Genomic DNA, 144,179 nt, shown 5'->3' on the forward strand with positions numbered 1-144,179 from the left:
TTCAAAAATACTTTGCTGGTGAAGCCAACATTCAACTCCTATTCTTGAGTATTGGCAGTCTTCAAAATCAACCTAAATTTTAATCTTATAATTACAACTGAAAAGTCATCAATACTGATGATAATTTCTAGATAAATACAACTTAGTACTTAGTAAATCGGTAGAAATAAATAAAAAGGTTTTAATATTCTCAGCTGTATTATCTATAGTTATAACTTTCAAAATACTGATAAGAACAGATACTACACTTGATCTTAGCCAAAAGGCTGAGAAGCGATAAAAAGGAGGGACTGTAAGAGTGTGAATTGTTGAGACCAAGATTGGAAAAGCACAGGGACAAATAGCCAAATGAATGGAAGCACATGAATTATGAACCCAAGGCTGTGGAGGCCCCAGCTAGAGCAGGCCCTCTGGATGTGAGACAATTGAATAGCTTGAACTGTTTGGGAGGCACCCAGGCTGTGGGACCAGGACCTGTCCTTAGTGCATGAGCTGGCTGTTTGGAACCTTGGACTTACACAGGGATACTTTGCTCAGGCTGGAAGGAGGGGACTGGACCTGCTTGTACTCAATCCACCAGGTTTAAATGAATCCCCAGGGGAGTCTTGGCACTGGAGGAGATGGTAATGGAGTGGAGGTGCTGGGGAGAAGGTGGGGTCGGGGGCGGGAAGGGGGAGGACAGGGGAACCCATGGCTGATATGTAAAATTAAAACACAAATATAACAAATAAAAAAGGACAAGAAAAAAAGAAAAACAAAATAAAACAAACAAAAAACTTACAAAATAAGTTTAACATGTACATATTTAAATAACAAACTGAATGTTGCAATTATTAATAACGTATCATGAAGCAGGCAGTCTTCGGGGGGTTTTGCATGAACTAATGGATTTACCCAGAATTAGAGAATCACTCCTATAGATGTGGCTTTGAAGATACACAGAGGAAAGAATGACACACAGAATTGACTAAGGCTACATGTCTAATAAAAGACCAAAATATCTGTACACGCTAAAGGACAGTTTGAAGAACTGACTCTTAATTCATCTCTATGTGTGTAAGAGGTAAAGGGCAATTTTTTTTTGGAAGATGAGGATCAAACCCAGGGCCTTGTGCTTGCTAGGAAAGTGCTGTACCACTGAGCTAAATCCCCAACCCCAGGTAAAGGACATCTTTAACAGATGGTCCATTCTCAAGACCTGTGTAACAGGAAAGAGGCAGAGGGGGCATTAGAGAAGCTATTCTTTCCTAAAATTATAAAACAAACATCAATTCCTTTTCATTCCATCTATAGTGTATTACAAGAAAAAATAAAAGACTCTGGTTTTGTTTGGTTTATACATTTGAAATTCCCTGTGTAGTTATTTATACCCCTAGACGATTTAAAAAATATTTTAGGCCATTTAACTTTCTATGAAAGGCTAAAGGGTTAGAAAATGTGGAGCTAAAATTATTTCATTCTACTGTGCTTTGCTTTTATCATTTGATACACTCATTTTGAGATTTGTCTGATCCTGTGGTATCTTTCAAGTCTCTGGTTGGCAGTCTGCTTTGAGTGCAGTTTGGTTAGAATAAACACACTGCACAACTAAGAAAAGTAGATACTGATCACAAAAGAGAAATGTTTTAGAATAATTATTTAAATCCAGATGGTGCACTTCAGTTCACCTTTGCACAAAGGTATGTTTGTATATGGCAAAATAATGAATAGGCTTTTTGTTGGATGCAGAGTCCTAACACTTTCAATGGTCAGAAACATGAATTCCAAAGGTGATATTGTATCAATAATGGTGATATTCATGCAATATTTTAAACCATACACCACAAATGCTTTTGCCTTTTGATTTTATGAGTGAACAATTGTCATTGACAACTGAATTGATAGCCATTGTGGCTCACTGAAAGTTGTTTTGGTTTTCTTCTGTCAAATTAGTAGAACTCAAAAAAACAGATCATTAGTAACGGGACAAGGATTAAGACTCACATTGAGGTTATGCTGAAGAGAAGCAATGAGCTCAGTCTTGATAGGTATCATTTGCACTTTGTAACACTGGAGAACTTCATTTTTCTGCATATAAGGTGATGATAGCACCAGAAATTTGTATGGTATGCAAGCAGGTAAGCCCTACATTCAGAAGGCTAAGGCAGGAGGATTGCTGTAATCTCAGATCAGCCTAGACCACATAGTTGGTGCCAGGCCAACTAAGACTACATAGCAAGACTTATTCACAAAAGAAAGAAACAACAAAAAAAACAAAGCTTTTAAGTTAAATCTGATACTGTGTATGTTCTGCCTAAAATTAGAAAGAAAAAACAATAAGGTATACTGACTATATCTTTGCAGAGATAGTCCATATTCTGTGATATTCATTAGACAGTATGTAAAATACATCATAAAATAAAAGCTATAGTTTCAAATATAATGGCAGAAGTGGTATATACACACACACACATATATATATATACATACATATATGTATATATATATATATATATATATATATATATATATATATATACATATATAACTTCCTCCTTTCTAAGAGTTGCCTAGCATTTTAGTCTAAAAATGCAATTCTCTGCCAAGATCATCATTGTCCCAGACAGCTGCAGCATCCATCAGTGATGTCATTCCCAATAAAAGAAGGGACAAGCTGGGCTTAGGTATCATCTTTAACAACTGATCAGTCAGCAGCTTACAGAAAGACATGTGTGATTTTGACCAATAATAGATAAGCAAGGTCCTGGATCCACTACAGCATGCCACTGAGGCAAATTAAATCTGATACTAACTTTCAGAGAATGATGTATGGAATAGGATACTTGACAAAGAATTATCAAAGTTTATATCATTATACCCACTAGCACAATTTGACATTTTCAGAGGAAATACAAGTACTCTTCAGAAAGATTATTTATGCATTTATTTTTATTATTTCATATGTATCACTTATTTGCCTATATGTGTGTATGTGTACCATGCATGTGCATATACCTGTGGAGGCCAGAAAAGAGTGTAGGATGTCCTGAGATTGGACTTACAGGAAGATGTGAGCTGCTATGTGTTGCTGGAAACTAGATCTGGGTCATCTGCAAGAGTAGGAAGTGGTCTTAGCCACTGAGCAATCTCTTTAGGCACTACTAGTTCGATTTTAATATTTCCTGGGCAGCTAAATGTCCTATCTCTTGATAAATTCATGTCATAGCCAGTTTTCTCCAGTAGAGAACTTTGATTGACTTTTGGACTTAAAATTTCCAACTTTTAAAGCCAACTGCTCCAATAAACAAATTGAGATCTTCAAACTAAAAATTATTAATGTTGCACTTTTGTCTTTTATTTTACAACAGATTATTACTTCACAGTTTGTATTTCTAATGAAGATACAGTATGTTCACTTTAATGAGTATAACATTATATTGGGCAAATAGTAATTATTTTTCCATTCTTGAAACACATTTGAATACCATGTGGATCTCTTATTAAAATGGCTGGTGTGAATAATTATGCTTGGCTATATATTTGGGTGTACATTATTTTCTCTTTGTAACTGACATAATATTTATACGTATTTTTGCAATTATAGTATAGTCATTTGATAACATATACAATTTGTAATGATCAAGTCTGGATAATTAGCACTTACCTTTATATTTGGAGCCTTTGAATTCTTCTAAATTTTCACAAAATATCTAATTGTAAACTATAGTTGCTCTATTGTGCCATAGAGCATTAGAACTTAATCTCATTATCTCATTCTATTACGCAGATTTTATAATGTTCTCTGTATATATTTTATGTAATTAATTGCAGCCACCATTCCCTCTCCCCTTAGCATATTGTAATTCTGACCCTGCATATTTATTATGTTAATAAGCTTATTCTTTTATCACTGGAATACATACTTCAGTATTTGAATAAAAACAGAAATACAATTACTTGATCCTATTGGAATCATCAGTGTGATTCAGAGACAAGAACCTTTGTGATGATTGTGATTACTCTGAATATTCTTAAGACTATCAAATAACCAACACTATGATTTTTATTATTATATATTTAGACGATGCTATCATGCTTTCAGAAAAGTAGATCTTCTGGGAAATCTGATTTCAGCTGTCATCACTACTAGCAAAATCTGTTAATAATTCAGGACTGTTTTAATCAACAGTAACGTAACTGTTGAATATGCTTCTTGTTTTATAAATTTTGCTTGTAGACTCAGTAAGGCTTTCATTCTAATGTATTTTAAGAGTTATCCTATCCATTTGCCTATAGTAGCTTGAGGCTGTACAACACTGAGAAAATCAATTCCATAGTAGACTAACAGTTGAGTAATTTTAAAGAAATCATTCTGTAATAACTGTACAAACCTACTGCCATGCTGAAAGCTAGCACTGATTAAGTCTCTTTTGATTGATTATAACCAAGTCAGATTTGTGCTCTATTTTTACTTAGAGAAAAGAAAAAATATGAATATTTCTTGTTTCAGTTCATTAAAAGCACACAGAATTCCCACTTTTCCCATATTTTTCTAATTAGGTAATCTTTGTCTCTCTAATTGGACAGTTCTTTAATTTATAGCACTAAAGTCATTTTTGGATCTGAAGTCATTATCTGAAGTCTTCTTAATCTCTACAAGCCTAATCGAGTTTCTAGCAGTTTTTAGAAAGTTAAAAAGCTATTAAAAAAAATAAAACTTAATGGGGAAACAAAGATGATTTTGTTAAAGACCTAAAGCAATTTTTTAAAAATAAATTAAATTGGAAGTTTTGTCCACTTTCAAGAACACAAGGACACAGCCATCAGCCCAGTGTGCCACTGGCAATAGAATGACATAGGCGACTAGACAATAAGAATGCTTATGATCATGTCATAGATTCTGTCAGTATGGTCAATTGTTGCTTTGGAAGATATATATCAAAAGGGAAATTGGGGCTTCATAATACTCTCTGGAGCTTGATTGGACAGATACATACCAGAACTCTAGGATCAGATGCAATAGGGAACACACATAGAGAAAAAAAATGTTAACTAAACAAATTTGACTCTATTGGGTAGATAAGGATACTGAATGATATCCTTCCCAGGATACACTGAAAGGATATGAGCTACTAATTTTCAAACAAATAAAACATGACCACTGCCAAATAGAGAACCCCAGTGCTTTAGTTAGGGTTTTCTCTTGCTGTGAAGAGACACCATGAACATAGCAACACTTACAAAGAAAACATTTCATTGGGGCTGGCTTACAATTTCAGAGGTTTAGTCCATTGCCATCACGGTGGGACCTGGTGACATGCAGGCAGACATGGTGCTGGAGAAGAAGCTGAGAGTTCTATATCTTTATCTGCAGGATATCAGAAGGAGATACTGTATACTGGGCATAGCTTGAGTATATATGAGATCTCCTAGCCTGCTCCCACAGTGGCACACTTCCTCCTAGGCCACACCTACTCCAACAAAGACATAACCTTCCAATAATACTACTCCCTATGGGCCAGGCATTCAAACACATGAGTCTATGGGACTATACCTATTTAAACCTCCACATCCAGGAAAGCTGGAGATGGAAGAAATTAATGGATATTGGCCCTGTGATTAAAACCACAGGTGATGTACTAAAAGTCAATGTGGGGTTAATCAGACTCTTCTAAATTCATTGTATTTGTTTTTGGATTTCACTTACATGAAATGACTGGGTAGGGATAGAGACTATAAGATCACTGATCAAGTAGTAGACATTGCTTTCTGTGATCAATGAGTCCAAAAAATAACAGGCAAGCAGGAGATGACCATGCAAGGTGAAATTGTGTCAGAGAGAATCTCAAGAAACAGAAGCATTTTGATGTCTAATTTCTTGAGTTCTTTATATATTCTGGATATCAGCCCTCTGTCAGATGTGGGGTTGGTGAAGACCTTTTCCTATTCTGTAGGCTGTCACTTTGTCTTGTTGACCATGTCCTTTGCTCTACAAAAGCTTCTCAGTTTCAACAGGTCCCATTGATTGATTTTTTCTCTCAGTAGCTGTGCTACTGGTGTTATATTTAGAAAGTGTTCTCTGGTGCCAATGCATTCAAGAGTACTTCCTACTTTCTCTTCTATCAGATTCAGAGTAACTGGATTTATGTTGAGGTCTTTGATCCACTTGGACTTAAGTTTTGTGCATGGTGACAGATATAGATCTATTTGCAGCCTTCTACACATTGACATCCAGTTATGCCAGCACCATTTGTTGAAGATGCTTTCTTTTTTCCACTGTACATTTTTGGCTTCTTTGTCAAAAATTATGTGTTCACAGGTGTGTGGGTTAATGTCCGGGTCTTTAATTCGATTCCATTGGTCCACATGTCAGTTTTTATGCCAGTACCAAGCTGTTTTTATTATGGTAGCTCTATAGGAGAGCTTGAGGTCAGGGATCATGATGCCTCCAGTAGTTGTTTTATTGTACAGGATTCTTTTGGCTATCCTGGGTTTTTTGTTTTTCCATATGAAGCTGAGTATTATTCTTTCCAGATCTGTGAAGAATTGTGTTGGTAATTTGATGGGGATTGCATTGAATCTGTAGATTGCTTTTGGTAAGATTGCCATTTTTACTATGTTAATCCTGCCTATCCGTGAGCATGGGAAATCTTTCCATTTTCTGACATCTTCTTCGATTTCTTTTTTCAGGGACTTAAAGTTCTTGTCACACAGGTCCTTCACATGCTTAGTTAGAGGAACCTTGGGCTTACACAGGGACATATGCTCAGCCTGGAAGGAGGGGACAGGACTTGCCTGTACTGAATCCACCAGGTTTAAATGAATCCCCAGGGGTGTCTTGGTCCTCAAGGACATGGGAATGGAGGGGAGGGGCTAGGGGGATGTGGGGGGGGGGGCGAGAGGGGGAAAAACAGGGGAACCCATGGCTGATGTATAAAATTAAAACACATCATCATCATCATCATCATCATCATCATCATCATAATAATAAACAGAAGCAAACAGAAAATACTGCTGTGCAGAAGATATACTGATAAGACAAGAAAAATGTTGCAATAAGGACTCGCTGACTTCAAACGTTATGACTTTGTCTTTGTGTGCAATTGTTATCAAAACACATTGACTAATCTTGTTTAAATGCAGTGTATCCATCTTGTTAGTTATTTTTCTATTGCTGTGATAAGACACCATGAGAAAAGCAACATTTAGAAAAAAGAAAAAGAGTATAGCAGCAGAGAGGCAGATGCATGATAAAGCAGAAGCTGAGAACTTAAATCTTGAGACCTAACAACAAATGAGAGAGAGAGAGAGAGAGAGAGAGAGAGAGAGAGAGAGAGAGAGAGGAGGGCAAAGGGGAGTGAGACAGAGAACTAACTAGGAATTGAATGGACTTTTGAGAACTCAAAGCCAGCCCCCAGCACACCTCCTTCATCAAGGCCACACCTCCTCATCCTTCTCAAATAGTTCAAAAAACTGGGGCCTAAGTATTCAAAGATATGAAACTATGGCTGACATTCTCATTCAAATCACCACACCATTACTCTTTATTATTACCTTGTTGTGTAGGTGTATAAAGCCACACCTTTAATATAAAACCCTGTGTAGTAAGATACATGCTTGTTCTCTATTGTAGAAAGTTTATTTAGCTCTTGTGAACAACCCAGTGAAGAATCCATCAGAATTCCTTGGGGTTATAGACCAGAGGTAAAATACTTACTTGAAAAAGCAAGACCTTCTGTTCAATCCCCAGGAAAACAAACACATGAAGAACTATGATAGTTACTTAAAGGGTATAAAGGACCAGGCCACATGATGTGACATAAAAGCAGGAAAAAGACTGTAGAGGACAAGAAAGACCAGAGCAAAGTTGACAGGGCACAAAAGAGGAATTGGCAGAGGGGGACGTAGTGTGACAAGGCTTTTCTCCTTTCTCTAGACAAAACACAGATGTCTGTTCACCCAATATCTGGAACCCATGACAGGCCAAAGTCATAATAGCACCAAAGTCCAACTGGGTCAACCAGCAAGTTTTATTGGAGTTACATTCAGGAGCAGAAATGATTCAAAGACAGCTGTATGACCAAAGCTTACCCCAGCATGGTGACAGTTCAAGAAAGCTGGGAAACCTAGAGCATATTGCCCAGCAAGCAGGCATCCCTGAAGGTTGGAGAGTGTCCTTTCCAATGACTCTGGTCTAAACCTCTTCCAGGCACCTCTGCTTCCTCCAGGCAGGTGATCTGGTCTGAGAGTCTGCCTCCTTTGCAGTTTGGCTCTTTTATTCTTGAGAAGAAGGAGCCTAGTGAATCTGATCAGTTTCAGGGACTTCCTGAAGCTGCTTTGAGGTTTTAATCTTTCTTGTTCAGAAGCTTCCTTGCGTGATGGAATGCTTAAACTCTCAAGGAAACTGTTCCACAACAGTGGACAAAAGAAAAAAAGTGTGTATGAAAAGCCACAAGAAAACCCTCCATTTAAAATGATATCATAAGAACACCCCATGTTAATTATCAGTCCTATCTGTTCTTGCATTTTCCCAATTATGATGTTAAAAATAAAAAAAAAAAACAGTCACATAGTCTATTATGTTAAAAAGAAATATCTTTTGAGATTGAAACTTTTCAACTTCTAAAATTAGATAACAATATGAAATTTCATGATCAAAATTAATCCTGGGTACTCTAGGATAAAATTTGCTCCCATCCAAGATGACGAAACTTTTGAGTCCAGTATTTCTCAAAACAGCTCAAAAATGGAGTTGTACAAAAATTCTGAGCACTTGTAAGAAAGCTGCAAGGAAAGAACATGAGAGTCTTGTGACCTCAGTTTCTTCAAAAACCCAGAATTGTTCTTGAAAATTGTTTTCTTCTCCTTCTCAGGTGCAGCAGAGACAGTGAGTTTTCTTCAGTGTACTCATGACAGCTGGCTATTGTCATTTGTTATGCCTCTAGCAAAAAACATGTTTTTGCCATGTGCAGCTTGTTTTTGTGATGATATACAACTTGAAGTGAGAACTTTACTCAAGTGATCTTCTTAGAGTATAGATGGCCTGATGCTCTGAATAAAGTTGGCTATTGCATGAGACTTTAGTCTACCTCATATTTCATTTTCAGGCCCTGTTTTCCAAGGTTCATGCTACCAACTAGAACAGCAGCAGTACTACTCCAGCTGACAAGCATTTTGAACTACCATGGGCTGTAGTTACAGTAATTATCTTAAGTCTTTGGCAGTTCTGGATATATTAGAGACACATTGGTTCCATGGCTGTCTCTATCTGAAGTAATGTTATTTTTTTTTTAACATCACTATAGGTAATTAGCTATCTTTTGACTATAAAATTATATCAAGATTGAATCTTCTCACTCTATATTGAATAGTATTACTTTTATCACCAAACCTAAAAATGGAGAGTTGGGTAACAGATAAGGTAAGTCCATGAAAAATCAGATTTTTGAAACATAAGGATGAATCTACAAGCCCAGAACTAGGCTATGCCAAGGTCCTGAAATATTTTAACTAGGATTAAAAGAGATAACAGCAATGACTAAACACAGCCCAATATTCTGCTAATAGACAAAATAAAGAAACAAGGAAAAGGGTATTGTTAATTTCAAACTGACCTGATATTTTAATCTCAGTCTGACTATTAATTCTTGTATTTTCAGTCCAACTGCTCATTAGGGAAACATCAACATAGTATGTTATGTACATTCTAGGGTACACATAGAGACCAGAAGAAGGGTCTAGATCCCGTGGAACTAGAGTTAGAAGCAGTTGTGAGCATGAGGACTTAGGTCTAGAAACTGAACTTGAGTTCTCTGGAAGAGCAACAAGCATTCAACCAAAGGACCATTTCTGTAGCCTCCGTATTTTATGTTTTTATTACTTCTTAAGCCCTCTTTGTGATATTTTCTCTCTTCCTCTATTCCAAATCAATGAACATTTAATATACACTTTCCATCTTCCAGGATGTTTATTTTGGGCTTTCTTGATAAGGAACACTTTAACACCTAATAATGTTTAATAACAAAGACAATATTACTCTGAAGTATTAAGATTATTTTCTCATATAGTTAAGTGTAACACATATTTGTCGTTACAGAATAGTCAGGAGCTGCATTTATTTTACATTTTTTAATCATTTGCTTGAAAATTTCTGCTTTCCTGCTTTGAAGAACACTCAGAAATCATAGCATTTAAGACTTTCCTCCTTCCTAAAACAGTGAACAGTGCAAATAGGTGGCTTCCTCTCACACCCCATCCCATGGCTCTTTAAATGTTTAAGTGGAAAGTCTGGTTAAAATGCTAGCCTATTCCTTGTTTTGAAGTGCAAATCACACCAATCCCTTGGATCACACTCATACTTCTTTGTATTTCAAGCAGGAATTTTAACCAAGACACTGCTGAGTGAGATATCAAAGCACTTTGTTGGAAAGGTTAAGCATGTTACACTCCTTCCTTGATGCCATACCCAAGGATGTACTCCTGGTTGTACTCCATGTAAGACAGTGAAAACTGTCTCTGAATATTGTAAGACCTTTGGTAAGATACAGAGCAAAAATCCCATCCCCTTATATGAAGAAAAATAAGCATGTATTATACTGGGGACCTAATGTAAATTCTTCGTTTCCAACGGTTCTTTTTCAGTGGGCTTTGGGAAGTTCATTAACCAAACAGAGGACAGTAATCAGTGTAATGAGCTATCTAGTGATACTGCATTACTATTGACGTCTTCATGAGTTCCCTCTCACTGTCTGTCTGAACATATATACATAGATATTTGCGTGTACTTAATCAGTTCCCATTTTGCCAAAAAATAACTTTCTTTTGAAAGTATCATACTGAATACCCTGGGGTCCTGAGGATTTCTCTACATCTGGTATGGGATATCTGAGGGGAAAAAAAAATCTATGTACACTATGCTCTTGTCTTTTAACTTTATTCCTCTAAGACAAAATTCTATCAATACAGCTATAGCTCCGTCAGGCATTCAGGACGAGAATAAATATAGATACATCCAGCTCTTTATCTGTGTACTTCATTTCTCTGGGATGAAATCCTGTCTACATAGCATCAGTCCAGTTCCCTAGCCCATAGTCCTGCTAATGACTAAACTCTTATGCTTCCAGCCTTTTCTATGCCCTCCATTTCCTCATTCTCTGTTTCCACCTCTCTCTACTCCTGACACTCAGAAAACTCTACCTGAGATCTGCTTACCCTCTACAGAAACTCTGTCATCCTTTTCTCTCTGGCCATGCCATTCTGTCTCTCTACAGAAAGATGGCTGCCCTTTCTTTCCCTCACCACACAGTTCTCTGCCTCCTCAGGAATGTTCCTCCACCCTACCTTACATCTTGATATGTGAAAACCTCTGTTGTTCTCAGTCAGTTTCTCTGGAGAGACACTAGGCCTCAATATTTCAGTGGAGTAAACCACTTTTGACTCCATTGAGTCAACCTTTTAGAATTTACCCTTTGAAAATCCTTTTTATTGAGTTTGGGTTGGGTGTGAGACACTCTTTCCACTAAGAAATAAGACAAAAGTGAAAGTTTGTCACTTTGGTGATAATACTGTACAAAGTTGAAAACTCATCTTTCTGGGAGTTTCAGTTTTTGTATCAATCAACCTGTTGAGCATATCTCAACATTTCAAGTTCTTGTTGATTGTGGAAGAAGTCTCCCACCAAGTGACCAATTATGTGCAAAATATCCCCTTGAGTTTATACATGTACTAAAGATATATTGATTATTTCACAGAAATAAAAGAAAACCTGAATATTTTTAGTACTGCTGAAAACACCTGGTATCTTTTGTTTTACAAGAAAGCAACTTCAATATCTCATCAATATCAGGTTAATGACAATATAAAACATGATATTCAACAGAAGAATGAATTTAAATGATAACATCTACTTTTCCATCATTTCTGTAAGGGATTTAAGAATATCAGAAACAATGCTATCTACGAAAAGTCACTAGAAGCCACACAGAAGATAGCATAGGCTTTGAAGAATCATAAGAACAAAGGCTTGATCAAAGTTTTATGAGCTCTGAGAGTTCATTTTAAGGTTTCTCTTAAAGGAAAATACTATCAAATTGCAACAATGAAGTATTAACATGAACTTTTACTTAGGAAAAGAAGCCATAACAAGAAAAAACTAGAAAAAAAGTATATCCATCTTGTAGTTTTATTTAAATATATTTTTCATTGAATAGTCTTCAGTGATCTGTTTCATGTAACAGTGATGCCATTACATCATAAACTACCAAGAATAAAGATAATCCAGTCATTAATATGGCAAAGTTAGTCAAAGCCAACCTTCCGTTGCTGGTCATTTGTGGTGGGTATATGTTCCCTGAAATATTGTGTGTTCCCCGAAATAAATATATCTGGGGTCAGAGAACAGACAGCCACTAGAACAAAGCCAAAAATGGTGGCTAGAAAATGGGAAGAGTAAGCCATACCAGAAGTTGGGCAGTGGTGGTGCATACCTTTAATCCAAGCACTTGGGAGGCAGAGCTAGCCAGATCTCTGAGTTCAAGGCCACTTTAGAAACAGCTAAGCATGGTGACCCATGCCTTTAATCCCAGAAACCCAACCTTTAATCCCAGAATGAGATAGCAGAAAGCAGAAAGGTATATAAGGCCTGAGGACCAGGAACTAAAGGAGTAAAGCATGTAGTTAGTTAAGCATTTGGTTGGTTAAGTGTTCAGGCTTTGGAGCAACACAGTTCAGCTGAGATTCATATGGAGGAAGACTCAGAAGCTTCCAGGCTGAGGAAAAAGGATCACCTGAGGAACTACCAAGGTGAGATAGCTGTGGCTTGTTCTGTGTCTCTTATCTTCCAGCAATCACCCCAATAACTGGCCTCAGGTTTGATTTTATTAATAAGACTCTTTAAGATTCATGCTACAGTCATTACAAAATTTAGTTTGGTAAATCTATGATTTATTAATATATGAAACTGTGCTAGGCATACACACGAAAGTACTAAAGCCCCATGGTTATACTCTGCTCTGATAACTTCATTAGAGCCAAACCTCTAAAATAGCTCTCTATCTCCATTGTCCCTCTACCATGGGACCAATCTCCACTTGCCCCACAGTTGAGGATTTACTTAGAAATTCAGACAAGAAAATTTGAAGTTTAAAAAAAAAATGCATTTTGATTCCCTAAGTTTTGAAGAAATTTGGCCTCCTTGTGGATAAAGTGTTTGGACCAGCCATGGAAGTTAGAAGGTGCTCATGAAATAGTGGTATGCTTCAGACTTAAACTTCTTTCTATGTCATACATCAGCTGTGAATGCTATAGCCAGCCAGAATACAAAGAAATACATGCTTATCCTGGGAGTAAGTAACATGCCTGAGAAACCACCATCAAAACGTCATCCTCTAGGATTTCTTTTGTTTTGCCTGAGTTTTGCTTTGTTCTTTCAGAACATGGAGCTATGATTTGTTGCAGGTGGACAGGGTGGAAATTGTCATTCTTGGGGGATAATAACCTTCCTGGTCTCTCTCAGAGGAGAGCAGCCTTATTGGGAAGATGACCTCTCAAGACCCAGAGTGCCTGCTGCTGAAAGTTTCACCAATTATGACAATTTGAGTTCTTATTATGGAATTCCTTTCTTAAAGTTATAACTAAATATGAACACAATAGTTGATGCTATCCCTCTTTGCAAAAGGTCTGCAGACCTGTGACCATACTTCCATCTATTTGTTGGGGGGCCACATGGTCATACAAGAGAAAGCAAGTTATATTATCTTATAGTAAAAATAATACCAATTACATTTGCAATAACCTGGTGGGAAAAAGGCTCTTTCAAAACTAACTGGATTGATGATAATAAAGGAAAGTGTCATGGGTGACGTGTGTGTGGTGGGGGTGTGTGCGTGTGTGTGTGTGTGTGTGTGTGTATGTGATGCATGTGCATGTGTGCTACCCTATTCATGGATATTTGTCAGTCAGGGTTTAATACCACATGTCTTCCTCTGTCATGCTCCTTGTTGTCTTTTTGAGTAAGGCTCTCTCACTGAACCTTCAGTCCACTCTTTCAGCTAGATTGGCTGACCTGGGAGCCCTCAGTGTCTACACCAGTTTTGTATTTAAGGTAGCATTGTGGTTTGAAGCCTGCTTTCCTTCTGCCAAAAGTGTTCTTCCCAATTTAATTTGAACTTGCCTTTCCACATTGCTAGTTCTCTCTTTAATGAAGTAGGTAAATTTTTGATACATGCTTATCTTTTGTTCTCTGGAAATTATGAGGTAAAATTGTATACATGCTAAACAGAACTCCATGGTAGTAGAGATCATGCGTTGGGCATGGGGATTTTGTCTCCTTTCTCCTTTAGAGAGTACCAGCACAGCTTTCACCCTCGTGACCACGCCCTCCATCAGTTTTAATAACCTGATACCTCGAATTAATGGAAAGAAGTGAAAGGTTATATAAGCAAGAAAATTATGACAATGATGAGTAGGGAAAATAATTGCTTTGGTTCTATGGAATTTATGAAATTAAATGTGATGAGAGAGCACAGATTTAATATTTATTTATTCAAAAGCACCACTTAGTTACGTAGCCTTAAGAGATTTGTGACAAAAATCTCTGAATATTTTTCTACTTTTTCTCTGTTTTAAAATAAGCATGATTTTCATTCAAATTTGAGGAAAAATGCATAAATTTAAAAAAAAAATCTGTCTTTTTATCCTATTTCCATTTTCAACTATTTTAAAACATTTTTGAAGTAGTTTATGTTCAGAAAAAAATTTAAAGGAAGGTGCAGAGATTTCTCTTGTAACCATTTTCTGAACACAGGCCTATTTATACACATTTATCAAAATCTTTATCTTATTCTTTTAAGGAGGTCATTGATATTTTGACAAAAACTGTATTTAATCTACAAACCACATTGGATAAACAACACTGACTTTTTCAGGTATTATCATGAGTTGTTTTAATTTTTTTTTCTTTCAGCAATGTTTTAGAGTTGTCCTGTTTGGGAGAAAAAACATGTCTCCTAGAGTCTCATGAGTGTGAACACTTGGTCAAAGGTATTGTCTGATGTGATTTAGTTGGTTAAGTCTGCTTTTGAGATTAAAAGTCTCAAGCAACTTCTTGCATTAGAAGTTGTGAGATCTCAGCATCCTTCTACTTACTGCCACACCTTCCTGCCATGATAGACTCTTATTTATCTAGTACCCTAAGCCAAAATAAACTTCCTTCACTAAGTTCCTCTGGCCATGGTGTTTTATCACAAACAGCAACAGAAAAGTAACTAATACAGAAGTTTTCATTTTGAAGATTTTGCACCCCTTTAACTAAATTTGTACCTAGGTAGTGTAAGATTAGTAGCTACCATAAATAGGGCTTTCTTTTTTAAAATTTCTGTTTCATGTCATTTGTTCTTAGTGCATGGGAATGCTGTAGGCTTTGTATATTGTATATTTAGCCCATACCTTTGTTAAATTTGTTTACTTGTTCTAATCATTTGTGGTAGAGTCACTGACATTTTCCTGCACATAGAATCATGTCATCTGTGTACAGTAACAGCTGAATTTCCTTCTTTCTTGTGTGAATGACTTTCATTCTTTCTTTTTCCCTGTTCCTCTGCTAAGACTTGAATAATGGTGATGAAGTGAGCATCTTCATTTCCTTCCCATCTTTTGCTTCCCCCCATTCAGTGTGAGTTAATGCTGGCATTAATGTGTGCAGACTTTATTATATCCACCCTGCCACCAATCTGTTATGCTTTTTTTATTGCAATGATTTATTTAAATTTACCAAATGTCTTTTCTTCATCATTCAGATGGTCTTCACATTTCTGTTATTTGTCCTAATTGATGTAGTGCTTCATGCTTATTGGTTTCCATATGTTGACTCATCCTGCAGGCTCGAGATTAATCTTACACCATCATGGTGAACACTCACTTCAGTTGGCTGCTGGACCCTGTATACTTTGTGAAAGATTCTAGCTTACATTTATAGTCATAAGGGACATTGGAGTATAATTTTCCACTTGTTTAATTGTCTGTTTTGAGGCTTTATAGTATGGATTTGGAAAATTTATCATTGTCAAGAACTTCTAACAACCAAGCAAGGTGACACATACCTATAACTCTTGCACTAGGGATGTAGGGGTAGTAGCATCAGCAGTTGCAAGAGATATTTGACTACATTGTTTCTTTAAGAACAGATTGAGCTATAAGAGAACCTGTCTGCAAACAAACCTCAAACAAACAAACAAACAATGTGCCAGGAGGTTGTGGTTTAGTCCTTTAAATGCCAGTACTCAGGAAGCAGAGTTGGGCAAACCTGTGAGTTTGAGGCTAGCCGGGTTTACAGAATGAGTTGCAGGACATCCAGGCCTACACAGAGAAAATCTGTCTTGCAAAAACAAACACTCAAACAAACAAACAAAAAACAAAACAATAAATGAAAAAAATGCCAAATTGTTTGATCCCCAAGTACAGAATCCTTTCAGAAAAATGCTAAACTATTCTGAGAAGAACCCATAGTAGTTGTTGCTGTGGATATGTTTTGTGTACCATAAATGTGTTGCTCTGATAAGTTGATTAAAAAAAATGCTGATTGGCCAGTAGCCAGGCAGAAAGTATAGGCAGGTCAAGCAGAGAGGAGAATTCTGGGAACAGGGAGGACTGAGTCAGGAGTCGCCAGCCAGACACAGAGAAAGAGAGGTGTAAAAGTACCAGTAAGCCATGTGGCAACTTATACACTGATTTAAAATGGGTTAATTTAAGATGTAAGAACTGGATAGCAAGAACCATTAGGCCAAACAGTTTAAATAATATAAGCGTCTGTGTGTTTATTTGGGTCTGAGTGGCTGCAGGCCCAGGGAGGGACTGGAAATAACTCCAGCTACAAGTTGTTCTTTAGAAATGTGATAGAAATCAGCAGTGAAGTCATCTGGTCCAGGGCTTTCCTTTGCTGAAAGACTTTTTATCTGATTCCATCTCTTTTGTTCACTAATAGTTTGTTCAGGTTTCCTCTATGATTCAGTGTTGGTAATGGGTAAGTGTGAGGGAGTAGCACACTTCTTATTGACAAGTGTGTTTGTATACTGGTGTTAGAGGAAATGTCACTTTGTCTTTGTCCTGTATTAGCTGCAATGTGTCCTTTTAATTTCTGATGCCACACTGTGTTTTTCAGTTTTGCTCATTTTTACAGGTAACTCATTTTCTGTTAGTTGTATTATTTTTGAGTGGATATTTATCTCGACTCTCACCTGTAGTCTTTTTTTAACTACTAGTTTGTGGTTTTTCTGGTTTCCTTAGATGTAAACATGTGTTTTATTAGCGATCCCTATGCATCTTAAATGCTGTAACTTTCACTTTCTTCCAAGACTGGGTTGACTCTACCCATTGGGATGAATATGCTGTCTTTGTTTTTATTACTTTCAAGATTTAAAAAAATAAATCTTTTACTTGTCTTCTCTAATTCATTGGTGTTCAAACATGATCTGTTTGAATTCAATGTATGTAATAATTTCTGCATGTTTTTTTGTGACTGACATACAGTTTAGTCACACTGTTCAGAGTGGGTATTCAGTATAACGTTATTTTAAGAATCTTCTGTGGTTGACCACTTTCTGTATCTTCAAGAGTGTTCCATATGCGATGGGTTCAAATGTATGTTTTTCTGGTGTTAAATGGCATGTCCCTCCAGCTTAACTAAGTTTTGACTGAAGGGTTTGCTCTTCGTTGAAAGTGGGTACTCATGTCCCCCCTTCTTACTGTAACCTACTGGAGTCTATCTACCCTTTAATTCTGCCTTTTTGATTGTTTTTATAAACTTGGATACTGAACATATACAATTAACTGTCATTTCCTCTTCTTAAATTGACTCCTTTGTACACACACACACACACACACACACACACACACACAATCTCCCCTCTACCAAAACTCCTGATTATATTTGTGTTCTATTTATATAGACTATAAATTTCTACACTTTCAGTTTATATATGTCCTCAGATAAATGAGTCTCTTGTGTGTAGCACATATTGGCTCCTCAGGAAAGTTCCATTTTGTCTTTCTTTCTCATTTCATGTCTCTATGAATGCATGCACTGTTTTGTTGTTTGTTGAGACAGGTTTTGAACTCATGGCAATCCTCCTGTATCGGTCTCACTATTGCTGAGATTACTAGTGGGAGCCACGACTCCAGGCTTCATCACTCTATATCAGCTAATCAAAGAGTTTTAAGTATTTATATGAAAGGTAATTATCAACAGGTAGTGACTGTTTCATTATTATAATATTGCTTCTACGTAGATCTGCTCATTTTGTTTGTGTGATTCACGTCTTGGTCTTGTGAAATTCCCTTTGTGGTGAGGTGACTTGTCTTCTATCATGTATTTTACTTATGTATATATGTATGTATTACAAAGTTTTGCTTTGCAGTTACCATGAAGCTAAAAAAAATAGTCTCCTATTGATTATAACAAGCTCTTTTGAAATAATAACAACTTAACATTAATTGTATATATAGAAAAAGAAACAAAAAATGAGAGAAAACACTGATAACATTTTCATATTTTTCCACAGTTCTCCCTACACTTTGAATTTCTCATCCTCATTTTACATGTTTCTGTAGTTCCTATTTATTAAAATATTAGTGATGGTAGATGAAATGGCTGAGTGGATGACAGTGTTTACTGTCAGGCCTCAGGACCTGGAATCCCTAGGACCCCCATAATGGAATGAGAGTCCTAGCTCTTACAAGTTGTCCTGTGTCCTGCACAGCTGTGTAGCCCTCACACATGAATAAACAAATGTAATAAAAATATAAAAAATATTGAAGTTAAAAATATTGAGACTAATATTTTTAGTCTTCAAGGCAATGGTACCTTATACAGTCTCTATTTGAAGCCAAGGATGTCTAAATTTTTGTGTCCAGATGTACCACTGAATTTTACACCCTCCCCTATTTTCTGTTACTCATTATCTTATCTTTCTTTTACTTTGAAGGATTTGCTTTAATATTTTTAAATGTGGGATACATCTGGAGGTAATGGCATCTCTCAGCTTGTGTTTGAGAATGACTTTATCTTCTTTCTTGTCAAGGACTGTTCTTGTTGGCACGGTGTTCTTTGTGGCTGATTTCATTTTTTTCCCCAGTACTGAGAGTAACTCATCTTTCCTTTTTCCCTGTGACATTTCTGTGCTCAGATGATCTGGAATAACTTCATGTTATTCATCTCTTTTCTTTGGATAATTTGAAATTCCATGAAAATTTGTTGTTTCATTTGTATTTTTTTCCTTTATTATTATGTGTTTTAAATTTTATACATCATCCATGGGTTCCCCAGCCCCTCACCTCCATTCCCATTTTTAAGTACCTGGTTATAATGTAGCTTCTAGTAGACTTGATTGAGAGGAATCTGAGTAGTGACTTTATTTTTTTTAAGATTTGATAATCTTTTTCTATTATCTTGATTATTCTCGCTATCAAGTTGGCATTTTCAAGTCCATCTGACATTAAACAATTCCAAATATTTTCACTTTTAATTTTTTTTTAAAGTTTTCTTACTTAACTACTCTGAGCTATCTATGACAGTTTCTGGTGCTTTGTTTTGTCACACAGGAGGCATCATGATTCCTTGAAATTTCTTGATAATCATTGACCTAAGACAAATATCCACTATGTCTCAGGGATACAACACCAGTACCACAGACACTGAGAGCAACAATTAATGAATGGACTTTGTGAAACTGAGAAGCTTCTGTAAGGCAAAGAACATAGTAAATAAGACAAAACTACAGCCTACAGAATGGGAAAGATCTTCACCAGACCCACATCTGACAGAGGGCCGATCTCCAAAATAAATTAAAAAATTCAAGAAACTAGACATCAAAATGGCAAACAATCCAATTTAAAAATGGGCTACAGAGCTTAACAGAGAATTCTCAACAGAAGAATCTCAAATGGCTGAAAGACATTTAAGGAATTGCTCAACATCCTTACTCATCTGGGAAATGCAAATCAAAGCGACTGAGATACCATCTTACACCTGTCAGAATGGCTAAGATAAAAAACATTGAAGGCAGCTTATATTGGAGAGGATGTGGAGCAGGGGGAACATTCCTCCACTGCTGGTGGGTGTGGTGGTATTGTGTTCCCCAAGATATTGTGCACCCTAATAAACTTATCTGGGGTCAGAGAACAGAAGAGCCACTATTTATAGAGGCCAGAAAATGGTGGCACACAAGCATTTAATTCTATCACTTGGGAGGCAGAGATCCATCTGGATCTCTGTGAGTTCAAGGCCACACTGGAAACAACCAGGCTTGGAAACAAGAGATTTTAATCCTAGGAAGTAATGGCAGAAAGCAGAAAGGTATATAAGGCCTGAAAACCAGGAATCAGGCTGGTTAAGCTTTCAGACTTTCAAGAAGCAGTTCAGCTGAGATCTATTTGGATGAGGACTCAGAAGCTTCCAGTCTGAGGAAACAGGATCAGCTAGCTAAGTAATTGGCAAGGTGAGGTAGCTGTGGCTTGTTCTGCTTCTCTGATCTTCCAGCATTCACCCTAATACCTGGCTCCAGGTGTGTTTTTATTAACAACACTCTTTAAGATTCATGCTACAGGTGGGAGTGCAAACTTGTGCAGCCACTTTGGAAATCAGTGTGGCAGTGTCTCAGAAAATTAGGAATCAATCAACCTCAAGACCCAATGATACTACTCCTGGGCAAATATCCAAGAAATGTTCAATCATACCACAAGGACACTTGCTCAACTATGTTCAAAGCAGCATTATTCATAATAGCCAGAACCTGGAAACAACCTAGATGCCCCTCAACCAAAGAATGGATGAAGAAAATGTGGTTCATATACACAATGGATTACTACTCAGCAGTTAAAAACAATGACATCATGAAATTTGCAGGCAAATAGATGGAACTAGAAAATATCTTGAGTGAGGTAACCTCAGAAGGACAAACATGGTACATACTCACTCATAAGTGGATACTAGATTTAGGATAATCAGACTAAAACTCACAGCTCCAGAGACTCTAACTAACAAGGAGGACCTTAAGAGGGTAGCATGGACCTCCCTGGGAAGGGTAAATAGATGAGAGCTAAATGAATAAACTGGGGATGAGGTGTGGGCAATGGAGGGCAGGGGATGGGGGATGAGAACATAAGGGAATGGGATGGTCAAGCTGGAACAGGATGGAATTGAAGAGCAATGGAAGAGATACCTTGATAGAGGGAGAGACATCATGGAGATAAGGAGAAATGTGGTGCTAAGGAAGTTCCCAAGAATCCATGAGGATGACCCCAGTTTAGAATACTAGCAATAGTAGAGAGAGGGTCTAAGTTGACTTACCCCAATAATCAGATCAGTGAATACCCTAACTGTCATCATAGAGCCTTCATCTAGTAACAGGTGGAAGCAGACACAGAGATCCATAGCCAAGCACCTGTCTGAGCTCTACGAGTCCAGTGGTAGAGAGGGAAGAGGGATTCTATGAATAAGGGGCATCAAGATCATGATGGGGAAACCTACAGAGACAACCAAACCAAACTAATGGCAACTAATGAAATTTAGACCAACAGCTGTGGAGGCTCCATGGGACTAGTCTAGGCCCTCTGCATAAGTGAGACAGTTGTGTAGTTTGATCTGCTTAAGGCCCCCCCTGACAGTAAGATCAGGGTCCATCCCTGATGCATGAGTTGGCATTTTGGAGCCCATTACCTATGATGGGACACCTTGCACAGCCTTGATGTAGCAGGAGGGGCTTGTTCCTGCCTCAGGTGAATGTACCAAGCTCTGCTGACTCCCCCATGGGAGGTCTTTTTGGAGAAGGGGATGAGGGATGGGTTGGGGGAGAAAGCAGGGGGGGGGCAGGAGAAGGAAAGAGAGGAGAGTCTATGCTTGGTATGTAAAATGAATAAAAAATTTCTTGATTAAAAACTATTTTCAATAAGAAAAAATATAAAAATAAAGACATACACATACTGAAATATTAGCTATGTGTTCTCATTTTCATAATCTATGTTTGTTTAACTGTTCCTGGATGCTTTTCTTTGAGCCTGTTGTTAAATGCAGCTATTTCATCACTAGAGGGCGCTTCTACACCAAGTCTGTCATCCTACAATTAGTGTGCTGTTCAAAACTGAGGGAGCTGTGTTTGAGGGATGTCCTGTATCCCCAAATCCCTACTTCAGACTGGAGTGGGTCCAGCCTTATCTGCTAATTCCATTCTTGGGTCAGGAGCCATAAAATTCTTCTGAGGTGGGACCCTCAGGTGCTGAGTCTGGCTCTAGGGCCCTTAGCCATCACTTTCTCTTTTCCCAAGCAGCTAGTGGGTCTTTTCTTTGAGGTTGTTGGAGTTGTGGTAAAAATGAACCTGGAAGCCCTTTAACTTCCAGATCTACAACACAAGTTCATCGTGGATCATCAGAGCCCACCATTAACAACAAACAGGAGGATAGGATCCAGGGCCATACTTCTAGAGTCCAGAGTTGTGTCTGAAGATAACTGCATTTGCAAGAAGTAGTGCCTGTTAGAATACAAGTCCATCCCAGAGGGACCTCATGACTTTAACAGATTGGGGCCAGAGCCTATGTCCATCAGCTTTGGAGTGGGAAGTTGTTTTACAAATATTTGCTAGGTGTTCATGTTCACTGCCATAAGCGCTTCCCTTGAATGTAAAGTCCTATGCATACTTGTCCGTCCCATCATCAAATGAATGGAGTCTTTTTCCATGCTCTTGTTTGGGCTAACTCTGATAGTTCCCATGGTATCAGATAGATGCTCATTCAGAGGCTTTCTTTACAAACACTGGCCTTCAGCCAGGGATCATGGGACTCTTGTAGGTACTGATGTTCTCCACTCTGGATCCAACTTCCCAGTCTAAGACCCATGTTGTATTCTTTCTCCTTTATTCAAACTGAAGGTCATACCTCTGCCGCTTAGAACTGGAGGTTGCAATGAACCTAGGTAGATCTTTTCCTGTTTACTCCAATGATTCTTTGTCTCTTATGCCAAAGCAACAGCTGTGGTGTCTCACTTGGCTTCTTCAGTGCTGAGGAATGTTCTTCCGTATATGAAAACTGCTCAAAGTGATGTCTTCCTCTATTACCATCTTTCAGTATGACTACAGAGAGATTTCCTAGAATTGGACAAGAAGTATTGGCAATTTATTTAGCAAAACAGCCATGCACAATATTTATTCTTCCAATCCATGGCAAAGCTATGTTTCCTCTTTATGTTTTTTTCTTTTAATATACGTCATGAGCATTTTTAAGTTTGAAGAAGACAATTTTTGTACAATTGGTAAATATTTACTTCACATATTTTAGTTTGGAGAAGCTTCTATAAATGTTTTTGTATTTCTTTATTAATATTATTATTATTATTATCATCATCATCATATTTGTGTTTCAATTTTACAAATCAGCCATGGGTTCCCCTGTCCTCCCAACTCCTGCACTCACCCCCACATTCCTCCTATCCCCTCCCCTCCATTCCCATCTCCTCCAGGGCCAAGACTCCCCTGGGAATTCATTTGAACCTAGTGGATTCAGTACAGGCAGGTCCAGTCCCCTCTTACCAGGCTGAGCAACGTGTCCCTGTGTAAGCCCAAGGTTCCAAACAGTCAGCTCATGCACTAAGGAAAGGTCCTGGTCCCACAGCCTGGATGCCTCCCAAACAGTTCAAGATATTCAATTGTCTCAGATATCCAGAGGGCCTGATACAGCTGGGGACTCCACAGCCTTCAGTTCATAATTCATGTGTTCCCATTGCTTTGGCTTTTTGTCTCTGTGCCTCTCCAATCTTGGTCTCAAAAATTCAGTCTCTTACAGGCCCTCCTCTTTCTCGAAAATTGGACATGTGGAGCTCCACCTGGGGCCTGGCTGAGGATCTCTGCATCCACTTCCATCAGTTATTGGATGAGAATTCCAGCATGACTGTTAAGGGTGTTTGGCCATCTGATTACCAGACTAGGTCAGATCAGGCTTTCTCTCAACCATTGCCAGCAGTCTACAGAGGAAGTGTAGATGTAACCGGCTTGTTAAATAAGAAACACAGAACCGATTGCAGAGTTAAAAACCACGAGGTCAGAGCAAGAGTGGAAAACTTTACCCTTCATTGCTTCTGCTGTTCTTCCTCTCTGCCAGAGACCTACTTCTGTGCACCCTGTCTATTTAAAGACTTTCTGTTCTGTTTTCTCATTGGTTGTAAACCCAGCCACATGACCTCCTCATCACTGCCTGTTTGTACAGACCTCCAGGTCTTCTATGGTTGGTATTGAGATTAAAGGCGTGTGTCTGCCATGCTGGCTGTGTCCTTGAACACACAGAGATCCTCCTAGCTCTGCCTCCCAAGTGCTGGGATTAAAGGCATGCCCCACTACTGCTCAGCTTCTGCTCTGGCTTGCTCTGATCTCAAGGCAACTTGAGATCACATAATAAAATCACATTTCAATACAAATAAAATATCACTATAAGGAAGTATCATTATGAATTTCTGGAGAGCTCTCCAGCACTCTGCCTATTCCTGTTCTCATGTGGTCTTCATTTATCATGATCTGTTATTCCTTGTTCTCCCTTTCTGTTCTTGATCCAGCTGAGATCACCTGCTCCCCTAAGCTTTCTTTCCCTCAAACATTGCCCTTCCTTACTCCCACTGTCACCCAGGTTGTTCATGTAGATCTCATCCATTTCTCTGACATTGGGTGATCCCTGTGTCTTTCCTAGGGTCCTATTTTCCAGGTAGCCTCCCTGGAGTTGTGTAGCAGTCTAGTCATCTTTGTTTTACATCTAGTATCCTCCTAGGAGTGAATACATACCGTGTTTGTCCTTCTGAGTCTGGGTCACCTCACTCAGGATGATTTTTTTTTTCTAGATCTATCCATTTGCCTGCAAACCTCATGATGTCATTGTTTTTCTCTGCTGAGTATATGTACCATATTTTCTTGATCCATTTTTTAGTTGAAGGGAATCTAGGTTGTTTCCAGGTTCTGACTATTACAAACAATGCTGATATGAACATAGCTGAGCAAATGGCCTTGTGGTATGATTGAGCATTCCTTGAGTATATATCCAAGAGTGCTACAGCTGGGTCTTGGGGTAGATGGATTCCAAATTTTCTAAGGAAGTGCCATATTGATTTCCAAAGTGGCTGTGTAAGCTTGCATTCCCACCAGCAGTGGAGGAGAGTTCCCCTTGCTCCACATCCTCTCCAGCATAAGCTGTCTTCTGTGTTTTTTATCTTAGCCACTCTGACAGGTGTAAGGTGGTATCTCAGAGTCGTTTTGATTTGCATTTCCCAGGTAATTAGGGATATTGAGCAATTCCTTAAATTTCTTTCAGACATTTGAACTTCCTCTGTTGAGAATTCTCTGTTTAGTTCTATAGCCCATTTCTTAATTGGACTGTTGGGCATTTTGATGTCTAATTTCTTGAGTTCTTTATATATTCTGGATATCAGCCCTCTCTCAGATGTGTGGTTGTTGAAGACCTTTTCCCATTGTGTAGGCTGTCGCTTTGTCTTGTTGACCATGTCCTTTGCTCTACAAAAGCTTCTCAGTTTCAACAGGTCCCATTGATTGATTGTTTCTCTCAGTGTCTGTGCTACTGGTGTTATATTTAGAAAGTGATCTCTGGTGCCAATGCGTTCAAGAGTACTTCCTACTTTCTCTTCTATGAGGTTCAGAGTAACTGGATTTATGGGGAGGTCGTTGATCCACTTGGACTTAAGTTTTGTGCATGGTGACAGATATGGATCTATTTGCTCAACTATGTTCGTATCAGCTTTGTTTGTAATAGCCAGAACCTGGAAACAACCTAGATGCCCGTCAACTGAAGAATGAATAAAGAAAATATGGTACATATACACATGTTGGTTTTTATGCTAGTACCAAGCTGTTTTTATTTCGGTAGCTCTATAGTAGAGCTTGAGGTCAGGGATTGTGATGCCTCCAGAGGTTGTTTTTTTGTACAAGATTCTTTTGGCCATCCTGTGTTTTTTGCTTTTCCATATAAAGTTGAGTATTATTCTTTCCAGATCTGTGAAGAATTGTGTTGGTAATTTTATGGGGATCGGGTTGAATCTGTAGATTGCTTTAGGTAAGATTGCCATTTTTACTATGTTAATCCTGCCCATCCATGAGCATGGGAGATCTTTCCATTTTCTGAAATCTTCTTCAATTTCTTTTTTCAGGGACTTAAAGTTCTTGTCATATAGGTCCTTCACATGCTTAGTTAGAGTAACCCCAAGGTATTGTATATCATTTGTGGCTATTGTAAAGGGTGATGTATTTCTGATTTCCTTTTCAGCCTGTTGTCTATTGTATATAGGAGGGCTGCTGATTTTTTTTTTTTGACTTGATCTTGTATCCTGCTATGTTGCTGAAGGTTTTTATTACAATCAGTTCCTTGGTTGAATTTTTGGGGACACTCATGTATACTATCATGTCATCTGCAAATAGGGAAAGCTTGACTTCTTCCTTTCCAATTTGTATCCCCTTCATCTCCTTATGTTGTCTTATAGCTCTGGTTAGAACTTCAAGTACTATATTGAATAAGTATGGGGAGAGGGGACAGCCTTGCCTTGTTCCTGATTTTAGTGGTATTGCTTTGAGTTTCTCTCCATTTAATTTGATGTTGGCTGTTGGCTTGCTGTAGATTGCCTTTATTATGTTTAGGTATGTTCCCTGTATTCCTGATCGCTCCAAGACCTTTATCATGAAGGGGTGTTGGATTTCATCAAATGCCTTTTCTGCATCTAGTGAGATGATCATGTGGTTTTTTTCTTTGAGTTTGTTTATATGGTGTATTACATTGATGGAAATTCATATGTTGAACCACCCTTGCATCCCTGGGATGAAGCCTACTTGATCATGGTGGATAATTGTTTTGATGTGTTCTTGGAGTCTGTTTGCCAGTATTTTATTGAGTATTTTTGCATCAACGTTCATGAGGGAGATCGGTCTGTAGTTCTCTTTCTTTGTTGCATCTTTGTTTGGTTTAGGAATCAGGGTAATTGTCCCCTCATAGAAGGAGTTTGGTAACATTCCTTCTCCTTTTATTGTGTGGAACAATTTAAAGAGTATTGGTATTAAGTCTTCTTTGAAGATGTGGTAGAATTCTGCAGTGAACCCATCTGGTCCAGGGCTTTTTTTTTTTTGGTTGGGAGACTTTTAATGACTGATTGTATTTCCTTGGGGGTTATTGGACTATTTAAATGGTTTATCTGGTCTTTATTTAACTTAGGTATGTGGTACCTATCCAGAAAATTATCCATTTCTTTTAGATTTCCCAGTTTTGTGGAGTAGAGGTTTTTGAAGTATGACCTGATGATTCTCTGGGTTTCCTCATTGTCTGTTGTTATGTCCCCCTTTTCATTTCTGATTTTGTTAGTTTGGATGCTCTCTCGGTCTTTTGGTTAGTTTGGATAAAGGCTTGTCTATCTTGTTGATCTTCTCAAAGAACCAACTCTTTGTTTCATTAATCCTTTGTATTATTCTCTTTATTTCTATTTTATTGATTTCAGCTCTCAATTTGATAATTACCTGGCGTCTGTTCCTCCTGGGAGACTTTGCTTCTTCCTGTTCAAGGGCTTTCAGGTGTGTTGTCAAGTCACTAGCATGAGATTTCTCCAGCTTCTTTATGTGGGTATTTAGTGCTATGAATTTCTCTCTTAGCACTGCTTTCATAGTATCCCATAAGTTTGGGTATGTGGTGTATTCATTTCCATTGATGTCTAGGAAGTCTTTAATTTTTTTCTTTATTTCTTCCTTAACCCATTGGTGATTCAGTTGAGCATTATTCAGTTTCTATGAGATTGTAGGATTTCTGTAGTTTTTTCTGTTGTTGAAATCTAATTTTAAACCATGGTGGTCAAATAGAACACATGAGGTTATTCCAATTGTTTTGTATCTGTTGAGATTTGCTTTGTGGCCAAGTATGTGGTCAATTTTAGGGAAGGTTCCATGGGGTCCTGAGAAGAAGGTATATTCTTTTTTGTTTGAGTGGAATGTTCTGTAGATATTGATTAAGTCCATTTGAGCCATAACATCAGTTAAGACCATTAAGTCTCTGTGAAGTTTCAATTTGGCCGATCTGTCCAGAGGTGAAAGTGGGGTGTTGAAATCTCCTACTATTTATGTGTGGGGTTTTATATGTGATTGAAGCTTTAGTAATGTTTCTTTTACATATGTGGGTGCCCTTGTGTTTGGGGCATAAATGTTCAGAACTGAAACTTGATCTTGGTGGATCCTTCCTGTGATTAGTAAGTAATGCCCTTCATCATCTCTTTTGATTGATTTTAGTTTGCAGTCTATTTTGCTTGATATTAGGATGGCTACACCAGCTTGCTTCTTAAGACCATTTGATTGGAAAGTCTTTTCCCAGCCTTTTATTTTTAGGAGGTGTCTGTCTTTGTATTTGAGGTGTGTTTCTTGTATGCAGCAGAAAGATGGGTCCTGTTTTCATATCCATTCTGTTAGTCTGTGTCTTGTTATAGGTGAATTAAGTCCATTGATATTAAGGGATATTAATGACCAGTGATTGTTCTTTCCTGTTATTATTTTTATTTTTTTGGTGGTAGTGTGTGTGTACTTCTCTTCTTTGGGGTTTACTGCTGTGGTGTTATCTATTGCCTGTGTTTTCATGGGTGTATCTGTCTTCCTTAGGTTGGAATTTTCCTTCTAGTGCTTTCTGTAGGTCTGGGTTTGTGGGTAAGTATTGTTTAAATCTGGTTTTGTCTTGGAAGGTCTTGTTCACTCCATCTATGATGATTGAAAGTTTTGTTGAGTATATTAGTCTAGGCTGGCATCCATGGTCTCTTAGTGTCTGCATTATATCTGTCCAGGTCCTTCTGGCTTTCAAAGTCTCCATTGAGAAATCAGATGTTATTCTGATGGGTTTGCCTTTGTAAGTCACTGGCCTTTTTCCTTTCGTGCCCTTAATATTCTTTTTTTATTCTGTATGTTTAGTTGTTTAATTATTATGTGGTGAGGGGACTTTTTTGGGGGTCTAGTCTGTTTGGTGTTCTATAGGCTTCTTGTATCTTCATAGGCATTTACTTCTTTAAGTTGGGAAAGTTTTCTTCTATGATCTTGTTAAATATATTTTCTGTGCCTTTGTGTTGGTATTCTTCACCCCTTCCTCCATCCCTATTATTTGTAGGTTTGGTCTTTTCATGGTGTCCCAAATTTCTTGGACATTTTGGGTCATGACTTTGTTGGTTTTAGTGTTTTCTTTGACTGATGAATCTATTTCTTCTAACTTATCTTCAACACCAGAGATCCTCCCTTCCATCTCTTGTATTCTGTTGGTTATACTTGCATCTGAAGTTCCCGTTTGTTTACCCAGAGTTTCTGTTTCCAGCATTCCTTCTGCTAGTGTCTTCTTCATTTTTTCTATTTTCCTCTTTAGGTCTTGGACTGTTTCCCTTGCTTTTTCATGATTTTCTTTCAGGGACTTGTTGTTTTCTTCTGCTTTAATTGTCCTTTCCTCTAGTTTTTTATAGCATTCTTCCCATTTTTTTTTTTTGTTTGTCTGCTCCTCCACTTTCTTTTTGATTTCTTCTATATATGGCTCTAGCCTCTTCATGATGTTACTTATAAGGTTGTTTTCTTCTTCTTCTTCCATTCCATGATGTTCAGGTCTAGCTGTTGGAGAAGGGCTAGGTTCTGATGATGCTGTATTGCTCTTTATTTTGTTGTATGCACTTCTGTCTTGATGTCTGCCCATCTCCCTGTGGGTTCGTTCTTGGTCTTATCAGTGTACTTGGTCCAGACAGAGCTGACAGATTTAGGGAGCCTCTCTCTGGTCCAGATGGAAGCTCTGGGCCAGATGGGAGCTCTGGTCCAGATGAGAGTGCTGGCTGGATAGAATCTGGGGGGCTGGACTCTGAGTCTCAGGAAGTCCTTGGAGTCTCCTTATCTTGTCCGGATGGGAGCTCCTCTTGTCCAGATGGGAGTTCCGGGACAGGATGGAAGCTTTAGTCCAGATGGGAGTTCTGAGGCGGATGGGAGCTGGGGGCTGGTCTCTGAGTCTCAGGATGTGGCTGGGGTCTCGGGCAAATGGGTATGGGGGCAGGGTGTGGAGACTGCAGGGTCTGCCTGCAATCTTGGAAAAGGGGAGCCTTCCCACAGGGCCTGATGAATGGCTGGAAACTGGGGCCAGGTTGGGCAGGTCCTCCCGGGATGGCTGGTGCCCAGGGGTTGGACCCAGAGGTGGTTGCCTCTCTGACTACAACCCCAGGCACTCACTTCTGGTCCAGATGGGAGTTCTGGGGCAGGATGGAAGCTGGGGCCTGGTCTCTGATTCTCAGAAAGTGGCTGGGGTCTTGGGCAAATGGGTGTGGGGCCAGTTATCTGATGTTTTAACAAGTCATGGGTTTCCCAGCTCAGTCATGCTCTTTGCTCACCTCCCTGCAGCAGGACTAACAGCACACCACACAAAACTGCTGGAACAGCCTGTTTTTGTATTTCTAATAATGCTTTGTACTTGTTTATTGCTGATAGTTCAATGCTCTTAATTCTCCTTATAACTGATTGTAGAAGTTGGTTTTATTAGTTAGTTTTTTATGGGAAACTTATTCCTGTGAATCACATTGTATATAAGTAAGGCCAACTGAATCTCTTCTTTATAATCAGAAGTCCTTTTGTCTCATTTTCTTTATATATGGATCAGTGATAGACTGATAATAAACGATAAATGGATATACAGTTACATATAGAATGACTGCTAAATATGAGTTGAGACAACACAGTTGATCTTTTCCTTGTACATATTTATAAATTCTGCTGAAATTTATATTAATCAAACTATAAATACAGACAATAAATCAACAATTATAAATATGGAAGAAAGAAAGCCAGTAGAAAAGAATCAGTATATTTCTCTGCAACAGGGCCTTTCAGGTGCTACAGAGTAGTAGCCGAGGTGGGATTTATTCATTTCTGCTTTGTAAACCATCACATATAATGGCAGATGTTAAATAGTGTTACTTAAAATTGGCAAGAAAAGCTTTAAGAATTTTAATATAACAAAGTACATTCAAAAAATACAACAGTGTATGTGACCTGTTTTAGGGTCCTTACAGTCCTGTCCTTATTTTATCATCCCTTCTGCATGTATAATTGCTCAACTGGGTTATAATTGTGGTAGTCCAGTATCTAGTTTCAGGAATTAGGAGTCCTCACCATATTCTTCACGGCAATCATAGAATCAATTTTGAAATAATGAAACTCTTTGCCTTTTCTATTTGTTTATCATACATGGGAGATCTAGATGCAAGAATGGTTTACTAACATCTATTCCCACAAACTGAACTGACTGGATAGCTTAATTCAGTTCATGAACCTCTTTCTCTCTCAAACACACACACACTCTACAGTCCAATTTCCTAAGGAACATGCCCATGACTTTTGTGATATAAGTATTTTAATCATTGACAATCTGTTTCAATACAACTAATTGTATTCACAACTAAGAGTGTATATACTCAATATGATATGAGCACAATTTTTTGAAGTAACTGTATTCTCAGCTTCAAAATTTTCTGTTAGTTACAAAACATTCTTTAAAATGATTTTACAAAATGACTTTAGGGGGCTGGAAAGATGGCTCACCAGTTAAGAACACTTGATCCTCTTCCAGCAGACAAAGGTCAGTTCTCAGCACCCACACACTGTGGCTGGTAATTCTCTGTAACATTTCTTCTTAGGTATCTGATACCCACTTCCGGCTACACCAGGTACTAGGCATTCATACAGTGAATTTCTGTATTTGCTAGCAAAATGTCATATGCACAAAGTAAAAATATATAAATCTTAAAAAAATAACAACAACACATACATTCCTCATCCCTTAAAAACACTGAATTTTTTTGTCCTGCTCATCACATGGTGATGATGTAACACAATCCAACTTTTTTAATGATGGGAATTTTTAGGAATTCAGAAGTGACTTAAAGAATGTTTTATTCTAGCACTATGTCCCTATATATTAATACATCCATAATGGCAGACATAATGATTCCTTTTAGTTATTGAGTTCAATGTAGGCAATAAAGATGTTTGAAAATATAAAAGAAAATTAATGTAAAAAGTTGTGAAAACTAGTTTGAGTGTTCTTATTGCTTCAGCAATGTCTAGAAATTTACTCATATATGTGTTCGAGCTTGCCAAGATATAAAAAGTGGAAGAATTCTAAATGATTCCTTTCAAAAATATCATTTGAAGGTTTTATTCAGAACAAAGGTATATGTGTCTTGACAAAAAAGGAGACTAATTATTGTACAATGTCACATTAAAGACAACCAGTCTACATTAAGAGAAGGGTGGACAATGATGAAATTTTATCTTACATTTCATTAAAGAAATAAAATTATGTTGGTAGCTACAATTAATGACTCCTCATCATTCAAACCTAGAACATTAATAATTTTATGCATAAAAAGGAACAAATTAAGCTGGGTGTGGTGGTGCACCCTTTTAATTCCAGCACTTGAAGTATAGAGGCAGATGCATCTCTGTGAGTTCAAGGACAGCTAGAGCCAGAAAGAGAAACTGTATCAACAAAACAAAACAAAACCAAAAAGGAATGAATTAGAGCAACTTGGTAAGGTGTTTAATATTTGAAAATCAATTCCCTTGTTTTAAAAACTAGTAATGTTTTCCAAATATGTGGTTTTGTGTTTTAGAGTCCTTAAAATATGCACTGTAAGTATACCCCCTTGCTTTAATCATTTTAAGCTTGACCCCAGGGACATCTCACACATTGTAGACTATGAGTGACATTATCCATATTGTAGACTATAGCAAACACCTCAGCAGCATTTCTTCTGATGCTGCTTGAGAAGTCTTCCTTCTCATTAAAATTATTTTGTTCTACTTCATTCACTTGTCAGAAATGACAAAAAATAAAAGGTTTCATACTTTAAATTATGATAGCCTTGGGTAAAATAGACTGAGCTTCCTTATTTCCCAGTATAAAAGGTTACTTGTTAATACGGCAATAAATTTCAAAAAGTTGCTTTTCTCATATTTTAGTTATTAGGGAAAATAAGCCTAGAGTAATAATGTGCATGCTAAGTAGAATCTATGTATCAAGGGATATGTCATTTTTAAACTTAAGTATTAATAAAACATGTAAGCTATAAGTAGAACACTTTTTATTTAAGTTCTCAGCAGTGCATTGACAGGCAATTAAAGTTTCTTTATAAGTTCAGACAGAAATTATATGAAAAACCAATCACTAATTGGTAGTATACTAATTTTAGGAAAGGATTTCTGCTGGCAGTAAGGTAGGCATTATTTGTTATCAGATGCAACATCACACCAAATTCTCTCGGGAAGTCAGTAAAGAAGATCCTACCTAATCACTCTGGATGCTAATTAGCTTGAAACATTCCCTCTGGCCATTGGTCTATGCTGTTCAGCATTATGTTGAGAAGTGAAAGTCAAGGTTTCTTTCAAATCAAACTGAAACCAAGAGCACAATGTGTCTTTTAAATGCTTGGATTGGTAGAGAAGGGATGTTCTTTTAATGAACAGGAAGGGATCTCTTTGCAGAAGCAAATGAGAGGTTGGCAACATAAAGTAGTTGCAACACTTTGATGAAGGTACTGAATTTCATAAACTCTCATAACACCTTTAAGATGGTTTTCAATGAAATATACATTTGGTTTCTACTGCAATAATCAGGAAATAAGAGTAAACAGCAGTGACTCACTATGTTGGGATGTCTATACTTTGTGAGTGTGCATGCATGTTTGTATACCGTAAACAATAAATACCAATCTGCTACTTAGGGTCAGGTACCAAGCTAGGATCCATGAACTATTCTCTTTCTAAAGGTCAGATTCATGAACCTCATAAGAGATGTCAATAATCTCCATAGTCTGAGTTATTGTTGAAACAGCTCTAGAGTTCTGACGGGTTGGAGTCAATGTTAGCATGTCAGACAATGAAACAATTTTCTTTTCTCTCCTTCCACCATGCAGCTAAATCTGAGCTACTTCAATTGTATCTCAGTTGTGTGGCAAGAAAACTATGATTATTTTCAGTCTTAGGTGATATTCAACGGTATAAACGAACAAACACGGATAAATTTATCAGATAGGAGACTATGAGGGAATAGAAAACCCTGTTGCCTAGTGCTTTATAATTGTCTATGTTCATCAAGCTTTCTTTTCTTTAACACAACTTTTTTAATATATATATATATATATATAGAGAGAGAGAGAGATGTACATATATTCATGTTATTATGAATCTGAATTATTATTAGCAAACAACCTAAGTTATTTGGTGAGAACTGAATATTTGGCTCTGCATTAGATTTTCCATAGTTTTGTGGCCCAAATGGACTGTTAGGTATAGAGCCTGATATTTGAAAGTTCTTGCCATCATCTCCAAAATCCAGTATCACATACATTAGGTTATCTTAACCAAGACTATTACCTACCAAAGCTAGGGGAGAGAGATCTTAAAGAATGAAGTACATGTGTAATACTATGACAGGACAGCCTTTATCACTGTTGAAAAAAAAATCTGTTCTGATGTTTTAAATGAAAGCAATTATTGGTACAGAGGTAAGCAGAGTTTGTGTTTGATATAAACTTGAAAATAAAAGAAAACCCTGAACATTCCTGAACACTATCTGACATTGCTGATTGAAAATTTAGAAGGGAGAAGAAGAAATGGAGATTCTTCCCACATGCAAAATCCCAAGGATTTCCATAGTCTTGAGTGATAAAGGTTTTGTAAGGCGGCTACAGATATCATATTGATCCCTTACCTATTCTGGAATGTTTCCTACAGAATTCTGTGCATATTAAAACTCCACTTCTGGGGCAAAGCTGGAGATGCTACTGTAATGATAACTTTGCTGTGTTCAGAGATTAATGATAGATCTCTCAATTACATTTGCCAAGAGCTTTACTTCCTGTGACATATGCAATCCTATTATTTACCTTTCAGAATGCTCCACATTATCCAAGATTTTTAGGAAAAATAGAAAAGTAGCCAAAATCTTCCAAAGGATACTCTACAGAATGCTTCAAAAATGTTAGAGACAGGATTTGAATAGAAATAAAGTGGCTGTCTATGTTATGGAAGTTTCAGGGCAAAAGCCCAGTTCAATAAAATCCAGCAGACCTAGCTGGGTCACCTGTCTCAATGCCTCAATTAAAAAGATAGTTAATGATGAAAGGCAGATAAAGGAGATTTAATCTACTCGGACATGTTGGTAAGATAAAGAGGTTCAGTGACTCCAACTGTGTCTTCATGTCACCATCTGAAATTTAAGTGAAAGAATCATTGTGCCAGAGCAAGAGCTATGCATAATTAAGCAGTCTTGTTCAAGGTGTCATTCAATTGATCTTTTTTTTTTTTTCAGTTTTGGCTGGACAAAGGGTTTGAAGAAGCCTTTATTACTTAATATGGCGGTATCAAGATCTCAATGGAATATTGAGCCATGTGACCCCGCCAGGTCTGCTGGGTTTTCTTGGATCTTGGGATCCAAGGTGACTGATGGCTTATGAAAATGAGTGCAAGGTTTTATGGCCTTTCAGAGATCTGGATCAGGAGACTATAGAAGGTAAGAGTACTATGGCTTGATTACTCTAATTTTCATACATTCAGCCTTCTCTCTCTGTTTGTATGTGTGTGGGAGGGGGTCCAGTGAATTAGTTTATATATCTCCAGCATTTGGCTAGCCACTCCTTGAGTGATTAGTATGTCTACATATAGGGTTCAGCAGTAGTCTAGCCCAAAAGTAAAGGAAACAGATACGAAATGAAGATAAGGAGGCTAGGCTTTTCTCCAGCTTCAGTTAACTCTTGGAGCCAGAATTAGGAATTAATTATTTATTAGCAATAGAAGGTTTTAAACGTGTGTTACACATGTATATTTTGTGTAATTTTAATCTTTGAGCATATGCCACTGGAATAAAGAACAGGAAGAGCTGATTTTATATTTCCTTTTCATCTTTTATCTGTTTTAATTAGGTTTAGTGAACCTTAGTTCTATCCTGACAAAAGTAACATAAGGGAGAAAGAGTTTATTTTGGCTTATTGCTCTAGAGGGACACAGTCCATCATGACAGGGAAGGTGTGATTAGATGGAGGGAAAGCATGGTGGCAAGGATGGGAGACTGGCTAGTTACCTTTCATCTATCCACAGAAAATGGAGAAGAAGGAATAAGGGCCTGCTATGATACCTCAGTGTGTATGCCAGTTGCCTAACTCCTCTAGTGACATTCTACTTCTGGTAAGTTCCATGATTTTCTTAAACTGTGCCTTCAGTCAACACCCAAGACTACGACATTTCACAGTCAAACCTTGGCAAAATTATTGACTACTATTTTCTAACTTTGAGACTGAAGAATTCCAGTGCCTGTCATACTGAGAAGTTGGATTGTCTAAATGGTGGGTGTCTTGATCTATAAGGGATGGTATAAAAGATAAAAAGTCTTCCATCAGTATAATGCTGTAACTGACTTGTATTGTTTTATTTAAATAGCTGATGTTGCACATTCATCAACAAATGAAAGACACCTTTTAGTAAGCCTATACCATAATATCCTAAGTATCTTATGGACTAACATGGACCTATCTTACTCACTTTACTGAGAATGCAACCAATACATTTTAGCCTATACATCAGAGAGTGATTCAGCTTTAGTTATTAATATTGAATGTAGTAAAATATTGTGCAATTCCAAGTTGTAAGACCACTCAGGTACATACAGACAGGATCTTGGGTCTTAAACATGAAAGGGATGAAAGGGCAACCCTATAAGATCAAGGTACAGTTTTTGTATTTGTGTCTTCCAGTGTTTTAATAAAATGATATAAATAGAAAGTAATCATTAGCACTACATATTGCAAATTAAATGAGGCTCAGCATGTCAAAAATGACCATAACTGAAATGTAATGAAGTAAATGTAATTTAAAGGGGCAGGGCTAGATGTGTCAATGAAGTGAGGATAAGAGGATATAACAAAAAGAAAGTGTTTGAGCTTTAGGTAAATGTGCTAGTGAGGTTTTTAGGCTTTTGCAAGATTGAAGCTGCATCCATATCTAATGTATCACATTAAAAATATTTTAACCATTTTTAAATTATTTTTTTCATGTTTGAGATTATAACACAATTATATAATTCCCTTTTCCTTTCTTCTCCCTAAATCCTACCATACATCACTCCTTGGTCTCTTTCAAATTCATGGCCTCTATTTTTTATTAATTGTTGATATATAAATAAATGTGTGTGTATACACACATACATTTTTAAATACAGCCTGCTAAGTTTGTATAATACTGTTTCCATAAATGCTTTCAGGGATGATGAAAAATTACACCCAATCAAAATACAGAGTTGTGGAATCCAACTCCAAAGGGTACAACTACAAAAGTCTCCCACACCTAAGGCCTAGGGATCATTGCAGAAAAGGCAGCAGAAGGATTTGAAGATCAGAGGGTCATGAAGCTTACTCTGAGATTGTGTCTCTTAGAAATATCAGAAGCTACATCCATAAAGTGTTACTAACAAGGAAGCCTAAATGGGAGCTGAACAAGGACAATGGTGCCAAAGTGGACAGTAGAAAGCCAATGAGGCCTCAACCTACACAAAGAACTTCAGGCAACCAAGGAACACTGAGAGCTTGACCCTTGCAATGTTCTGTGTGCACTGGCAAAGGACTTTCTCCTCACCACACTTTCAATTCGCTGCTTGCTCTGCTGTCATAGAGTTAGTTATCTTATACACTTCCTTTGCAACATGATTATGTCTCTGTAATAACATGTCCTACTACTGCAAGGTGACTTGGTCATGTGATGGCTGGTGCACTTGAATCAATTAGAACTGCACTTTCCCTAGGATAATTGTTATGGGAATGTTTTTATATTGGAATGACAAGTGGATCTAAATGTCATAGCCCATGATTAAAAAAAATAACAGTCATAAAGTAACAAGCACCTTCTGTTGAATCAAATATGTAAAGAGAATTTTGTCTTAGGAAAAGTCTCTACAGGTGTTCCTAATGGCACACACATGTTAAAAAATTTATAACTAACATGCACAAGTGAGCAAACACATGTGACACTTGTCCATTGGGGACTGAGTTACAAGTTGCCTCACTCAGAATGATTGTTTCCAGATATGTTCATTTACAGGTATGTTTCATAAATTCCTGTTTTCTTTTTTATTGTTGTTGTTTTTTGTTTACATATTTCTTTATTAAGAAATTTTCTACTCACTCCACATACCACCCACATATTCCCCCTCCTCCCTCCTCCCACCCCAGCCCTCTCTCCCAAGCCACCCCACATCCCCACATGACCCAAATCAAGGTCTCCCATGGGGAGTCAGCACTGGCACACTGAGCCTTGACAGGTCCGAGCCCTTTCCACTGCACCAAGGTTGAGCAAGGCGTCACACCACAGGCACTGGATTCAAAGAAGCCTGTCCATGCACCAGGGACAGATTCCATTCCCCTTCCTGGGAGCCCCCTAAACATTTGAGCCAAACAACCATTTTCCATATCCAGAGAGACTAGTCCAGTCCCATGGGGGTTCCACAGCAACCAGTCCACAGTTCATGGGCTTCCACCAGTGTGGCCGGTCAGTTCTGCATGTCCTCCCATCATGGTCTCAATGTCCCCTGCCTGCAGAATCTCTCCTCTCTCTCATCAGTTGGATTCCTAGAGCTTAGCCTGGTGCCTGGCTGTGGATCTCTGCATCTGCCTCCATCAGTTACTGGACAAAGGCTCTGTGATGACAGCTAGGTTATTTGCTAGACCAGTCACCAGAGTAGACCAGTCCAGGCACCCTCTGCACCACTGCAAAATACTGAACAATTCAATTAAAACAAAAAAAAAAAAAACCCGCCTACAGAGCTTAACAGATAATTCTCAACAGAAGAATCTCAAAGAGCTGAAAGACATTTAAGGAATTGCTCAACATCCTTAGTCATCAGGGAAATGCAAATCAAAACAACTCTGCAATACCATCTTACACCTGTCAGAATGGCTAAGATTAAAAAAAAACAACAACAAAAACAAAAACAAAACAAAACAAAACAAAAAAACACTGAGGACAGCTTATATTGGAGAGAATGTGGAACAAGAGGAACACTCCTACACTGTTGGTGGGAATACAAACTTGTACAGCTACTCTGGAAATCAGTATGCTGGTTTCTCAGAAAATTGGCAATAAATCTTCCTCAAGTCCCAGCTGTACCACTCTTGGGCATATACCCAAGGAATGCTCAATCTTACCACAAGGACACATGCTCAACTATGTTCATATCAGCATTATTTGTAATTCCTGTTTTCTTAATAGCTGGATCTTTAGATACCTATGTCTCAGTTGGAATACACACAAAGGCCAGGAAACTAATAAGGGAGAGGGGATTTATGGAGATGGACAATGGAACACAGTGACATAAAGTGGAGAGGGAATAAAATAAAACAAGGATTAAATGGGATTGGATTGTGTAAGAGGGTAGGGTAGAGAAAGGAAATCAGGGAGAGATATTACTAACTTCTGCAAAGGTTACATGAAAACTGCTACCTCAGGACCTTCCTAAAATACAAATATACATATATTTAAATGAAATTACCATAGAATGAGGCAAGAATGCCCTTATTATATACAACAGGCTAACAAATAGGAAGCCCAGTGTTAGAGATGGGTTACTTCTATTGGTGATGTTGGCTAGTGAGTTCACTCCCATAGGTGCCTCAGATTGTAGGCTGTTGCTCTTATCCCGGTGACCATCTAGAACTTCATGATAAGACTCTGCTGCTGAAGGTGTATACTTAAGTCATACAACATAGAAAAATCAAGCTGCTATTGACATGGAGGAAAGTAATTATCAATTTTATCCACCTGTGAATTCTTCAAACTATAATAATGTCCTGCCTGGCAAGATGTGTCTCACTGGTGCTGTGGTGGAATGAGTGCCTTCACAGTAATCAAGAGCTGTATGGTTGTATATAATACTCCACTAGAAAGACTGGGTACCAAGTGAACTATGAACTAGCTCACCTTGTTCAAGGCTGGCTGTTAATTTGTTAATGGGATAGAGCATTAAACCAACTCCTAATGAAGTTCGAATGTTGCAGGTTAAACCCCACAATTATTTCAGACATTTTTTGGGTAACTTTATTATACATGTATCAACAATCCCTGTGTCTTAACTAACCTCCTTTGTCTATATAAAAAAAAAAAACCATTTAGAATGTTTTAATTTAGGATATCATTAACTCCCACCAACTGAAAAATAAGGCTCTCATTAGCTGGTATCTGAGATTATAGCATACATTTCCCTACTTTGTTATCATTTGTCCATCTGATGCTCCAACCCATTGTGTTTGGAAAATGTACTGGCTTAATACTTGTGTTTGCTCTGTGCTTATGAAAGTTTATGTGACTACTTTCATTGTGGAACATGTCATTTGAGGCAACTAAATTTCTGTTCCCTGGCCATGGTCCCTTGCATTAATTTCAGAATAAAGTATTTATTTCTTTTGGAGCGAGAAGTGTGCTATTCATCAACAATGATTTGAAATCCTCAACCAATCATTTAATATCTAGATCTTTAACATCTATCTTGCTGAGGTTATCTCCCTCAGTGGTCATATTTCTACAGAATGGATTTTTACTTTCCCAGATGTTAATTCATCAGTAATTCTGCTTTATATACTGGGTATTTGGCTTTCATGAAGTGGAAATTCTAGATCCTTTTGTACTTCTCCAATATACCTCCTATTTTGGTTAATTTTTTTTTAAGCAGAAATCAACCTGACCAGATGCCAGTGACCAACTCAAATCTCAGCTCATTTCTTCTTTCTCTCCAGTCTCTCCCTCAACTGAGCTGATTTCAGTCAGCTTCTTGTATGTCTGTATGATTCAGGGCTCAGTAAAAATACTGAAAAGAGTTTACACATGCAATTCAGGTCTGTCCTCTGTAGCTTCTTTGAGTCTCTCACTTCCAAACACAAGTGGGTTGTCCTGAACTTACTTTATTAGTTAACTGGAAAAACTTGGGCTTGGTAAAGATTATCTAATTTTGGAGAACAGTGATTTCCTCTGATAGACTAAAATTAGAAGAAATATGCAAATTTTACCTTTTATGCTGTTTCCTTTTCTCCATATTTCTACTTTTCTGTAGACTCTGCTTGGCTTCAAGCACTCTCCCAGCCCTTCAAGTTCTGCTTTAGACTTTGAGGTTAATTTTTCAGTCTTTATATTTGTTATCTGCAGAGAGTAGGCAACCTAAGAGTATAACCAAAGTAATCCTTAAGTAAATGTTCTAGCATCACACCCTTCTAGTTATTTGCCTTCAAAAATCATTAATTTGGACTATGGGATTAGTTCAGTGCTACTGTGTGAGCTGATCCTGTGAAAATCTCTGAATTTTATTCCAAATAGCCAGATAAATAGATAGATGACAAAAAGATAGATATTTGAATAATAGATAATAGATAGGGGTTGATCAATTATTTTGTATATTGATCATGTATATGATAGACAAATATGTGGATAGGTAATAGGTACATAAATAGATGATAAATAGATATACAGATGATTGATAGGTTGATAGTAGATAGGTATATAAGATAGTCACAGATAAGAATTGACAGTAAATAAATGATATATAGATAGATGATAGATTAGAAAGAATGATGGATAGATAGATAGATGATAGATGAGTAGATAGATGATAGATTAGATGGGTAGATAGATAGATTAGAAAGAAAGAAAGAAAGAAAGAAAGAAAGAAAGAAAGAAAGGTAGACAGACAGATAAATAGGTAGAAAGAAAGATTTAAAGATATAAATAGATTTTCAGACAGGCAAATGAGCAGTATATTAGCCTCCTATCAGCTTTGATAGAAATAACATCTTTGATGTGTGGATTATAATGAAATACTTGTCTAGGATACCTTTTGGTGTCTTAAAGGTCATGTGGCAGGCAGATTCCTGATGCCTGACAAAAACAAGGTGAAAAGACTTGGCATCTCATCTTTCCTTTGTCACTTGAGCCACTGGGTCAGATTGTTTCTGCTCAACACTAAAGGAAACACGTAAAGGAAACACGGCAGTCGTTTATGTGACATTTGTCTCATACAAGGTTGATTTACCTCAAATGCCACTGTTCTCCATACCTCCTTTGAAACGGAAAAACCAAGAGTAACTGAGATATTCATAGGATTCAGAGGCACCATGGCCAACAGATCATCAAGTATCAGTGCCAAGATTCCATTCTAGATAGCCCAGCCTCCAGTCATCAATTCTTTCCTGACCCAAGCCCTATCTTTCCTCCATACCTAAGGATGACATCAGCTGGAAACATAGGTTGAACAAAGGGGAGCATGTCTCTAGACAATAATCCTCCAGCTCACTTTACTAAGATTTTGAATAAACCTTTGTTCTTGCTTCAAAAACCTATCTTTGTTTTACGTGGTCCTTTTCAAACAGATGGTTAATAGGCTTGCTTTTGGTAAAGTTTATTAAAGTATAGAAAGCAAAGAACACACACGTACACAGATGTGTGAATACTTGTGTATATTTGTACACAATAAGGAGTCTAGGTCTATAGGTTCACCGTTTGGGGTATGGGTCTTGTTCCTCAAACACGGAACAGGTAGTGCTGACAAAGACGTCTGCTGTTGGAGTGGAATACATATCCTTAGCAACCATCAGCCTTTAGATTGACTCAGCATGTCACTTTCATGCTCAAAGTGACACAGGCTGTAAGGTATGCCATCAGACATCATTCTGCTTAAACTCTCACTTAAGAAGCCCCTAATGTGTTTTCCCCTTTTCAGAGTCAACTAACCGAGAGAATCCACCAGGCCCAGGCCCTGCTTGTCAGATTGAGCACATGAGGGGCTTGCCAACTCCCACCTCTCAGAGAAGCACCACTCAGCCCACTCTATATATCTGAGTTCTAGAGCACAGCCCCGGGTTGCTTTTGACTTCTACCTTTTCCTCCTACATTACCTCATCCTTTCCCAGAACTCTAATTACCATCTCTATGCTAATGACTACCAAATTTATACCATCAACCCACTTCGCTCCTCTGAGTTCCAAACTGGAACCTCCAACAGCCTAATTTACATCTGCTTTGAATGTCTCACTGGAATCTCAAATTCAACATGTCAAAAATCAAACTCTTAATTTTCTGCCTTCCTCTCCCCACATCTCGTTTCCTAACTTTTTCAATCCATTTGTTCAACATAGCCTTTAAACCTGTCTTCTTCATATTTAAAAACCTCTTTGACATCTTTAGGGAAGAAAAGAGTTACAATGCATTGGAAAACTAGGTTTAAAAATAACAGTTCATTGGACAAAAACATGAAAAGTTTATTATAGTATTTGTCACAGCTAACAAACCATTTACTAAATATTATACAAGAGGTTAATGTGTACAGTGTCTGTTCTCAGAAAGATTTGTTACAGAAGCTTCTAGAATTAAAGGGGTGAAACATATCCTACCCTGTGCCTTCTAAATAGTGATGTGTGTGTGTGTGTGTGTGTGTGTGTATACACATATATACATACATATGTATGTGTGTGTGTGTTAAGTATGGCATGCTTCAGGATAATAAATTATTAGAAACAATTTAAGAACCCAGGAATAGTGATCTAGCAACAAAAAAGAAAAAATAATAACTTCTTTTTGTCTGTTAAGAAAAACACTAGAAAAATTTCAAGTTTAGATGAGAGAGAATTTAAGGATATTTGTGTTACAACAAAGAGAAGGTTGGGCATAAAGTCACAAGTATATTTTTAAGAAGCTTAGTAAGTATGGTTTCCTCTAAATGTATTAGATGTGGGATTCACATAATTCAGGACAGATTCAAACTTTCTATGGTTTTGAACTCTCAGTCCCCCCTTTGCTTCCCAAGTGCTGCTGGGTTTATAGGTATGCACTGCCAGGCTTGGCTGATATTCATCTGTTTATATGGCAGACACATAAAAATACTAACCACTAGGAAAATGTAAAATGAAATCACACTAGTAACTCGCAAGAATTGCAAAAGCAAAAACAGAAACAGCAGTTGACAGAGGTGTGTGGTAGACAGGACGTAGAACAGTGAGCGTGCGTTCATCATCTCTGTATAAGGGTTTCTATTGTTATAATAGAACACCAGGACAGAAAGGAACTTAGCGAAGAAAGTTTACTTTGCTTATACTTCCACATCTCAGTCCATCGTTGCAGGCATTCAGGGAAGGAACTCAATTGGGAGGGAACTGAAGCAGAGACAATGGAGAAGTGTTGCTTGCACAGTGTGGTTTTTTCAGTCTGCTTTCTTATAAAATTCAGAACCATCTGCCCAGGGACGGTACTACCCACAGTGACCTGAGTCTTTCCACATGAATCTTAAACAAGAAAATGTCTCCATAGACTTGTCACATGGCAATCTGATGGGGCCATTTTCTCAACTGTGGTCTCCTCTTCCCAAATGACTCTAGCTTGTGTCAAGATGACAACCAGGACAAGTGATCCCTTGCCAGTTTGTCAGAAAAATCCATCAATATTCAACTAGAACCTTCCTCTTATCATTTGCCCTAAGATGGCATGCCCATATTAATGTCACAATATAAAACATTCGTATTTTTAAAAGTCCCACAGTCTTTCATTTTTTTTTCTGATTTTTTATTAAGAAAATCTTTTTTATTCATTTTACACACCAATCAAAGATCCCCCTCTTCCCTCAACCAACCACCCCCCCCCCAGTCTTCCACCACAAGCCACCCCCACCCCCACCCCCAAGAAGGCAATTTTTAGGTATTTTAAAAGTTCAGTTTCTATAAACTATCTGAAGTCTCGCTGAAAGTTCGATGTTCCTATGAAGTATTTGAGGTGTCAGGTAAAATAAAAACATAATCTAAATATTTTGTTATTCCAAGAGAGAAGAATCAGGGCATGGTCACAATAAAAGCAAAGCAAAATAAAAGTGTGACCAAGTAAAACTCTCAGTGTCAGGCATCTGGGATTCACTCACCATCTTCTAGATTCCACAGGGCCTCGACCACTTTTACAGCTCTACTTTTTGCAGAATATACAGCTTGTCTGCTAGACTCAGGTTGGATCTAATTCATACATGCCACTGTCCTTGGTTGTTATGCAATGGTACGGGTATCTCCAAAATGCTGGAATATCACACACAACTGGCCTGTGCCTTCTGGGACTCTGGCTCTGCCATCTAGTACCACATCTCAACTTTTCTCCACGACACCTTTAATCCTGGAGCTTCTACTGCAATTGAAGATCCAAGTTCACCTCTCCTAACCTCACATGGTGTCTAGCATCAACTGCTCTCCATGACACCTTCAGGCTTTCTGATCCAGTACCACCAGCAAGCCTCTTACACACTACCAAGTTGGCTGCCAGTAGAGATGTTGCTATCCCTGGACATAGGTTTTGTGTGTTGACTCTGTGAAAACACTTCCAGATGTGAAATCACTTCAATGATGCTGGTCTCTTCTTAATCAAAGCTGATGCTTCATCTGTAGCTACCCAGCATTCATTGTCCTGGTAAAGCTAAAGTTTCACTTTTTTAAAATCTTAATTTAAAATATTGAACAGTTCCAAGTAGTCTTCAAGAGACTCTCAAATTTTCCCTTCAATGTCACAAGCCCACCTTCCATCATCTGCACTGTTCTCAAAATTTTTGTCTTCCAAGTTCACACAAAAAAGCTCACTGATTTCTTAGGACACAATGCCTTTTCTAGCCCAAAGTTCAAATAACTCCACAATCTCCCCAAAAGTATATTGTTAGGTCTGTCACAGAAACACCATAATCCCAGTGCCAACTTCTGCCTTAGGGTTTCTATTGCTATGATTAAAAAAAAATTACTGGGTTGGGGATTTAGTTCAGTGGTAGAACGCTTGCCTAGCAAGTGCAAGGCCCTGGGTTTGATCCTCAGCTCAAAAAAAAAAAAAAAAAAAAAAAGAAAGATAGAAAGAAAAAAGAAAAATAAAAAATATTACCAAAAGAAGTTAGGTCGGTGGGAAGGGTTTATTTCACCTTACAACTTGTAATTCATCATCCAAGGAAGTCAGGACAGGAACTCAAGGCAGGAACTGATACAGAGGTCATGGATGCATGCTGCTTACTGGCTTACCCCCTATGACTTGCTCATCTTCCCAGAGTGATCTGGACCCTCTCGTATGAATCATCCATCAAGAAAATGTCCCACAGGCTTCACAAGGTGTCACACCTTAGGCACTTGGCTCCAAAAAGCCCGGTCATGCACCAGGGAAGTATCCTGATCTCCCTACCTGGGGGCCCCCCAAACATTTCAAGCTAAGCAACTGTCTTGACTGAATGTACCAAGCTCTACTGATTCCCCATGGGAGCCCATGACTTGTAGGGGGTGGGACTAGGTGGTGGGTTGGGGGCAAAGGCTGGGGGATGAGAAGAGGGAGGGATCTGTGATTGGTATGTAAAATGAATAGAAAATGTCTTGATAATAAAAATTAAAAAGAGAAAATATCCCACAGGTTTGCCTATAGGTAAATCCAGTGAAAACCTTTTCTCTATTGAGATTTCCCCTTCCAAATGACTAGCTTGTATCAAGTTGACATAAAATTAGTTAGCACACTGGCTAAAACACAGGTGCTGAGGTTCTGAAGTCACATATACATAAACAAGAAAAATTGATTCAATAACCTGTGTGTGTATGTGTGTGTAACAGTAATAACAAAGAAAAAGAGGAAATCAATTTGAGGCGGAGAGATGGGTCCACATTGTAGGAGGTGGAAGTTTAAAGGATTGAATAAAGAAAAGTAAATGAGTGAGATGATATGAATACTTTCATTTAAAAATATAGTTAAAAAAAAGAATTATGTTGCCTCTTTAGAAGGCAATCATATAACTTTTTGTATGACTCAGGCACAATAGTTTCATGAAAGCATCTGCCCACAAAGACTTAGAGACATGTGTTAAAAGTGACATTGTGAAAAACAGACAAAATTAGAATCAATTCAAATGTCCATCAACTGGTCAGGTTCTGCAGGGGGAAAACTGCTTTGCATCTGAAGGCTTTGGGGATTTATCAAGGAAAACAATATTGTCATTAGAGATTCAGATTCTAAGGCCTGGTTCTGGATCCAAATGCTGGCCTGTATTGTGAAAAAAAAAATGAACGTGTGTGTATGTGTGTGTGTGTGTGTGTGTGTGTGTGTGTGTGAGAGAGAGAGAGAGAGAGAGAGAGGGAGACAGAGAGAGAGAGAGAGACAGAGAGACAGAGAGACAGAGACAGAGACAGAGAGACAGAGACAGAGAGAATTATTAGTAGATTGATCATGCCTGAGGAGTGAGGAATTCTCAATTGGTCTTTACTTCACCTACAAAAATTTTACAAATTATGTATGAAACAAAGGCCAGGAAATCCAAATAGGCTGACTCAGTTACCAGAACTGGCAGATTAGAGCCTCTCTTTGGAAATGAGTCTTTCTCATGTTGCTGAGGGTTAGGGCTCATAGGGTAGTCCACTTTCTCCCTCAGAGTGGCATTTTATGTAGGATTTCTGATTCCCAGAGCTCCCATGATGGTGTGACATTACACATGATCCTCTAACAGATGTGCAAGTGCGTGGATAGGCCCTATGAGAAGAGCAGTTCTTTATAGTCTGAGACTATCCTGAGAGCTGGGTGAGGAGACCTCTATTTACAAGGGAGACTTCCAGAGAAGAGAGGGTTGAGAAAGAGAGAGGACAGATGATGCCATGAAATGGTAGAGCAGCAAACCTGGGAGTCAACATGAGTGACCTCCTTGGGGTCTCATCTCTAGAATGTTATACTTCCTTAATAGCCAGTAGCTGTATGTGTTACACAGACAATGGAAATCCCAATGGCAAAATAAATCTACTTTGCTATTTTTAAAACAATATAGTTTAATGAGTTGAAGTGGGTGGTAGCAGACTTTTCAGCTAATGAGTACTAGAGGGTTTTGGAGAAATAAATTTAGGAACAGCAATAGGGTCCATATTATTTCATTTATAGATCAATAATGGAAAAGAAATAATACAGTCAGTAACAAGTATAAATCTACATACATACATACACACACATTTATGTGAAATAGTAACAAAGACAAAACTATACTGGCAGGGAACTTTCTAGTGGTACCCAAGGCTACCCAGTAAGGAGATACAATTATATATAACCATGTATGCACATATAGACTACCATACAGTTTTTCCAATGTTAAGGACTATTCTCATGTCATTTGAGACAAGTCTTCTCCAGTTGAAGTTCATCTCTGTCCCTTTCTCTGTGCAGCTTAGAGGAGACTCTTAATCTGCTCTGCAGCTTGGGATGCTTTAGATCTCATAAGCTTCTTATTTTGGCCCAGCTAAAACTATACTGGATATTTATGATAGCCTTTTGTATACAGTTATCAAACTCATATTCTTTATATAAATGGAAGAATTTTACTGTTTGTAAGTAAACACGTAAAACTAAAAAAAAAAATAAAATCTATTTTAAACAAGAATTTTATTCATCAGAGAAATAAGAATTAAAGATAATTTAAAAAACCTTTTTATTTTGACTTTTGTCACTGGTAAAAATAATCGTAAGTCATTAGGACAGTAGCAGAGATATTTTTGTAGACTAGCTAATGGCAAACTCTGCCAGTGCTGACCAATATGGGATGTGGTATTTGTACCTTTGGAAATGGTAGACAGGGAAGGGCAGATTTTTTAAGAAAGCTCACTCTTCTTAGACATGATGACAGGGTATTCTGGGAAAACACTGAAAGCCAGATGTTTCTGGAGAAGACATTAAGTCTTTTTGATTGATGGTTTGCCATAAAGTAAATAGTGCACCAAACTGGGAATTTTTAAATAAACTAATTAGGTCAAGTTAACTTATTTGCAGCCACAGAGCCTCAGCTATTTAAGAATCAAGTTAGTCCATGGGGTCTCTGAGGAATATTTCTACTCTCTCTTGCAGTGTTTAGTGCATTTATTGTTTCTCCAATTCTAATTCAGGGTTACACAGGGCATTTCTGAGTGAGAAACTGTCTAAGCCCCATGGTAATGGCAATTGGTGGCAAGTTCCACCACAATTGAACACTACTCTACCCCCTTCCACCCTACAATTATACAAAGCACTTGGCTTTAGGAAATAATATGTTCCCTGAACTGAGGCTAAAACATCACTCTCAGGCATAGCATTAAACAGAAGAACTGATGCATTTGTATAGAACTTTAGAGTTCAGTACAAATGTACCGGCTATGTTGCTGTTAGATCACAGAGGCTACCCCTATAGAAAGGATCAGCCACCCCTTAGTTGGGGTTTTTATTGCTGTAAAGAGACACAATGACCACAGCAACAGTTAACAACAACTAAAAAGCATTCAGTTGGGGCTGGCTCACAAGATCAGAGGTTTAGTCCATTGGCATCATCAGAGCAGGAAGCATGATGGCAGATAAGGTGTTGGAGAGGTAGCTAAGAGTTCTACATCAGGATCCCCAAGCAGCAGAAAGAGAGAGTAGCACTGGGTTTGGCTTGAGGATTTTAAAGCCCAAAGCCCACCCCCAGTGACACACTTCCTCCAATAAGGCCACACCTCCTAATAGTGCCACTCCCTATGAGCCTATAGGAGTCATTTTCAATCAAACAACCACACCTTACATCCTGTCTAATATCTTTCCTAAGCTGCTAAACTCTTAGCATGTAACAGCCACAAGGGAGGCTAAGACAATAGAATTAGTTTCCTAAATTGAGGTCTTATATTAATCATTCTTAATATAATTAATTGCTTTTCATTAATCTAGTGAACTCAGAAAACCCTCCCCTGTAGAGCTCATAACATTAAAGAATTTCTTTGTTTAGGGGAGTTGCTGTTGCCTCTCTTTCCCTAGTTTCTGCTGCTGGGTGTGGCCGGCATAGTTCTGTTCAGACAGTCCTACAATTAGGGCTCTTGTGCTGTGAGCTTTCAGTTCCTGATGGTGGGAAAGACCCACCCTACAGTGCTGTCTCTTGCTGATGGCGCTCATCAGCATTTTACCTGTGCCTCCTCTGCTGTTTCCATACCAACTTTACTTGTCTCTTGAAAAAATACATTCCCTGTGGAGGAACCAGAAAACCTGGGCACTTAGGCTGTTAGAGTGCTTGTGACATGGAAATGCTTTTCTAGAAACTCATGGACCCAGTATCCACTGGGTGTGGGCAAAAGAAAAGCATGTGGAATGGAAGGCCATCTGGGTAGATCCTTACAGAGCTACGTTTAAATGTGATGCAACTGCTTGGTAAGGAAAGTAAAAGGACAGGACCACTTGGAGCAAATACACTGACCTGGTTGCTAAGAAGGTTGTAATGCAGAAGATCTGAACATGAAAAGACTCAGCAAAGAAATGATCAAAGAAATGACCAAAAAAGGACAAGACCATCATAGAGAAATCCCTACTGCAGAACATTACTGGAGCGATGCTGCCTTGAGCAGCTGATAAGTTGGATTCTGCTTGGTATATCTCATACACACCATCTCAGGAAGGAGTGGCATTCAACTCTGGACCTAACAGAGGTTTATTTAGAAATGCTGAAAGATCCAAAGAGGCCCCCAAGACTCATTACTTGTAAGAATCTCCCCTGGACTGCTTCCTCCTCCTGTACTTGTGATGTGTTATCTAAACTGTCAGACAGTTCACATAAACATACATTTGCCAGATTGGATGAAGCCCTCTACATTGCTGATCAGAAGTCTCATGAGGCTGTAGAAATATGTGCCCAAGGAGAGGTTAAGATCACCCAAAGATAAGAAGGAGAAACAGGCAGATAAACACAGGTAAATGGCCTGGGAAGCCAGAGAGAGCAGGGCAGCAATCAAAACTCTTGTAAAAGAGGACAGAGGCACGTGGAAAGGATGAAATATAATGTAATAGGAAGAAGCAGACAGCAGGACTGAATTCTGGAGCAGCTGCTGGTAAGAGGGCAAGTCTTTAGAGAAAGGAAAAATTGGATATCAGCAAAGTTGTTGCTCTTATTTATGTTTGATACTCAGACTTCCAATGTAGTTCAGTATGACCAAGGATCTTCAACTAATCCAAGTATAAGAACAGTGGATTTGCACATTTTTATGGACTTTACAATGAATATGATCAAGCCTAGAGACATGGAAAGATAAATGGTTTAGTGTCTTTCTAGGCCCAGCAAAAATCTGAACAAAGACATGATGGTGGTGACTTAAAAACAAGGATAAAGACCAACAATTTGTTCCTGATAAGACGTATTCTGGTTGAGAGAGCCTGAGACGGACCAGTTCAGTTTGGGGAAAAACCTTTAGGCTTGGACAAGTTTATGGAATAAGCTAAACAGAATAGTGGCCTTAAAAACCTTCTTGCTGTTCTCCTTGCCTTCATATTCATATCCTTTGGGGCTCCTGCTATCTGAACATCATCAACTGATCACTCAACCAATTCTAAAAACATACCTCAGAACAGTTTCCATTATTCATAAATTGAATAGTATCCACAGCGACCCACCCCATGTTATTTTGTATTTCTTTCTTTGAGAGTTACTTCATAGTAGAATCTTAATTTTCTATTGCCTATTTGTGGTAGATGGATACAAGCTAGAGTCCATTGCATTTGCTCTTCTAGTGGCCGGAATATCTGGGTTAAGGTCTTGTTTTATGTCATCATAGCTTTGTTTTCTTTCTTCTAAATGCCCTCATCTCTAAACTGAGACAAATGATATCAGCTCTGTCTGCTTCCTAGTGAGGTTATGAATATCAAATGCTTCAGAAAGAGCTTTAAATACTTCAGAATCTGTCTATAGGCATAAGATGTGCTTAGATGCATAATAGAATAGAGGAAACATACAATGGGAGATGAAAAGGTCATTTAAAAATATAATCAGTAACAAATAATACGACATTTTTTTTTTTATTAAACAAGAAATGCATGCCCCCTGAGCTGTGTTACAGCTCTACCCTGACCTATGTTGAACACAAAGATATGTAAAGGATACAGTACTATGTTTTAGGCATTTAAAGTCTAGTCTGGGCGAATGACATTCAAGCAGCTAATTAAAATACAAGGTCATCATTGCCATTCCAGACATGCTGAGCATGTCGTAATAGGATGCTGAAGATGCAGAAGAGTCCATTAACTCTGCCTGAGAGAAATGCTTTAGAACAAAGATAATGACAGGTCTGTTTTAGATTATTCATTTCATCAGAAGTGAGATTTAGGTTCAGAAGATAGGAATTTGAAGCTCTAGATTTCAATTGTAGTCCGATTCATAAATCCTGATGACCATTCTTTGCATTTATATGTGTATAAAGAATATATAGCTAAGTTATTACCATTGCTGCAGAAGTTGAAAACTAGTAACAGTTTCCAATAATAGACCTTTGAGTGGGTCAGGGTAATAAATCCCATTGCACCTTTTTATGCTTTCAGAAAATGATTGGCAAGCCGGCATGACTGTGTGGGTCATAGAATATAGTACTTGGCATTACTGGGATGTAAATCATATGTATTATCCACTGAGGAAACTTTTTATGTTGAATTTTGAATTATACAAATCTCCAATCCAATCTAAGTGAATCTGATGAAGAATGAAAAGTGGTATTTAAAGCTTCCAAGATGATGGAGTAAATAATCAATAGATGTCCTTGAGTCATCTACATGTAGTATGCTTGTTAAACTACCACCACACTTAGATCAAATGAGAAAACAAAGCTTTTTGATATATATTTCTCAACTCAAATGCCAATATTTTCACTATATTATGAGAATTACCAATGAAGAATAGTGATCTGAGCATTAATATTTGATAAATAGTTTGACTTTCAGCTGGCAGGCAATGAGGATATTGGCAGAAAAATATGACACTTAAATTAATTTTTGAAAATGATGATTTTGACAGATTCAGATCAGTAGAATAAGGATGAAGTTATATATAGTTAACAAAATAAAAGAGGAAAGGTTAATAGTAATTAATATAGATATGAAATGGTCCAGAGTTGGTGCTGGTGATAGAAGTGATTAAGAAAATGAGTTTGAAATATTGCACTGAGGAATATGTTTACACAAGCATGAACAGAATGGAACAAGTCTCTAGTAAAGAAGCAACGTGGAGATCACCTAAGGATTCTGCTTATAGAGTTTATAGTTCAAACAAATCATCTTCTAAGGTAGAGAAGGCCATTGAAAAGTAGACAAGATCACTGGAAGATAGAAAATTCCATATGACAAGCTTACTTACCAGAAACTGTGTCATATCCATATAGTCATGACAATCACATTTTTTATTATTCCATTCTATTCCAAAGCAGTAAATGTTCTCTCTACACACAACAGCTCTATTACCAAGGATTAGTTGGCATGTAGGGGCTATCAGAGCTTCTTGGACTCCAAGGAAGCCTTAGGTTGGAAATGTTATTACTGATTCAGATCTTTCATTAACATAAAGATGTATGTGTGTGTGTGTGTGTGTGTGTGTGTGTGTGTGTGTGTGTGTGTGAGAGAGAGAGAGAGAGAGAGAGAGAGAGAGAGAGAGAGAGAGAGAGAGTTTAGTTTGAAAGTTTCTGCATATTCTTGCTTCCCCAATTTTAGTTTCTTGGACATTTTAAATGGAAAGTACAAAAATATATACTATGTGCTCAATATAAAAATGAGTAGAGATGATAAGAGTCCTGATATCTGTAATTAATTGTTGAATTTTTGTGCTATATAAATGGTGTTTCAGCAACAGGATCGATTAGAAACCTTTTTCTTCTATAATATTTAGTAACCTGGTCTACCACTTTTTTCCCCAGAAGACCACTGATTCTACAAGACAGCTTTTTAAAATTATACATACAAAAATTTTAGTGATGCAAACATGTAGGCTACACCATAGAACGGAGTAATGAAGACAAGTTTTCAAATATTTGAGATTTCATTTGATAAGACATTGCACTGAGGTAGCCCAGACCCAGAAAACCAACAGCACATGCTCTTTCTTACTTGTGGAATCTAATCCTGGTTTTCTAGATTTGAAGTATCTAGAAGACAGCCAAGTAGGGAGGGATAATGAAAGGGGAAGGAAGAAAAGAGCTCTGGAGAGATGGTAGGACACAGGGGCTTTCAAGAGTATAATGAGGAAAATGAGGAAGTGCTTTAACTGGGGAGTGGAGGAAGAGTAATGAAGAGGGAGAAGATAAAATAACATTAAGGATATTGCATGTATGTGCGTTCACGCATGTGCGCGCGCACACACACCACACACACACACAGAGACACACGTGCATGTGTATGTTTTAAATGGAGTTGTGCCATATGGGATAGTGATGCTTTTCCACCAAAAACCCATATTATCCCACAAAGCCCAAGTCCCATCATGGAAATCCTCCCCTCAATTGTTTGTCAGAGGAATACACAAGTCTCATTTTACATATACACACTAGTTATTAACAATGGTATTGGTCGCCTTTCAGAAGTTAAAGGTAAGACCATATTCCTGAAGATGCTACATACTTCCTGCAGATCACTTAAGGATCTTGAGCTGAAACTGACCTGAAGCGTTTTATCTGCGGATTGGCTCTCATTGTATCAGGGGGTGTGATGCAAGATGCCAAGTGAGAAGAGCAGTTGGTAGTCCTACTTAGCTGTAAAACTCACGGACCAGTGATGGGACCAGAAAAATATTCAAAATGGAGCAACAGTGGTGCTTTTATCTTAAGGGGGACCCACAGCTGTCTGATACTCACTTGATAAGAAGGTATTTGTGTTGGGACTACAAACCTAGCCAGCTACCCTTGGCTGGAAAGGTCATAAGCCCTAGAGTAGACCTCCTGCTGCTCTTTTCCTAAACCAGTATAGTTTCTAAATATGCTCTAAAATTTATTATATACACAGATATTATAGGTCTCACCCCCATTAAAGGTGTCTCTTTACATAGCAGATGGACTTAAGTACAGAGATCCACAGCTGCTCAAAATGCAGAGAATAAGTGACTGGGAAGTGCCTACCCCAGTTGATACATCTGCAATGGAACCTTCATACTCATGGCCCAGGGGAAATTGCAGTAGATGTAATGGAAAGAATGTAAGAGCCATAGGTCCAGAATGCTGCTGCTATTAGATAATTTCCTATAATCATGACAAGGAAAGTGTTTCCATAAAATCACAACAAATGCCTGTCATAACAAGACATGACAACACCAGTTGACATGCAAATGTGGACAGGGCAACTTACACATATTCCTAAGCCTAGATGAAGAGCTACAAGTAGTTAATGGCTGCAGAGAAAGGCAGTATCACTCTCCTCAGGAATAGCTCCCACATAGATTGTCCAATCTCAAGAGGTCAGTCCAGGATAGACAATGTACATAAAAGCAGCACACTAGATGGAATCAATTCACACACACACACACACACACACACACACACACACACACACACTCATACATATGTACACACACATCCATACATATGTATATACACACATTCATATGTATGTATACATACACATTCATGCATATGTATACACACACATATCAGTAGACAGGATGGAAAGAGAATAAGAGTCATATGTATTAATAGTAATTTTTAAAGTTAAGAATTGGGAATGGGAGGTCTTAAGGATGAATGAGAGGGAGTGATATAGATGCCATGCTCAAGTAAAAAGTTCGCAAATATGAAATCAAAAGTATGTTTCAATTAGGATAAGATGTCTTTTAACGTAGAAATTAAAAGCAAACAGGGATAGTAAGATGACATAGGCAACATAAAAAGATGAGAGAATTAAAATGGGAGAAAGCAAAGGAATGTGGGAAGACTCAATGGGAAGGAAGCAGAGGAGGAGAGGAATGAGAGCAAAGAGGACAGAGGAGAAGAAGAGTCATGCTATTACCACAGCAACCCAAAGAAATTAATAGCACAGGAGAGCAAACTTTTCAACCCAACATTCCTGGGAAGATGCCCTTGTTCTCTGGAACTGATTGTATTTGTTAATATCAGCTACTCCCAGAGCTGCACAAAGATCAGGAGAAAGCTGAAATAACATGTTACAAGTTAAGTGTCTGTAATCAAATGTTACTCTAACATGGTATGGAAAGCTAGAATATTATGAGATAAATAACAAAGCATATATAGAGAGTAAAATTCTAGAGAAAAAAATTTCATTTTTCACAGTCTGAGTTAGGAGAAGAATGAAAACATGTTTAGAGGTCAGTAGAGTGTGGAGTTGATCTTCTAATGGCCTTGGCTTTTCTGAAAATGTGTTGGAAACATTACGCTCTTAGAGTGACAGGGTGCTGGAGGAGCTGTGCAATTGCTTGCAATCAACTATGAGCACTGAGAGGTTAAGTGTGCATAGAACGATTTCTGTGTGTCATTGAGAAGTATGGAGATTGTGCAGATCAAAACGATGAATCCATCTGTCACCGGATCTTGACTTCTTCTGATAGGAATTAGATAAAAATTGTCTGTAGGAATATACTCCCTGAAGAGTGCATTTCACATCATAGTAGTACACTTAAGATGTGTATGACGTCAGCTGGTACAGTACCAGGAACATATGGCGGTTTTAGTCTGAACTGTTTTTACTTTTAGTTACATCTATAGAGAGCTTCTCTTGCTGCAGCTTTAAGCAGTATGAATGGACAGTGGTAGCACATACAAAATGAAACTGTTAGAACTAATGAAGTCAATTCATTTTTGCATGTGCAAATTTGGCACAGATCTAAATTCTTTGCATTGATTTAAAAGCATAAAACATTATCTAAATAACTGCAGGTGCTCATAAAATTATACCACATATATGTTAAGTGTTAAGCTTGGGTAGAATTTTTAAAAATGTTCAAATCATTGGGCACTCGGGCAGAATAAAATTTTTAACAAAACAAGAAAACAGGTACATTTTATGGATCAGTCCTAACTAGTAGCAAGCAGCTATGAAAATTGTGGCTCTCATCAAAAGCAACGGTGGGTGAATGCAAACTACTACATCTTCATGAAATTTGTAATTGCTTACCTGTCATGTGGACTTCCTCTGACAGATCCTGTATATGACCCACCCCTGTACTTGATCACACAAATGAGAAATGATTGTGCATGCACATAGGTTTCCTCACTGAATGAACAATTGTCAGGGAACAAGGACAGGGAAAAAAAATCACCCCTTACCAACTGCAGTTGACGTAAGGTATAAGTTCATTCCTCACATGTCTCTTTTCTTACTCTGTGGATGAGTATGTCAGAACATAGTGGACCAAGAAGAATACAATGCTTTATTATCCTTCCCACCACGTAAAGCACTCCAGTGTTTCTAACAGCTTTTAACACTAGAAATTCTGATCATTGATACGTTTCCCTCTCATGAATACTTAATTTCTCAGCTGCTCTGAAGATATCTGAGCAAAAAGACAAGTTAGCCTACAACTGCTCTCCAGTTAGACACTGGAAACCTCTGGTATCTTTGCTCTAAAGCCTGGGCTTTATTTCTATTTTATTTTGAGAAAGAAAAGTTAGAGAGCATTTCATTCCAACCTTGGTAGCAGTGACATGTTGGTGAATGCAGCAGTCCTGTCCTTCCCACTACCTGGCCTTGAAGTACAGTTGTGTGGAAATGACATACATACCTTTTGATATTTTTAGCTCAGGGGTCAGGGACACTTGAGCCTTCTAGCAAAATGATGTTGTGATAAGATACCTTTATTCTTGCAAGAAAATATTATTTTCTTCTCTAAGTGCAAAGTTTTCTTCAGTTACTCTAACACAGGTTTCATGAAAGGTACTATTTATGATATAGGTGATAGAAAAACATTTTATGATGACAAAATTTAGTACCCTATCTTAAATATCGTATTTGTGACATAGTGTAATCAGGATTCCTTGATTTTATGATTCAAGGAATTATGATGCACCAAGGACCTCTGGACTTCTTATGCAGGGAGGAAAGATTCATTGGATAAACAGATGGTAGCTAAAGTGCTAGAGGAAAGTCTGATTGATGGGGATGCAAGTGTCATAAAGGATGAGAGATAAACCATGACACAGGAAATAAATGCCTGGAGCTAGACCCTGGTTGATTAGATACCTCTACCTCTGTTAGGCAGATTTTTATTATTGTAACAAAATATCTTAGGTAAACATCTTTGGAAGATTGATATTGGGCCACAGTTGTAGAGATTTTAATTTGTGATTTCTTGGTTCTATTGCTTTTGAGCCAACTTCCAGACAACACATCATGGCTTGAGCACAAGTCCTTTACCTTATAGTGATTGGTAGGCAAAGTAATAAAGTAGAAAAGACCGATATCCCATAACAAATTGTAACATATTCCCCAATGACCTGGAAAATCTTAGTAGTAGGAGCAAAGATAGTAATTTATATTAATTTTCTTTTTCTTTTGAAATATACATCCTCAAGGATAGTGATTTTTGTGAGTTTATGTTAAATTAGTTATATTTATTTTGTAAGCAACTACTCTTATGTTGGTACATTCCCCTTATATATAAAGATTAATACATGCAATCTGAAATAAGAAAAGTCTGCAAACATATTTTGGTGTTGGGGTATCTGTGTTCCAGACACAAATCTCTGGTGACCTTGAGTGATTTATTCAATAAAACTTATTCTTTTCTTTTTGGCTTTTGACAATGTCTAAATATTGCATAAAGAGTTTAACACTTATGCCAGTTCCCCATAAAATATGCTGCATTTCACAGTGGCATCAAGTGCTCTGATAACTACAATGTATCAGAGCGGTGATCACCACCTTAAAGCATGCACAAATCTTCTCTTAAGCACTGACCGGAAAGCTGATTTCTAAGTTTCCTTACGGTTCAGTGTACTTCCTGTATCTGAAGAGTAAACATTCCAGCTGGTGTACACTGATGCATTCATGTATGCCTTAGTCATTATTTTCCCATGAAGCATTTCTGCTATGAGAAGATTTTCCCCCTTCTTTTAATCCAGGAATAGGTTAAGTCTAGGAAAGAGATAAAACAATAAAAGTAGTGACATTGCTGAAACTACCTTCCAAATTGGTAGGTATTCTAGAATGTCTTCTTTAGGAGAGACTAACTGACAATGTGAGTCTATGCTTGTATTCAGTCACGTGTCTGGACAACATACATGCATAGAGAAAATGACTTGCAAAAGCATAAGAGAACCAAAGTAGTAACATGTAGTAGAATGTGCAGACACTTATCTTTTCTCCACGTTTGCCTATATTTTCTACATACCCTGAAAGTATCACTTGTATAAGTAGTAAAGACTTATGCCACACTGGACCTACTGCATAGGAAACCCAAGCATATTTCTAACCAAACATTTCCTAAAGTTAGCAGTCTTAATCAGCTACTCAATGTCTCTTTCCACCCTCCACCACCCTCATCCCCACTTCTGAGTTTGAAAAGACAAGTTTACTCATGTTCAGGACTTATGGGAAGTCTCTCAAGTAAGTGTGTATGTGTGTGGGGTATGTGTGTGCATGTATGCATGCTTGTGCATGTGTTTGTGTGTATACATAACTGCTGTACAAAGAGAAATTAAAAATAAAAATCTGTGGCTAGGAAAAAAAGTTTTGTTTTTGATGTTGTGTTTAAGATATGTTTATGCCTTAGGGAATATAAGATTGGTCTCTTTATTTGGCAATAAATTTGTGATTCAATGTTATGATATTTTTCCAATGCAGTTTCTTTTCCTGTGCAACTGCTTTTAAAATCAGAAATTCATGCTCATATACTTGTAATTGAGTGTTGGTTTCAAAGATTTAATGGGTAGTTTACTTCCAATGGATACAATCATTTTAACTCTTCCGATCTGAGCTTCAACACTGCCCCAGAATCGTCCAGAATAACCTCACTTGTCACTTAACAATTCATTGGAAATGGATTCTCTAAACATTCCTTTTGTACTGCATGCTTCGGCTAGGGAACAAGAAAGAACAACAGAAGTATACAAAGTCAGAGCCAGTAGCTATTATTATAACCAAGAATCCTAACTGATGCCAGGCCTTTAATCTCAGGATTCTACAAACTGAGGGTAGAAGACTTCCCAGGGGTGGGGTTCCGACAAGTATTTCAGCATGGAGTTTGAACTCTTTCCTGCTGAGTAGGTCAAAAATCTAAACAGAAAGTAGTTGGCTATACCCCTAACGTGTGTGTCAGGATTGCATCAGTGGGCATGGTTTTCCATGGCAGATTGGTAAATATAAATAAATACACACCATATCTGTTAGATTACTTAATTGCATTAAAACTCATTTCCACGTGGCTTTTTTAATATGCCCTGCATACGGGTCTTCGCATGGATCAATTCCTTCAAATCTCTTCCTGTCCTTGATCCCCCTCCCACTCCCGGCTTAAATTTTTCTGTCTTGTGTCCTCCCTCTGCACTTTAGTTTAACCTGTGTTCAAAACATAAAATAACAATAAAAGGATAGCAGCCTGGTACTGAGAAGAGCCGGAATGAAAATGCTGCTGCTCTAACTGGTCCTCACTGGAAATTGGCAACACCTGCGACAATGCTGCTACTTTTTATAGAACAGCAGCAGAATACAGGGAAAGGATCCCAGCAGTGGTATTGCTGTGTGCTTTACTACACACAGCCCTCAAACTCCAAAGATGAGACTAAAATTTAAACGAGTAGGTGATAACATGCTTTCTTTGGACTCAGGAATCTCTATTGTACTCACAAGGCAAAGCTGAGACAATTATTTTCTTCCCATACTCTACAGCCAGCAAGCATACAGTATATGTTTAAGGTATATCTCAAAATATGATCGATGTCCATGTTGTGCTTACGAATTTTTTTTTTCAAGAAAAGAGTTGTTGGTCCTATCAAATTTGACTACTACATAGACCTAAACATTAATGATTTTAACTATATTGTTTGTGTTAAAAAGTTCAAAAGGCTAAATCAGCTTTTATTGACATAATCAAGTGCACTCCACATGCTTATCATTTAGAGAAATCACCTCACATTCTCTTGAGAATGTATTCAGTGGAAATGGGACTTTATAAAAAACACTGGACTTTGAGGCAAACAATTGGCTTTGTGTATCTGGTCTGGGTGAATGATTGTAATATCTAGCCATTTCCAGGCATTCTCTTTTAAACAATGTCTGTAGTTCAGATCAACACTGCCCTCCATGAGGTTTCTATTTTTGCTTTTCTTGATCAGTCCCAGAGGAAGAGATTAAATTTGGTCCTTCAGAGAGACTTTTCTGGGTGACATGGAACTCAAGGCAATTTAATTCTGTAATGATTTCAAGACACTTTAAATTCTTGGCTCCCAGCTCAATTCTATAAACAATGAATGTATACTAAGTATCTAGAGGGCTGAAATGTTGGTGGCACATTTGTATTACCTTTACAGAACTTTAGCAGAACATATGCACAAGACATGTAAAATGAACAATCCATACGTTACCAGAGTTCAGCTTAAAACACAAGACAAAAACAAAAACAGAATATAAAACAGGTTGGAGTATGGGTGTCCCTCTAATATGTTGATTTTTTGGGGGGCAGGGTTTTGAGACAGGGTTTCTTTGTGTAGTTTTGGTGCCTTTCCAGGATCTCACTCTGTAGACCAGGTGGGCCTCAAACTCATGGAGATCCCCTGGTTCTGCCTCCTGAGTGCTGTGATTAAAGGCGTGTTCCACTGCTGCCTGGCATAGGATGACTTTTTTTTTTAACAGATATCTAAAAGAAAAATTCATATAATTATTTTAAAAGAGGACATGTTTTGAAAAAGCAAACAACTCGGTAGAAACTTAGAAGTGTTTGTCATTTAAACTTAAGAATATATACACTTAAAATATCTGCATTGCCACCAAACTTCTTTGTTTAGGGAGAATCCCAAAATAATTGTCAAAGAAAGATCAGAGATAGGCAGCAAGATGCCAAAATAAATTTTACTTAGGAACTTTTTCAATAGGGCAAAAAGGAGATCTCAGATTATAGGTGGCCTCATTTCTAAATACAATGAAGCAAAGTGAAAGGAAATACCACAGGTAAGGTCAGGTGAAGACTTTCTGTTTCAAGGGACCTAAAAGGATTCTGTCAGAAGATAGCTTGATGAAACACAGAAAACAAAAGATTCTTCCTAAACTGACATAAGCAGGTTCATGCCAAAATGGGGGATTCAGTCCCAAGAAGGGCGGATAATAAATAATGTGGCCTAATGGAGACAGAGTAGTCCAGCAGAATAATCTCAAAGGAAACGTCTTTGTTAGAAATCACAGGAAGTCATTTTGATGTGCATTTCCCAGTTAATTAGGGATGTTGAGCAATTCCTTAAATTTCTTTCAGCCATTTGAACTTCCTCTGTTGAGAATTCTTTGTTTAGTTCTATATCCCTTTTCTTAATTGGACTGTTGGGCATTTTGATGTCTAATTTCTTGAGTTCTTTATATATTCTGGATATCAGCCCTCTCTCAGATGTGTGGTTGTTGAAGACCTTTTCCCATTCTGTAGGCTGTCGCTTTGTCTTGTTGACCACATCCTTTGCTCTACAAAAGCTTCTCAGTTTCAACAGGTCCCATTGATTGATTGTTTCTCTCAGTGTCTGTGCTACTGGTGTTATATTTAGAAAGTGATCTCCAGTGCCAATGCGTTCAAGAGTACTTCCTACTTTCTCTTCTATGAGGTTCAGAGTAACTGGATTTATGGGGAGGTCTTTGATCAACTTGGACTTAAGTTTTGTGCATGGTGACAGATATGGATTTATTTGCATCCTTCTACACATTGACATCCAGTTGTCAGAATGGCTAAGATCAAAAACACAGAAGACAGCTTATGCTGGAGAGGATGTGGAACAAGGGGAACTCTCCTCCACTGCTGGTGGAAATGCAAGCATGTACAGCCACTTTGGAAATCAATATGGTGCTTCCTTAGAAAATTGGGAATCCATCTCCCCCAAGACCCAGCTGTAGCACTCTTGGGCATATACCCAAGGAATGCTCAATCACAAGGGCATTTGCTCAGCTATGTTCGTATCAGCATTGTTTGTAATAGCCAGAACCTGGAAACAACCTAGATGCCCTTCAACTGAAGAATGGATAAAGAGAATATGGTACATATACACAATGGAGTACTACTCAGCAGAGAAAATCAATGACATCATGAGGTTTGCGGCAAATGGATAGATCTAGAAAAAATCATCCTGAGTGAGGTATCCCAGACTCAGAAGGACAAACATGGTATGTACTCACTCATAGGAGGATACTAGATGTAAAACAAAGATGCTACACAACTCCAGGGAGGCTACCTGGAAAACGGGACCCTAGGAAAGACACAGGGATCACCCAATGACAGAGAAATGGATGAGATCTACATGAACAACCTGGATGACAGTGGGAGTAATGAAGGGCAAGGTTTGAGGGAAAGAGAGCTTAGGGGAGCAGGAGATCCCAGCTTGATCAAAAACAGAAAGGGGGAACAAGGAATAACAGACCATGATAAATGAGGACCACATGAGAACAGGAATAGGCAGAGTGCTGGAGAGTTCTCCAGAAATCCACAATGATACATCCACTGTAGACTACTAGAGAAAAAACCTGATCTGATCTAGTCTGGTGATCAGATGGCCAAACACCCTAACAGTCGTGCTGGAACTCTCATCCAATAACTGATGGAAATGGATGCAGAGATCCTCAGCCAGGCCCCAGGTGGAGCTCCAGGAGTCCAATTGTTGAGAAAGAGGAGGGAGTGTAAGAGTATGAATTGTTGAAACCGATATTGGAAAAGCACAGGGACAAATATACAAACTAATGAAAACACATGAATTATAAACCAAAAGCTGTGGAGCCCCCAGCTGGATCAGGCCCTCTGAATAAGTGAGACAGTTGAATAGCTTGAACTGTTTGGGAGGCACCCAGGCAGTGGGACCCAGATCTATCCTTAGTGCATGAGCTGGCTGTTTGGAACCTTGGGCTTACACAGGGACACTTTGCTCAGCCTGGAAGGAGGGGACTGGACCTGCCTGTACTGAATCACCAGGTTGAATTGAATCCCCAGGGGAGTCTTTGCCCTGGAGGAGATGGGAGTGGAGCAGGAGGGGCTGGGGGAAAGGTTGGGGGGAGGAGAGTGGGGGAAGACAGGGGAACCCATGGCTGATGTGTATAATTAAAACACAAATATAATAAATAAAAAAGGAGGAAACAAAAGGAAAAATAAAAGAAATCACAGGAAGATTTGGTTTCACCTAAAAGCATAGTGATTTGACATGGGAAAATCTCTCAGATAAAGTGCTTCATTGGAGGGAGAAATGGGAAGATAGGAAATGATGAAATTCTATTTAAAGTATTATAAATTTAAAAAATAAAATGCTCCAAAACACCAACCCATGCATCAAGGACAGATCCCAGCTCCACTGCCTGGGGGCCTCCCAAATAATTCAAGCTAATCAACTGTCTCACTTATCCAGAGGGCCTGATCCATTGGGGGCTCCTCAGCCATTGGTTCACAGTTCATGCATTTCCACTAGTTTGGTTATTTATTTGTCCCTGTGCTTTTTCCAATCATGGTCTCAATATCTCTCTCTCATACAATCCCTCCTCACTCTTACCGATTGGGCTCCCAGAGGTCCACCTGGGTCTTGGCTGTGGATCTCTACATCTGTTTCCATGGGACACTGGATGAGAGTTCTATCATGACAGCCAGAGTGTTCTGCCATCTGATCACCAGAGCAGATCAGCTCAGGCACTGTCTCCATCATTGCCAGTAGTTTACAGTGGCGGTATCTTTGTGGATTTCTGGGGACCTCTCTAGCACTCTGCTTCTTCTTATTCCCCTGGGGTCTTCCTTCATCACGCTATCTCCCTCCCCATTCTCCTATTCTGCTCCTGATCCAGCTGGGACCTCCCGCTACCCTTAGCCTCAGCTGAGTCGACCAGGCTGGGCTGACTCCCAAGGGGAGACCTTGCCTTGGAGGAGATGGGAATGGCAGGTGAATTGGGGGTAAGGGCTGGGGGGTGGTGGAAGGATGGAGAATGGGAGAATCTGTGGCTGATACGTGAAATCAAATTAATTATAAAAATAAAAGTCTATTAAAAAATTAAAATGCTCGATGCAATTTTTATCCATTTAAAAAATATTTACAAAGCTTGCTTTTGGTTTTGTTTTCTGTGATACAAGGTTACAAAAGATAATTTCTAATTTCTTTTTCCTTAAACCAGATTAATTTTTTTAGTAAGATATGTAATAAATTCTTTATTGGTGAATCATTTAGCAATGAATAGCGCCAGGCCTTGTTTAAAGGACCACACTAATAACAGAGGCAGAAAAGGATATGACAAGAAAAGAAATCTGACATAAATATGTTCTAAAGAAATAATTTAAGACATTCCTTTCTCCCTTGCTTTTCCAGCAAAACAATGTCATTTAGGAATCTTCCACATGGAACTAGCCTCAAGCAGCCAATGGAATGCAGAAAGAATAGATACAGGCAATTCAAGTCTGAATTGTTTCAAAGTGTGAACTGTACTGTTCTTAAGTATGTAAATTGGAAATTTTACACATGAGATTAAGAAAGATGGGCTATTTTGGGATGGAGAACAGAAGTATGCAAACTGCTGTTGTAGAGGACCTGAGTTGGGTTGCTGTACTCACACCAGGAAGTCCATGACAGCTCATAACTCAACTCCTGGAGATCTGATGCAGTTGTCAGAGTCCACTAGTACATGCACTCAGATGTGCACTGACCCACATATCTACACATAAGATTTTAAAATTGTATTTTGTGAAGAATTTAGAGATAAATGTAAGTGTAAATGAAAAATATGAAAATAAATGTCATAAAATTTCAATGTATTCATACTACAGATCATGTATTTCATATGCTCACATATACTATGTCTATTCTATACATACATGTATGCCTCATATACACAGATATCATATACCATGTATACACTATGTTTGTAAGCAACTTTTTAGATTTATATGATTTTTTACAACTATATAACATCATATGCCATATAGAACAAAATAGTATATAATACATACACATTTCTTTTCTTTCAACTTTTATTTTTACCTATTAAGAATGAACGCAATTTTAATCACTGAGAAATACCCATATCTCTTTCCTCAGAATGTTTTTCATAAAATACTGCTTCTTCATGTTGACATAATTTTCCTTTAGTAATAAAGTAAAACTTTAAATAAATGTAATCAAATATATTAAGTACAAACTTATGGTCTGAATCATTTTATACCTAATAAAACTATAAAACTAAATAGTTCATCAAATTAAAAGTGATGAAAGTATAAAACTATATAACATTAAATAACATTGTTCTTCCTTTTGTAATAGAATCATTGTATCTTTTTCTGTATTACTTAGGATTGAAGTGAGGGACATGAACTTGTGAAACAAGTGCTCTAACCAAGAGCTAAAATCTCAAGCCTGTCCTTATATTTTATTTTGAGACAGAATCACAATAATTTCCTAAGATGTCCTTGTATTCACAATATATCCCAGGGAGACTTTGAACTTGCAGTCCCTCTGCCTTAGCCTGTTGAATAGCTGGCACCATAATCTATGCCACCAATCTCATCAGTCACTTTTGTGTCCAGCACTAAAATACCTTACAAAGAACTCACTTGAGGAAAACTTTGCGTTAGTTCAAAGTTTGAAAAGGTTACAGCCAATGATGGTGAGAAGGTATGGACAGTGGGGCAGCCCAGTTCATGGCTGCAGCAGTATTTGGTGGAGTTTGTTCACATTGTTGTGTAAAAGGAATCACCACATTGTTACTGGAATCAAGAACTGGCTATCATCTCTGAAGACCTGTCCCTAAAGAACTACTTCTGCCAGCCAATACTTCACCTCTAAGAGTCCACAAAATAGTGCCATAACCTGAGAATAAATGTTCAAGAATGAACCCAGGGAGGACATTTTGAATTCAAACCTTAAAATTGGATAATTTTTAAATACAATAATTGCTATTTCCATGGTTCCATCAATCAATGTGTGTCCTGAAATATAACTATTGAAACTTGATGTTTGATTTAAAAAAATCTTTCTTTGGTCAGATAAAATATGCAACATAAAACACTTTTGTGATAATCACATTTTCACTTTTATAAATATATTAAAAAGCCAATAGGGCTCTGTATACATGTTTCCCTCTTAGGCTCAGAAATCAACAGTTGACTGAAATTGCCTGTCAAGGAATCCAGTGACCCTCAAAATCCACTCCAGTGTTTAGCTGTCTTGTCCTTAGCAGCTGGAAGGATCTGACATGGGTAAGCACTGCCTCTTGCTTGAGACATTTTTATCTTGGCTTTCAATTTATCATCTTGTTCTCGTTTGTTTCTTTGACTGGATTTATTGTTGTCCTCCCCCCCCCTCTTTTACCTGTTAGTCTTCTCCGTTTTCCCTTTCTGCCTTCTAATTTCTCTGACTTCTAAATTTATAGATCTAGTGCTACCCGCCCCCAAATCTACCCTTAGATTTCTAAATTCCCAGCACCTTCTTCCCTACTTGTGCCTAACAAAAACTAGCTTCCTGTTCTAAGATTTCAAATATCTACCTCTAAACCAGACATGTATATTGAGTTATCTTCTTGATAATGCCCTTTGTCATGACCAATGGGTACCGTGATCCTGATATATATTACATGTATGTAAAGCTATGTAATAAAAATAAATAGTGGACACTTAACAGCTTTGTTGATCTCTTTCTTGTCTCTGCCAACCCCTTCTCCAGGCTTTTCTTATTGCATAAATGGCAATCACTTATCAACTTTTTAGGATTCAGAAGAGGAGGCACCATTAGCTACTAATGCAATGCATATTCTGCTACCTGGATCTACTCTTCTCTATCCACCCTTAAGACAGAGTCAGACTCACACCATGTCATTCTCAGTATAATCAAATCAATAGGTACACTAACTGTCATCATAGGGCCTTCATCCAGTAACTGATGGAAGCAAATGCAGAGATCTACAACCAAGCACCACGCCAAGCTCCAGGAGTCTAGTCAAAGAGAGAGAAGAGGAATTCTATGAGTAAGGGGCATCAAGATCATGATGGGGAAACACTACCAAGCTAGTGGGAACTCATGAAATTTAGATCAACAGCTGTGGAGCCTCCATGGGACTGGACTAGATTAGGCCCTCTGCATAATCGAGACAGCTTTGTAGCTTGATCTGCTTAAGCCCCCCCCCCCCCCGCCCCGGCAATAGGACCAGGATCCATCCCTAGTGAACGAGAAGGCTTTTTGAAGCCCACTACCTATAGTGGGACACCTCATACTCCCTTGAGGCAGGCAGGAGGGGGAAGCTTAGACCTGAGTCACTAAATGGACCAGTCTCTGCTGACTCCCCATGGGAGGCCATACCTTCTTGAAGGAGGAAATAGGGGGTGGGTCACGGGAGGGGAGGCTGAAGGTGTGGGAGGAAGAAAGAGGGGGATCTGTGATTGGTATGTAAAATGGAAAAAAAGTTTCTTAATTAAAAAAGGACAAAAAATTATTGTCTTGATACACAGTGATGTGTCTAGCAAATATCCTCCATCATTTTAATCCTCTGTTCTAAGTCATACAACTGCTCCCATCTCTTTCTACTACGGCTCATTCTTTCTGTGTCCTGCTATTGACACTGTGCCCCCGCACAAACACATCCCTGATTGCCCAATTCAACCATCAGCTTGCAGTCTTGGAAATGTTACTTGTCACTTGTTGGATAATGCCAAGGCCTGTTCTCCTGTTTACATTGTTTAGTCATTAAAAGTTGCTTTCCTAAGTTCCACATCCACCTCCTCTTATCTAAAATGCATCCCCTAGTATTCTTGTCTTCCCCTCTGACCTGCTTGAATTTTTACTTATTTATTATTTATTTCTAGAATTGGTCTCTTCTCACTGAAATGAATGTTCCAGAAACACTAATTTTATAATATGATTAATTTCTGTTTCATGCTTGTACTTCTCAGAATGACTGGCCATTCTGATCAACACTTAAGATAACATAGATGCAAGATAATCTGTGTACAATATTAGATGAGGAGCTAATTTGATATTTCTAAGTTAATGGCAGCTGGATATGTCTGAAAACTTTTAGGGAGTAGAAGAACCACTAAGATTAATTGTGTGGACTTGGAACTAAATGTGCTGAGTTCAAGTTCTGGTTGTGACATAAGCTATGTAACATCTGTTTGTTTGACCTTTCTAAGCCTTGACTTTGTCTGCAAAAGTTAAGAAACCTTCTTATGATTACTGTGAATCTGTACTCATCAACTACAGGGTTTGAAATATCATTCTTAGTATAAATGGTGCATTATTATAAATCCCTCAAAATGGGAACTGTATACCCCTAAAGGTGAAGAGAGGCAATGATTCCCTATTTAGAAGCTAACCCTGTTGATTCATGAGTAATTTGCAGTGAGTGTGAATAGGGGCATCGCATGAATCAAATGAACCCTTACCCTCCATCACTAAATGAAAGGTAACAGACACTGATCTTAATTCTGTTCCTGAAATTTAACTCAAGGCTTTAGAAGTAAAGGATCATTTTAGTTTCCAAACTCCATATTCATTGGTATATTTACCTTCTAAATTAAAGTTTTTGCAAACAAGATAACCTCCAGTGCAGCCCCATGACCCAGATTCTCAACTGATATTCATGTTTGCAAATTACTGAAAAACTATATGGCAATGAAAATGGTATACAATATTTGTTCATTTTCTTTGTATAGTTGACTTTAGACCAGTGAATAGCATGGTTCTTGGACTTATTAAACATTCAAGCTTACTTCTTAATCACATATAGCTGGAAAGTGTACAGGATTTCACTAGTTTATGTATTAGACATGATATATTAGTTGATAGGGATACATTTTCTTGTTAAACCATTTTTTTGTAAATAACATTAGTAAAAAAATATTAAACAAATAAAAATACATAAGAAAATGTTATGTTGACTTGGACATTTCCTGAGTTAGCCATTGATCCTGAGAGATTGTTTCATTAAAACCACAAGAGACAACTCTTTTATGTTGGTTTTAAATAATTGTTAATATAGTCATATATGTGGCAAACAATTTTTCTAGAAAAAATTAACAACTAATTTATTTTTTTAATTCTTATTTCTTTTGTTGTTTTTTTGTCTGTTTGTTTGTTTTTTTTGCAAGACAGGATTTCTCTGTGTATCCCTGGCTGCCTGGAACTTGCTTTGTAGACTAGGCTGGCCTGGAACTCAGAGATCTGCTTGCCTCTACTTACCAAGTTCTGGGATTAAAGTCATGCACCACCACATCTTGCTAATGAAATCAACTCTTAAATTTCAACCTTCTGTTGCTTCAGAAGCAGTGAGTGGAAAATTTAGTAATTATGCCCTTTAACTCAGTTCAAAGCAAGGTGGTATTTATGGAGTTATGCCTATCTGTCCTTTATCACCATTGGGTAATATTTTCATGCAAGAGTTTCTAAATCACTGTTCTTATTTACTGACTCCAAACAAGTGTTGTATCATTTCAGTTGCCCTTCAGTTCTATTTTTGCATATGGATTTCTTCTATCTGGTCAGCTCTTTCATAAGCCACTCACTGAATACTTATGTGGATGGCATTGTGCTAGACAGAGCATAACTGGGAAGATAAACGATCAGATCTAAGTGTGTTCATTGCCCCTTCATCCTCATAAAATGTATGAAGTGTCATAAAATTTATACATAGCATAAAATCATAAAAGGGGCTTTAAAAATATTTGTGAGGTAGTCTGATCAGGAAGTCTCAAAACTGGTATAAAAGTGCAGAGATAAAATGTGCATGGCACCTTTAGAATTTTGAAGGGTTATGCTTTTTTTTTTTTATATTAAGGACAAATCATGAAAAATTTCCGAGTAGACAAAAGACAGGTCATATAATGAAGGTCATGTTTGATGACCTCATGCATATGTTTGTGGGAGAAGGGCTATAAGCATGAGATCACAGTGAAGGAGAGAATAGTATTCAACATAACCCTATGATAATATGAAACATACTTAAAGAAGGTATCTCCACGCCAGATTTATTTATGGAGTCACTATCATGAACTACTCCTGTGCAACAGGCATGACAGATGCAAAGATAGAAATGAATATGGAAATGGCCTCTGCTTCCAGCAAAAATAACCATAGTCCTCTGCTCATACAGTTGCATGGAAATATCAGAACTAAGTCTGACCCCTACCAAACCCCTACAAGAGGTGGATTTATCCTGCAACTCACAAAAAGAACATCAAGGATCCTGGGCATCATCCTTATTCTCATTTCATTAAAACAAAATAAAACAAACAATAAAAAAGCATGTTCGCTTAGATACAATTCATATAGAGATCTCCTTACTATTAACATAGCTGGCTTATGAATTCAATTTAAAAATGGAAGATTTAAAATTTGACATCCCACTTCCCAAAAGTCATTGACCATCAATTTAATGGATAAATGATAAAACAGCATGGACATAAGTGTAATAAAAAGCAAAGCAAAAACAAAACACAATATTGAGCAAATAAAATACTTCCCAATTTTTACTTTATATCATAATAAACTTTACTAGTATATCTAAGATAAAAAGCTTGTAACTTGATCAAATCCCAAATACACACACACACACACACACACACACACACACACACACACACATACATATATATATGTGTGTGTGTGTGTGTGTGTGTGTGTGTGTGTGTACATATACATAGGATTCACATATAGACATCTATATTCTCTATCTTTGAAAAATAGTTCTCATTATTTTCTTTGGTAGGTGATAAACACATAACATCAAAAGTACCGTTCCTTTAATGAAGATTTTTTTTCTTACTAGAAACCTTCATGTCTCAGATTTGATGATGTTTGTTCCTTTTAATTTTAGTGGTGGAGTTTTGTCTTTTGGGCAGAGTGCTCTGACAGAGAAACCAATTTCTATTTGCCTAATTAGAATTCAGGAGGTGATGCGAGATCTGAGAATCTTTAAATGGTTTGTCAAAATCTGTCCTTTCGTGGCTATAATTCAAATTCCTCAATTAAACTTAATTCAATGAAAAGTTTCCTTTAGGTTTTCTGATTAAAATAATCAAGATAGATGAATCATGACAAACGACAGCACACATCTGTGATATTACCTGAAGAACTTTGTGTGTATATCCCATGTTGTGTGTCTGAAACTGGCCTGAGAAGGAAAATGTCAAGTACACGTACGCTGGAACCTCTTACAAAGGATCAACTGAGAAATTATGAAAGGTAACAATGTCTTAGTCTTCTGTTTTTTAAATTAATTTAGAATGAGAGAAACACCAAAATAGGTTATGTTGAAGGTCCTGACAGATGCTGCTTTGTCTTAGGCTTTGCTTTTGTTGTTACCGTGTACCCTCATCTGTATTGTTCTTGGATCACACCCAATGAGAAGTGCCCTGACCTTAAATATGAGGATGATGTGGTTTATGGGACAGAGCACACAGCTCTGTGGTTTGGTTTTATAACACAGTTCACTCTTCTCACTCCAGCTCTTCTGATCACTTAGTAAACAAATGGTCAAGAGTACAGCACATCTGGAACCATGAAAGTTGGCTTCGCTGTAACCCTAACTGACCCAGAGAATGAACTGATGTTCCTTATCTTGATTATCCCTCAGCAGAACAAATTGAAACAGCTAAGTCACTAATTTACACCTCTGAAGAAAATAACCAGGTTCAGGATGGTTTATCTATTGGCACAATAGATATTCAGGCTGCCATCCCCCTAACAAAATGCTATAGAAATCAAGAATACAAGACAAAAAACAAATCAGGTCATTCACGACTGATAATGAAGAACAGTTGAGATGTCCTAGGCAGGTCTATGAGTGGTTAAGAGAGAAAGTGGGAAACATGCAGTTTGAAAGTAGAAACCACATGGTGAAATATGACACCATAAATGGAGCCGAATGCTGATAAGTATGCCAGGGTCTTACTCACATCATTTAATCCTTAAAACATCCTTCCCAAAGAAACACCTTTTAAATTCATGTTGCAGCTGAGAAATCTGGGACCCTGAGGAGTTAAATGACTTTCACTGGACCATAATTAGCTGCAAGGTCAACATTATTAATAGCTGGGAAGATGATAAAATGAAGAGCAAGAAATTGAATTGGCAACTTCAGAAGTGATGAGGGCAGTCTCATTGGTTCAGCCACTGCTGAGGGTAAAATGGCAGATAACACCATGGCTCAAGGGCATGCAAGAGAGGTCTCATGAATGGGAAGACACCAGACTCAACTTTTAATGACAGTTATCTCTCAGAGACTAACTGGGGTCCCACAAAACTATACTAATTCCTTCAATATAAAGAACCTCCAGTGGCCCAGCCATGTCCTTCCAGGCCTCCTTCCTTATTTGAATCAGTGGTAAGGATAATAAATCCATTTTCTATCACTTTTCTTTTTAATGTTTATGTTCTTAAAGTTTATGGTATATTATTTATAAATAACATGTATTTGAGTTTGAGATTTGCTGTGGGATAATGCTTTTGTACACTGGTTTAATTAAACACTGACCGGCCAGTAGCCAGGCAGGAAGTATAGGCAGGATAAGAAGACAAGGAGAATTCTGGTAAGATCAAGGCTGAGAGGAAATGCCAGCCCAGCATCCAGGGAGCAGCATGTAATGGCACACAGGTAAAGCCACAGAATATGTGCTGACATATAGATGAAAAGAAATGGGCTGAGTTTAAATGTGAGAGCTAGTAGACCTGAGCTAATGGCTGAGCAGTTTTAATTAATACAAGCTTTTGTGTGTTTACTTGGGTCTGAGCAACTGCAGACCACGTGGGACATAGGAAAACTTCAGCTACAGAGATTTTTACATAGTTTGGGAATCTCTGCTTCTTGAAAAAAAATGACATTTTATCCACTTACATCAGATAACATATTTATTGATATTTTCAGTCTGCCATGGCTATACATTTTTCTGTTTATTATTAGTTTCCTATTTTGTTGTTCCTGGTTTTATGTTTTCCTTTTGACAGATGAAGTCACTTCAGTTTTCCCTTCCACATGCCCTGTGGCTTTTTAGCTGTAACTCTAAATTTTGTACATGTAATAGATCCAATTGTAAGTTTTCTGGCTTGCTTGACTTGGCTTGCTCAATCTACTTTTTCATAGAACCAAGGACCACCATCCAGGGGATGACACCATCCAAAACGGTCTTGGCCCTCACCCATCCATCACTACTTAAGAAAATGCCTTAAAGATGGATATTATGGAGGTGTTTTCTTGATTGAAACTCCCTCATTTCACGTGACTCCAGCTCATGTCAAGTTGATGTAATTTTATCCAGCGCAAACAATGCTATAAATTTTTTCCATGCACTTCTGTCTGATCCATAATCACTCAATTTTAAGATCTCTCTAAGTTTTCTTTTTTTCCCCTGGGTTACAAAGAGAAGTTTGACTGAATTTAATATATGCAATTTTTAATTTAGATTTTAACTTACAGCTTCATTGCTTCTAGAAATGACCTCTCCATACTATCTGCCCTTCTGTTTTCCTCTTAGCCATTGCCTTTAGCCACTGAAATTTAACAGTTTAATGACTGGCACATATTTATAAAGATTAGTATAGGTTTTCATCTTCTACATTTGAGCTTCCTAGATTCATGGCTGCTCTGAAAGTTTGGAGGCTTTGCAAAGCATTGATGTGGGGTATGTGAGTGCTTTTAAAGTCTGGTATTCAACCTTCCCGAAAACCCGATTGTGTAGCCATTTTTAGACATTAAGAGCATGTGCTCTTAGATCTAAGAGCATGGCTAGAGTTCCTTTCCGTTATGAGTCAGGAAATTACTGAAATGACATTGGGGAAAACAGCGCAATGAGTGTAACATCAAGAAATTAGAATAATGGAAGTAGAAAGTATTTTTTGATAACAGAAAAGTAAAGGGAAAATAAGCAATTTGCTTTCAAATATAGTAAGTAGAAAATATAATTTCAGAGAACATCTTGACATAAATCAACCCTAGAAGGTTTTTTAATAGAGGAAGATTTTTTTTTTTGTGATTCAAGAGAGGAATCTGATGGGATTTTGGTGGGTTGGTACAGTTTCAAAAATACTCTAAAAGTAACAACAACAACCAAAAACAATTGCCTTCATGTTCAGTCCTGCCTTTGGAGTTCTTTCCTCCACTCAATTTTGTAAGTTTTTTTTTTTTTTTTTTTTTTTTTTTCTGTACTCCTATTGTTAAATTAGCTTTTCGGACTTCGATCCTCACCATTACATTGAATTCAGTTCAACAGGGACTCTTCGTGTTCCTTTGAAGTAACAGATGCTATGAGGTCCTGAGAACCTGTTCTTTGAGAGTCTGATTCCTTCCAGATCATGATAAATTGAGCGAGAATGGATCACAACCATATCTACATAGTGTATGATTTCTTGCATTAATCATCTCAAGACCAGTTCCCATTTTCTCCCCCTTATTCAAATGTGGAGTTTCCTCTCCCGTTGTCAAGAACACAAAGCTAAAAGGACTTTTGTTTATTCCCTGCAACCACTTGTTCTATCCTCTTCCCCATTCCCACCTCCAGATATGTCTGCAGAATCACACCTTTGTCCTCTCTACCACCCGATTCATCTTAGAACTGGCAGGCACCACCACACTGCTGACATGTTCTCCTCCAGCCTGCAATGGTTTCCAGGATCTACAATTTTAATTAGTGAGTTATTCTTTCTTAATTTGAATATTATTTAATTTCTGATTTCTGTCCTGATTTTTACTTGGCTAAGCACCCACTTCCACTCTACTACTCTTTCTCATCTTCCACAACAGATTCATGGTTGAGTGCTCACCTTGTCACACACTTCTTACTTCTTTGATATTATTCCATAAACATATCTGGCATTCTTCTATTAGACCATATTTCTTCATTTTCAGTATCCCCCTAAGGTCACACAAACAGCCAAATATTTACCCAAAGGCTTTAATGAAGAACCATATTTTATTCATCTTGTTTATATATCAAACATTTTTTATGTATCTATAACTTTACTGTTTTATTTGTATCTATAACTTTATTGTTTTATTTGTATCTATTTAGTGAGAAGTTAGATTATATCTTTAACCTTTACCAACCCTATGGGAGTGAGGAAGCAAAGCCAATCTGTCCTTCAAGGATCTCATTTAAATGTGTTACTGTTTAAGTTACGCTTGCATTGCATTTCTCTCTCTGATAACATGCTGCATCAGAGTGCTTCAGTCTTGACACACACAGGCTTATTAATTGCTTCCCTCTGCACACCATCCACTTTCACATATAATATTGATTGCTCCTTCAATATAAACATGAATTCAAATAAGCCAAGTTTATTTCAGGATCAGAAGACCAGCTCCATCTACCCCAATATATTATTACTTCTAGTACTGGATCTGAAATCAATAGACAGTTCTGTACTGCATTCTTCTCAGTTTCCAGATAACAGAAGCTGCCTTATCAATAAATACATGAATCAATTTTCTTTGGTATATAGCTCAGAAATGTCCATGCTTCCCCACAGGAATCATTAAATTGAAATGAGATACATATGGAATCAAACCATAGCACTATGTCATCATGAGAGATGATTAATATAATTGTCATATTTATAAAGAGGGAACACTGAGGCTGAATTGAATAATTCAAGATTTATGCCAACCCTAGTTTGTCATACCCCATAAGCATGATACACAGTATTTCTTAAAAAGGTTTTCCATGTCTCATTTGTACTAGTTGTATAATTTAGTTTTGTTACCCGAAAGTCATTTATTAGAACAAATTATTTCATATAGACATGCTTTGTCACCTCTCTGTAATTTTTATATTGTGTACAGTCATCATCCACAGTCAAATTCCATCTTAAAATATTTCTTTTTTTATTATAGAATGCTCCAAACTCTTTCTTTTTCTTGGTCTCTGTTATCATGGAAAATAAATCTTAGGCCATTCAAAGTTTAGATTCTTTTCAGGAACATAAATTTTCTTAATTGGATGTATATAAAATTTTCCTTACATCCACAGGAGTCAACATTTGTGTTAATTAATTTTCCCTTAATGAAATGCCTTAGGTAGTTAAGTTAGAAAGATAAGAATTTACTTTGGTTCACAATTTTGGTGGTTTCAGATCTGGTCCAATTAGCCCACTGTTTGGGTTTCTAGTGGGTGTGCCCATGGCAACTATAGAGCAAACTACAGGAAATATAGAAAAAGAGTTTCAGATTGCTCAATCCTTTCAAGCACACAAGCCTGATTAGATTACCTAAAGCCTATGGCCAGTTCCCATCTCCTAGAGGTTTTATGGTTTTCCAATGGTACTTGAGTATGCCTTTAACATTTTAGCACTTAGGAAGCATTCAAGGCACAACACCACCACAGGCCAATCATTGCTCTGCATTTTTCTGTGTTTTATTATGTGTTCTTTTAGAGGTTCCCTTGCCTACTTCTAGAATTTGGGCAATGATTCCATTCAACTCCTGAATTTATTTCAGCCTTGCTGACACTGTCCCTCCTTTTAATTTACATGACTTTTCCTAGTGTGAAGAAATCTATCAAGCTTGAGAGTCACGAGTATTTTTTTTTTGCAAGTATTTTTTTTAATCTCTATTACTTTGGGTTTTAATTAGACAGCTTATTTTTCATCCCAGTGCAATCTTTTCAAAGTTCACTCTGCCCTTGCTTCAACTGACCACCTTCTTACTTCAGGTTCTGTACTCTTCAGCATCTTCTAAAATGATTCCATGTCTCACAATAATGGAGAATAGGAATAAATTTTTCCTTAATTATTCAACATGGTCTCTTCATTCCAGGGTAGGATCTGTTTCAAGAAAATGAAAGGTACTTGTTGTAAACTGTTTTCAAAGATTTTTCTTTGGGAATTTTATGTATATTTACCATCTTTCTTGATTGTAAGTCTCGGCTTCCAACTCTCCCAGGAACTCCATCACAACCCCCTCCCAAATTCATGACCTCCTTTTAAAATTAATTAACTAATTAATCTACTGAGTTCAATAAGAGCTTCCTATATGAGATTGGATGTGACTATATCCCCAAATGTAAGTGACTCTCACTCTCCCAGAAGCCACCAACTGTCAGTGACACCTCAAGGCAAAGTGTACCCCTTAAACCTATAATTTCTTATATATTCTGCTGTTGAATGATAAATCTAACATCATATCTCTAGTGCAATACTTTTCAACCTGAGTCATGTCCCCTTTGGGGGTCTAAGGGATCCCTTTCACAGGGGTCACCTAAGACCATCCTGTATTTTGGATATTTATATTACAATTCATAGCAACAGCAACATTACAGTTATGAGGTAACAGTGAACATAATTTTATGATTGGTGGTCACCCCAACATGAGGAATAAGGAAGGGTCACAGAATTAGGATGGTTGAGAACCACCGCTCTAGTGGATTACCCAACTGACAGCTTTCTTGATTTCCTTTTCCCCTAAAATCTATTTAGTATAGTCTTCTATACTAAGATTCTTCCTACCTAAAATTGGCTGATATTTGAGTTAACTTTAAACATTTTATGTCCTAGAAGAGACTTTACAATTAGCATTCGTTTCCTTGTCTTTGGGCTGCCTTATCCCATGTTCTATGTTTTGTCATATGCTTCCTACTGAACTTTCTGAACATACCCACTGAAAATAGCAATTTACTAACTAACATCTTTTTTAATATATAGATATAGATATATAGATAGTTTTTCTTTGTAGCATTTCTTTATCTTTCATATCATTATATAATACTATATAGAGAATTGTACTTCTATTTTCTTATTTATTTTTTATTTTCTTATTTTTTGCCTGCTTGCCGCATTGCGGATAGGGTATTTAGGCAATAGCTGTCTTGGCTTATTTCAGTCTGTGTTCCATGGTATTTTGGAGAAGTTAAGTTATTTCTCAAATGAATGCACAATGATGACAGATTTATGTGTCAAGAACCATGTCCCAAATCCAGGCCCTGAGGTGGCTGCTATGGGCCATCCTTTTAGAGTTGCCTCCAATGTCATGGTGTCTTCAAGGTATGGTGTCAGTTGCATTTGTTTCCATATTGTTGGTGAGGTATAGGAACATACCTTTGCACCAAAAACAATATTACTAAGTAGAATTAAGAATTCAGTGCTCTTAAGGCTGATACAATATTAAAGAATTATAACATCAAAATTAGTGTGGTAGTACAGACTACTAATCCCAAGACTGGCAAAGAAGAGGCAAAGGAAAGCAAATCATGGATTAAAGGCCAGCCTCAGCTACATAATCATTACTTGTCTCAAGCAAGCAAATGAGTAAAAACAATTTGCCATTAATACAAACTCAGCCTGCTAATGGGTAAACTGGGAGCAGATACGCTTTGACACTATTGTCCTTTTGCAAACCTGGAAATATTCAGTTGAGGTTTGAGAATGCCTCTGAATGAAAGATTAGATGAAAACCAGAATACCTAGAGCAAGTTGTCCCAGGGAAAGAATTTTCTTCAGGAACATTTAGATTTGTGGATCCTCAGTATGAAAGTGGCACCAAAATAAAGCGTACAGATTTTAATCCCTCAAGTCCCATGGATTTCGGGAAATGTTACATAGGGCTAGAACAAAAAGAAAAATGTTCCTAGGGTCTGCTGATGTTGAACTACTTGTAGATTTCCAACTCAAAATCTTATCATCATGATAGCGTAGGAAGTTCACAAAGTAAGATTAATTTAAGGTGTTCTTTCTTTATTAATGCTATCCATGGCCATTTGTCATTAGCACCAATAAAACACTAGGGGAACATGACTTTAGCCTAGATCTAAAATCTAGGCTAAATGCCTCAGGACCTATTTCCAAATATGACAGGCAGGGTGATGACAATGGAAAGTTCCTCCATCACACATAGGGGCATATGTGCACACATTGTAAGCATCTGGGGCACTGTAAAAAGTAAGGTAACACATGTAGGAACATTTGTTGCTGAAAGAGTGCACACACTGGGGATCAGAACAGATAATTGTGGGAGTTTCTATATGAAGAACCCCTCTGATGCTTAATTGGTGCAGAAGATGTTTTGGGGAGGGTCTTTTCTGCTGGAATGGGAAAACTCATCTGGGAACAGAAGATGAAAATGTAATACTTTTTGCCATGGTGATAAATTTGGAAGTTTGCTTAGCTTGGAGCTGGGTCCAGATAGTGAAAGAGGCAAAACATTTAGAAATGTAGCCTGCATATGCATAATAATGTATATATGAAGCCCACCACTTTATATGCTAATGAGAAATCAATAAAAAGAATAAAATAATGCATAAACAACTGAACAATAGTCAGAAGATTCTGGAACTGGGAGGGCATGCATTATGATTTGATTCTCATATTAGAAATCATATTTATTGACAATTGGGTATTGTTGATATGCAGTAATTGTAAGCCATATTAAAACCTCACATGCTTATTAAGGACATACAAAGTCTATATAGAACCAGACACTCGAGGAGCAAGAGAAAAGAAAACAAAAGGAAAATCAAAGATTAAAAACTGGAAAATATCAAACAGAAAAGATGTTTCTATACAATACAAAGGAGTCACTCCAAAAGGCCAAATGTGATCTTTGCATGCAAGTATCATTGATACTTCTAGATGAACCTGGTAAAGAGAGCAAAGCAGGGTTAGGAAACATAGCTCAGTGGGTAGAGGATTTGTTATAGAAGGCTGATTTTGTCCATCATCACTCATTTTAAATACTAACAATAGCAACATAAACAAAAGAAGGAAACAAAACAAGTGACAAAATCAAAAAGCCACACCTGTCATACATCTATAACCCTAGCACTGGGAAGGTAGGGAAAAGAAGAGCCTGAGACCTGCTGGCCACCAAAACTAGGTGAATCAGTGACCTCCAGTTCAAATGAGAGAACTTGCCTCAAATAAATAAGGTGGAGAACATTAGAGGAAGGTGTTATCTCTGTTCTCCACACATATGTTGTGGTGGTTTGAATAGGAATGGACCCTATAGACTCACGTGTTTGAATGCTTGGTTCATAGGGAGTAGCACTATTAGGAGGTGTGGCCTTGTTGGAAGAAGTGTGTCACTGTGGGGGTGGGCTTTGAGGTCTCATACATACTCAAGCCATACCCTGTGGGACAGTGTCTCCTTGTTGCCTGTGGATCAAGATGCAGGACTCTCAGCTCCCTCTCTAACACCATGTCTACCTGTATGTCACCATGTCCCACCATGATGATAATGGATTAAACCTCTGAACTGTAAGCCACCTCACTAAATATTTTCCTTTATAAGAGTTCCCATGGTCATGGTGCTCTTCACACAATAAAACCCAAACTAAGATAGGTGGTTTTATATATTTCTACACACACACACACACACACACACACACACACACACACACACATATACACACACACACACACACACAGAGAGAGAGAGAGAGAGAGAGAGTGAGAGACAGAGACAGAGAGAGACAGAGACAGAGACAGAGAGAGACAGAGAGAAGACACAGACACAAAGATTCGGAAAAAGGGGAATCAGACAGGCATCACATTTATAGAGATTAAACAAATAGTAAACAACATCTCATTAACACTGAGACAATATGTAGTACTTCTAGTTAAAGAAACTAATTCCTGAAAAGTGTAACATCCCCAAAAGACTTGAGGCATAAAAGATTTTATCAATGATACCTAATAACATTTTCAAATTTCTCAGTTCAATTTCAGACTCATGTCTTCATTTAAAGGCTAAATGGTTGTAGTCCTTTATATAAATTTTCAAAGAGCAACAATAGAAGACAAACTATAGTAAAATAACAAAAGTCTTGAGAAGTATAACGCTTCAAGAAAATTTGCAGGTTACTGCCGGGGACCAGCCTCAGCAGTTCCGGGGGTCTGAAGGATGGAATACCTGGAAGTCACAATAAGAACTCAGAGACAATGTTCGTGCAAGCTGACAGGTCACTTCGGGCTTCTGCAGTTGCTAAATTACTAGCTTCTCTTAGTTTCTCTAACTTCTCTTTGTTTCTCTTAGCTTTTGCTGTAGCTTCTCTAGCTTCTGCTTTTTCCCTGGTGACCTCAGTCTTTTATTATCATAAGCAAGGGGAAACAGAAAGATAAGGGGAAATCACCCAAAACAAAATGTTCTCATGATTCCAAAAATTATTCTTAGAAAATCACCAATACATTTTTCATCATCTTTAACTAAATACAGGAACTATCCCAGAGTTAACACCAAAGCAAGAATAGTATGTTTTTATTATTACTGATTATACAGTCTTTTGAGTACTTGACCCAAAGGCTAGCAATATGCAATTTCGCAAAAAAAGGTAAAAATAAGAACAGTGGGCAGTGTACCAGACAGTCATTTCCTTCTCACACAGTCTGCTCCAACCTCAAGACCCCTGTAGCCACCTAAGTTCTTCATCAGCCCTCTACAAACACTAAGCCCCATGACTGGTGGGCTACAATGACCTCAGACAAGAAATCTGTCCCTACAAGTCAGCAACTTCTGTCCTTCTATATCCGACAATTGCAAGGAAGACCTAAGCTAATTTATAGAGCATCTATGAAAGGAAGCTCACCTTTCTTGGCAGCTCTTTTAATCTAGGAACCCAATAAAGCTTGTAGCAATCACTCCATCAATTGTCACCTTATCGCCAAACTCCTTCAGGAGGAATAAAAAGTATCTGAATTAAAGTTGCCATGTCCCTTTCTTGGTGGAGGCCACTACTTTCCTCCTATTCTAGGTTCCCACACTTCTAGTTTGTCATCCCATCTACATGTTGCTCCATCCACAGTCTTCAGCCAATACCCATTAGGGTCTCATGTTTTACACGATGTCCTTGGAATATCCTCAGAAACTGAGCTATTCATCATGGCCAATTTAAGTCCAGTGTGTTGATACACGTCATACCATGTGCTTTGGTTGACCACACATTTGGTACATTTTACCGAAGCCTAAAAAGCTTCCCCAGGCTGCAGGTTTTTTCCCATGAGCTTCATAACTGCCTTAGCCCCAGCCTGAGTGATCATCTCTGCATAATTTCCTGTGAAATTTATTTCACTCCTTTCCTGTATCACAGAAATCAACATTGATTTAGGAACACAGAACATGAAGATCAGATAGAAGAAAAGACTAGTATTACAAGAAGTATTTATATGGTGGAAGGCATGAAATGTGCATGCCATAAAGCATGACCTTGGGACACAGACATTTCTGACTTGGCCCTCTAGAGGCATGCTAAGCAGAAGATCCAGAGAGGAACACATGGAGGATTGACGGTCCACAATCTCGGGTCCCCTTTTCTCCAATCTCTGCTGGCAGCACGTCAGCCATCTTATATGCCATCCCCAGCAGGTTACCGTCTCATAAGAACAGTTAACTCACTACCTAAAAGAGTTTTATGCTAAATCTTGTAATGTATAAAAAAATCATACCATGGCCATGTTGTGTTAAACCTTAGTAAAATTAGAACGCCAGTTAGTTCATGCTGTTAATAAATTAAAACAAGAAATAGATAATTAGGTTAACAGATACATGGGAAACTTAATTAAAATTTTAGACCTTCATAATTATTTTTAAAATAAGCTTAATATAAGGATGAAAAGAGTGTTTTCCTTTCTCCACATCATCTCCAACATAAGCTGTCTTCAGTGTTTTTGATCTTAGCCATTCTGACAGGTGTAAGATGGTATCTCAGAGTTATTTTGATTTGCATTTCCCTGATGATTAAGGATGTTGAGCAATTCCTTAAATGCCTTTCAGCCATTTGAGATTCTTCTATTGAGAATTCTGTTAAACTCTGTAGCCCATTTTTAAACTGGATTGTTCAGTATTTTGATGTCCAGCTTTTTGAATTCTTTATATATTTTGGAGATCAGCCCTCTGTCAGATGTGGGGTTGGTGAAGGTCTTTTCCCATTAGGTAGGCTGTTGTTTGGTCATATTGACCGTGTCCTTTGCTCTACAAAAGCTTCTCAGTTTCAGGAGGTCCCATTGATTGATTGTTGCTCTCAGTTTCTATACTACTGGTGTTATATTTAGGAAGTGACCTCCTGTGCCAATTTGCTCCAGATTACTTCCTACTTTCTCTTCTGTCAAGTTCAGTGTAACTGGATTTATGTTGAGGTCCTTGATCCACTTGGACTTGAGTTTTGAGCATGGCAACAAATATGGATCTATTTGCAAACTTCTACACATTGACATCCAGTTATGCCAGCACCATTTGTTGAAGATACTTTCTTTTTTCCATGGTACTGTTTTGGCTTCTTTGTTGAAAATCGTATATTCATAGGTGTGTGGATTAATATCAGGGTCTTCAGTTCGATTCCATTGGTCCACATGTCAGTTTTTATGCCAGTACCAAGCTGTTTTTATTACTATAGCTCTATAGTAGAGCTTGAGGTCAGGGATCATGATGCCTGCAGAGGTTGCTTTATTATATAGGATTTTTTAGCTATCCTAGGTTTTTTGTTTTTCCATATAAAGTTAAGTATTGTTCTTTCCAAGTCTGTGAAGAATTGTGTTGGGATTTTGATGGGTATTGCATTGAATCTGTATATTGCTTTTGGTAAGATTGCCATTTTTACTATGTTGATTCTACCTATCCATGAGCATGGGAGGTCTTTCCATTTTCTGATATCTTCTTCAATTTCTTTCCTCAGAGACTTAAAGTTCTTGTCATACAGGTCTTTCACTTGCTTAGTTAGAGTTTCCCCAAGGTATTTTATATCATTTGTGGCTATTTTAAAGGTTGATGTTTCTCTGATTTCTTTCTTAGCCCCTTTTTCATTTGTATACAGGAGGGCTACTGATTTTTTGTTTCTTTCTTTGTTTGTTTGTATGTTTTGAGTAAATCTTGTGTCCTGCCACTTTACTGAAGGAGTTTATCAGCTGTAAGAGTTCCCTGGTAGAATTTTTGGGGTCACTTATGTATACTATCATATTGTCTGCAAATAATGAAAGTTTAACTTCTTCCTTTCCAATTTGTATCTCCTTGATTTCCTTTTCTTGTTTTATTGCTCTACTAGGACTTCAAGTACTATATTGAGTAAGTATAGGGAGAGGGGACAGCCTTGTCTTGTTCCTGATTTCAGTGGAATCACTTTGAGTTTCTCTCCATTTAATTTGATGTTGGCTGTTGGCTTGCTGCAGATTGCCTTTATTATGTTTAGGTATGTTCCTTGTATTTCTGATCTCTCTAGAGAGATCCTTTATCATGAAGGGGTGTTGGATTTTGTCAAAAGTTTTTCAGCATTCAATGAAATGATCATGCATTTTTTTACTTTCAGTTTGTTTATATGGTGTATTACATTGACAGATTTTCATATGTTGAACCATCCTTGCATCCCTGTGATGAAGCCTACTTGGTCACGGTGAATAATTTTTTGATGTGTTCCTGGATTTGGTTAGCCATTATTTTATTGAGTATTTTTGCACCAATGTTCATGAGGGAGATTGGCCTGTAATTCTTTTTCTTTGTTGCATCTTTGTGTAGTTTGGGTATCAGGGTAACTATAGCCTCATAAAAAGAAGTTGGTAATGTTCCTTCTGTTTCTATGGTGTGGAAAATTTTGAAGAGTATTGGTATTTGCTCTTCTTTGAAAATCTGGTAGAGTTCTGTGTTGGAAACCAAAAATTGGATAGCTGTGCCTTGACTTTTCTTGCTTGGATGATCTGGCATAACTGCACCCATTGAATTGCAAAAACAATCATTCCCGGAAAAAACACAAAGTGTACTTTTAGATTAAACTTCCTGGAGTGTGTTTGATTGATCAGTTGTTCAAAGCATTGGACCAAAGAGACCTCGTCCTGAAACTTTTTCTAACAATTTTTTCATCTCCCTCCCTTCCACCAGTATATAAGCTTGCTTCACTTTGCAATAAATGAGACCTTGACGCGACTCAGACTGTCTCTGTCTTTCTTTATGTGCCTGGTCTCCTTCCTCTCTCGCCCCCATTGGTCTTTCAGGTGGTGCCTCCTCAGGTCCAACCTAACTTGATTTAATTTAGGTATGGGGTACCTATCCAGAAAATTGTCCATTTCTTTCAGATTTTCCAATTTTGTGGAGTACAGGTTTTTGAAGTATGACCTGATTATTCTCTGGATTTCCTCATTGTCTGTTGTTATGTCCCCCTTTTCATTTCTGATTTTGTTAATTTGGATGGTCTCTGCTTTTTGGTTAATTTGGATAAGGGCTTATCTATCTTGTTGATTTTCTCAAAGAACCAACTCTTTGTTTCATTGAACATAGGGAAATGGGAGTGTCAAGCTGGAACAGGGACAGAGTGGGAGGGCAGGGAGGAAGATACCATGATAGATGAGGACATCCGGGGAATGGGAAGAGGCAGGGTGCTGGGGAGGTTCTCAGGAATCCACAAGGTTGACCCCACCTTGGTCTGCTGGTAGTGGTCCAGAGGGTGCCTGGACCAGTCTACTCCAGTGAAAGGTCTAGTGAATAACCTAGGTGTCATCATAGAGCCTTGGTCCAGTGACTGATGGAGGCAGATGCAGAGATCCACAGCCAGGCACCAGGCTGAGCTCTAGGAATCCAATTGATGAGAGAGAGGAAGGATTCTGCAGGTGAGGAACGTGGAGATCATGAGGGGAAGAGAAGCAGAGATGACCGGCCACACTTGTGGAAGCCCATGAACTATGGACTGGTAGCTGTGGAGCCCCCATGGGACTGGACTAGGCCCTCTGGGTTGTTTGGCTCAAACTGTTTGGGGGGCACCCAGGCAGGGGGATTTGGATCTATCCCTGGTATATGGGCAGGCTTCTGGAATCCAGTGCCTTTGGTGTGACACCTAGCACAGCCTTGGTGCAGTGGGAAAGGGTTTGGACCTGCCTAGGCTCAGTGTGCTGGGCTCTGCTGACTCCCCATGGGAGACCTCTAATTGGGTGATGTGGGGATGTGGGGCGGCTTGGGGAAGAGGGCTGGGGAGTAGGAGGAAGGGGGTGGGGGGGGTCTGTGGATAGCATGTGGAGTAGAAAATTTCTCAATAAAAATGAAAAAAAATATATAGTCAAATAAAAAAAAAGAATGAAAAGTGATTTTTTTCCCACTTTAAAACTCAAGCAGTACAAACAATGTTGAAAGATTCAAAGTTAATATCCAAAATAAGCCACATATAATTCTTAGAATTCATTACAAGACTAAGAAATTCACTAGCATAAAATCAATATTCTGTGATCAATTGCCTTTCAGGAATCATTAAGATATGAGGAAAACTAATTTCTCTCTCTCTCTCTCTCTCTCTCTCTCTCTCTCTCTCTCTCTCTCTGTGTGTGTGTGTGTGTGTGTGTGTGTGTGTGAGAGAGAGAGAGAGAGAGAGAGAGAGAGAGAGAGAGAGAGAGAGAGAGAGAGAGCGCTGCTGTGTATATCTGTTCACATGCATACAGGCACACATACATGGGACTGTGCATGCTGAACATAGCTGCACATATATATGGGAAATACAGGTTGTCGTTGCTTGTCTTCTGCAGTGCCTCTCCACTTCTTTTTAAAGCTGTTGTCTCTCACTGAAGTTAGGGATCTCTGAATTGGCTCTTCTACCTCACCAGGACTTGTGCCAACAACCCTGATTCACTAACTGAGCACGGAAATGACAGACACCTGGCATTTATGTCTGAGGTAGTGATGCTGATTCAGCTATGAGCTATCTCTCTAGCTCTAAAGAAACAGTTTCAAAAATTCTCTTTAGTAATTGGTAATGGAATAAATACCTATAACAGATATGTTACAACCACAGTGATATTTAGAAGTCCTATAAATATTATAAAATCTTCTGAACAAATGAAACCATTTCATTCTCAGAAGATGAAAAACTCATCCACTAAAGACCTTGAGACTTGTTTTACATTTGTGAGCGCTGGAGTTGCACTATTCAGTTTACCATGTGGTAATTAAATTGATGGATTTTGAAAAGTCTACCTTATCTGTACTGCTGAAAAATAATTCCTGCTTGTCTGAAGACTACTGACTTATAAAAATGATACTGAATATTTATTTTAGCTAGGTTTTGTCTTTGTGCCATCAAAAACCAAGGAACATGACTAGATAGTATGTGGATAGTCTGACTTTTATTAAAACTGCTATTCACATCATCTGTGAGACAGAGTGGAAAGAGGGAGATACAAGGGAGACAGATGGTGGTAAACTGTGTTGTTTCTAGCCATTAACATTCCAGAGCTAAGATGATGAATTAGCTATTTCAATGCTTTTGAAACATATTTTTCAATGCTAAATTTAAAAAATGTTACCCTTTTGCCATATTGTGTTGGGAATGGCTATATAATACAAAGAAAAGCTTAAACAAAGGAATTTAAGGGTAGGGGATTCCAGCAGCACTAAAAATACAATGTCTGCCATTCATTCCATGCTGTGACTCACATATAGAGGAGGAGAGAAGACAGAGGATGTTAGGAAGTATCTACTCTTCTGAGGTTTGTCTTTCCGATTGCTGCTGTCAGTCTAGTCTCCATCTCAGAGCCAAAGTGTTGATATATTGCAAGAAGTGACAGTGAAAGCATTATAACCATGCTTCCTGGCAAGCAGGAAAAACAAAATTTCAATATAAAAGGTGCCTTTTATACTTCATATCTAAGTATATGAAGATGAGGTTTAGGGCTGTGTATTAAGCAGAGTTCAATTAAACAAGCTTCACAGAAGGACGTTCTCTTCTTAAATAAAGACACTTTATTTGTTAATAAAAAAAAAAAAAAGAAAACAAAGGAGAACAGTCACGTTTCTTCTCTTGAATCAGAACTGAAATACAGTGCAAGAATCTGGACTCATGGAAGTGTGCTTGCTACTTAAATTCAACAGCATCTTTTCTTCCTTTGTTTAGTGAACACAATTCTTCACAACAGTGAGCATTCTGGAAGAGATCAGACAGCCATGCTCCAGAAATCTGAAGTTGATTTGTAAATGCTCCCAGTTGTCTTTAGTCAGTGCACATGCCCCACCTTGATGTCTGAAAATAACCACAATGTCAAAGGGTGCATTGGTGTTAAAGGTTTAAACATAGCTTTGTTTCTGGACAGCTGAGAAAAATGTAGATGCAGAGGCGAAGTTTTACAATGTTAGAAAATTCATTTAGGGGGCTAGAGAGATGGCTCAGCCGTTAAAGGCTAGGCTCACAACCAAAAATATAAGAAAAGTCATTTAGGTATAAATACATGTATATATTTATTTATCATTGTAGCATGAATCTTAAAGAGTCTTATTAATAAAATCAAACCTGAGGCCAGTTATTGGGTTGGGGTAAATGCTGGAAGGTCAGAGAAACAGAAGAAGCCACAGCTACCTCACCTTGCCAGTTCCTCAGGTGATCCTGTTTCCTCAGACTGGATGTCTCTGAGTCCTCATCCACATGAATCTCAGCTGCACTGTGCTGCTCAAAAGCCTAAAAGCTTAACCAGCCAAATGCTTCTAGTTTCTGGTCTTCATGTCTTACATATCTTTCTCTTTCTGCCATCACTCCCTGGGATTAAAGGCGTGTGTCACTACACCTAGCTATTTCTAATGTGGCCTTGAACTCAGAGATGCAGAGGTATTTCTGTCTCTGGAAGGCTAGGATTAAAGGTGTGTGCTACCACTGCCTATCCTTATGCTAAATATTGTGGCCGTCCTATTCTCTGACCCTAGATAAGTTTATTTTGGGGAACACAATACCACACATCATATGTACCATTATCATATCTATATCTATATATCTTATTAGGCCCCCATAGCCTCAAGGGTCCAGGGTGTGCCCACTGCTCAGAAGCCAAATATATTCATCCCAGTTCCTAACTCTCCAGCTTTAACTGGAGGTGACTATGTGAGCTCATCCTTTGTTCCTTTCCTCCTTCATCTTCCATTAGAATATATATTGAAAAGAAATTAATATATACTTTTCATAAGAATATTAAATGCTAAAGATGAAGAAAGTCATAAAAATCACCATTATAGATCTGACATATTACACATCAGGTCAATAAGACTACCAGCTTCTTTCATAAAATATAATGGACAAGAGCTAAATTAACTGTATTGAAGTTAAACTGAAGACTATGTAGTTACAATTTGTCTGATACATTGTGCTATTCCTTTCTCCTTCAAACTTTTAAATATTTTAATGCATATTTACTACAGCTACCTACTAGTAAATAAAATGTGTTACTGCCTATGAGTGCACAGAATGTTCCACTGTGTGTAACAGCTGTGGTAATTTGCTGGACCCTACCCATATGTGGATATTTACATTTTAATTTATTGAAATTAAATGCAATTTAAGAATTCAGCCCTCCCATGCTTTGCATTTCTAGTTCTCATTCATCACAAGTCACCAACAGTTACTGTTTTAGACAGCCCAGATGTAGAGTGTTTCTATTATGGTGGAAAGTTCTATTGGACAAGACTACAAACAGAAAGTACTGGAAAGGATTTAGAGGATAGGTAATCAAAATTTCAGGAAGTGTTAAAAATGCAAGAATTATTTAGCCCCCGACAAAGAAAGAGGTCTGGTTTCATGATGGTCTTGGCATGAGAGGAAGGATAGGAAGAGAAGCAGCCATCTGTTTTTCCTACACTGCTTTGAAACAGGAGGAACTCATTTAAAAATATAGTGGAGAGATTTAGGGTAAGCAGTAAAAATGAAGGTCATAAAACAAGCAGGAGACTTCCATGAATCTCCTCTTCCAAGACTTTGTATTCAAGAGCCGTAGACCTAATGACCATGATATTTATCTTTAATATTTAAGTCAACTACGTTAGCATCCTTCAAAAAAAAAACCCTCAGAGATAATAAGGTTAATCTATCAATAGATATTTACACACAATTACTAATGTGCTAAGCACTATAGCAGGGAACAGGTGTTCAAAAGAAGCTCATCACACAATTTACCTAGTTTTTACTAACCTTCAGTATTATGTTACAATGTGAAAGAAAATAATGAAGATAAAAACAAAGTCATTTCACATAACATATCAAGGTAGTGATAAAGTGACTATGAGTAGTGTTTAACTATGGAAATTCAAGGAAGATCCCTGTGAATAGGTTACAGATATGGTAGGATTTCCGTAGCAGGAAGAAGCAGGCATGAGAAAATCAGGTAGTTTGGGGCATTTAAGTTCAAGAGAATAAAAAGCTAGTGCTAAGCCTTCAACCTATACAAATTAAGAGTAATATGCAAGGCAGTGTTTCTCGGAAACAATGAAAGAGAGGAAAGCACACTAGAGATGAGTAAGAGAGGTATAGTGTCCAGCAAAAATTCGGAACTCATGGGACTGATAGAGTTTCGTCATTTGAGTTGCAACACAAAAGTCAAAGGAGGATGATCAAGCCCATCCTGACTTCCATCTGGGATGCAGAGATGTCAGGGGAAGCATGTGACAGGTAGCATTTAGTCAAGGATTCCATGATGCACTGTGCTTTTATCAGTAGATATGTCTGTAAGTAGTCATGTTTAGGTTGTTTAGAGTTTAAAGAGATTCATGTGATGAGTAATGCAAATCTTAGTGTTTTAGCAGGAGCAAAGGAAAAATGATATGAAACAGTAGAAATTACTGATATAGTGAAGACTTGGTGGGAGGATGATGCAAATTTGGGAAGATTTTTCCATTGAGTCTGAATACCTTTATCAAGCATCTTGATCTAATTATCATTTATTTACAATGCTACAAGAAGTTCTAAAAATAGAAATTTAACCTGAAAGATTGCCCAACGCCAGCCTTCTGCTAGCCAATAAAATGAGTCTTGTTCAAAGATTAAAATCTTGAAAACTGCAACCTAAACTGTACCAATGAACTAAATGAGAAGTCAACAATAATAAAAGATCTAGATATACCCACATATTTTTATGTTATGTGGTCTGTTTGTAAGTAAACCACAATTTAAAAATATTTAACCAAAAGGTAGGAAAATACTTTTATTGAATGATAAGGAAAAGAAAACACATTGAATGTCAGTGGATGCAGTTAAGTATTTCTTTAAATGGACAAATGAATGATCATAAACAAACTAATAAATGTATTTTATGCATAGTTATCTATACATATTTGTTTACAAAATACATTTAAAAAAACCTCTACAGAAACAATACTACAACCCAAAAGGAAAGTTTGAAAGGTAGAATGCACACAAAATCCATGTATATAATATTCAAACGTTTTTGTCTGTCAAAGATACTGATAAAAGAGAACATGGGCAGTGCCCTACAAAGTGTAAGAGTAGGAAAAGACTTTCCAAATAGGAGTCTTTTTGCTCATGAATGAAGGTCAACAACTGGGACCTCATCAAACTCAGAAATCTCTGTATTGCACGGCATGGGGAGGGGAAAAGAGTAAAGAGGAAGAGAACAAATGGGAGAAAAGCTTTGCTAGTTATACTTCTGATAGAGATTTCATACCCAGAATAAACAAAGGATTAAAAAAAAATAGAGTCATGAAAACAAACAACCCAAAGAAGAAATATGATTTATGGGTCCGAATAGGGTTCTGAAAAGAAGGGATAAAAATGGATAGGGAGTGTTCTTAAAAGTGTTTGACATCCTTAGTTAGAAATTGGAGATAAACTAGTTCTAATTACTATGAAATTTCACCTTATTCTAATCAGAATGGCTATGATAATGACAGCAAATGCTGGTGAGGATGTAGAGAAAGAGAAACCCTGATTCACTGCTGATTGGATTGCATACTGAAGCAATACTACTGAAATCAGTGTGGAGAATTCTCAAAAAGCTAAATGCAGGCCAACCATGAACTATCTGTACCACTCCTTGGCATTTACCCAAAAGTCTCAACTTAACATCTTACTATCCAGATACTTGCTCAGCCACAATCCTTTCTGCTTTATTCACAATAGGTAGGAAATAGAAGCAACGTAAATCTTTCAAATGATGAAAATGTTGTGCACATACACATTTTAATTCTATTTAGCAGTAAAGATAATTGAATTCATGAAATTTGAAGGTAGAAGTGGAAAATATTATGCTAAGAGATGTAAGTCAGACCCAGAAAGATAAATGGCTTAGGTTCTCTCTTATTTGTGCACGATATTTTAGAGTCTTTAGGTATGAGTATATAACCTGGAGTAAGTGCAGACCTGGGAAATAAAAAAGGTCAATGGGGCAATTGAGGAGAAGAAATACTAGAAAGGTAGAGGATAGAAAAAAAGTGTTGTAATAGGGAATAATTTAGGGAGAGCCTTAACTGGAGAATAGAAGATATCAAAAATCAAAAGCTGGGCAGGGGGAAGTGAGGGGTAAATAGCATATAGGATGTTTGAAACATCATAGGGAAATTATTTATATTTTCCTAAAATCACATATATATGTTTATCCATCTATGTATATGCATATGTGCTTGTGTGTATAGATAGATAGATAGATGATGGATAGATATATAAATGATGCAATGATACACAAATAGATGATAGATAGACAGACAGACAGACAGATGATAGATAGATAGATAGATAGATAGATAGATAGATAGATAGATAGATAGATAGAGTAAATGAAATTATGTCAGTTGGTGTGATAGTGTTTCCCCAAGAACAACAGACAATCTAACAAAACCCCCTGTTCTTGGGCTGGAGAGATGGCTCAGCAATTAATAGCACTGGCTGCTCTTTTCCGAGATCCCAGGTTCAATGCCTAGCACCCAGATGGCAGCTCACAAGTGTCTGTAACTCCAGTCCCAGGAGATCTGACACCCTCACACAGACAAATGTGCACATAAAATTTAAAGAAAGAAAAAGAAAAGAACCCTGTTCCAAGCATCAGAAATATCCCTTTGAAATTCTGGTCAGGGTAGTCCATGAGATCCCAAAACACTAAAGAATATTGCTGCTGCCCTTGGTTGACTTGGAATTTAAGATAAGGCCCCTGCTGAAATGACACACACTCCAGAGACATGACTTGGAAGAATCACACCGGAACTAACTTTGCACCCTTAAGGACTGTCTCTCATCCTTCAGGAAGGTGCCATGCAAGCTCTCTAGGGAGAAAGCAATCAAGAGTCCTACTCAAGTGTAAATTGTCTGAGCCCAACAATGGCCGTTATGGCAAGATAACAAGAAAGGAACAATTGAGGCACCTTTACCTTATGGAAAACCAACATCTGTTTAATTGTACTTAAAGCCTGCTCAATAGAAGGGAATACATACTTGCTGCTGTGACCCTAGACAACTACCCATGGCTAATGAGGCCATGGACTATAGAGAAGAACATACTACTACTATTTTCTTAAACCAGAAATTATTTTCCAACTGCCATTTTCAATACTTACCCTTATGCCCAGAGATAAGTGATGCTTATACCCCTCATCAATTTTTTTTATTTTTATTTTATTTTTTCTTTTTGCAACAAAGGGACATAATTACAGAAACTCAAAACTGGCCAAACTGAAGAGAACAACTATACATGGTCACCTAAACCCAACTGAGACATTGACAACACAGCATCTCCACTTAAGGCTCAGGAAATGGTAGTCCAAATAAAACCTGCAAAGTAACATTATCAGTTGATATGCCAGCTGATATGAAACATCATAAGGCTTCATCGATAGGAAGAGCTATAATTATAGGCTGCAGAAAGAAAGGACATAAGTTTCTTCAGGTATGAGTCCCCTGAAAGATTATGCAATCCCAATTGGTTAGCCCTAAACATACATGCATAAAGGACACTAAATGGACTCATCAGGTTTTATACATATGTGTGTGTGTGTGTAATGTATATTATAAATATATATGTACATATATAATTCATATTCATTTATTCATTCCACAAAAGATTTGATCATTAGTGACTTTAAGAGATGACTTGGCAGTTAAGAACATTTACTGCTCTTGTAGAAGACTTGAGTTTATTTCCCAGCACCTATGTTGTAGTTTACTCCAGTTCTAATGGTCCTTCTGGCCTCTGTGGGAGCTGAACATACACGCAGGTAATACACTTATACTCACAAAATAAAAATCATTAAATCTTTTTTAAATTTTTGATTATCAAGTATATAAATATTTACAAAGTATCTCATAACAGATGATGTGCTAAATACTTATATAACAAGAGGCTGGGGTATTCTGTTTTATTTTACAATAAAGTCAAAATGTGTTTAAAAAGCAATTCAGATCAGTAAAACATCAGACAATAAGATGCAATGACCCTCTAGCTTAACAGTGTTGCTTACTGGAATAGTCATAGTTAATTTCATCTACTGGGCTTCAGGGAGCTTATACTAATCCTCAGGTAGTCAGGTACAAGGGCAGTCAAGACATCATTGCCATGTGAATGTATTTTCTCAGTAGAATGTATTTTCTCAGTATGTATTATAATAATTTGTTAAAGAGGAATTCAGTCTCTTAGTTTTGAAAGAGGTGGACGGTGAAGTACACTGGCATTAACTGAGTTGTGTGTGTTACCAGTTGGCCTAAATTATATAATGTAATTATACAATATAGTCCTCCCAAAGGAAATAGAGACTTGTTGGAGCTACCAAGTTTTATGCTTGCATGAGGCCTTTTCACACATGTGAGATGCCTTGTGCTTCCCAGTCCATCATTCTCAGAAACCATCCCGGAGAAAAAGCTGATGGCAGGATCATCCCAGCAACCCCCACTGTAACTCCTCGTGTGCTCTGCTTCAGTTAGGATTTACACATATTATCCAGTGTGATCCATACAAGGGCTCTTCTTCATAACCTTCCTGTTTCTAAATAATTTTCAGAAAGAATGTCAAATTAGAATCCCCTGATACTTTTACAACAGTAATTACAATTGCATTTATTTTAGAAGCACCAAGGCACTGCATGCATTGAACAGCTTACTCAAGGTAATGCTAGTGTGCTATATTCTCAAAAATATTTTAGGATGTTCTAGATCCAGTAATTCTACCAAAAAAAATGAAGCTAGTGAAACAATATTCCATGTGTATTATTTCCTTTTTCTTCTAACTTGTTAATAAAAGAATTAGTAAGAAAGCTTGGTTGAAACAAACACATGTATGTTGGAACCCACAAATATTGTAATTTGTGATTTGATTTTATAACAAACATAAAAAAGACATTTTAGGAGAGAAAAATCTAATTCAACTCTATCACATTAATGATGTAAAGAAACATAATAATTATGTTTTTGAAACTATTCTGAAATCTAATCTGAAGTTCACAAGATCTGGGTCCCTTGCTCCCTTTGCCCAGGTATCTAGAAATACTGTTTTACTTACTCATAACCCAATGCGCAAAATTAAGAATTGGGTACAATATTCCTGGTTTATAATATCTACTACATTTAATTTCATGTATTCAACTTTTAATTCTTAGAATTATTGTTCTCATCCATTAATTGATCCTTTCTTTGGGAAATTATTAATTTTTATTCTGCCAAGTTTTCAAGAGGTACCAAATTGGGAGTGGAATTTCAGATTGCACTCTGCCAGATAGCAGATAACTGTGGAAGTTTTCTCAAGGAGAAAATAAGGGACACCTGGTCTGTCCTCTGTGCCCAGAGCCTCTACAGAGTATTCTTCTCATATATTGGCTTAGGCTACTCAAAAGAAGAAAACAGACACAGAGAAACAAAACTTCAGTTCACATGAATATGATGTAGTCTGAAAGACAATAAAATGAATTAAAATGTAAATGTATCTGATGTCATTGCAAAGCATCATTTTCAAAACCAAGCAATATGATTTTGTGTAGAAAGCAAAATTCACACCCTCTTCTGACAGAGCACTGCTAATGCTGAGTAGTAAGGCCATCTTTGGAGAACTTCCTATGGGAAAGTCTCATTCCCTTGGCAGAGTCTAGATTCAGGGAGGGGACAGGCCTGAAAGGAAGGTCCCATATTCCTTTCTAAAGTAAGGAATCAACTGGTATCACTGTCCAATTCAGCTACATGAAGAACCTAGGGCAAACAACACTCATTCCCCCTTCCCCAGTGCTCCCTTCAGGTCTTTGCATAAAGGTTTCTGAGTACTTAGAAATAATGCTTTATCTCTGGTTAATCTTTATCTTCAATCTGATTTCGCCTAATTATTTAGAGGGAGTTCTGTTATTTTCCTCTCATATTTCTTTCTCTTAAGTATATTTTCACAAAGCAGAAATAAAATAAGGGCCATAAATGTGTCATTGATTTCCTAAGAATTTATAGGGAAAGAGAAAATATTATTGCAAATTAAATGTACAGGACTAACTACAAAATTGCTTGCATGGTCATAATTTACCTTCCAGATAACATCTATTATTGTAACTACATATTTTATTTTAATTTTGATCATTACTTTTTTGTATTTTCAGTATTTTACACTCTTAGTTCAGGAAAATGTTCAGTATATTATTACAGCACAGTCATGCTTATTGAGTACATGGAGATTTTATCATTATAAATGGCAAAAACAGAACTTTCTGTATACAAAACAGTTATGTCTGGTAAATAACTGTGATGATTTTAATGAGAACGATCTTCATAGCTAATACATTCAAATTCTTGGTCCTCATTTGGTGAAACTATTTGTCAAGGATTAAGAGTTGTGGCCTTGCTGGATGGTGGTGGCACATGCCTTTAATCCCAGCAATTGGGAGGCTGAGCCAGGTGGATCTCTGTGAGTTCATGGCCAGTCCGGGCTACAGACTGAGTTCCAGGAAGATAAAAAAAAAAAGGTGTTGTGGCCTTGTTGGAAGAGACGATTCATGTGAGGGTAAGCTTTGCAGTTTCAAAACTCATGGACCATTCCTAGGATTCCCCTCTCTGCCTCATACTTGGGATCAAGATGTGAACCCTCGGCTGTCCCACCCTGCATGCTAGCTGCTCACATCCTTGCTCCTTCACCTCCATGTCTCTTAGTTCTCTGAAACTGTAAGCTCAATTAAACTCTTTACAAGTTGCCTTGGTCATAATGTTTTGTCACAATAATACCTAAATAATGCTTCTGTTCTGGAAAGAGAAATCACATAAAAATTCTTGTTTTAGAATCCTAAGGCTTCAATTAAACAGTAATAATTAATAGTAGAAAACCATTTTCTTTTGGGCACCTGATAAGATTAGAGCTCCATAATTCACTTATCACTGAGAAATTGGAATAACTTTACAATGTTCTCTGTTCTTTCTACTTTAAATATTCCCTGGAGGCTGAAGAAGCTGTTCATATTTCGAAGCTAGATATGAACAACCTTCATAAGCTATGTACTATAGTATGCATTATTCTAGGCATGTTACCATGTGTTGCTCATTTCAGAAACCAATAAATGGGCAGTCCTATATTCTCAAGTTTTTGTTTTTGTTTTTGTTTTTGTTTTTTTTTTGATGAGTAAACTTAAGCAGAAGAGGATGAAGAGAAGATTGTTCATATTGCTTCAGGTGAAACTGAAACATTGCAGCAATGACTCTGAAATTTTACTATAAATATTTTATTAACAATGGAGATTGGAGGGTAGAAATAATGTAATGAATAACACTATACATTTATCTTACTGAAACAGACAGCCAATATTCTTACTCCTTTACTCAAGAGGATTTGGAATTTCTTCCATTCTGTTCTTTTTCAGGAATGACATTTCTGAGAGTCTTCATAAGGCAACCTATAGTGAAGGAAATAGATATTGGATACCTAAGGTATCTCTGATATATTAAGAATCAACGAAATTTGATGGGCATAGTGTGAAAAGAGTGAATCAATAATCCACACACCAGGCCTACCTTTCATTCCCACTCTCTCACTTTCTATCACTGATTTATATATCATTTAGATTCAGTTTTCTCTTTTACAAAATATGAAGTAGATATAATGACATAACCTCATTGGGCTGTTTGGAGTATTGAAATTAGATGGATACAAAAAAGTATTTGCGAAGCACAAAGGTGTTGGGTCCTGTCCAATAATCGAATAGTCTTGAATGCAGGAATGAGGATTGACAAATAATAGATATGAGAAATAGAGACACAGATGTAAAACAAAAAGACAGACACAGAATAGCATCAGGAGGGCTCTGAGTAAATACCTCAGTCACCTGAGTTTATTTCTCAGGGCCTTTTTATACCCAAAATAAGAGGGACAAAAGACCTTCCCCTCTCAATGACATCATGGTTCAAAGTACAAACAAGTGTAAACACCTCCTTGATTTTCAAGAAATCTGGTAACCATGTCTTTGGGAAAACATCCTGTTATTCATCCTTGAAGGGCAAAACAAGCTCTAACTACTTGGCCTTGAGTCAAGATGGAATAAGGTCACACTATGGAGTCTCTGTGCCCCCCCCCCAAAGGATATATTTTACAGTCATTATTGCTTTTAAAAATAATTTCCTTATTAAAGGAAGATCTTGAACTAGATAGGAAAGACTTTACAGATTCATTTTCTTATAGAGAACACTGTTGTCCAAAGTAACATGAACATCTTCCTGATCTCAAATGCCTAGTTACAAAATTAGATTTAAAAAAAAGTTTGGTATTTTTATTTTCTCTTAGGGAAGTTTTGTTGTGTTTGTGACACTGTTGCCATTGACTGAGAGGTCTCATCTGGGACTGAACACAGAAATTTCAAGTCACCAGAGTGGGCAGAAGTTGGCATTTGGTTGTCAATAAATCTATACAAAAACAAATACAGTTTTAAGTGGGAGACATTCCATCTTTTGTTATGTGTTCATCAAACATTCTTATGATTGGCTTTGCATCTTTTTCAACCTTAAAACTTTTCTTCTGTTTTGTTTCCTTGATTTATGTTTTTCTTGAGATACAGGCTCATGTGGCCCAGGTTGGCCTCACAATGGCTCTGTAGTTAATGGCTGGTTGTTTATTTTCAATAACTGGAAATCAAATGCTGAAGAAAGACGATATTCCACAAGTTATTCTCTGACACCCACATACATGCTATGGCAAGCACCACTCCCCAACACAGATACATCAGCCCCTGCACACATACTAAAATAACATGGAAAGAAACCAACAGGAATTCTTATGCAAAGACCATCCCAAGGATTCTTGCTACGTATGTAAATTCTGACAAATAACTGGAATTATTTCTATGATTTAAGATTAGGGTTCATTTTTGTGATCACTCATGCAAACAATGATGTTAAGCAGCTACTGGGGATACAGAAACATAATATGAGGATAAAGATAAATAACAAATTATTTTCCCTAGGAGGGAAATTCATCTGCACACTGAAATATGATTCTCTTTTTTAATTTTTTAAAATTTTATTTAAAATACAATTGTATAATTTCTCCTCCTTCCATTTCTACCCTCTACCCTCTCCTAGGGTTTTTGTTTCAATCTAGCAGATACTAACTCAGCCTGAAGAGAATTTATCCCTAAGTAGGATCAAAGATAATACCACTGCCTTCAGCCATGCTCCCATACAACAATCAGATAAGTGACTCCAGAGATGTGCTTTAGACCTGGATTCCAGGCTTTGTGAGCTTGTGTCAGAGTTCTGTCAGGGACCTCAAAGTCTGAGGACAGAAAATTGTAGGTTGCTTGCATAATCTTTCCTGTTTTACTTTTTACCTGCTCATCGAAAAGAATTTTCTTAATATGTCCTCTATAGGACACGGGCATTTGAGAATACTGAACATTAACGTCATTTGTCCTTTTTGATTTTTTTTAAAGTAAGTACCATGGTCTGAATGCATTCCATGTAGCTCCAGAGTAACAAACAGTCTTATGAATCTTTACTTCAGAAAGTGTTTTTGTGTAAGATAAAAGAACGTCGTCAGCACTGAATAGTTTTATGGTGCCTTGTAAGTCCAATGAGCATTCATAAAAGAAATTCAAACATTCCCCCCACCTGTGTGTGTGTTTGTGCGTACCTGTGTGTATGTGTGTATTTGTGTGTATGTGTATTGTGTGTGTGTGTGTGTGTGTGTGTGTGTGTGTGTGTGTTTCTACATGCATACATGCTTGTATATTGGGTATGGATAATGCATGCTTATGGGCAATGTGTGTTTATCTGCATCTGTGTATGGCTGCATGTTCATATGTGAGTGAGAGCATGCACAATCTTTAATATGTGTCATCTTTTTTTCACCTGTGTGATGCAGGGTTTCACATAATAAATTGTTGCACGTTTGAGGCCATCTGACTAACCAAGTTCCAGAGATTCTCCTATCTATATCTCCCATGTTCCCATAGAATCTTGGGAATTACAGATACATATACTACTGCATCTGGCTTTTTACATTGGCTCTAGGACCTGAACTCAGATTGCAAGGCTTGTTCAGCAGGTGTTTTACCCACTGGGACAATTTCCATAACCTCAAACACTATCTGTAGTTTAGGTAAACTAATCATTAATTAGCTAGGAAGCTGCACAAAAGGATTTTTAAAGGCATCAGAACCTTTGAAGGTACAACTAGAATAAAGAATATGGCCATACATTTAAAGAAAAAATTATTTCTAGGTTCTTTTATTGTAATCTTGGTTAAGTTACTTAGCTACCCTGGACTGATATCATGACATATAGAGAAGGGCAGACTTGGAATACAGATATTAAAATATTTGCAATGATTAGTTCTATAATGCTCTTTGGTTTGATATTTCATTAATTTACATTGAAATCATGTGGTCTTTGCATATGAAAGTGCCAACAAAAAATACAGATCTTAAGTCAAGGAGAATAAGACATTTTGATCCAAAAAAACAGTTTCTTGCATCAGGGATAAGTCCTGGTCCCACTGCCAGGGTCTCCCAAAACAGGTCTAGACACATAACTGTGTGCCAGAGTTTGTTGACTCTCTAAGGGAGGCCTCTCTGAGGAATAGATGGGGGTGGTATGGGGAGAGGTGAGGTGGAGGAGAAAGGGAGGGCATGGAAACTGGGATTGGTATGTAAAATGATAAAAAAAAAATTGAATAAGAAAAGACACATTGATCCTAAGTGACCATGGCCAGGTTAGATTCATATAACCACAAATACTATGTTCCAACATGCTAATGGAGTCATCATTTTTATTATAGTAGAACAAAGGAAGTTGTGCATCAAAATAATTTACATTGTAGAAACACAAGTCATTACATCCAAGCAGGGCAATCCAAGTTTCAAGTTGCATGTTTTCTGAAGACATCTGTAGCCATTTGGTTGGCAAAAATGGGGGACTGTTTCACCAGGTAGTCAAGAGGATGTTACATTGCACACAGAAGGGTATAATACATGGCTATTTGGGAGCTAAGCTAGAACATGATAATTTGGCTTTGCCCTTGAAACATTCCAACTCTCCACAATCATGAAAGTCCTAATCAATCAGCCTTGTAAAATATTTAACATAGATGCAAAGTCCCCTGCCCCAGGAACTTCAGTTAACAAAAGGTAAAAGAGACCAGGCTTCACTGTTAATCTGTTGTTTTATCTTCATAGCCAACTAGATATTAAAATGAGTAATTGGCAGGAGTTACATTCAAAGTCAGGAACTGTCTCTAATGCCATTCCATACCTACTATATTGTAATTATGTTCAGAAGTCAGAGATTTTCCAGTAGAAATCAAAATTCACATGTGTGGGACAGACATGCTTGAATTAAACTTAGCGTCTACTTGCACATTCCATTTCTTGTACATAAATTCATGCTTATTAATGAATTGTAGTTGCAGTGATCTCATGAAGTTGAAGCAGGGCAGTTTATTACTAGAAATTATATACTGGTCTTTTTACAGCACAATGGCATGACCAAGTTATTTAACATGATTCTATGTCAAGTTGTTCTGATCAGATACTCAAGCAGCCTTGTAACTGGCTGGACAGCCTTCATGGTACCACAAGCTTTGCCAAGTTTTGATAAATTGCACAATTGATGAGAGTTCAAGAAAGGAGATTTAGAAAAATTAAAGATTCATTTTGCTTTGTTTATCCTGAGGAATTCATTGTAAATCTAAATATGAGGTCATTAGATCCATAGAGAATGGTTCCTGCAGAGTGTCTGTGATTAGCTTAGATCATTTGCATGGTGCCCGCTCTTGTCTTTGTATTCTGAACTCTGCTAGGAAATTTGGGCTGTGTCTCATGCCCTGAAACACTTACCATTCCTAACCTGTCTCCTTAGAACCAGCCTTTCATTTCCTGTGCTGTACAATTCACTGAATTTGACCTTTCTATTCTAAAGAATGCACTTCAAGACAGAGCAAGAAGAATTATGGTGCCTTGTCACCTTTTTATACATAGAAAAGGGACATTTTTAGAACACTGTGAGTGAGCAAAAAAATTAAATCACATTATAACTGTGCTCCTCACACAGCTCCCCACATGCTCCCTAGTAGATATATTTACTGATCAGCTCACTGTCAATGCATGGAGCCCTGTATATAACACTGCAAAAAAAGACAGCGTTACCTGGCATTTTCATTCTTACATGTATATCCATCTATCTAGCTTCACTACCACTCAGAACCAACACATCACAGGAAGTGATGATGTTGGTGGGAAGTTGTCAGTCACAGTTCATTCTTCAAGCAGACCATGTGGGTATCATGCACATACATTCAATGGTTATTATTGAAATGAGCAATTATTATTTTTGTAAGAAATAATTGTGCTTATATGAACTATCTTCTCCATTTCTTTTCTTTCTCTTTTCTTTTTTTTGTCATTTTGAGACAGGGTTTCTCTGTGTAGCTTTGGCTTCTTTCCTGGAACTCCATCTGTAGCCCAGGTTGGCCTTGAATTCATAGAGATCTGCCTGCCTCTGCCTCCCAAGAGCTGGGATTAAAGGCATGTGCCACCACTGCCCAGCCAAACAACTTAAACAATTTTTTTTTTCAGAGCTGAGAATTGAACCCAGGACCTTGTGCTTATTAGGCAAGCACTCTACCACTGAGCTAAATTCCCAACCCATGTGCTCCCTTTCTTAAACATACACAATTTCTGGATTTTATTTTCTCTCATGTCTACAGACTAAAATATATCAGAATCAGAATATAACAGCTCTCAAAGAAAAAAACATAGCTCGCACTTTAGAGGGGATAGTAGATAGTTTATTCTGGAGGTAACTATGAGTGACCATGGCCTGGGAACACAAATTCCATGTCTAAAAGTAAGAACAGCCTTGTGATGATTCATGGAGACAGAACAATCAAGGTCATGAATGAGATGCTTTTCAATGTGTGGGTGGAAACATCAGGTGTGTGGGTTTCAGCCAATCAGGGAACTCTGTGCTATGGGCCTCAAGTGCTAGCTCATGGCATTCTCAGCCGTTGGGTTGGTGGAGGCTGTTCATATACTCCAGAGTATAGTTGATAGTGAAAAGATGTAAGATCACATGGAGAGAGGGTAATAAATGGCTATTAATGGAGTAAATAGTGGGCTAATACAATGCAGTTCTAGACTTGCAACATTTCAATCTCTCCATGTCACTCTAGTTCTATTGAGTTAACAAGCCCTGTGGTAGACTTAGGGTAAGGAGCATTTCTTTCCAGGAACTTTCATTCACACACAAATAGTATTATTTAAGGGAAACATAAATAACAGCATTTACAATTTTCATTTGACAGTGTATAAACAACGTGCAACTTTGTCATTTGCACTTAGTATAAATTATACCCTGTGGTGGCTTGATAGAAAATGGCCCCCAAAGAGGGTGGCCCTATTAGGAGGTGTGGTTTTGTTGGAGTAGGTGTGGTCTTGTTGGAGGAAGTGTGTTACTGTGGAGACAGGCTTTGACATCTCATATATGCTAAAGCCACAACCAGTGAGACAGACGGTAAGTGGCTTTTTCTGTCCCTTCTGTCTATGAAAGCTCAGTCAATAGCTTTGACTTGCTTTTAACTAGCTCTTATAACTTAAATTAACCCATTTCTATTAATTTACACACTGCCTCGTGGCTTTATTATCTTTACTCTATACAGCCCAGGCTGCTTCCTCTGAGTCTTGGTGTCTCCTTGAAATTCTGCCCTTCTTCCCAGCATTCTCCTTGCCCCCAAAATCTACCTACCTATTGACTGTTCAGCTTTTAATTAAACCAAATTGAGTGACATGTATTCACAGCAAACAAAAAGAGTATACCACAACAGACCACTTCCAGTTGACTGCCAGTCAAGATGTAGGACACTGGGCTACCTCTCCACCACCATGTCTGTCTGCATGCCACCATGTTGTACCACAATGACAATGGGCTAAACCTCGGAAAATGTAAGCCAACCCAATTAAATGATTTCCTTTATAAGAGCTGCCATTGTCACAGTGTCTCTTCACAGCAATAGAACCCTGACTAAGACACAACCCTTACTTGTTTTGTATTTGGTTCTCTATTTTTTTTTAATTTTTAATTTTTTTTTTTTTGAGCTGAGGATCGAACCCAGGGCCTTGCGCTTGCTAGGCAAGTGCTCTACTGCTGAGCTAAATCCCCAAACCATATTTGGTTCTCTAACATATACTTCACTAAAACCATTGCACAAAGTCTTTAACATTTAACAAACCGTCTGCACCTTTATTAATGATGCACACTATCATAGACATCGAAATATTAGGTGAAATAAAAGCATATCTGTCTTCAAGGATTGTTCAAGGGAATGGATGGTTCTTGGGAACTGGTAGCTTCTATGACTGGATTTGCAAAATCAAGTTTACCACAATAACCTACACTTACATTAAAGATGTCATAAATCTGATCCTACAGATCTCCAAGATTGTAGGGAAATAGAAGGCCACAGAAACCAAAGCAAAAAAAAATTCTTGAGTTTTATTTATTCCTTTTCATAAATACCCATTGCCCCTATCTATATCTGACCTCATATCCTTGCGGCCATCATATGTAGGTATGGAGAAATGTTAACTAGGCTGAGGATGCCATCAGACAGCATCTGAAGCCTGTAGAAGAGATCCACTTGCTCTGATCTAACCCAAATTTCATGTTTCTACCAATGAAAGTAGCATGAGTTTTGAATTGCTTTTGCACAAATAATAAAAATTTATAAAACTATATTCACATTGGGTTTGTTTGCTATTTTTGTGATAAATTATCCTGACAAAAGCAAACTGCCTGTATTTATGGAGAGGGGCCTGTTATTTAAGGTCACAGTTCCAAATTGTCATCTATCATTATGATAAAGTCAAAGAGCCATGAAACAGCTAATCACATTTCATCCATGGTCAAGAGAAAAGAACAAGGAATTAATTCACACATACAATTTATGTTCTCCCTTCTTATATAGTTTAAGACCCAATATCTGAGAAGAGTGCTTTCAACTTCTAGGCTAGGTTTTCTTTTATGTATTAACATAATCAAACAGTTCAAGCTATTCAAATGTCTCACTTATCCAGAGGGCCTGATTCAGCTGGGGGCTCCACAGCCTTTGGTTCATAATTCATGTGCTTCCATTCGTTTGGCTATTTGTCCCTGTGCTTTACATAATCAAGATAATCCCCCAAAGCCTAGCCCACAGGCCAGCATGTTCTAGAGAATTTCTCAATAATGTAATTTTCCCAAGGGACTCTAGATTGTATCAAGTTGACAATTAAAACTTAATGGGGTGGTTTGGATGAGAAATGTTCCCATAGGCATGGGGGTATTTGAATATTTGGTCCTCAGTTAGTGGTGATGTTTAGAGATGGCTTAAGGGGTACAGTCTTGCTAAAGGAAGTAAATTAATGCAGGGGATCTTTGACAGTTTAAAGCCTTGTGCCATTTCTAGTTTTATGTCTCTTGCTTTGCCTTGGCATTTGAAGATGTGAACACTAAGCTTGCTGTTCTTGCTGACATGCCTACTACCCAGTGCTATGGTTCCTGCCATCATGATCTCATTTCTCTGGAACTGTAAGCTGAAATAACTCCTCTTCCACAGGATGCTTCTTGTTATGGTGTTTTGTCACAGCAATATGAAAGTAACTAATACACTAACTCATTATTGGGGACAGCCTAAATCTATGTTCCCAGACCATGGTCACTCACCTGCCTCAAAAATGAGTAATTATTGCTGTGGTAAGAGCTCTGTTCTGTGTTGAAAGATGAGCCAAAGAATGCTGTGTGAGACTTCATCTGGTCAGATTGGAGGATGATAAGATATTTTAGATAATCTTTGAGGTAGATTAGAAAATTGAAAAAGCAATATATTGAGTGGAGAAACTTCATGATGTGGTATAGCTTAACTCAAGTGAGAGGAGTTAATAGTGGAATGGTTAATACTTACAACTTTCACAAAAGAATGGTGTTCTCTCCACCTTTTCCCCACTGCTTGACTCCTCCAGTAACATTTAGAGAGAATGTTACATTCAAATCTTTTTATAAGGAGTTGAAACTATTAAAATCAAATTGAGATTTCATACTGATATCTAAAAAAAAAAAAAAAAGTCAATGGCCCTAGTTAGTTTTTTTTCAATTACTGGAATAATCAGCAATTAACTGCTGAGTTTGTGAATTATGTTTCCCATCCTAGTAGTAAGATTAGATTGAACAAGCCAAATGATTATGTGATGATCAGCCAATATTATGGCCATCATTACAATACAAAGACTTCAATTATTCAGTTAAATTTGGACATGTCACAAGACATCCATGAAATTAAAATCAGTTAGAAAAATAAAAGGACATGCAAAAAATGCTTCACTTTAACAGATTAAATTAAATTTCAATGAGAAACATTGGAAGTGGCTATGGTGAGGAAATTGGAATAATAAGCTGTTATTGTCTGGGATTGTCTGGAAATGTAGAAGTTATCTCACTATATTTTTCAACAGATGTCTATTTTATGAATCAAATTTATAAAGAAGGCAAAACAATATTAGACTATAATTTATATAAGTTGAATTATTTTAAAATAAATTATGGCAAAACTTTATTGAAAATAAGTTATGTTTCTCTTTAGAGACAAAAAGATTATTTATTACAAATGGTCTCACAGGAGAATAGTTGTATTTAACAGTTAGCCATTCTGTTAAATGGTAGTCATTGCTTGGTGTGTGGCTAGCCCACTAATGAATATTCAGTATCAATAATGATTGCTTCTACTAACTACACAAATCAGTCACCACTTCTTAACTTTACCATGCCAAGTAGCAGCCTTCCAGGACAAAAACCTTGAGGGCAAATTCCTAACATAAATTTCCTAACAGTGGATTTCAATGTATCACAGTGAAAGGGGTGGGCAATTACAACTTTGGATTTTATATAAAATAAATTTAAGGCTAGAACTTGTGTGGTCTTTTCCTAGAATATATTGAGAAAATTCTTTATGTCCTTGCAATAGTGATTTTACCAATGTTTGTTATTTTTATCCTACAGTAAGCTTTTGGAAGCAACAGATTTGAAGTAAATGAGAGTCAGTGTTTAATAACGTACATGCTTTGTTCTAAGTTCTCTAAGAAACTGATGGTAAACATTAACTTAAATATAATGTTGATATTCATGATTTGCTATAGACAGTAATAAATATGTGAAGATAAGATTGGTGTAAAATATGCTTTAGAAGTTGGAGTTCTTTTAGAAAGTCAGATGTTTGTTTTTGTATTTGTAGTTTACTTTGTAACAATGGATTTTTTTTATTAGACCACATCATGCACTTTAAATTCCAAATTTCTTGAGTCTATGAAATATAGAACAAAGCTGTCCTGGTGGCTCCATTAACAAAATAATGCCATTAATACTAATGCCACACAAACTCCACTGTTATATCATCATATACTTCAGGTAGACTACAAAGAAAATGAATTCTAGTAATTGTGATATAATTTCATTTCTTTTAAATAAGTTACATAGAAGTTTAGATACAGCATCTGATGTTCTTTGTAGAGCTAATGTAAACTCAATAACCAAAATTGAAGATGACTTTTGAGATGGTAATGTCAATGCGGTCTTTGGTAGAACTTGGTGTGAGGGTAAAGAATTAGATGTAAACTGTTAACTGAAGTTCCAAGAAAAAATATGCTATGTCAGACATCTATGGAGCTGATTTGTGGACTGCAATGATTGGGGATGGTTAGAATATTGCAAATCTAGAGCCAACTTTTTTCTCACTGTCAGCAATTTATTGTCCACCTCTGTATGTGCCTTAGCATCATTGTGAATAGCAGATAAACCCTTCTGGACTCTATAAACAGCCCCCTGGTTTTCACCAGTGCAAAAGCAAAGAATGTTACCAGAAACATTTGAGGCTATTCCAGTTCCCCCTGCTTTACTTTACTCCTTTATTGATATCCCCACTAATACATTTCAATGTCTTTATGACTTTTTTTTGTTTCCAGAACATCTTCATGAAGCTTCCACCCAATTGCAAACCAGTATTTGAAGCAGTCTGAACCTGGGTTCCAGGGTCATTGTCAATCATATTTGCCAGGAGAAGGAATTCTCTGTTCTTCCTTTCAAGGTGAGAGGGATGTCTTCACATCAATTAAAGGAACTGAGAATTGATCATTGATCTAGTTTTCTTTCCAGTGGTTACAATAAAGCGCCATGAAAAAGAAACTTTAAGGGAGAAAGGATGGAATATTTATGATTTCAAGCTATACTCTGTCATTTTAGAGAAGCCAGGGCAATAGAGAAGTGAAGCAGTTGGTCACATCTGTGAAGCCGTTAGTCAAGAACACAGAGAGAATTACTGAAGGCAAGCTTGTTCTCAGTTCATTCCCTTACTTTCTTATACAGTCCAGGACCCAAACCTGTGAATGGTGTGATCCAATTTTAGGCTGTGTCTTTCTGTATAAATTAACATAATCAGTACAATCCCCACAGAGACAGCCTCAGGCCAATCTAATCTAACAATCCCTCTGGACTCACTTCCTAGTGATTGTAGGATGTGCCAAGTGGACAAAACTGCCACAGTTGTAATGAACATCTATTGTTTAAAATCTAGCTATGATATAAAATACTTTGAAAAAAAAGAAATGTCAAAGTACATAATGTGAGTGTGTGTGTTTGTGTGTGTGTGTGTGTGTGTGTGTGTGCACATTTGCGTGTGTGTGCATACATGTGTAGTACATATAATGCTTTTCAAAACTAGCTGATATTGTACTCAAAAGAACAAATCACCTTCCTGGGCTGTATTTAGGCTTAGAACTCTGTTAGCAACTGATGGTATGTGTAAAATTTTGGAATCTACTTTGTAAATCAATCTATTTGTCCAATCAATTTTTGATACTTAGTATTTTTTTCTAAATAAATGCAAGCTGGGTATGATGGCTCAAGACTTTAATCTCAGCACTCAGGCAGGCAGAGGTAGGTGGCTCAATTCCTATGAGGTAGAGGCCAGCCTGGTATCCCTAATAAGTTCCATGACAACCAGAGATACGGAATTTAAAAAAATTATAGAAAATTAAAAAATAGAGTAAAACATGCAGACAGGAAAAACATTAACTTATCTCCACAAAAAACTAAAACAAAAATAAACAAACTAGGTGAGAGCTTCTACAATGTTTAAGATTTAATTTTGTAATTTCAGGTTAAAATATTTCAGCTTGTATATTTCTCTTCTAGGTTCATTTTTATTTTAATGTGATATATTTATATTCTGCAAAGGAGATGACTAAGGTTCAGAAACCCAACACTTCACAGAACTTAATCCTTCTAAAGATTGAAAATAAAATAGAGGGTTTCTTGATTGATTTTCCTTTGCAAAATATTTGTGTAACAGAAGTACTCAATAAAAAATATAGAATACATAAAACCTTAGGGTCAAAATTTTTGTGCCATCAATTTAAAAGAAAAAGAAAACTAAAGATCCAGACCATATTTTACTTTATAGAATTTGAATGATCTATTTAAGTAGCTCAATCTCTCCATGATGTATTTTGTCAGTTAAATGAAATTGAATATTCAGGAAGAAGTCAACCAAAGATGTTATTTTTGTTGAAGATATCAACTAATGACAGTTTAGATGACAGAATGTCCTATCTCTGTGCTTTGAATAAACTCTACGTTTAAAAGTCTGGGCTGCCTCCCCATCCCTACATATACCAATGCAGAATCCATTAGTGGGTATTTCAGGAGGAACCTTTAAAGTACCTTGAGCTTTCTAAGTTACTGAAAACAAAAAAGTAAAAAATAATAATAATAATTTGAAATATGTAGCTTTAGTAGTTTTCATACAATGAGTGTAAATCTGCAAGCAGCTGGAAATCTTGAACAATATGCATCCAATATCTGGGATGTGTCCTTGTACCTGCCCCACCCCAGCATAGTCCACTCCTCTGCTACTCCAGTCTCACTGCAGAGTAAGTTAAAAACACAACTTTGATGCAGCTGTCAATCAAGTCTGTTTGTTTGTTTATTTATGTAGAAGAAATTACATCTTACATTTTTTGTCTCTGAATCATTTCATTCAATATGATTCTCATGTGTCATGTGATTTCCTCCCTTTGCTCTCAAAATTGTTAACTTTTAATATTCTTATCCCTATGTGATATTCCATTGTATAAGTAAATTATAATGAAATTTTTCTCTGCTATTCTTGATGAACACATAAACTGTTTCCAGTTGGGGAGTATTATACATAATATTGGTATAAACTTCCTTACATCAGTACTGGAAATTATGTATATTTCTAATATAGACTATGCAAACTTTGTTTTAAATAAATTAAGCTTTCTACTAATGCAATCTCTCCTTTCAAACTCCCTACCCCAAGAGGTTATCAGGTCAGTTTAATGTTTAAGAATTAGGTAAAAGCCATATTTAATGGACATTAGCAAGAAACAACTAAATCAATTTTTAAGAAGAATTTGTACAACCTAATACTACTTCATGGTCATTTTGTATCATTGCATAGTTAATGTTATTCTCTTTGTTTCCATATTTTTCATAAACTTTTAATCTTCATTTTTTTTTCTTTTTCAAGACAGGGTTTCTCCATGTAATTTTGCTGCCTGTTCTAGATTTTGCGCTATAGGCCAGGCTGGCCTCGAACTCACAGAGATCTGCCTGGCTCTTCCTCCCAAGTGCTGGGATTAAAGGTGTGTACCGCCACAACCCAACCAATCTCCATATTCTTAATAAATGTTGAGTAAACTCAACTATATTTGATTATTTTAAATATAAATACAATTTGTAGAAAAAAATTACATAGACTATGTTTCTTGATACAGGGAGAAAAAAATGATAAAAACTATAAACCAACAAGTCAAAACTAACAGATTCTAATCTGGCACATAATAAAAGATATATTGACAAGAGAAATTGAGGAAATGTAGTGCTCAGTTCTTTAGAGGGTTAACAACCTATCTGCTGAGCCGGTTTCTTCATTAACCCATTTTATTCAGTGAAAACTGAGCTGCACAGCATACAGTAAGTAGGAAATCCAGAACAGGATCCCAAACCACATACATTTAGGATCCATCCTAGTTCATGGTAGAATCTAGAGAGGTCTTTAAGAAAACTTCATGGAGGGAATTGAATTAATTGGATAGCACACACTCTCCTTATTTTCAAGGAACCTTACATTTCATAGATAGCGTATGGTGCCCAAAGGCATCCTGAAATAGCTGCCCTCGGTATCAATAGAAGACACGTTCACCATACCTGCAGCTGTGTGGCTGAGAGTGTGCAAGTCTCTCCACTGTGTGCTAGTCACAGCCCAAAGCTCATTCAAGCTGTGCACGTGGCCTTCCTGTCTTTGCGTGAAGGGATCTACCAAGTAGCTCACAGTTCTCTTCCTAAAACGCACTGCTTTCTTCTCCCCATCCACCCCCAGGTCAAATATCTTCCTAGCTCACTGCTGTACTCTGCCTACAGCATCTCACTCATTCCTCCCACCCGCTTTCCTAATTCCGCCCCTCATCTTGTACATTTCAGTTTCCACCTACCTGCAGAAAGATTCCCTTAAAGAATCCTAGCTACTCGTATATAAATAGGTGAGATTTCTTTGGAAAATTTCTCTAAAATAGGGGAAGTTTGTTTTTCTACACAACACCAGGCCCAGTATTCTACATATAACTTTTTAAAGGCGTGTTATGTAAAGATGTTTCCTAATGGGTACCAACCTCTTCATGTCATAGGATAGTTTCCTTACCATGTTTTTATGACATGGCTTCATGTTATAGATTTTTTTTGGCATAGCTGTCTTATTAACAAGCAGCAAAGAAACATACTTTGTTTTACTCCTCAGTAGGTTATCATTTACTACCTTTAAATTAAAAATATATATAAACTAAACACAAAAGTCATGCTCTGCAAAATGTAGTTTAGTTATTGATAAATTCGGTCCTTAACTAATCCAGTCAATATTAATTGGTACCTGTGTGACAAAGAAGAAGGTAAAGAGTAAAAGGGTAAGAAAATCAGCACAAGTCAGTGGCACCATGGCAACAAACAATTTTGCCTGTTTGGCTTCATTTTGCTTCATTCTTGTTTCTTTATTAATGATCAGGAGTCCAAGGAAGAGATGTGGTATAACAGTGGTGCGGGCAGGCACAGGTGTTTCAATTTTATTGTGGGGTGCAGTTCCACTACACTAAGATCATTTTTCACTTTGTCCCTGATTAAACAGACATCTTCTGCCATATTAACTCCATGGCTTCCCTCTCAGTCTCTAACCATCGAAGAACTGAGGGACTTGACATTCAGTTTCAACCTTTCCTGTACGTCTGATTTATATCACTGAATGTGTAAAGTTAAAAATAAGAAATGTACATGTAGAAAGTGAGGGACTAAAGTCACTCCACTTCATAATACAGGGTTCATAAACTCTTAAGCAGTTCATGAAAATATTAGTGTTTTGCCAACTTATACAAAAAAAAATCTGTGTTTATTTTTGGAAAAAAATTCTCTTAAATGTGGCATTTCTTTAATTATAAGTAAACTTCAGTACTAACAGCACTACTTGTATATTTTTGCTGGTAGAAGTCACAGATATTTTTGTATTTTAGTATAGCTATTAAAGATGTCTAAAGTTATCATTTACTCCCTTCATTGTTGAGCAATTACAGTAATTGCTGGATCTACATCCAAATCTTACATTTAAATGCATTAATAGAAAAGCACGTACATTACTGTGTCATAAATTTAAATGTCACAAAACATCACCTGAATACAATTTCATTTCTATGGAACTCTGTGTTTTATTTTGTGAAATAAATGAATGGGGTGTTTTAAGAGAAAATAACTATGTGATACAAAAGAAAAAATATGTGAACTTAGAATAAAATATGCATATTGTGTTCTACAGTCAGGAAGGGGACTCTGCAGGAAGTGATATCTGAACTGACAGCCAGAGTGCAGAGCAGTGAGTCATATGAAAAGTAAGGAGGGCGACCGTGGAGCAAGGGTACAAGAAAGCCATAAGTCTTCAAACAGGAGAGAAGTCAGGTGGACGTTTATGGGAGGCTGTACCAGGACGGGGGTTAACACAGAAAGAGCAATGCATTTGTTTCCAGCTCTGCTAAGCTATGTGGGTGCAGTCAGAGCAATGGTGGATGGATACATCTTTACAACAGTTTTCCTAAGAGGTTGACAAACCAGAAGAGGAGTGTTAAGTTGGTGCACCAGGAAGGGGCTGAAATGGACAAGGGTTACCATGGAAACAGAGTAATGCAAGAATTGTGAATATTGAGAGCAGAGATTGAGAGGATACAATTTCAAGTTTGTGGGTTTTAGTGCCGCCCAAGGAATGCTGGAGATGAACAGCAGGAAAGGTACCTAGGAATTCACTTGCAGAGCTGGCAAGAAGAGCATGGAGACATAGGGAAGCAGATGGTTTAAGATACTAGGGACTAAGTTCAGTAAAGTGGCTTACTTCAGTGGTAAATTACTTCCCTTACTGGACGTAAAATGTTCACTGCTTTATTCATAATGTTTGGATATTATCCCCCAGAACAGAAGATGTTTTCTAAATGTCAAAAAAAATCTTAAAAATGATGAAATGCTTGTTTTTGATTTAGGAATGTTACCAGCTCTCTCAATGGTTATAATTTTCTAAATGGGGAAATGAATATATAGATGTTTCTTAAATATCAATATAAAATTATAAACACTACCCCTTTCATTATTGATAGGAATATTAATTGTAAACCTATTCCAGTAGAACACCTTTAAGTTTCTATTTCACATCAGTCAGAGCAGTTTACAAGAAGGAACCAAATGGCAGGAAATGCTAGTAAGGATGCCGGGAAAGGGGCAACCTTTCTGTTAATCGTATTGTAAACTAGAAAACTCATGTGGAAATCGATGTGAAGGTGTCAAAGATTATGAATAGATCTACTATAGGACTCAAATGAACCACTGTTGGGCATATACCCAAAGGATTCTGTGTCATACTACAGAGAAACCTGATCATCCATGTACAGTGGTGTTCTAGTCACAATAGCCAGAAAATGTACCAGGCCTAGATGTCCATTAAGTGATGAATAGATCACTTAAGACAGTATACACTGCAGTTTCACACAACTCTCAATGAAAATTAAATTATGAAGAAGTGGAAATTTTAGATTTAAAAAATTGGGTAAAATAAACCCATGTCTAGAAAGGCGGATGTCACATAATCTATATCAAATATAGGTTCTACATTTGATTATTTAGATCTGTGTGTTTCAAATGAGTTCCTCTAAAGGCTAAGAAACTAAAGGAGACATTGAGAGAGATAGACACCTTAGAAGAGGTTAGTAGAATATAGATAATATGGGACTAGATGGAGAAATACAGGAGGTGTAGAGAATTGAGAAGAGGAGATAAGGTAGATTTAATAATGAAAAACTATGTGTCGAAGGGCCATATGGAAGTCCACTATTTTGTAAGTCAATTTAAAGTGTAAAAGGGAAGTTCAAAGGGCTGAGAAACACACACACACAAATAAATATTCAATGTCTTACCCATCAGGGAAATGCGAATCAAAATTGCTCTGAGATTGCTTATTACACCTGTCAGAATAGCTATGATCAACAAAACAAGTGATGTTCCTGCTGACAAGGATGTGGAATAAGGGGAACACTCATCCATTGCTGGTAGGGATGCAAACTTTTACAACCAGTACAGAAATTAGTGTGCTGGTTCCTCAGGAAGATGGGATGAATCTATCTCAAGATCCAGCTGTAGTACTCTTGGGCATATACCCAAAGGATGTTTTACCCTATCACAGAAACACTTACTTAACCATGTCATTTCTGCTCTATTCAAAATAACCAGAAATTGTGAACAATATAGATGTCACTCAACAGAAGAATGGACAAAGAAAATGTGGGACATTTACACAATGGAGTATTACTCAGCTGTTAAGAAAATAACATCACGAAATTTGCAGGCAAATGGATAGAACTAGAAAAAATTATTCTGAGTGAAATTTCCAAGACCCATAAGGACAAAATGTGATATTACATTTGCTTGTATGTGGTTATTAACCCTTAAATTGATTATAACTGAGCTATAATCCAGAGAACCACAGGGGATATGTACAGAGCAATGGATGAGAGGGAACAGACAGATCTTGTTAGGAGAGGGAAATAAAATAGATAGATATGGATGGATAGAGCTAGAATTTTGGAATCAAGTGTGGAGGAAGAAGGAAGAAGGGTATCATGAAGGAAATGAGGGATACAGATCTAAAATTAAGGGGTATTTGAGAGGGTGTATGGTAACCTAAAGAAACTTGCTAAAACATATAGGAAGAAAATCTAAATGCAAACACCAAATAATAGATTCCCAAATGGCCATCACCTGTCATGAAATTAAACTTCCAGTATTGGTATTGGATTGCATCTAATTGAGTTATTGGCCAAAGGTGCTCCACGGGAATCCCCAAACAACCAAGACTGTTGCCAAAACAATGGATTGCTTTCCACACCCTGACAGAAAGGCTGAATTTGCAGAAGACAACACCTACAGAACTCATTGAACATGAAGATGTTGAGTTGGTACCTAAATAGAGCCTTCACCCCTATGCTCCAGTGTGTTTGGTACAGAAAGGTGCTCTGCATGGTATCAAAAGATAAACACCAAATCAGTCATAAATCCTTTATCTACAGTGGTGTAATACCTGCAAGATTTGCTAGGTGGCACAAAGTTTATGGGAATAACCATCAAATAACTTATTTGATTTAAGGTCCATTCCTTGAGATTAAACTTATACATGGCATTGCTTTGGTGACCTAGAGTCTGAGACTAGATAGCCAAGAGACCTAAGGTAAAACCAAATAATTCTGTTGTAGAAAACAACAAATAAAAGAACAATAAAATGCCCCCCAACAATATTCTGCTAGACTCATAGATTAGTTCCTTGTTCAGCCAACATCAGAGGATCTTCCACTTGCAGCAGGTGAAAACTGATATAGAGACCCACAGCCAGACATTATGCAGAGAGTGTGAAACCTTGAACACTCAGCCCTCAAAAATGGGATGTCTCCATAACATCCCTCCCTCCAGAGCTCATGGAGCCCACAAAGAGGAGGCAGAAACAGTGTTAGACCAAGAGGGGATGGAGAACACCAAGAAAATACCCTCTAAATCAATATGAACAAAGATCACTTAAATTCACAGAGTCTGAAACAGCATGCACAGGACATGCATGGGTCTGTACCAGGTTCTATGCACTTACATTAAGGCTTCCAGATGGGTGTTTTATGGAATTCCTTAGTGTGCAAATGAGTGGGTCTCTGATTTTTATGCAGTTTCTTGGGCACTTTTCCTTTTGTTGGTTTGTCTTATCCAACATCAATGTGATTAGATTTTTTAAAAAATATCTTGCTGTATTTTATTTTGCTGTATTTTTAAAAAGTAAATGAATGGAAACCTAGCCACTATGGTAAAGGTTAACAACTAAACTGTCTTTTATATCTGACGGGAGAGAAAAAAAATCAGTTTTCTCCAATGGAATGACACGGAGTATATCAACCACTGCAGGGTAGGCTTCATGTTCAGAAGTAGCTGAGAGGCATAATAGACTCCTTAGGGTTTTCTTCTTTTGTTTTTTTTTTGTTGTTGTTCTTTTTTTTATGTGTGAGTTTGTGTGTATTGTATAGATTGGAGTATTTTTTCCATTTTTTGGAGATATTTTATTTTGTTTTCTTGCCTTTGGGAGGATTTGTTGTGGTATTGCATTGTTGTTTGATTTTGAGGAAGAATTTAAATTTAGGTTAGTAAGGAGGGGCCAAAGAAAAAGAAAAATGCATAAATTAAAAAATAAATTAGAGAGAGCCTGCAGTCTCCACACCTTGCACCCACACACATTTGCCCGAGACCCCAGCCACTTCCTAAGTCTCAGAGACCAGCCCCCAGCTCCCATCTGCCCTGAACTCCCATCTGGACCAGAGGTGAGTGCCTGGGGTTATAGTCAGAGAGGAAATGGACCCTGGGTCCTACCACTGGACACCAGCCATCCTGGGAGAACCGGCCCAACTTGGCCCCTGATTCTGGCCAGTCAGCAGGCCCTGAGGAAAGGCTCCCCTTTTCCAAGACTGCAGGCAGACCCTGCAATCTCCACACCCTGAGATTCAGAGACCAGCCCCCCAATTCCTCTCTGGCTAGCACTCTCATCTGGACCAGAGCTCCCATCTGGTCCAGAACTTCCATCTGGACCAGAAAGAGGCTCCCTAAATCTGTCAGCTGTGTCTGGACCAGGTACACTGATAAGATCAAGAATGAACCCACAGGGAGATAGGCAGACATCAAGGCAGAAGTACATACAACAAAATAAAGAGCAATACAGCATCACCATAACCTAGCCTTTCTCCAACAGCTAGATCTGAACATCATGGAATAGAAGAAGAAGAAGAAGAAGAAGAAGAAGAAGAAGAAGAAGAAGAAGAAGAAGAAGAAAAACAACATTATCAGTAACATCATGAAGAGGCTAGAGCCTTTTATAAAAGAAATCAAAAATAAAGTGGAGGAACAGACAAACAAAAAAATGGGAAGAACGTTATAAAAAACTAGAGGAAAGGACAATTAAAGCAGATGAAAATAATAAGTCCTTGAAAGAACATCATGAAAAAGCAAGGGAAACAGTCCAAGACCTGAAGAGGGAAATAGAAAAAAAATGAAGAAGACACTAGCAGAAGGAATGCTGGAAATAGAAAATCTGGGTAAACAAACAGGAACTTCAGATGCAAGTATAACCAACAGAATACAAGAGATGGAAGGGAGGATCTCTGGTGTTGAAGATAAGTTAGAAGAAATAGATTCATCAGTCAAAGAAAACACTAAAACCAACAAAGTCATGACCCAAAATGTCCAAGAAATTTGGGACACCATGAAAAGACCAAACCTACAAATAATAGGGATGGAGGAAGGGGAGAAGAATACCAACGCAAAGACACAGAAAATATATTTAACAAGATCATAGAAGAAAACTTTCCCAACTTAAAGAAGGAAATGCCTATGATGATACAAGAAGCCTATAGAACACCAAACAGACTAGAACCCCCAAAAAGTCCCCTCACCACATAATAATTAAACAACTAAACATACAGAATAAAGAAAGAATATTAAGGGCACAAAAGGAAAAAGGCCAAGTGACTTATAAAGGCAAACCCATCAGAATAACACCTGATTTCTCAATGGAGACTTTGAAAGCCAGAAGGACCTGGACAGATATAATGCAGACACTAAGAGACCATGGATGCCAGCCTAGACTAATATACCCAGCAAAACTTTCAGTCAACATAGATGGAGTGAACAAGACCTTCCAAGACAAAACCAGATTTAAACAATACTTACCCACAAACCCAGACCTACAGAAAGCACTAGAAGGAAAATTCCAACCTAAGGAAGGCAGATACACCCATGAAAACACAGGCAATAGATAACACCACAGGATTAAACCCCAAAGAAGAAAAGTACACACACACTACCACCAAAAAATAAAAATAATAACAGGAAAGAACAATCAATAGTCATTAATATCCCTTAATATCAATGACTTAATTCACATATAAAAAGACACAGACTAACAGAATGGATATGAAAACAGGACTCATCTTTCTGCTGCATACAAGAAACACACCTCAAATACAAAGACAGACACCTCCTAAGAATAAAAGGCTGGGAAAAGACTTTCCAATCAAATGGTCTTAAGAAGCAAGCTGGTGTAGCCATCCTAATATTCAGCAAAATAGACTCCAAACTAAAATCAATCAAAAGAGATGATGAAGGACATTACATACTCATCACAGGAAAGATCCACCAAGATGAAGTCTCAATTCTGAACATTTATGCCCCAAACACAAGGGCACCCACATATGTAAAAGAAACATTACTAAAGCTTAAATCACATATAAAACCCCACACATTAATAGTGGGAAATTTCAACACCCCAATTTCTCCTCTGGAGAGATTGGCCAAATTGAAACTTAACAGAGACATAATGGTCTTAACTAATGTTATGGCTCAAATAGACATAATCGATATCTAGAGAACATTCCACCCGAACAAAAAAGAATATACCTTCTTCTCAGGACCCCATGGAACCTTCTCTAAAATCGACCACATACTTGCCCACAAAGCAAATCTCAACAGATATAAAACAATTGGAATAACCTCCTGTGTTCTATTTGACCACCATTGTTTAAAGTTAGATTTCAACAAAAACAAAAAAAAGCTACAGAAATCCTACAATCTCATGGAACCTGAATAATGCTCAACTGAATCACCAATGGGTTAAGGAAGAAATAAAGAAATTAAAGATTTTGTAGAGATCAATGAAATTAATACACCACATACCCAAACTTAAGGGACACTATGAACGCAGGGCTAAGAGGGAAATTCATAGCACTAAATGCCCACATAAACAAGCTGGAGAAATCTCACACCAGTGACTAGACAGCACACCTGAAAGCCCTTGAACAGGAAGACGCAAAGTCTCCCAGGAGGAACAGATGCCAGGAAATTATCAAATTGACAGCTGAAATCAATAAAATAGAAATAAGAGAACAATACAAAGGATTAATAAAACAAAGAGTTGGTTCTTTGAGAAGATCAACAAGATAGACAAGCCCTTATCCAAACTAACCAAAAGACAGAGAGAGAGCATCCAAATTAACAAAATCAGAAATGAAAAGGGGGACATAACATCAGACAATGAGGAAATCCAGAGAATCATCAGGTCATACTTCAAAAACCTTTACTCCACAAAACTGGAAAACCTAAAAGAAATGGATAATTTTCTGGATCGGTACCACACACCTAAGGTAAATCAAGACCAGATAAACCATTTAAATAGTCCAATAAACCATAAGGAAATAGAATGAGTTATTAAAAGTCTCCCAACCAAAAAAAAAGCCCAGGACAAGATGGTTTCACTGCAGAATTCTAGCAGATCTTCAAAGAAGACTTAATATTAATACTCTTTAAATTGTTCCACACAGTAGAAGCAGAAGGTATATTACCAAACTCCTTCTATGAGGGTACAATTACCCTGATTCCTAAACCAAACAAAGATGCAACAGAGAAAGAGAACTACAGACCGATCTCCCTCATGAACATTCATGCAAAAATACTCAATAAAATACTGTCAAACAGACTCCAAGAACACATCAAAATAATTATCCACCATGTCAATTAGGTTTCATCCCAGGGATGCACGGGTGATTCAACATACAAAATTCCGTCAATGTAATACACCAGATAAACAAACTCAAAGAAAAAAAAAACCACATGATCATCTCACTAGATGAAGAAAAGGCATTTGACAAAATCCAACGCCCCTTCAGGATAAAGGTCTTGGAGCAATCAGGAATGCAAAGAACATACCTAAACATAATAAAGGCAATCTACAGCAAGCCAACAGCCAACATCAAATTAAATGGAGAGAAACTCAAAGCAATACCACTAAAGTCAGGAACAAGGTAAGGCTGTCCCCTCTCCCCATACTTATTCAATATAGTACTTGAAGTTCTAGCCAAAGCTATAAGACAACATGAGGAGATGAAGCGGGATACAAATTGGAAAGGAAGTCAAGCTTTCCCTATTTGCAGATGACATGATAGTATACATGAGTGACCCCAAAAATTCAACCAAGGAACTGATACAGCTAATAAAATCCTTCAGCAACATAGCAGGATACAAGATCAACTCAAAAAAAAAAGTCAGTAGCCCTCCTAAATACAATAGACAATCAGGCTGAGAAGGAAATCAGAAATACAACACCCTTTACAATAGCCACAAATGATATAAAATACCTTGGGATTACTCTAACTAAGCATGTGAAGGACCTATATGACAAGAACTTTAAGTCCCTGAAAAAAGAAATTGAAGAGGTCAGAAAATGGAAAGATCTCCCATGCTCACGAATAGGCAGGATTAACATAGTAAAAATGGCAATCTTACCAAAAGTAATCTACAGATTCAACCCAATCCCCATCAAATTACCAAGACAATTCTTCACAGATCTGGAAAGAATAATATTCAACTTCATATGGAAAAACAAAAAACCCAGGATAGCCCAAAGAATCCTGTACAATAAAACAACCTCTGGAGGCATCACAATCCCCGACCTCAATCTCTATTATAGAGCTACCATATTAAAAACAGCTTGGTACTGGCATAAAAACCGACATGTGGACCAATGGAATTGAATTGAAGACCCTGACATTAACCTGCACACCTATGAACATATAATTTTTGACAAAGAAGCCAAAAATGTACAATGGAAAAAAGAAAGCATCTTCAACAAATAGTGCTGGCATAACTGGATGTTAATGTGTAGAAGGCTGCAAATAGATCTATATCTGTCACTATGCACAAAACTTAAGTCCAAGTGGATCAAAGACTTCAACATAAATCCAGTTACTCTGAACCTGATAGAAGAGAAAGTAGGAAGTACTCTTGAACACTTTGGCACCGGAGATCACTTTCTATATATGACACCAGTAGCACAGACACTGAGAGAAACAATCAATCAATGGGACCTGTTGAAACTGAGAAGCTTTTGTAGAGCAAAGGATATGGTCAACAAGACAAAGTGACAGCCTACAGAATGGGAAAAGGTCTTCACCAACCCCACATCTGACAGAGGGCTGATATCCAGAATATATAAAGAACTCAAGAAATTAGACATCAAATTGCCCAACAGTCCAATTAAGAAATGGGATATAGAATTAAACAGAGAATTCTCCACAGAGGAAGTTCAAATGGCTGAAAGACATTTAAGGAATTGCTCAACATCCCTAATTATCCAGGAAATGCAAATCAAAATGACTCTGAGATACCCCCTTACACCTTTTGGAATGGCTAAAATCAAAAACACAGAAGACTGCTTATACTGGAGAGGATGTGGAGCAAGGGGAACTCTCCTACACTGCTGGTGGGAATGCAAGGTTGTACAGCCACTTTGGAAATCAATATGGTTCTTCCTTAGAAAATTGGGAATCCATCTCCCCCAAGACCCAGCTGTAGCACTCTTGGGCATATACTCAAGGAATGCTCAATCTTACCACAAGGGAATTTGCTCAGTTATGTTCACATCAGCATTGTTTGTAATAGCCAGAACCTGGAAACAACCTAGATGCCTGTCAACTGAAGAATGGATAAAGGAAACAGTGGAGTATTACTCTGTAGAGAAAAACAATGGCATCATGAGGTTTGCAGGCAAATGGATGGATCTAGAAAATATCATCCTGTGTGAGGTAACCCAGACTCAGAATGACAAACACGGTATGTACTCACTCATAGGAGGATACTAGATGTAAAACAAAGATGACTAGACTGCTACACAACTCCAGGGAGGCTACCTAGAAAACGGGACCCTAGGAAAGACACAGGGATCACACAATGACAGAGAACTGGATAAGATCTGCATGCACATCCTGGACGACAGTGGAAGTAATGAAGGGCAAGATTTGAGGGAAAGAAAGCTTAGGGGAGCAGGAGATCCCAGCTGGATCAAGAACAGAAAGGGAGAATGAGGAATAACAGACCATGATAAATGAAGACCACGTGAGAACAGGAATAGGCAGAGTGCTCGAGAGGTCCCCAGAAATCCACAGTGTTATATCCTCTGTAGACTGCTGGCAATGGTTGAGAGAAAGCCTGATGTGACCTAGTCTGGTGATAAGATAACTAAACACCCTAACAGTCGTCTTGGAACTCTCATCCAATAACTGATGGAAGTAGATGCAGAGATCCTCAGCCAGGCCCCAGGTGGAGCTTCAGTTGTCCAACTGTCGAGAAAGAGGAGGGCCTGTAAGAGTGTGAATTGTTGAGCCCAAGATTGGAAAAATCACAGGGACAAATAGCCAAACAAATGGAAGCACATGAATTATGAATCAAAATCTCTGGAGCCCCCAGCTGGATCAGGCCCTCTGGATAAGTGAGACAATTGAATAGCTTGATCTGTTTGGGAGGCACCCAGGCTGTGAGACCGGGACCTGTCCTTAGTGTGTGAGCTGGCTGTTTGGAACCTTGGGCTAACACAGGGACACTTTGCTCAGCCTGGAAGGAGGGGACTGGACCTGCTTGGACTGAATCCACCAGGTTTAATTGAATCCCCAGGGGAGTCTTGGCCCTGGAGGAGATGGGAATGGAAGGGAGGGGATGGGGGGAAGTTGGGAGTGGGGGCAGGAAGGGGGGAGGACAGGGGAACCCATGGCTGATGTGTAAAATTAAAACACAAATATAATAACAATTAAAAAATAAATAAATAAATTAGAGTGAGGATGGAGATATAACACTATAAAGAATAAGGTTGTTCCTAACAGCCATAGGTTCTGAAACAAAAATCTCCAAGTCACTAATGGGATAGCTCATGATATGAACTGTTACATGTGGAGTCCTCAGAGGTTCCCCAAACAATATATGCCTTTGCCACTACTTTTAGTTAGGCACCATAACTATGTAAGACCGTATTCCTGAAGACACCACATACCTAGTTTGCAAAATATAGAAAAATCAAGGTGGACCTGAGTTGAAAGCTTCTTCCTAATGGTTTGTTTCATAATGCTGGAAGGTGTTCTGCAGGATGCTGAGGAGCATCAGCAATCTTACCTAGCTATAGAGCCACGAACTATAATATTCAACAACTAGGCAAGGTATGTCTACTGTTGCCATAGCTGCATATCTGTTATGAGGGCAACTGAGTTCTCTGTGGTTGAATTTGAAAGGAGTTCATGCTTGATTCTGCGACCCAGTTAAAAACCTAAAGCTGAGGAGGTCCTAAAGTCCTCAGAGCTGACTGGGCTAGGAAAAACATAAGAGAGTTTGGGAGGTGAGAGCAGTAAGAATGACTGACCTGCCTGGACTGAATCCATCAGGTTTAGATGAATCCCCAGGGGAGTCTTGATCCTGGAGGACACGGGAATGGAGGGGAGGGGCTGGGGGGAAGGTGGGGGTGGGGCGGGAGGGGGGAGGACAGGAGAACTCATGGCTGATGTATAAAATTTAAAACACATAATAATAAAGAAAAAATAAATAAATGCATGAAATTCTCAAAGAAAATTTTCATTAATAAAAGCTATAATAATCCAACCAAAAAACAGATTATAAAGATAAGTATAATATCATAAAAATATATAAATACTTTTGGTACAGGATTATAAACTGGTTCAAAAGTAGAGTTTCATATCCAGCTAAAGTATTAATCAGATGTGAGTCAAATACCATTTTAAAAATAAAGATGAAAATTATTTTTTTGAAAAGTATTATTGCAAGTACATTTGAGTAAATTCTCAATGAACTCACGCAATCAATATGCTATGGAAAGGTCCCATGTGTAATGAAATGCACCATCTGCATTATACTGAAGCCTAAGATTTGTTGCTGTGGATGATTAATTGGTAAATAAAACACTGATTGGTCAGTAGCCAGGCAGGAAGTATAGGTGGGACTAACAGAGAGGAGAATTGGGAGAACAGGAAGGCAGGAGGGGAGACTGCCAGTGGCCACCAGGACAAGAAAGATGTAAAGTACCAGTAAGCCATGAGCCACATGGCAAAGTATAGATTAATAGAAATGGGCTAAATATAAGAGTAAGAGCTAGACAAATGTAGGCCTGAGCTAATGACCAAGCAGTTTAAATAATATAAGCGTCTGTGTGTTTATTTTATGAGTGGGTTGTCGGACTAACAGTCCTTGGTGGGGGCTGGAGAGAAGGTCTCCAGGTACAATTTGTAAACAATGTTGTTATATCAACAAATAGATTAGTTTAATGATGCTTTGATAACAGGTTGGACACAAGATTCCATGGGGTGGAGGAAAATGTAACATCCATAAGGAATTCTTTGGACCTTATCTTCTGTATTTTTTTGTACAAATAGAGTTTTCTAAATACTAGAAACTCAATTAAAAATATTCCCAAAGAAATGTAATTTTGTAAATAAAGATAAGACTCATATAGAAAATGAGTGAAAATAGAAAAGAGGTGATCTTAAAGATCACCTTTCTTAATCATCATTTGCCAAGTGACATTAGTATGAAGAACAAAAGTTTCATTTCTTCCAACAAACATAAAGAAAACATTATACACATATGACAAACTGTTAAGAAAATTGCTCACAGGTCACAGTGGTTCCTGAAGCTCCATATTGTTGTGTATGTTCTTCTTCAATTTTTCTGAAAATGAGAGACTGTTGTATCTTTGTGGCCAAAAATTCCTTCTACTTCCCATTGTGATATTTGAGAAACCACCTCAAAATCAAAATAAATTAGAAGAAAGTAGGGAAAGAAGGACAGAGGAAGGAAGGGAGGAAGGGAGGGAGGAAGAAGAGAGGGAGGAAGGGAGAAAGAAGGAAAGGAGGGAGGGAGGGGGGGAGGAAGAAAGAAAGGAAGAAGGAGTAGAATGAAACAAGAAAGAAGAAAGGAAAGAAGAGAAAGAAAGAAGAAAGGGTAGGCAGGCAGATATCAAATTGATTAATATATCAGTAATTCCTGACATTGTTGTATTCAAGTGTTTATTAGCAACTGGGAAAAAATAATCCTGATTGCTCTCATTTTCTTAAAGCAGAACGTAATCAATGCTGTCATATAGCTCCTGGTAACAGCCTCCCACACCAAGATCAATGGAACTTGGAAGCTACCACAGGAAAAAATTTGAACGTACATCAAATTTGTGGCGCTCATAAAGAAAACACATTTTTCCTTCATGTATTTTTAAAGAGATTCTTGTTCCATTAAGTCTTGTGGGTGGTTTATCTGTTCAGTACAGCAGATAGGACTGAACTTCAGTGGTATTCCATTTTTCATTGTAACAGAATACCGTTCAGTTTTAATAAAGATGTTAGTTGTGATTTTATTACCATTAGGTACCTGGTTACTCTGTGGGGACTGTGTAATGTTTGTGAGTAAACTTGGCATACATCCTCACTTTTTTCCACTTTGATTTGTTTTCTTAACCTTTAAGAATCAAGAGCTATTTTCCCAAACAGAAAAGGGAACTGACATTTGATCAGGTATATTTCTTGCTTTGTTTTTAGTAGCATATTAATTATACAATTAGTAAAATAAACTATTATTTTAGAATACTGTTTTATGTATACACATGTTTAAATCTATTTTCCTTTAGACCATATTTTTATGTAAAACTACTAGAGTGGACACTATGGCATTTAAACCTATGACTAATGCTAACTGTAGGTCTAAACTCTGAAGACTAGTGGAGCTGTGCTTTATTAGTAGTCATCTAGGGAAGCAACATTTCTTTTTGGTTTTTCACTATTCATTTTCCATCAGCTTTTCAAGCCTAAGTCATTCAAAACAGAATAATTATTTTAGAGCTAAATAATTCATTTCAACATTCTATTTTTCATTAATTTTAATATTTTATGCAATTGACAATAAATATTTGACAAGAAACAACATGTAAATAGGCTTTTGCATTTGATACTTTTGAAAAATAATATTTTCACTGAACCCAATATTCTAAAATTTATTGCATATGCTATTTTTGAGCCTAAAATCATGAAATTTTTATATCTAAAATTATTGGAGTTAAAGCAATTACCTTAATGGGATCTTGCAGTCTTTGTGTATGTGCTGACCTGAGACTTGAACAGGCTGGATGGCCCAGCTGGGTCAAGAGCTCCAAACATGCTTTAGTGTTTTAGAGTCTGAAAGTGTTGCTAGATGCTCATTTTGTAGGATCCCTGCATAGAGCTTAAAACATTAGTTACCCCCATTTCGTGACTAATTTTAATGAGCTACAGAATTTTCAATAATAGATTTTATGGTTATTGTATCTACTTTTTTTTGCACAGGCCATTGAACTGTTTTCATTGATGCAATCAGTATAATTTAGGAAGAAAAAGTGGTTCATTAACTTTTTCACTACCAATTGAAAGGGTAAGATTTCTTGTTTCTTTTAAATTCTCAGTGATGACTCAGTTTCACAGTAGTTTTCTAAAGAAATCTTGGATAGTTTGGAGGGATATTTTAATAGTATTTTTCATCAGCTACCCACTCAATAGTCTTTTCATAATCTCTACCACATCCAGGAAAATATTGATTTTTTTTATAGAGAAATTCAAAGAATCTCATTAAGGGTCATCAGAGAATACATCTATTCTTGATAGATACCCGCTGCTCTTTATTTAATATATGACATCAATATTTTGTTGTAGCAACGGAACCTAAATTTCTGTAGTTGAGCATGAGTATGAAAAATTATATCAATAATGTACTGGAAATTACATTTTGTTAAGGCCTTGTGAAATTGTTTCATCTCATTATTTCATTACCACATGTCATGAAAAGTTAATGTTCAAATATACCAGTGACTAAATCGCTCTCTTTTCTTAGATTGTATTAATATAGTACATACAATTCTGTGGGGTTTTTTTCTGAGCATTTCAAAGCATATGAAAAAAGGGGGTTTCCTTTTTTAAAGATTAAGTTATTTTTAGTGTGTGTTTTTCTGCATGTATGTATCTGCACAGCATGTATGTCTGATACCTTCAGAGACCAGAAGAGGGTGTCAGATCCCATGGAAATGCAAGTCATCCACTAGTACTGGTACAAAATTGCTTCATTTTCTTTTTTTCTACTGCATTAATGCAATTACGTTGCTAAACAATGCAATGGTTTGTCTATAAGACCATCCACCTACTAATTGCATTCTTAGTGATCCCAGGAAAACTACCCACAAGTCCATTCATATATGTAAAATCATCAGAAACAAACTGGCAAGAAAACAAGCATGTATAGGTCCATCCAGCTGTTTCATGAGATGATCCATTTTTATTGGAAACACAGGTGAGTTCATGAGCTACTAGATGTGGTAGACCAAAGTGGGAATCCATCACAAGTGAGACAATTTACAAGTACAATGAACACTTGAGCAGGGGTTATTAGAAAGCATATAATTTTAACTTTGAACTTTTGGACTGATTTTTCCCCCTCTCTTTTACCCCCAGGCTCTGGTTATCACCATTCTAATCTTCACTACTTTCTGCTCTACTATTTTAAGGTCTGCATCTGGGGAAAATCTATCTCTGTCTTATTTCATGTAGTACCCAATTAATTCTCCATGTTCATCATGATTGAAGATAATAATGATAGTGAATATATCAAATTGGTTTAAAGATTTCAAATTTATTTACCATAGATAAGTAAGTAACAATTATTTTAGTTGATGAATATGCTATTGTACAATATAGATATGAAATTAAGCTATTTTTGAAGAAACTATAGAAATCTGGATTTTTTTTCTTGAAAATATGAGATGTACACCTTCTTCCCTAAAAAAAGATGAAGCAAGCAAGCCCCATAGGACAAATGAGATAATGGCTTCTCAAGGTATTTTTGCTTAGACTCCCATCCTGACATTATAAAAGTCTGACTTGAATTGGTTTAATTAATATGAGGTAATATTCCAGAATATATGTTAGACTTAACCATTTGTAGCTCAATGTAGGACTCACCTCTGATTTGTCTCTTTTCCTAAGTACGAAGAATGGTCCAAAGGTCTGATTCCCTTACTCAGAAGGAAGCCAGAAAAGTAGAGTTCTAATCAGATGACATCAATCTAGGAAGCAATGCCAATGATTCCAATCATGAAAGACTACGTAACGCTAGAGAGAGGCTGAGTCAGAACCCTGGGCTCTTCATTGAGAGGTAGTAGAACATTTGAGAAGACTGGGCACTGCTCCATGACTCTGGTCATGTCTCAGATAATGTTTCACTTTTAATTGAAAAGATAGAAGTTCAAATTTTCTCAGTGATAATCTTATAGGACATAAGTAATACCCCATCCTTAGAGTTTAAACTTAAATTATAAATGTCAAAACTTGATTGGTCCTATGCCAGCATGAGCAAAAAATTACTCCAATGACTGAGGGTTAGAAGCTACTCACATAATTGTTTTCATATTTTCTTTGTGTGTAAGAGTGTGAGGACACCACATATATTGGAAGAATATGAAGATTGAACTCTTGTTTTAATTGATCTTTAAGGGGCTTTAAGAACCCATCATGCTTTGATTAATGATCAACATCACCATGCAGCTATCAACAGAGCAGCATGATTTACTTGAAACTCAGACTTCTGGACTCTGCCTCATGTATGTATTAACAAAGTTAATTATAATTTGGTATATATAAAAATTTGAAATCACTCCTTCCTTGAAAGTTTAAATAAGGATTTTCAATGATTTCAAATTGCATTTTAAAATTTATATGGCAAGGGCAGTATATTTTCATTTCATAACTCAGAAGTGCACTATTAAAATAGTGTAGATTCTGGATTTTTTGTAGCTATGACCTTGCATTTCTCTATGAAAGTATGTCTTATGTGTCCTCAATATGATCTCAATTCTTTTACAATCCAATCTATTAACTGTCACAAAGGACCAAAGGAAATATATAACTTACACTCCAGCAATTTAAAATACTGGCTTGAATTTCAGATGACTCTCCAAAGCTTTTTAGTTTCCATGACATCATTTATTGTATCTGATGTCTTCTAACTACTTCCCAGCAAATGCTAATGAAAATTAGTGAAAAATATAAAATAACAAAACATAAACAAGTAGTGAATATATGCTCTGGAATAGAAAACAACCCATTACTAAGGAAGAATTCCTGTTTATTTAACTAACAGTATCTATGGTTTTATTTTTGAAAAATATTGAGATACTCATCTACATTAAACATTCATAGCTATTTAGGCTGGGTAATGAGTCATTACTGACCTATTTCCAGTAAATTTAAAATACCATTTCAATGAGAAGGCAGTGATTTGTCACTAAACCCACATCCCTAAAAACACTAAAGAGCTCAACAAGTGTTAAGAAATCAAGGCCAAAACTGAAGAGGAAAGGGAAAGCTGGAGAGTTAATCAGATATGAACAGACATTCCCAGAAAAATCCACATTCTACATGGCTACATGACTGATTAGTTGAATTAGAATTGAATTATCTTGGGCTATTTTTGACTCCCTAGATAGCCACTTACTACTTACCTGTCTGCTTGTATGTCCTAACATCCTCAGGAAGATCAAATCAAGTCTTAGGGTACGAAGGCCAAGAACATCATCAGAGCAGCTGAGGCCTTCAACTGATTTCATGTATTGACTGAAATCAACTTAATCTATATTTACACCAAAGTATCTGAAAAGTGTTTTGATTTGTGACTTTGTTCTGTTACTACAAAACCTTCAGACTGTTGGTCACATGGGAAGATGTCCTTTTGGACAAACTGAATCTGCATTTCAGGACCAAAGCCACTCACCTTTGGCTCTAAAATAAATAATCCATTATTTAAAAAAAAAATTATCTCTGCTTCTGATACATAGGCGACTTTGAACAAATTTTGGGGATGACATTTTCTCCTATGTTTTCATACATGAAATTTCCTATGATATAGGTAATTTAATAACTTTAATGCACCAATGCTAGAGAGATGACTCAGGGGAAAGAGTATTTGCTCTACAACCTTGAGGACTGGATGACAGATCCAAATATTAATGTAAGCTGAGTATTTTGTATATGGGTCTAATCCCAGTGCTGTGAGACAGTCAAGACGATCCTTGAGACTTACCAGTTTCCAACCATGAAATTAGGAGAGCTGGTGCCGGGAAAGACCCTTCCTTGAAAGAATAGGTGGAAAGTAATAGAGGAGGATACCACATGGCCCACAAACATGTGCACCCCAACCCAAACAGCACATAAACACATGAACATTTAAGAATAATAAAAAGAATGCACCATTTTTGGAGAAACACTTGGTACAGGGCTCTGATATGTAGCAGAAATCTTAACAGCTCTTATTAATAAAATCAAACCTGAGCCAGGTATTGGAGTTAATGCTGGAAGATCAGAGAAGCAGAACAAGCCACAGCTACCTCACTTTGCCAGTTCCTCAGCTGATCCTGTTTCCTCAGACTGTAAGCCTCTGAGTCATTATCCAAATGAATCTCAGCTGAACTCCTCAAAAGCCTGAAAGCTTAACCAGCCAAATGCTTTTAGTTTCTGGTCCTCATGCCTTATATACCTTTCTGTTTTCTACCATCACTCCCTGGGAATAAAGGCTCACTTTCTGGGATTAAAGGCGTGAGTCACAATGCTTGGCTGTATCCTTAAACAGATGGATTTCTGCCTCTGGAATGCTAGGATTAAAGGCGAGTGCTACCATTGCCTATCCTCTATGTTTAATATTGTGGCTATTCTGTCTCTGGCCCCAGATAAGTTTATTGGGGTGCACAATATTTCAGGGAACACAATACCACCACACTGATAGTTCTTCCTGACTTCTGATAGATGGTCACTAATTCTATCATTATATATCCAGATGGAAGGCAATACCACACCATGTTGTTGCTGTATTTCATGTGCTAACAATAACACATTATAACTACTATTACATTATTTATTTTTCATCTTTTCTATCAAATGAAAATCATTGAGCTACTTCATAGGTAATTTGAATAAAATGCCGTAGAATTTGTCTTTTTCAAACCAACAGATGTTGATAACTAGAAACATGAAGCACTTTTATTGGTTGAAAGAAGGAGCAGAAACTGTCAGCTGTTTGCACATAAAAAAGTGTGCTCCACTGAAAGCTCTTTGCTCATCCTAATAAGAGACTCAGCATCTTCTGTTATTCACTGATTACTGGAAGGAAAGAAGAACCATTCAATATATACTTTTTTCTTGGATACCTACTTCTTTCTTTTTCATGAGGATTTTTGCTTGCAAAATTAAATATATCAAATATTACTTTAAAAATAGACAGCCAAAATGAAGGATAGTGGTTGCTAGCATATTGCTTGGTGAGCGCTTGTGAGCCCTTTAGTTATCTCAATCTACAGCCCTGGTGATTTGAATGGAAAATGCCTTCGATAGGCTCAAGTACTTGAACAGCACTTTGTCCCCTGTGAGTGGTAGTCTCTAGAGATGGTGTAGCCCTGTTGGAATAAGTACCTCACTAGGGGTGGGCTGTGAGAGTTGGTAGCCTTGACTTTGGAGGTTACTCTACCTGCCTTCTGCTTAAGGTAAAAGATGTGGTCTCTCTGTTTCCTGTCTCTGACACTTTGATGTCTGTGGCTGTGCCTCCCTACCCTGAAGGACTCATCCCTTTGGAGCCATGACCCCAAATAAACTCTTCCTTCCTTAAGTTTCTCTTTGTCATAGCATTTGTCAAAGCAGGAGAAAAGGAATTAAAACACAAGCACAGCAAAATCAAAACATCTATGCTTATACATGTATATGTGTGTATAAATACGTATGCCACCATTTTGTGATTATTTTTTAAAACCCACCATGATATCTTTTTATTGTTTAGATTTCCCTATGTTTAATGCATATTAATTTTTACTTTTATATATGTAAGTATGTGTACCATGTGTGTCTTGTGTACACAAGACAACAGAAGAAGATATGTAATCACATGGAACTAGTGTGGCAGATTGTGTGAGGCACTATGTAGGTGTTGGCAACTAAGCCTAGGTCCTCTTCAAAAACAACAAGTGCTCTTAACCATTTAGCTATCTCTGTAGCCCCATATTTTATGTTAATAGTAGTTATGGATTGCTAAATATTCAAATCAAAACATCTTCCTTATTTTAAAATTACTGCTTTATTTAAAAACTTTTATCTTAAGTAAAGATGTTGCAGAAGTTTCTTACATGGCTTATTATTTTTAAAGTACTTTTTGATCATTAGAGACATAACAACTGGATGATGGTAGTGCACACTTTTAATCCCAGCACTTGGGAGACAGAGACAGGCAACACTCTGTGAGTTCAAGGCCAGTCTGGACTACAGAGTGAGTTCCAGGACAGCCAGGGCTGTTACACAGTGCAATCCTGTCTCAAAAAACAACCACAAAGATGCAACATGAATCCAATTTTTTAAATAAACACTCTCTGATACATTAACATACATATATATGCTCCTGTGTGTGTGTGTGTGTACATATAGTTATATCTGTACGTATAGTTGTATCTTTGCATAAAATCTTGGACACATTCTTTGAATTCTTTCATTTTACTTTTTTGATGAACATTCATTATAAAGTCAGATTTTATAATGACAATTTTGTTCAAGTGTATTGTATTTGACCATACTTATTCCCTATTACCTTTTCCAGCTGCCTCCCTTCCCCACTAGTCTCCATTTGTTCACAAATGGAAGAACCAACAGTATGGAAACAAACCAAGGAAGAAGCAAGATTTCAGGAATCAACAAATATCTCTCAAAAATAACCATAGGAGTTAATAAGTCTTAACTTAAGGCACCAAGTTCAGCAAGCCACCTCATGCCTCCTTCCTCTTTTCATTTTAAATTGTTTTTACTCTTACTTTTTCCAGGCCTTTACAATTGAAAGTCTGCCTTAGCTCTGTACCTAAACTTGTTCTTACTGATGACCAATTCCATTGTGAGCCAATCCTCTTTGTTTTAAAATAGGACCAATATACTGATGACCCCCCAGCACAATTAATGATGTTTGCTCTAAAGGCTGCCAGCACGGAGTCCACATTCCTGCCATATATGGAAAGTTTTTGTTAACATCACTATAAAGTAGACCTAAGACCTGAATGTACATGACTTAGGCAAGTGCCTGAGTCCTTTCCCCAGATGACATCTGAGAATTTATAGCAAAGCTTTTTGGTTTTTTGTTTAATTTTGTGCTTACAGCAAAGATAGCTTATCTTCCTGTATTCCTGTGAACTAAACTTTCCCCTTCTCAAGTATAATCCTACCCAGGAGCCCTCCAAAACTATCGTATGATCTCATTTCTATTTCTTAGCAACCTTTTGGAGATAATCATTTCAAGTCCCACCAAAATCCTATATTGGCTATTGTAAAACAACTAGGAAAGAAAAATAAAACAATGACCTGTTCCCAATTCCAGGTGCCCAGACTCATACTTGGATATGCCTTACTTTCTATAATTTCCCCCTGAGGGCCTACACCCATGCTCTCAAGTGTGCCAAGCCCTTCCTCATGAATGCCTGTCTTTCTCTTAGCCCTTATGTTTGGAGTCTTCATTAAAACTTCTTTGTTAAATACTGCTTATGCTTCACCCGTAGCATGGTGAAAATGGCCAGCTGACTTAGAATGGAAACCAAAGATACAGGTAGATGCCAAATTCGAAATTGCCACTCAGATTAATGAAGCTCTGAAAAGGGCAACAAGAAGCTAATTGCGAGCAGAGTGCATCAGGTTCAGCAGTGCTTCCTGGCCAGTGCTGATATTAAATGCCTGCATTCATTTTTGGCATCAAGAATGGCATCAGATATTCAAATGTCCGGGGCAAGGCTGAATTTTTTGTTTTGCCTTATGTCCATATTAGCCTAGGCGGGGGTGGCACATGTTTACATGAAGTTAGCATTTTTTCACTAATATAAATTGTATTCATTCATTTATTCAACTGGTAGTCATTTAATTGCTTATTAAATATAATAAAATAGCTCTAAGCCAAGCACTGCCTGTAAAAATATGTGAAGATAGATCAAATCCTTGCTTTCAGTGAATTTTATTTCAATCATGACTTTTTATCGATTGGTTTATTTACTTAGTTCTTTTGTTATTGTGCATTATGTACATGAAGGATGTGTGTGTGTGCATGAAAAAGATGTGTCTGTCTATATGATGAATACATGTATGTATACATGAAGAAGCTGTGCACTTATGCATGGAGAAGATGCATGTGTACATGAAGTATGTGTGCTCCATGTGCAGACTAGGAGGCTAAAGGATCATACCGAATGTCTTTCTCTGGTATTCTTGGATTCATTTCTTTGGTATAAGGTCCTCTACTAAACATTTGAGGCTGAAGTCCAGCAAGTCCTGGCTATCATATCTCCACATCCTAAACCACTAATGTTACAACAGGAGTGTGTGCTGCTGCTGGCTTTGTGTGTGTGTGTGGGGGGGGGTGTTGAGGGTGTAAACTGAGATCTGTAAACTTCATAGTACACACCCTTAACCACTGATCCATGTCCCCAGGCCTGTTCATTATAACTTGCTAATGTACCTTCCTCTATGGGATGAGAGTTTAAAGTATTATTTTTAGCAGGGAACTGTAGTTCATTTTTATACATGTGTTGTACAGCACTGTTAAATGAAATGTACTTCACTGGGGTTTCAAAACAGATGGAGGAATTGTAAAACAGGGAAAAGGACCCATCTTTCAGTAAAAAGTTTTAGTTGTAATGTTGGGTTATTGCCAACTATAAGTGGCCTCTGATGATAACATTAGGGAAAGATACTGGACGTTTCTAATAAATACAACCCCTTTGATACACACACACACACACACACACACACACACACACACACACACACATGCACACACACGCACACACACACACGTGTGGGGGGAGGTTGTAATTCATGTCAATGTCAAAACTACACACATGTGAAATATAGCTAGAACTACAGTGGGGCTCTCCTCATACTGGAGATGAACGACTGTGTTGCCTCTCATGTTTCGTCTTTATTTCAGTTAGACCTAATATCATGTTTTACTTGCCATTCTCTTCACATTAAAATATTCACCATATTTCTCTGGAAAGAAATGAAAATGACTTATTTACTTGTCTGTATTTCTATGTGATGTACGAAAGGGATTCCTGGAAAAAATTAGAGCGTGCTAAAAGTCATTGAAAATGAGGAAAAATAATCCATAATGTCAACCTGAAAAATCAAAGTTTGTAGTTCAGGTTAACACACCAAGAGATTTTATTTTATCAGAATACTGCACTGTAAAAGCATTGAGCAACATATCAATTACATTCATGGAGTCTTCCCTCATCATTTTTGGTGTCATAGATTTAAAAAAATTGTTGGGAGGAATAAATGTTGGGGAAGATGAGAATCAGGAAAACAAGTCTTTCATAATTGGCCATTGTGAAAGAGTCTCTTAGTTGGCTTGTGCTGATGGAGGGAAGCAGTGCCTGACCATGAGCATATTTACACAATGAATGAACACATTAGGATTCTGATTGTGTTTCCTTAGGAGTCTCTGTTACCACATCTTCCATCTCTATGTGTCTCCCTCTCCCTGACATTGATACACAGGTAAAATGACTTTGACATGCAGCTTAAAGACAGTCTAGTATGTAAGCAAGGTACCACCACTAGAGTATCTGTAGATTACCTCCTCATCTATGTTGATGTCCAGATTTCACACAGCAGCTTGACTTGGCTCCTGCTCAGAATGTTCCATCACTAACCACATGGAAGAAGCTTCTGTCACTCATACTGCCTGAGCACAGTGGTCTTCAGTACCATTTATTCTTGGTTGCAGCTTGGTTTCAAATTGAAATTTAGTCATCAGCAGCAGAATTTAGGTGATTCTTAGACACTAGGGGGTCTTGAGGGCCCCAAGGGAACTGCTCAGTATCCTTCTTTGTAGACATTGAAATGACAGATAGTCCAGGCTCTAGTTGGAGCTGATCTAATGACAGAGTATTTGGATTACAGACTGGCTATGCCTAGAATATAAAAGCTGGCCTCTCCTTCTATTTTCTTGTTATTCTCAGCTATCACCAAGTATGAAAAGCCTCCAATTCACCTGCTCTCAAGTGCATACACTCTTCTGAGCATTGGGGACACTTGAGCAATAAGAGACTATTGAGAAAAGAATTACTAAACTAATAAGCTGCAGCCAGTACTTCAAGGAGTCTACCATCTGTGGTATAAAAATATGATCTTTTCCTCTGTACCCAACCCAGTTTTGTTTCTTAAGAATTTCTTTTAAAGATTTCATAATTCTCTCCTAATTTATTTTTGGTTGTTGACTGGTACTTTCTCCAAGTTTAAAACGTCTGTCTCATATCTGAACTATGATCTGGCCTCTCTCCTTTCCCACCATGGGTATTAGCTTATTCTGAAAAGCAAATGGACAGGTGTAAATTTTCCTAAATAGTGTTGGTTGATTCCTTTTTGGCAAGTGTTTCACAGCAGCTGTGATGGTCTGTCTCTCGGGTTTCTGCATTCTTTTCTATTGTGAGATGCTGTTATGAGGATCTTTTGTGACATTTTAGGGCTCTAACTAAGGAACACTAGAATTTAAACATTACACTCTACTTATATACTTTTCTTTGCCTTAGCACTCATGCCAATGCTACCTATCACAGCCTCCTACCACTGGTATCATATGCCTTGAATGTAAGCAAGTCAACTGAAGTCCTTATGGGATGTCCACCTATGGGAAATAGCCACACGCCTGCCTGGCTGGTTAGCAGACTGCAAGTGGATCCAACATTTTCTGTTCTCCTCACCCTTTCAATAGACAGAATGATTCAGTAGCCTGAGCAATCATAGAATTCATCAGGGTAGTGAGTTCCTGTTCTTGAAGGCATTCCCAGTGTCTACCCTTCACTGTTTGTAGAAAGAATGAGGAGGATGGTCATTTCATCTTGCAAAGGCATTTTACACACCCTATGCATTATGTGTTGAAACCTATAGAATATGGCCAATTTTTCTCTCTATGAATAACCTTTGATTTTTTTAAATGTCTATCCCGAAAAAGAAAAAAACAATCTAGTATTTTGAACAGCTTTTGTTTTCAACTCCCAGAACAATAGTTAATTGTAGAACAGTGTAAATCCTAATCAGCATTCTTTATCAAGTAGATCCTATCCACATCACCATGGATCTGACTTCATATCCATTCAGATAATAATAAATATGTAAAATAAACCAATATGAAACAGCTGGCCAATTAAGAAATTTAAAAATGCTTTCCCAAGAACACCTTAGCTGAGAATTACTAAAGATGCTAACAAGGTTGAGAGGAGCTGAGATCTGGGTGGAATGATGTGGAGCTGTAATGATATAGGCAGAAGAAACAGTAAAAAAAAAGTGAAAATTTTCTGCGTTGAGAATAATACAAGCCCTTGTGAAGAAGGAAGAAGTCTCTGTGGCTATAGAGGAGTTTCACAGAGTAGTATGAGATGGGCTGGAAGAGAATGAAAGAGCTGTGGTGGTAGATTAAAATAACAGTGAGGGTGAGTTGGTGTGATTTGTTGGGAAAACAAGCCAAGGTAGCATTAAAGCTTATTGATAAAGGAGAAATATTCGCTGTCCAAGGAAACCATGGAAATTAAAAATGGCCCTTTTGGTTTTTAACTTGACCTTATAATTTATTGAAATGAAGGGATTATGAGAACAGTCTATTTCACCTATCGGTGTTAGTTTGCCAGATTTGCCCAAATAAAACAAATTGCCACAAACTGTATGGCTTCAATATTTCAAGATACTTTCCTACAGTGTCAGAGATCAAGGTGCCAATAGTGTTGGCTTCTTTGAGGATTCTGTCTTGACTTGTATTGGTGATAGATTTCCATCTACCCCAAGAACTGACTGAGACAAAAATTTCTGCATTTGTAAATCAATTAGTCAAACTGGATTTATAACAATGGCTTCAGTGCTACTTGCTGTGTGTGTGTGTGGGGGGGGGAAGGATCCCAGAAATTGAGTTCACAATACCATTGGTATTAATATGCATATCTTTCAGAGGGAGGGATAATAGAAATCTTGGAATCATGGTTCGTGCCTCAGTGTTGTCATTTGAAGACTGAGTCAGCCATGAGTTTAATGACAGAATGGGCTACAAAATGAGTTTCAGGCCAAACTAGAAGACAGAATGAAACCCTGTCTCAAAATATCTTTTAATATTATATGTTTTATGACAATTTTAGGAGATTTAGGAAGAGATGAAGGCTTCTTAGTTATCTTAAATGAATGTCAGTGCATCACACATATGTAGTGTTGGCTTTCCTCATTTCTCCAGTTGTTAACATTCTCAATGAAAAGCCTTTATATAAAGACTGTCCTTGTTATATGAAGCCTAAGTGGGCCAGTGTCAATTTCAATGTCATATCATTGGTTCACACATTTCTCTGTCCTGGGTTTGTTAATGCCTAATACACAAACTATTTTAATTTCAACTCTACCATCATCATGAGTATGATTGTGGCATTCATGGAGAAACAATCCTCCAAAATCATAGTTACAGTGCTTTTGCTGTTCTTACAACCTTTAAATCTGATCTCCTCCAATCTGTCTCTCTAATGGCTACTACTTTTACCCAACCTTTTCCTACATGTCATACAATACAACATTGTATAGTGTATGAACTATGCAAAGATGAATAATATCAGATCTTAACATTTAAGTTATTTTCCACATCCAGGACAAATGAATTACTTTTTTATTCAATCAACCTACAAGTATTAACTAAACAATGGCCACTGCATTGTTGACACTGGCAAATGTTCCACTTTTGGTCACATATTATATTAATTCATTTCTAAGAAAAATAATTACAAAGGTGAAACTATTATCCTCGATTTACAGTTGGGAAAACAAAAGTAGTAAGACACTGAATACATTGTCCACCATCAGACAGCTTGTGATTATCACCTCCATGCCTAGCACCTAAACAGTATGGCCTCAGAGTGCATTCTATCATACTAAGTTATGATTTCTGTAAGTACAATTATATGCCAAATGAAGTAGGCAGTCTTGAGGTATGTCTTAATTTATTTTCTGCTGCTATGATAAAACACTGACCAAAATCAACTTGAAGAGGAAAGAGTTTATCTGACCTCCAGGATTTGGTTCATTATTGAAACAAGCAAGTCAAGGTAGGAACTCAAGGGAGCAATCTGGAGATGGAAACCAAGGAGGATTAATCAGTGTGCTTTCTCATACACCCAGGGTTAGAATCTCCCTCAGTGGGCTATGGCTTCCCATATCAATCATTGGTCAGTAGAAGGCTCCACAAATATGTCCAATTTCTCACTTGAGATTCCTCTTCCTTGGTGACTCTATTTTGTTACAAGTTGACAAAAATGAGGCACCACTAACTACATGCATGCTATTGCCTAACACAATGAATGACCATTTGCCAGTCAAGCCAGCCTATGGGCCAGAGCATATCTTTTATCCCTGGCTCAGTCTACCAATTTTCAGTTCTATGGATTTGGTCAATAGCAAGCTACAGTAGAAACAAAAATGTTTTGTTCAGTGTCTTGAAGCTAGGGATTTGTTGAAACTAGAAGAATAGCAGTTGATAATTTTGACTAGACCGTTAGTGTACCTATAACTTCCTCAAGAATGATTCTCACTTACTATCACAGCCAAGTCAGAATTAAATTCAAAAGCAAAGATGGGCTCTGTTTAAAGGAGAAGAAAATCAAGAGTGCAGGGAGAAGGAAAGAGTAGGCTGGAGCTGTCCAGTCTGACACATGAGCAACATCAACACAGCTGCTCCTTTGCTTCAAGTTAGAACAGACCCTGGTGCCACGCAGGTGGATTGTGACTCTATCTCCATCCTGCACACATACAGCAGCAGCACTTGAAGTTTGAAGAGAATTTGGAAGGTCTTAAAGAATTTGGATGTGGGCCAAAGTTAGTCAGAGACTGAACCATGATCTTTTGGAAACAAAATCTGTTGTTGGTGAAATATCTGGCTTAGCAAACATGTCTGGCAGCAAACCTATCTGTTAGAACAAGGAATTAGGTGCTGAGGACAGCACACTTTAGTTTACAATTAATTACTTGTGCCTTTCCCATTTATGCTCTTAGGAAATAAATTGATTGACAGCTAATCACTTTTGTATCTCTCTGCTGTGCAAAATGAACATTTAAACAACTTAGATTGTCAGGTATGAGGCAACTGGGTAAATGAGAAGGCATACAGTGAAAGGTAGTTAGCTAAGCAGTAAACTTTGTCTAAGTGGGAAAAAAAAAGTGCAAAGTTATGAACAAAGAACAAAAGACCTAAGTCAGTACCAAGACCATGGATACATTGCTTCAATAAATTTAGAGATGATGGAGGAGATATAAAAGTGTTGCAACATTACAAAGACTGGAACACAGTGGAAGATTAAGAACATAGATTCTGAACACAAAATCCTGGATTTGGCTCAACTTTACCTGTGGAAACATTGGAATTCCACTCAAGTTAGGTTATGATGAACTGTTCTTCTAATTATATTAATTCTTGTGCACTAAAAATACTAGGTATTATTTGTATCCCCATTGTCATTAGTAATTTAAAAGAAATAAGGATGAATGCAAAAAGGTACTGAGGAATGTATGATGCTAGAACCAGGTATTATAAGCACTGCTACAATTTTAACCAGTTTGAAAAAAAGGTATTGAAATTCTAAATAGAGTGACATAATTTTATATACAGTACACATAAGTTAAATCAGAACAGACCATTAAAAGTACCACTTTGCTCTCTTCCCAGGAGCATGAAAATTCATAAACTCAAGATTCTCCAATTAGAAATTGGAAAAGCTACCTAATGCTCAAAAAGTATTTACAATTAATCTTGGTAGTTTAATTTGATCTTATTGTGTACAATGTCACAGTCAGTGCAGAGGCTTGAAAAAGAGTTAAATACAAAGGTGAGTTTTCTGCTTGGCTGGAGAGGTGCCACCTCAGGCTTTCCTTGTGGCTTTCATTGTTTCTTAATATTCTCTCTTCCTGGACTCTGTGCTTTGAGAGAAGGGGCAGAGAAGAAAATGACCACACACTAGATAGCTATGCAATTTCAGAGTGTTGTTCTCTGTATTATATTAAGTATTTTGCATTTAATTTTTAGATTAATAGATCAAATTGCATTTTATTCCAATTATGCAAAGTTGCATTGAAAAGAAATGATGCATGTGTCTCATTCTTTTTAGAGGAACTGTGTTAATTGATAAAAATTGCTTTAATAATTTGCAACTGTGTAAACCACATACCTGGCATTTTGCCATACTAGTTTTATGCCAATCCCAGGCAGAAGTAGTCAAGCACAATCATTGAATTCACATGTTTAAGACAGAAGCACAGTCCACACTAATGGGAAAATAGAGTTAATCCACTAATGGTAAGATTTAGGTTTTTAAAGATATTTATTTGCACAGTAATGAATTTGCTATAATTAATTGAGATTTTCTTAATATGTTTTGATCTTAAGTATTAAGATCCCATTGGCAAAGTGTGAAAAAGTACTTTCTAACATAAAATGATTTGAGAAGGAAGTATTTATTCATACTGGTTAGGTAGTGTTAGTTATGAAGCAACTAAGTCTCTATGCAACTAAAAACCATCTGTCATTCTGCTAACATGATGACACATATATCAGGCAAAATAGCAACTCAATGTTTTTGTTTCTGGTAGGTCACTCATTTGTGCAAAGCTTATTTCCCAATTCACTAAGTTGTATCCAGAGTCTATTATATTCTTAAGGGAGATTTTTCTGAGAATTCTTTGTAATCATATTAATGTCACATTTCAAATGCACATACAGTACTATTGCCAAAATACTTTTCATTTTGATTTGCAGAGATGGAACAAAAAATAAGTGACAAAGACATTGGTTGAAAAGAAGACATGATTTCTTCAAAAGCTTTAAAAAAAAGAACCATAAAAACCTGTAATAAATTGTCTTACCTTTCTCCACTTAGCAGTGTGACACTGAACATTTACATTCCTAGACCGCATCAGTACAGAATGTAAGCATCCCTTTGAAATCAGAATTCTCTCTGGCCTGTCAGATTCTAAGGAGGTAGGAAAAAAATAAGAGCTAGCTGAGTGGAATGAAATCCGAGAAGGATCATGGGAATTGTAGTCAGCTGCAGCAAGTCAGTTTTGCAAGGAGAGGAGGGAAAGAGCATTTGAGATGCAGGAATCATAGCATCTGTACTCACCTGGCCTGGCCTATTGGCAATGCTATGCTAGTGCCATGCCTGGATAAACTATATATATACACACACACATATATGTATGTATAAATATAAACTACTGCACACAAGCCATTTTTATTATGCTTCTGTTGCAGGTATCTTAGGAAACAAGTTTGAAAATTCTTCTACTTTCATCTGGAATCTCCATACTGATTCTTACCTTAGGTGAAATTAAAAATGTTTCATTTCTTCTTCAGACTAAGTATTTCAGTGTACTTATTCCAATTCTCTAAAGTCAGTTCAGTGAGATTCAAAGAAGATTAAAATTTTGGTTAACTTCTGTCCAGATACATAGTGTACTTCATTTGATTTATATTGTTTGTAAATATTTTTAAGAAAAGGGAAAGACTTT

General features: G+C 37.4%; 1 pseudogene; it reads right to left on the reverse strand.

Moving 5' to 3' along the window:
• Window positions 1–155: 155 nt before the first annotated feature.
• LOC118571279 lies at window positions 156–278 on the reverse strand (annotated as a pseudogene).
• Window positions 279–144,179: the final 143,901 nt, after the last annotated feature.

This window comes from Onychomys torridus, chromosome 20 (genome assembly GCF_903995425.1).
Source record: "Onychomys torridus chromosome 20, mOncTor1.1, whole genome shotgun sequence".
In the NCBI taxonomy this organism is placed as follows: domain Eukaryota; kingdom Metazoa; phylum Chordata; class Mammalia; order Rodentia; family Cricetidae; genus Onychomys; species Onychomys torridus.